General features: G+C 36.0%; 2 protein-coding genes and 1 long non-coding RNA gene across 8 annotated transcripts; all 3 read right to left on the minus strand.

Annotated features, from left to right (window-relative positions):
• Window positions 1-4,628: 4,628 nt before the first annotated feature.
• On the minus strand, window positions 4,629-19,108 carry LOC138704271 (uncharacterized). Its single transcript, XR_011333292.1, has 4 exons — window positions 18,985-19,108; window positions 15,563-15,658; window positions 7,907-8,002; window positions 4,629-4,725 (listed from the first exon to the last, which is right to left on the minus strand). It is a non-coding gene; the product is annotated as an uncharacterized lncRNA (long non-coding RNA).
• A 12,713-nt stretch (window positions 19,109-31,821) lies between these two features.
• On the minus strand, window positions 31,822-44,573 carry LOC138704393 (ankyrin repeat domain-containing protein 50-like). 3 transcript variants are annotated; one of them, XM_069832225.1, is made up of 5 exons: window positions 41,411-44,573; window positions 41,208-41,330; window positions 39,238-39,525; window positions 38,972-39,150; window positions 31,822-35,445 (listed from the first exon to the last, which is right to left on the minus strand). In XM_069832225.1, exon 5 carries the CDS (start codon window positions 35,094-35,096, stop codon window positions 33,213-33,215), a length of 1,884 nt encoding a protein of 627 aa, XP_069688326.1. In that variant the 5' UTR covers window positions 35,097-35,445; window positions 38,972-39,150; window positions 39,238-39,525; window positions 41,208-41,330; window positions 41,411-44,573; the 3' UTR covers window positions 31,822-33,212. The 3 variants fall into 3 exon arrangements, with proteins under 3 accessions (XP_069688326.1, XP_069688327.1, XP_069688325.1); XM_069832226.1 differs by having other exon boundaries at window positions 41,208-41,348; window positions 41,387-44,573; XM_069832224.1 differs by having other exon boundaries at window positions 41,208-44,573.
• A 2,138-nt stretch (window positions 44,574-46,711) lies between these two features.
• LOC138704391 (uncharacterized) lies at window positions 46,712-119,844 on the minus strand. 4 transcript variants are annotated; one of them, XM_069832219.1, is made up of 26 exons: window positions 119,698-119,844; window positions 111,785-111,925; window positions 109,070-109,150; window positions 106,278-106,406; window positions 104,689-104,808; window positions 102,077-102,378; window positions 100,076-100,274; window positions 99,770-99,951; window positions 97,727-97,868; window positions 94,203-94,301; window positions 93,219-93,317; window positions 87,853-87,993; window positions 87,201-87,335; window positions 85,293-85,423; window positions 83,435-83,657; window positions 82,569-82,639; window positions 81,667-81,871; window positions 77,146-77,264; window positions 75,214-75,394; window positions 71,344-71,652; window positions 67,762-68,009; window positions 64,826-64,898; window positions 60,444-60,655; window positions 56,754-56,959; window positions 55,695-55,842; window positions 46,712-52,594 (listed from the first exon to the last, which is right to left on the minus strand). In XM_069832219.1, exons 2-26 carry the CDS (start codon window positions 111,894-111,896, stop codon window positions 52,400-52,402), a joined length of 4,062 nt encoding a protein of 1,353 aa, XP_069688320.1. In that variant the 5' UTR covers window positions 111,897-111,925; window positions 119,698-119,844; the 3' UTR covers window positions 46,712-52,399. The 4 variants fall into 4 exon arrangements, with proteins under 4 accessions (XP_069688320.1, XP_069688324.1, XP_069688322.1 ...); XM_069832223.1 differs by having other exon boundaries at window positions 83,435-83,639; window positions 119,698-119,843; XM_069832221.1 differs by lacking the exon at window positions 119,698-119,844 and adding an exon at window positions 115,892-116,029.
• Window positions 119,845-144,179: the final 24,335 nt, after the last annotated feature.

Below are 144,179 nucleotides of genomic sequence, written 5' to 3' on the forward strand. Positions count from 1 at the left end.
TAATTCCGGAAATAATGGGCATACCGAGGAACGGGATGCGGCCCTGTATTCCCCTATGACTTACTTCTTACACGATAGCATCAAAATGGCATTCGCGAACACTTTCTGATTTTCGAGAAAAAAACCACCCTTCCGCCGACATTCTTGAAGCCATAACTCCGCAGTACGTCTAGTCACAACAAAGCCGATGAGTGCGTTGAATACAGCTCGTCGAACTCTATCTCCAGTATAAAGGACAACTCTCTATCCCCCTGCGTTTGGACGGGAGAGGACGGCAAAATTTAAAAAAATGGCCATTTTGACCTTCCATAACAGACTTATTTCTGCACAAGGAGAACGAAGCGGCTCAGAGGCCCGCCCTTTTAATTGTAGCATCCCCGCATCTTCCCTAGTAATCACCAATAAATTCCGCCAAATCCGCCACACTTTTTTCTAGCCATAATTTTTGGGTACCTGAAATATTTGAGTCTCTAATTCCGGAAATAATGGCCATACCGAGGAACGGGATGCGGCCCTGTATTCCCCCTTGACTTACTTCTTACACGATAGCATCAAAATGGCAATCGCGAACACTTTCTGATTTTCGAGAAAAAAAGGGGAAGGGTTTAAACCACCCTTCCGCCGACATTCTTGCCGCCATAACTGCGCAGTACGTGTAGTCACAACAAAGCCGATGAGTGCATTGAATACAGCTCGTCGAACTCTATCTCCAGTATAAAGGACAAGTCTCTATCCCCCTGCGTTTGGACGGGAGAGGCCGGGAAAATTTCAAAACATGGTCACTTTGACCTTCCAAAACAGACTTTTTTCTGCACAAGGAGAACGAAGCGGCTCAGAGGCCCGCCCTTTTAACTGTAGCATCCCCGCATCTTCCTTAGTAATCACCGATAAATTCCGCCGCACTTTTTTCTAGCCTTAATTTTTGGGTACCTGAAATATTTGAGTCTCTAATTCCGGAAATAATGGCCATACCGAGGAACGGGATGGGCCCTGTATTCCCCCTTGACTTACTTCTTACACGATAGCATCAAAATGGCAATCGCGAACAGTTTCTGATTTTTGAGAAAAAAAGGGGAAGGGTTTAAACCACCCTTCCGCCGACATTCTTGCCGCCATAACTCCGCAGTACGTGTAGTCACAACAAAGCCGATGAGTGCGTTGAATACAGCTCGTCGAACTCTATCTCCAGTATAAAGGACAACTCTCTATCCCCCTGCGTTTGGATGGGAAAGGCCGGCAAAATTTCAAAAAATGGTCATTTTGACCTTCCAAAACAGACTTTTTTCTACACAAGGAGAACGAAGCGGCTCAGAGGCCCGCATCCCCGCATCTTCCCTAGCAATCACCGATAAACTCTGCCAAATCCGCCGCACTTTTTTCTAGCCTTAATTTTTGGGTACCTGAAATATTTGAGTCTCTAATTCCGGAAATAATGGCCATACCGAGGAACGGGATGCGGCCCTGTATTCCCCCTTGACTTACTTCTTACACGATAGCATCAAAATGGCAATCGCGAACACTTTCTGATTTTCGAGAAAAAAAGGGGAAGGGTTTAAACCACCCTTCCGCCGACATTCTTGCCGCCATACCTCCGCAGTACGTGTAGTCACAACAAAGACTTTCTTCTACACAAGGAGAACGAAGCGGCTCAGAGGCCCGCCCTTTTAACTGTAGCATCCCCGCATCTTCCCTAGCAATCACCGATAAACTCTGCCAAATCCGCCGCACTTTTTTCTAGCCTTAATTTTTGGGTACCTGAAATATTTGAGTCTCTAATTCCGGAAATAATGGCCATACCGAGGAACGGGATGCGGCCCTGTATTCCCCCTTGACTTACTTCTTACACGATAGCATCAAAATGGCAATCGCGAACACTTTCTGATTTTCGAGAAAAAAAGGGGAAGGGTTTAAACCACCCTTCCGCCGACATTCTTGCCGCCATACCTCCGCAGTACGTGTAGTCACAACAAAGACTTTCTTCTACACAAGGAGAACGAAGCGGCTCAGAGGCCCGCCCTTTTAACTGTAGCATCCCCGCATCTTCCCTAGTAATCACCGATAAATTCCGCCAAATCCGCCGCACTTTTTTCTAGCCTTAATTTTTGGGTACCTGAAATATTTGAGTCTCTAATTCCGGAAATAATGGCCATACCGAGGAACGGGATGCGGCACAGTATTCCCCCTTGACTTACTTCTTACACGATAGCATCAAAATGGCAATCGCGAACACTTTCTGATTTTCGAGAAAAAAAGGGGAAGGGTTTAAAACCACCCTTCCGCCGACATTCTTGCCGCCATAACTCCGCAGTACGTGTAGTCAAAACAAAGCCGATGAGTGCGTTGAATACAGCTCGTCGAACTCTATCTCCAGTATAAAGGACAACTCTCTATCCCCCTGTGTTTGGACGGGACAGGCCGGCAAAATTTCAAAACATGGTCATTTTGACCTTCCAAAACAGACTTTTTTCTGCACAAGGAGAACGAAGCGGCTCAGAGGCCCGCCCTTTTTACTTCTGCATCCCCGCATCTTCCCTAGTAATCACCGATAAATTCCGCCAAATCCGCCGCACTTTTTTCTAGCCTTAATTTTTGGGTACCTGAAATATTTGAGTCTCTAATTCCGGAAATAATGGCCATACCGAGGAACGGGATGCGCTCCTGTATTCCACCTTGACTTACTTCTTACACGATAGCATCAAAATGGCAATCGCGAACACTTTCTGATTTTCGAGAAAAAAAGGGGAAGGGTTTAAACCACCCTTCCGCCGACATTCTTGCCGCCATAACTCCGCAGTACGTGTAGTCACAACAAAGCCGATGAGTGCGTTGAATACAGCTCGTCGAACTCTATCCCCAGTATAAAGGACAAATCCCTATCCCCCTGCGTTTGGACGAAAGAGGGCGGCAAAATTTCAAAAGATGCTCATTTTGACCTTCCAAAACAACTTTTTTCTACACAAGGAGAACGAAGCGGCTCAGAGGCCCGCCCTTTTAACTGTAGCATCCCCGCGTCTTCCCTAGTAATCACCGATAAATTCCGGCAAATCCGCCGCACTATTTTCTAGCCTTGATTTTTGGGTACCTGAAATATTTGAGTCTCTAATTCCGGAAATAATGGCCATACCGAGGAACGGGATGCGGCCCTGTATTCCCCCTTGACTTACTTCTTACATGATACCATCAAAATGGCAATCGCGAACACTTTCTGATTTTCGATTGCCGCCATTACTCCGCAGTTCGTGTAGTCACAACAAAGGCGATGAGTGCGTTGAATACAGCTCGTCGAACTCTCTCTCCAATATAAAGGACAACTCTATATCCCCCTGCGTTTGGAGGGGAGAGGTCGGCAAATTTAAAAAAAAATTGTCATTTTGACCTTCCAAAACAGACTTTTTTCTACACAAGGAGAACGAAGCGGCTCAGAGGCCCGCCCTTTTAACTGTAGCATCCCCGCATCTTCCCTAGTAATCACCGATAAATTCCGCCAAATCTGCCGCACTTTTTTCTAGCCTTGATTTTTGGTTACCTTGAATATTTGTGTCTCTAACTCCGGAAATAATGGCCATATCGAGGAACGGGATGCGGCCCTGTATTCCCCCTTGACTTACTTCTTACACGATAGCATCAAAATGGCAATCGCAAACACTTTCTTATTTTCGAGAAAAAAAGGGGAAGGGTCGAACTCTATCTCCAGTATAAAGTACAACTCTCTATCCCCCTGGGTTTGGACGGCAGAGTCCGGCAAAATTAAAAAAAAATGGTCATTTTGACCTTTTAACTGTAGCATCCCCGCATCTTCCCTAGTAATCACCGATAAATTCCGGCAAATCCGCCGCACTTTTTTCTTGCCTTAATTTTTGGGTACCTGAAATATTTGAGTCTCTAATTCCGGAAATAATGGCCATACTGAGGAACGGGATGCAGCCCTGTATTCCCCCTTGACTTACTTCTTACATGATAGCATCAAAATGGCAATCGCGAACACTTTCTGTTTTTCGACATTCTTGCCGCCATAACTCCGCAGTTCGTGTAGTCACAACAAAGCCGATGAGTGCGTTGAATACAGCTCGTCAAACTCTATCTTCCAAAACAGACTTTTTTCTACACAAGGAGAACGAAGCGGCTGACAGGCCCGCCCTTTTAACTGTAGCATCCCCGCATCTTCCTTAGTAATCACCGATAAATTCCGGCAAATCAGCCGCACTTTTTTCTAGCCTTAATTTTTGCGTATCTGAAATATTTGAGTCTCTAATTCCTGAAATAATGGCCATACCGAGGAACGGGATGCGGTCCTGTATTCCACCTTGTCTTACTTATTACACGATAGTATCGAAATTGCAATCGCGAACACTTTCTGGTTTTCGAGAAAAAAAAAATGGGAAGGGAACCACTATTCCACCGACATTCTCGCTACTATAACTCCGCAGTACTGTCCGTTCAGTGTTGCCAGGTTTTTACGAAAGAAAATCCCTCAGATGGGTTGAAGAATCCCTCAAATTTAGAAAAAAATCTCCCTTTTGTGGTGGTCTGGTCTAAACTCCAAAATACATATTTTAAAAACGAATTGAAATAATAAATTAGAACAGGACAATGTTCCTAAGAAATATCACAGTGCAACAGAGCACTCACCCTCAGATCGGCATATTATTGATGATCCTGTTCACATTCTTCTTCCGCCTCTTCTTCTGCAACCAGCAGCCCAGCTATTTTTTTCTCTCTTGTATCCTTAATGAAGAAATGATATAATTTTAGTTTTGTTTCCGTCTTTACTTATTTTTATGTTAACCCAGAAGTATATTTGTTAACACATTTTAATATTTTACTTGTGAACGTTTTCGTCCATTTTGGGCATCTTCAGATCTTAAAGATATCTGTACATAATTGCATAATACATACATATTGCAATTCTAAAAACAATTAATGGAAATTTATAAATAAACTAAAAACATTTTCTAAAAGGGTACACCTAATACACCAACAAATGGTAGCTGTATGAGAAATATGCATATTTAATGTCATATTATAATCATTCATGACAGCTAGAGATCGCGAACGAGTTATTATATTGGAACAATAAACTGTATGACGACTCAAAACTGAATAATTGTTTAACAGTAAGACTCTTAAGTTAAATGTGCATATCTTACCAGAAAGTCACATGAAAATATTACATATCAATAGAACTTAATATCATCAAAAAAGTTCAGAAAAGTGTAAGGAGTCTAGTTGACTGTTACTATTGAAGGTGGTGTAAATAGGATGTGGATTGAAGGCGAAAGGTTTGGAATGACAAAAATGAATGTTAAATGTAGTTTATACAAACTTAGGTGATGCTGTGATAATCTATTAGACAACATATGTTGTGAATATGCACTATTCTCAAAGTTGCAATATAAAATACAGTCAAATTGTTACAAGTATGTGTCGTTAAGATGGATCCTTGAATCCTTGTTGTAGGCTACATATTTTCACTGAACAGTTTCAACATTTCGTCGGTGATTGGATAGTTGTAACACTTTTTCTTCATGTTGCTCACGTCAAGTTTCACCCTCACTAGAGACGACACTGTTTTTGCTGATAGATTATTTCTTTCCTTCGTTTTTATATCACTAACCATTGAAATTATGCGCTCTACAGCTGAATTAGAATGGGGCAAAGAAAGGCAAATTTTGGTTAGTGTTCCTCAACTTTTTAACAAAAATTCAGAATTGAAATTGTGACATTCTTCTATTCGCTTCCAAAATTCTAGTACAGGAAAATTTAGGTAAGTAGTTTTCTCTTCAGAAAAAAAAGCAATTGGGTAAAAAACTCCATTCATATAATACTGATTCTTGATTTACTTTTGTCTTATATTTATCAACTCTTGAAGTAAGTGTGTTACTAGACCTTTCAACAATCTTACTGACACCTAATGCAATTTTTGTATCTAGAAAAGTCAAATTACTTATAACATCTTGTTGAAGGGGCAATCTTTTCAAGGACTCATTGAAAGCTACTTGATAGAACTCCAAACATCGTAATCTGAACTTTTACTTTGTCATCAGATGGCTTTCTTGTAAAAACACGGTAATTCTGCAGACATTTTTCAACTGTAATGCATTTTTTATGCGAAGGTGTGGAGTTACTGCTTTCTAATTCACTCTTACCGGCCGATAGTTCCTTTTTGCAACACAAAACATTTTACTTTACAGGGATTGTTAGATTTAGCCAACTAACCTTTAAAATGAGATTCCTCCAACCATGATTCAACAAAAGATTGTTTGCGCCAAGATTTCTCACTTCTAGATAACTCTTTCCTATTTTTACTTTTTTTTTCGGATTCTTGAGAATCACTCATTGCATCAATAAAATAGACACAAGCTTAAAAATATCAGTAATTTCAGACTAAGAAAATAAACAGACACTTAAAAAATATCGACTTAAAACTATGGTCATAATGTTCAATATATACAATTATCCCAGCTCTTAACACAACAACTGAAACTATAGTATATTCCTAACATATTCATGTTCATAACAATCTGTCTACCGATGTACTGAATCGATTTGAATATAAAGCGGGAAGACGTAAACGACAATGGTAAATAGCAGCCAATAAGCAATAAAATTCAATCTCATTGGTCGCTTCTATATCAATCACTCAACTTTTTGAATTAAAATTATGTTATAACAACCCATTATTAACAAACCAAATATTAAGCATATAATAGAGTTTTTTTGTGTTAAATCACTTTTATGTGCTTTTAATAAAAATTAAGAAACTTATTTCATATCTGAAAAATAAAAATATTTTGAAAAACATTTAAAAAAAAATAGAAAAATTGGAAAGGTGTGAAAATCCCTACACATTGTGTCATTCTGTCAAAAAATCCCTCAATCCCTTTTCGATCAAAAAATCCTTACGCCGAGGAATAAATCCCTCAACCTGGCAACACTGTGTCCGTTATTCAGGAGAAGACGAGAAGAAAGAATGTGACCTTCTTGACTATCGCTGTTGATCATTATAAACATCGCTCAGATAAGCATCCCAGTAGCCAGGTTATTACTCGTGCAGGAAACTTGAGTAACAATGCATATGGAAATTAAAACTAAGTTGAACAGAAGGAGACCTAATGTTTCCGCTTACTGCAATACAAATATTGCACATGTTGTCGTATGTTATCTGTTCACATCCCTTCCTCCTCAGTCTGCTCTCGTCTTCTCCTGAGTCACCGACAGTATGTGTAGTGACAACAAAGCCGATGAGTGCGTTGAATACAGCTCCTCGAGCTCTATCTCCAGTGTAAAGGACAACTCTCTATCCCCGTTCGTTTGGACGGGAGAGGATGGCAAATTTTCAAAAAATTGGTCATTTTCACCTTCCAAAACACAATTTTTCCTACGCACGGAGAACGAAGGGGCTCAGAGACCCGCCCTTTTAACTGTAGCATCCCCACATGTTCACTAATAATCACCACTAAAATCGAGCAAATCCGTCGCACTTTTTTCTAGCCTTATTTTCCAGGTGCCTAAAATCTTTCAGCCTCTAATTCCGTAAATAATGGCCATACCGAGGAACGGGATGCGGTCCTGTATTCCCCCTTGACTTACTTCTTACGCGATACCATCAAAATGGGAATCGAGAACACACGCTGATTATCGAAAAAAAAAAAAATGGGAAGGGAACCACTATTCCACCGACATTCTCGCTACCATAACTCCGCAGTACTGTCCGTTCAGTGTTGCCAGATTTTTACGAAAGAAAATCCCTCAGATGGGTTGAAAAATCCCTCAAATTTAGAAAATATCTCCCTTTTGTAGTGGTCTGGTCTAAACTCCAAAATACATATTTTAAAAACGAATTGAAATAATAAATTAGACCAGGACAATGTTCCTAAGAAATATCACAGTGCAACAGAGCACTCACCCTCAGATCGGCATATTATTGTTGATCCTTTTCTGATTCCCCTTCTCCCTCTTCTTCTGCAACCAGCAGCACAGCTATTTCGTTCTCTCTTGAATCCTTAATGAAGAAATAATATAATTTTAGTTTTGTTTCCGTCTTTACTTATTTTTATGTTAACCCAGAAGTATATTTGTTAACACATTTTAATATTTTACTTGTGAACGTTTTCGCCCATTTTGGGCATCTTCAGATCTTAAAGATATCTGTACATAATTGCAATTCTACAAACAATTAATGGAAATTTATAAATAAACTAAAAACATTTTCTAAAAGGGTGCACCTAATACATCAGCAAATGGTAGTTGTATGATAAATATGCAAATTTAATGTCATATTATAATCATTCATGACAGCTAGAGATCGCAAACGAGTTATTATATTGGAACAATAAACTGTATAATGACTCAAAAGTGAATACTTGTTTAACAGCAATGGCCAGTTTTTCCAAGTAATGTTTAATTTGGCTTAACAAATGTTAAGGTAACAGCTGGTTTATTTTTAACATTTTGTTAAGATGTTTTCCATTTTTCCAACACGATTTTGTTTAAAATAACCAACACTTAACTTTAACTGTCGTTAATACTATTCTAACTGCTCAACAGCAGTTGGTAATGATTTTGCATATGTAAGACAACTTCTTATTGGCTGATATTATTATTTAAATTCTGTACTGTAGAGTAAGTCATGAAACATGTATAAAATCGTAACCTGTTACAGTAGCCATGATTCATACAGTACAGAGAGTTGATAAATGAAAGTTTCATTGACTACTATTGAATAATAATTATTATTATAAGTATGGTTATATTTTATAATGCTAAATATGAATTTCTGTTTAGAAAAATCTCAGTATTATGACCACTAGGTGACAATAATTACACGAATGTGTGTGTAGTCAACTGTACACAAAACCCCGAGGAGAATTCCGTATGATATAAAATTCTCTAATTCAGGTCTATGTATAAATTATATGTAATTTCGTCATAAAGAAGCAATTGCTGCTGAAACATTTTATTATTTACTCACTGCGTATTTTGAAGCACTATTGACATCGGCTATAGCTGAAGAGCCAGTAACATAGAATCTAGAGTTAATAGTAGCTGGTGAATTGGAACAAGTGGCCTATTTCTGTTTGTAGGATATTCAAATCTGACTTCAATTTCTTGCCACGTTGAGATCGCACATTTCCTCAATATTAAATGGATAATAGCTCAGCATCGAAATAAGCGTCAGTATGATAATCAGTTGACTTATGAAGATTATCTTCCGTATATTAATATTCCAAAATATCTTTTAAATGATATATTACCAGTCTTATGGCCGGTTTCACAAAGCTTCATTAAGGTTTTAATGATTCATTAATGTATTTACTGGTTCATTAAATCATTTTTATATCTCACCAAGCATCTTCAGCCTAACGAACCAGTAAAACTATCATTAAATTTAGTGATAGAAATTTCCGTCTTTAAATTTTTAATTATTCATTAGTTGCAATATAAAATGGCGGAACGTTTCGACGCAGAATTGTTATATCTGGAACTGCTCGAAAATTAAGAGTCAAATGGAGATAATGTTAACCATTTAAAAACCGATCATTTTGAAAATTTGAATGACACAAAAATTCACAAAAGATACCACGTCACGAAGATCGTGGTACCAGTACTCAAAATTTTAGAAGAAACTGATCATAGGTTAGAATATCATAAAAACGGCTGAGACAAAGCTGAAACTAGTCAACTAGGTAACATACAACTGAGTTTTATTTTAAGACATGAAAGTGATTATTATAACTACATACCGGTACCTAAGAAATATTAGTAAATTAATACATAATGTGCATTCAAACATAACAAAACTTAATTGGTATATTAACTTTATTAGAATTATATTATAGCTAGCGATAAGATATGTTTGCACTGGCTTTAAAATAGGAGCGAAAGAGCTGGATTCTTGGTATTTATAATCGTTTTCTTTCCGATGGAAATTTAATTTTCCAGCAAGATAATCACCCCGTGCACACCGCCATAAACGTTCAAAGACGGTTCACGGAAAAGCATGAAAAAAGAGGAGGATTGAAAAATATCGAGACATCCCACCTCAAAATCCAGATCAGTTCTGGGATCAAGTTCTGGCTACGGAAAGATTTCGCTAAGGATCAGAACTATTTCCGCGATCTGGTGGACTCAATGCCCCGAAAATGCCAGGCAGTGATAGACGCCGGTGGCATGTGGACAATGTATTAGATCCACATGTGTATTTCTTTTATTTTTCTTTAATTTGTTTGTTTATCTTAGTTTTATTTCGGGAAGAAAATTGATCTCCCAAGAGTTTTTTAAATTCTCCTAGTGGAGCCAGAGTTGCGAAATAATTCGTTCCACTACAGAAAATTTAAAAAAAAATGAAGAAAGGTAACATGTATAAAAATTAGTTACGTTAATAAAAAAAAATTGTTCCTGCCGAGAATGGAACTTGGGCCCCTGGAATGGCAAACCAACTCGCTACTGACTGCTCCACCGGAGAGTCATGACGTGATTAGCGCGACGAAGCACATATAGCTGCTGGGCTTGAAGCCTACGGAGACAGCGCACGTATTATAAACGTATTAGTGTAAATATTTTAATGTTCAGTACTAGTTAATGTTTCATTTGGACTTATTTACTGAAGCTTAGTGAAACCGGCCCTTATAATAAACATTCCTCAAAGAGAAACATAACATGTTATTTTCACAACTTTTGTCTGAACAGCTGTGGTGTTATCCGTCATGTTTAACTGTTTGTTAAATGAGTTAACAGCCTGAAATCCTACATTTAAAGTTAACAAACGGTTAGGAACCTGTTAAGCCAAACTGGTGTTGAACAAATGGAAAAACTGTATTTAACAAACTGTTGAAGGTTTAACAGTCGTTAAGTGTTCTAACAATACTTGGACAAACCGGCCATAAGACTCTTGAGTTAAATGTGCATATTTTAACAGAAAGTCACATGAAAATATTACATATCAATAGAACTTAATATCATCAAAAAAGTTCAGAAAAGTGTAAGGAGTCTAGTTGACTGTTAATATTGAAGTTGGTGTAAATAGAAAGGATGTGGATTGAAGGCGAAAGGTTTGGAATGACAAAATGAATGTTAAATGTAGTTTATACAAACTTAGGTGATGCTGTGATAATCTATTAGATAACATATGTTGTGAATATGCACTATTCTCAAAGTTGCAATATAAAATACAGTCAATTTGTTACAAGTATGTGTCGTTAAGATGGATCCTTGAATCCTTTTTGTAGGCTACATATTTTCACTGAACAGTTTCAACATTTCGTCAGTGATTGGATAGTTGTAACACTTTTTCTTCATGTTGCTCACGTCAAGTTTCACCCTCACTAGAGGCGACACTGTTTTTGCTGATAGTTTACTTCTTTTATTCGTTTTTATATCACTAACCATTGAAAATATGCGTTCACAGCTGAACTAGAATGGGGCAAAGAAAGGCAAATTTTGGCTAGTTTTCTTCAACTTTTTCACAAAAATTCAGAATTAAAATTGTGACATTCTTCTATTCGCTTCCAAAATTCTAGTACAGGGAAATTTAGATAAGCAGTTTTCTCTTCAGAAAAAAAAAAGCAATTGGGTTAAAGACTAAATTCATTTAATACCGATTCTTGGTTCACTTTTGTCTTATACTTATCAACTATTGAAGTAAGTGTGTTACTAGAACTTTCAACAATCTTACTGACACCTAATGCAATTTTTGTATCTAGAAAAGTCAAATTACTTATAACATCTTCTTGAAGGGGCAATCTTATCAAGGACTAATTGAAAGCTACTTGATAGAACTCCAAACATCGTAATCTGAACTTTTACTTTGTCATCAGATGGCTTTCTTGTAAAAACACTGGTAATTCTGGAGACATTTTTCAACTGTAATGCATTTTTTATGCGAAGGCGTGGAGCTGTGTCTTTCTAATTCACTCTTACCGGCCGATAGTTCCTTTTCGCAACACAAAACATTTTACTTTACAGGGATTGTTAGATTTAGCCAACCAACCTTTAAAATGAGATTACTCTAACCATGATTCAACGAATGATTGTTTCCTCCAAGACTTCTCACTTCTAGATAACTCTATCCTATTTTTAATTTTTTTTCGGTGTGGATGGCCCTTCTTGAGGATCACTCATTGTACCAATAAAATAAACACACGCTTAAAAATATCAGTAATTTAAAACTAAGACAATAAACAGACTTTTTAAAAAATATCAAATTAAAACTATGGTCATAATGTACAATATGTACACTTTATCCCGGCTCTTAACACAAGAATTGAAACTATAGTATATTCCTAACGTATTCATGTTCATAACAATCTGTCTACCGAAGTACTGAATCGATTTGAATATAAAGCGGGAAGATGCAAACGACAATGGTAAATGGCAGCCAATAAACAGTAAAATTAAATCTCATTGCTCGCTTCTATATGAATCGCTCAACTCTTTGAATTAAAATCATGTTATCACAACCCATTATTAACAAACCAAATATTAAGCATATAATAGAGTCTTCAGTGTTAAATCACTTTTATGCGCTTTTAATAAAAATTAAGAAATATATTTCATATCTGAAAAATAAAAATATTTTGAAAGATAATTAAAAAAAAAATAGAAAAGTGGAAAGGTGTGAAAATCCCTACATATTGTGTCATTCTGTCAAAAAATCCCTCAATCCCTTTTGGATCAAAAAATCCCTACGCCGAGGAATAAATCCCTCAACCTGGCAACACTGTGTCCGTTACTCAGGATAAGACGAGCAGAAAGAATGTGACCTTCTTGAGTATCGCTGTTGATCATTATAAACATCGCTCAGATAAGCATCCCAGTAGCCGGGTTATTACTCATGCAGGAAACATGAGTAACAATGCGTATGGAAATTAAAGCTAAGTTGAACAGAAGGAGACCTAATGTTTCTGCAAATTGCAATACAAATATTGCACGTATTGTCGTACGTTATCTGTGCACATCCCTTCCTTCTCAGTCCGCTCTCGTCTTCTCCTGAGTCACTGACAGTACGTGTAGTGACAACAAATCCGATGAGTGAGTTGAATACAGCTCCTCGAGCTCTATCTTCAGTGTAAAGGACAACTCTCTAAACCCGATCTTTGGACAGGAGAGGCCGGCAAAATATAAAAAAATTGCCATTTTTACCATCCAAAACAGAATTTTCTCTACACAAGGAGAACGAAGGGGTTCAGAGGCCCGTCCTTTTAACTGTAGCATCCCCGCATGTTCACTGATAATCACCGCTAAAATCCAGCAAATCCGACGTTCTTTTTTCTAGCCTTATTTTTCAGGTACCTAAAATATTTCAGTCTCTAATTCCGGAAATAATGGCCATACCGAGGAACGGGGTGCGGCCCTGTATTCCCCCTTGACTTACTTCTTACGCGATACCATCAAAATGGGAATCGCAGACACAAACTGATTTTCGAAAAAAAAAAAGAAAAAAAAACTATTCCGCCGACATTCTCGGCGCCATAACTCCGCAGTACGTATAGTGACAAAAAAGCCGATTAGTCCGTTGAATAGAGCTCCTCGAGCTCTATCTTCAGTGTAAAGGACAACTCTATCCCCGTTCGTTTGAACGGGAGAGGCCGGCAAAATTTAAAAAAATGGTCATTTTGACCTTCCAAAACAGAATTTTCTATACACAAGAGAACGAAGGGACTCAGAGGCCCGCATGTTCACTAATAATCACCGCTAAAATCGAGCAAATCCGTCGCACTTTTTATAGCCTTATATTTTGGGTACCTAAAATATTTCAGTCTCTAATTCCGGATATAATGGCCATACCGAGGAACGGGGTGCGGTCCTGTATTCCCCCTTGATTTACTTCTTACGCGATACCATCAAAATGGGAATCGCGAACACATGCTGATTATCGAAAAAAAAAAAATGGGAAGGGAACCACTATTCCACCGATATTCACGCCGCCATAACTCCACAGTACTGTCCATTCAGTTTTGCCAGATTTTTACGAAAGAAAATCCCTCAGATGGGTTGAAAAATACCTCAAATTTAGAAATAATCCCCCTTTTGGAGTGGTCTGGTCTAAACTCCAAAATACATATTTTCGCCCGACGCTTATCGCAGGATAGCCCTCGAGTGCGCCCCTTTCAAAGTGCTCACGATGCTATTATTAAACCGCATTCTACCTCAAGCCATGTTACATATACCAGACGAACAATTTGGGTTCATCACCGGCAGGTCCACAATCCAGGCAATCGAGAGGGTACTCGACATCATATGGGATGCAACACACACAAACGGAGGCTTCATATACGCCATCTACGTGGACTATGCCAATGCATTCGATGGAGTCAACAGAACATTACTAATGAAGAAACTAACAGATACCCTAGGACAAAGAAACCCTTATCTACAACTAATAGAAAACATATTGAGCTTCAACCGGCTAACAGTTAGTGACAAAGTTGGCCGCTCTGGGCTTATAACCCAGACGAATGGCGTTCTTCAAGGAGACCCCCTCAGCCCAATGCTATTTAACCTGTTGACGCACGACGTGATCGAAGAGATGGCCTCAGAAGATATATCAATGCTGCTTTATGCTGATGACATAATAATGCTGTCAAGAAACAGGCCAGCCCTTCAGCAGGGACTCAACGCGCTCAGCGAATGGTCAAAAAGAAATGAACTAGAAATAAACACTAGCAAAACTAAGGTTATGAAATTCAGACGAGGAGGAAACATAGCCAGAACAGACGTCTTCACATGTGACAACGACAACCTTGAGATGGTACACTCTTACAGGTATTAGGACTAACCATGCAAGTAACGGGGAAAACATTTACCAAGAATATAGAGGAAAGATGCACGGCAGCAATCAACTCCATATATGAAATCAAGAACCTCGAGAAACTATCCCTAAAAACAGCCCTAAGACTCTTCAATATCAAGATAGCACCGATAGCATGCTATGCAGTGACCAAAATATGGGCTCACCTCACCAAGGATAACTGAAAAGGCTGGAAGCTGTAAAGACTATGTACATAAAAAGAGCACTACGAATACCAAAAACCGTGCGGACAAGACTTGTGCACGTACTAGCAGACACCGACTTCTTCATCAGGGAACTGAGAGCAAACAACAACCTAGGCAGCACAACAGCGTACGAAGCCCACATCGAAGACAGGGAGCAAAAGGCATCTGCAACTGACCCAGACTTCTTCCGGACGCCCGCAATGAATGCAGAGGATGGAAAGGGCCAAACTTCGAACTCAAGAATGTCTTCACGAGGACCGCGGCACATGGCTTTCATCATAAAGTTTATGACCAAAGAGGATATCACCAGGCATCGTCCCACTGTTCCTGCAGGCTGTGCGGTCAGGACTGCCCACAATATCACCTAATTGCATGCCCCGCAAGGACTCACTCAATGAACTTTCACGCAAATGAGGAGAACTACCAGTGAACATTCATATTTTAAATTGTACACAGTGTGTTTAATAAATATATATATAAAAAATACGTTTTTTAAAAACGAATTAAAATAATAAATTAGAAGAGGACAATGTTCCTAATAAATATCAAAGTGCAACAGAGCACTCACCCTCAGATCGGCATATTATTGATGATCCTGTTCACATTCTTCTTCTCCCTCTTCTTCTGCAACCAGCAGCGCAGCTATTTTGTTCTCTCTTGAATCCTTAATGAAGAAATAATATAATTTTAGTTTTGTTTTCATCTTGACTTATTTTAATGTTAACCCAGAAGTATATTTGTTAACACATTTTAATATTTTACTTGTGAACATTTTCGCCCACTTTGGGCATCTTCAGATCATAAAGATATCTGTACATAATTGCATAATACATATTGAAAATCTACAAACAATTAATGGAAATTTAAAAATACACTAAAAACATATTCTAAAAAGGTACACTAAATACACCAACAAATGGTAGTTGTATGAGAAATATGCATATTTAATGTCATATTATAATCATTCATGACAGCTAGAGATCGCGAACGAGTTATTATATTGGAACAATAAACTGTATGACGACTCAAAACTGAATACTTGTTTAACAATAAGACTCTTAGGTTAAATGTGCATATTTTAACAGCAGGGACAGCCCTTCTTGAGGATCACTCATTGTACCAATAAAATAAACACATGTTTAAAAATATCAGTAATTTAAAACTAGAAAATAAACAAACACTTAAAAAATATCAACTTAAAACTATGGTCATAATGTACAATATGTACATTTATCCCAGCTCTTAACACAACAACTGAAACTATAGTATATTCCTAACAATCTGTCTACCGAAGTACTGAATCGATTTGAGTATAAAGCTGGAAGACGCAAACGACAATGGCAAATGGCAGCCAATAAGCAGTAAAATTAAACTTCATTGGTCGCTTGTATATGAATCACTCAACTCATTGAATTAAAATTATGTTATAACAACCCATTATTAACAAACCAAATATTAAGCATATAATAGAGTTTTCAGCACTTTAATGTGCATTTAATAAAAATTAAGAAACTTCTTTCATATCTGAAAAATAAAAATATTTTGAAATTATTTTTAAAAAAATAGGAAAAATGGAAAGGTGTGAAAATCCCTACATATTGTGTCATTCTGTCAAAAAAATCCCTCAATACCTTTTTGACCAAAAAATCCCTACGCCGAGGGATAAATCCCTCAACCTGGCAACACTGTGTCCATTACTCAGGACAAGACGAGCGGAAAGAATGTGACCTTCTTGACTTTTGCTGTTGATTATTATAAACATCGCTCAGATAAGCATCCCAGTAGCCAGGTTATTACTCATGCAGGAAACATGAGTAACAATGCATATGGAAATTAAAGCTCAGTTGAACAGAAGGAGACCTAATGTTTCCGCTTCCTGCAATACAAATATTGACGTGTTGTCGCACGTTATCTGTTCACATCCCTTCCTCCTCAGTCTGCTCTCGTCTCCTCCTGAGTCACATACAGTACGTGCACTGAGGACAGAGCCGATGAGTGCGTTGAATAGAGCTCCTCGAGCTCTATCTTCAGTGTAAAGGACAACTCTGTAAACCCGATCGTTTGGACAGGAGAGGCCGACAAAATTTCAAAAAGTGATCATTTTGACTTTCCAAAGCAGAATTTTCTCTACACAAGGAGAACGAAGGGGCTCAGAAGCCTGCCATTTTAACTGTAGCATCCCCGCATGTTCACTAATAATCACCACTAAAATCCAGCAAATCCGTCGCACTTTTTTCTAGCCTTCGGGTACCTGAAATATTTGAGTCTCTAATTCCGGAAATAATGACCATACCGAGGAACGGGATGCGGCCCTGTATTCCCCCTTGACTTACTTCTTACACGATAGCATCAAAATGGCAATCGCGAACTCTCCCAGCGCCGGAAAACGCAGCAACCGGAAAAAGGAGAATCTTGAAACATGCTTCGGGGCTTTACGGTATCAGCCCCAGCGCCAGAAAGTGCAACAACCGGCAATAAGAGACTTGAAACGTGCCTCGGGGGTAAGCGAGGGCCGCCTCAGCGCTGGGAAACGCGGCTACCGGAAAAATGACAAACTTGAAATATGCGTTGGGGCTCCTCGAGGGCCTCCCCAGCGCCGGAAAACGAGGCAACGGGAGGAAAATGAAAATTCAAACATGATTCGGGGCTCTGCGGGGGTTGACCAGCGCCGGAAAACGCGGCAACGGGAAGAAAAAAGAAACTTCAAACATGATTCGGAGCTCTGCAGGGGTTGCCCCAGCGCCGGAAAACGCAACCAGAAAAACAAGAGTCTTGAAACATGCCTCGGTGGCCTGTAGGGCCGACCAGTGCTGAGAAACGCGGCAACGGGAAGAAAGAGAAATTTGAAACATGATTCGCGGCTCTGCGAGGTCTGGTCAACGCCGGAAAACGCGGCAACCGGAAAATCGAGAAACTTCAATGACTTAGTGCACTGACTATATTGTCCATTGAAAATAAACTTCTGAGACATAACAAACTTTAATGAGAAAGTAATGGGTAAGTTCGCAGTAAAGGAGTTGGATGAACTTTTCATGCAGGCATATAGCCTATACTAAAGATACGGTCTATTGTTTCCTTTGATAAATATTAAAAACCAATAATAGGCCTACAGTAATTTTCATGTAGCGTACTACCTAGTCTTATCTAAATATTTAGTAATGCTCATAAAAATGAAAACTGCACACGCTAGACGAGCGCTACTTCTGTAAAGTGTAAAAAAAAAAAAAGTGAAAAATTATTAATGGTAAATTATATGAGTGGAAAAGAAAAGTATGGAACGTAAAATGAAATGGATAGGAGATAACGGTAAGAGTAAGTAAATATAAAGGGAGTAAGTTATAGGCCTATCAGTAATACTGAGGTAGGCCTATAAGCAGCTTACAAAAGAAGTACGTTTCCGAAAACCTTCAACACCGGAACCACTGAGCATAAAATGCTTACAAAACCGTATTTTTATTTATTTTTTATGCTAGAAAAATTAAAATATTCCTTGGGAGGCTTCGTAACGCCCTTCAAAGTAGATTTACGAAAACCGTCAACATTGGAAACATGCTCACCATAAAAGAAATGGAATGCTCACAAAAACGTATTCCTCTTCATTTTTAAGTGCCACAATCTTCGTACGATAATTACCCCAAATACCGAAATAATTGTAACAGTGTGCCATTCTCCAGGGGGGGAAAGGTTGTGGAATTCTGTGCAGAATATATTATAGCGGAAGGTAAGACAATACCCTCCAGTTCACGGAAATTGTCGTTTCTAACCTCACTTTCGTCCAGCTTCAACACTTTAAAGGACTAAGTAAAGTTCAAAGAAAAATTACAGTAAAACATGATTATTAACACATTTCTCGCTTTCATAAGAAAAACACAATAAAAAGATAGCATTCTATCAGGAAAAAAAGCACTGTTTATAACTGACATAGAACATGCTACAGAAGACTTCAGCCTGTTAACAAGACAACAGTTTGTAGTAGAAATATCGGCTTACCTAATTTTGCAATTCTATGTTTACAGGATCTTAATGGCAGATATATCATCAATATTATCACACAAAAAAAAATGGTATTTAAATCTATTACATTCACTCACAACCACACGCCACAATTTTTAAAAGACCAGTGTCACCAACATATTACAATTATCCTCTTTCCAGAGCATAACATTTCCCTATTTACAAATAAATTTCTCTACTAGATAAATACTCAGTGTGACCAACATGCTAGTTCTATTATAACGAGTTTTCGAGTTACCTGGCGACAAATATAACGATATTTTAAGTTCAAAGCACACTCAAGCCCGGTTCAGACCATAGACCGCGGATGGTTCGCCTGCGTGGTCACTCGCCGGAAGTAATCCGCTCTGGTGACTCTGTGCATGGCTAGCTTGCTGGATTTCGAGGGTAGGTTCCTTGCTATATTTCGTGATGGTTTGCAGGCTGGAAACCAAAGATGATCATATAATATCATCTCTGAAACCAAGTCGCCATGTTCGTTGTTTTCCAGCTAAATCTGCTTTTTTTATATTCTTTAGTTTCTAAGAAACAACACCTATATCGGACTTTAGTTGTTTTGCACTTATGGCTTAATTACTTTAGTACGACATTTACTACTGTTAGTGTAGGACTTTAGTTGTTTTCCACTCACTGTTTAGTTTTTTTTTTGACCATGAGTGTTGGCAACAGATAAAACCAGATGATTTTCCAATTTGAACTGTGAAAAGAGCTAGCACAGTCACCGTAGCCAACACGGGAGCCAGCAAGTGACCACGCAGGGTTGCCATCAGCTACCAAGGAGGCTACCTCCTTGGAATCCATCACAGAAACTTGCACCGTCTGAACCAGGCTTCACTATCGAGCGTTCGCGGAGAATAGTCTCCTTTTTTTTTTTTTTTTTTTTTTTTTTTTTTTTTTTTTTTTTTTTTTTTTAAGTTATCGCTTTCTGAACTTTATAGAGTACAAATTGATCGTGCCTTTACTCTCATATTTTGTATATTGTGACCCGATTATCCGTCACCCTATTCACGGAATGTTGGATTATCCGACTTATTTTTCCAAGCTTTTTTTTGCTACAGAAAAAATATGAAGTACTGTACAATATGTTTCTATATGTTTCTAGGTAATTTTCCAAAAGTACCTTTACCCTTACACAATATATACGTAGGCCTACTTGGTAGGAATGCTTTGCTGTCGGGAATAGAAATAGTTACTTGTAAAATAGTCACTATCTGCTTTCAAAGAAATTACCCCAAGAACTTTCACAAACCCTGTACCATTCAGACACGGACCACAAGACAGTAGTCCTCGAAGTCTGCCTTCATGGTCTTCTCAGACTGAAAATGTATTTGGTAAAACCGAACATTTGTTCGGGAAAGACGGAGAAAAATCACTCTGTTTTTGAGAACCAACCACAAAGTAACGTGTAGGCCTAAATATATTTTGTTGGGCACATTTCGGAAATGCAATTTTATTATCTCTGTTCTCGACTCAACGACAAAAAAAAAGGTGGATTGCCGTTGGAAATATTTAATTTATATTAAATGGGGACATGTCTTGTACAACTTACACCATCCATTATGTTAATAAAATAATAATACCCAACATGATAAATAAATGTTTTCATTTTCATATTATACAATATAATTATAACATACTATCCAACCTGTTAAATAAAACAAATTATTTCATTTTTATACTATGCATTACTGTTGTGCATGACAGACATTATGTTCGGTTCATTTTGTCGAGTTTGGGGAAGTTCGATATTTTCCTATGTTCGCTTTGCAGAAGGAGGCATATTATGTTTGTTCACCAATATTATGAAAATATTTGATGTTCTCCTCTCCCATCCCTTCATGCTTTAAACTAGCATCTTGCATTACAGGCATTATGTTTTGTTCAAGTTTGTCGAGTATGGCAAAGTTCGATATTCGCCGATGTTCGCTCTGCAGGAAAAGCCCTGTCGTGTTTGTTCCACCTTGTTATACAAAATTCGCTGTCCTCCACTCTCACCACTTCATGTTTTAACTGCTTAAGGATGTTAGCACACATCTTGCGATTAGTTTGTAATATGAAATAAGACGAAGTTTGTACAGTCTTGGTTACCGCTCTCATGTTCTAACATCCCAGGACACTATTTTAAACCGCTTAAGGATTTGATCACATATCTTGCGATTAGTTTTCATATGAAATAAGACGAAGTTTGTAGTGTTTTGGTTTCTTTCGTCCTGTTTGAACATTAGATAAGATAAGATAAATTTTATTGTCAGAGACATATATGCATAGACATTGTCAATAAAATACATTAATGATTAGGCCTAGGATTTTGATGAATTTGCATCTTTTTTCTAGTAAGCCAGAAACATAGCTGCTTTAGTATTTATATGTTATGTGACAAACTGAGTGTTTTAAGACATATATATTAGGGCATTTTTTTTGCATTTTTTGCCTGTTTCAATTCATAAGAGTATCTTTTGTTTTATTCTGACATTTTTTAGGAATTTTCATTTAATTTTGGCCACAAATCCCCATTATTAATATAAAATAATATTTATTTTCTTTGATGTCTACATATTTTGTCCATTAATACCCATTATTTTTTTACTTGGTTATTTAACGACGCTGTATCAACTACGAGGTTATTTAGTGTCGATGGAATTAGTGATAGCGATATGATATTTGGCGAGAGGAGGCCGAGGATTCGCCATAAATTACCTGACATTTGTCTTATAGTTGCTAAAAACCTCGGAAAAAACCCAACCAGATAATCAGCCCAATCGGGAGTCGAACCCGCGACCGAGTGAAACTCCGAATCGGTAGGCAAGCGCCTTAACCGACCAATCTACGCCTATGGCTAATACCTATTATTTTATATAATATTTTAATCGTTTTTCTACACAAATATTGCCATTTTAACGTAGTACACTCCAATCACCCCTTCAATATAGACTCCTCTATACCTGCTAATTCCGGTTAACAGTGGCCTTGTGGTGAGCTACATGGAAATTACATCAGGTAAAATAATTAATTAAAGTGTGCCACTTAGAAAAAATTACGTAAAATTAAGTAAACTTAAATGTTGGTACTATTCGTAGAATTTAATTTAATTACTATACTTGTTTTTTTTAAGATGAGACATGACAGTTAAGCGGCCGAGCTTCGAACTGCAGTGCCGTATTGCCAATATGGACTACCATGCTGCCAGCTGATGGAAGCTAGCAATTGACGTTAAGATGGCTGACGTTAAAACATTCATTGACATTACAGTGGCGGCTCGTGCCGGATAAATTAGGTGAAGGTCAATAGAATTCTAGGTAATTTCCTGGAATCGTTATATAGCCGTGACGTCGCGAATGCTTTTGTAACCTATACGATGGCCATATTGAATTAATGTAATATATTCACCATTTTCTTAAGTTTTATGAAAAGCACAGCATATAAAATAAACAAATTTTCATCATTTTCGGAAGCTACGTCCCCTTAATCCCGAAGAATTCACTGTCCCAACAAAACTTCCACACAACACATACCACAACATAATAAAACAACCACAAGTCCACATGACATAAAAAGACAAAATCTAACACATTTTATACAACACATCAAATTAAAAGAGTACACAAGAAATAGGACCCATAACAAAATTCAAAATCACAATCATAATCGTAAACTGTATTCATGTTTTAAATCAACTTCGGAACATGCAACTTCCAATATAAGCTTACCTATCCAGTAAAATCAAGTAGCTACGATTAAATCAAAGCAGTATTCTGTTGAACAGAAAACTTACATTTGAACGGAAAAGAAAGGGGCATTAGAAATTTCATCTCTTACAAGTTCATTGATGCATTCAGAAATACAATCAATTATTTAATTTTGAATCGTTTTAGATTTCCCAGAAAGAACAGGCCTAATTTTTTCATAGTGATTTCTAATTTTCATAGGGCCAATGAAATGAGAGCCAATAATTCTTTGAAATTCTCCCTGTTCTGTGACGAAATACTCTCATCATGACCGCGAAAAGCCAACTCCTGCTTGCTTAGAAACAATACCGTATCGATTGCGGTGTGCATTACCATTACCGTATAACCTATAACTTTCCTTTAGTGCATCCGCAATGGTGTTCATGTTCTTCTGAAGTGCCTTTAATTGCAAAATACATTTAATGTGTTCAGCTGAATCTGCATGGCTGTGAAGACCGCGATTGACATTTTTGAAATCGCAAAATCCAGTTGAATTCCAAGCGAGTTTCTTGTTCCCCAGAAGAAGACAAGGCCAACAATATAGCTTCTCGTTATAGTGACTCCCACATAACCAGTTGCAATCGGCATACCAAGAATCTTGAAACTGAATATTGTATCACAGACCACCACTTTTCACTTTTTTCATAGTTATATTAATGTGACGTGTTGTTCTGCGGTATTTAAAAATATCTTGCTTATCTTCTGCACACCAACGAGAGAACGGTGTCTCCAAAAGATTACACACTAAATCGTTTAACGGATTCATGTTTTCATCGCATTAATACACGTAGTAACACCTTCACACTTCGCTGCACGTGTCACAACAAAGAATACGTAAAGCGAAATCGTTGGTCAGCGCGGGTCAAATGTACAACGTAGTTTCAAATGTTATGCCAACTTTCTTCATTACAGGGTACTCAAATTATTTCAAAATCCATACAAAAAATAATATTCAAGAGGTGCTAACGTTAAAAAAATACCAAAATATATACGTTATATACTAAATTTAAACAATATTTGACTTCTTTACAGAATATTTTATGCTTTCTTATTTAGTTGCAAAATATTAGTTTGCCACCCTTGTCCAATGTTTGGACGAGAGAGAGATTCTGTCTTTCAAGAATAGAGAAAGGAGATGAATACCTGCTCCACAGACCTTCATAATAGCCTCGCAAAAGGGACCGGTAATTCATAGTAAGCAACTCGTTGTCGTGGCAACCGGGTGTGTTTACTGAAGGCGAAAAGGAAAGTCTCATTCGGACCTTCAGCTGGTCTGCTAGCCACGTGGCCTGACTGGTGAGGGGTTCGTGTGAAGTGCTGCAGTGAACGTTAACTGAGCGGATTAAGCCAAACAAGATATTAAAAAATAGAGCAAAATATGGTTTAGTGAAGAATTCATTTTATTTTAATTCATTGATAAAATATATTTTATTAAAGCACGAAAAAAGGGGTGAAGGTGGCCTTCATGAACTTCACTTGAATAACCGCCACTGATTGACAATTGACGCGAAGGTAAGAAAACAATACAAAAATCGACAGAGAATCAAAGACGAAACGTACCAATGCTAACATTGCGTGCACAATAAATGTCGCCAAGAGAGCTATTAAGCACTCGCCAGGTGGGAACGGTAAGTTTGGCAACTCAACCGTTGTTACCATAGCAACAGGCCTACCACGCTATGTGACATTCAGTTGTTTTTCCGATCGCAACGCTCCTGTCATGTCCCATCTTTAAAAAAAAACAAGTATAGTCTAAATATTAAGTAGTACAAAATCTCTTTTTCTACTACGTCAATTATGCAAGAACAATATTAGGGCATTTTTTAAAGATTTTTAGGTCATAAATGCATTGTTTTAGGACATTTTTCATGATTTATAAGTCATCAAAATCCTAGCCCTATTTAATACATTAAAATTAAAATGAGTCAAATATAAAACACATTATTCAGTTCAAAGGCCCACACGTACATCTTCTATAGACTGTAAGGACACAAATGTATTAATTTCTTTTTTATATATTTCCTGAATTTAAGAGTATTATTTGTATATTTAATATCCTCAGGCAAGCTATTGAAAATTTTAATACCATTGCACAATACTAGTCGGTAGAATGAACATATGCGTTTTTTCTTTAATATATTTTTTTTATTTATTTATATGTACATTTTTGTGAATGTTTAGTCATATTAAAACAAAAATAACCTACACTCATTACTACGAGTAACTTCGCAAGATGTCTCTGGCGTCCTTATGCAGCTAAAGCATAAAAGCGCAGGGAGAGGAGGAACTAAGGATCATCCTGCCTAAGGTTTTTCCGTGGTTTTCCTAAGGCGCTAAGACAAATGTCGGGATGAGCCCTAAAAGAAATGGGCCACGGACGTGCACTCATATCCCCATGAATCCCCCTAATTACTCTAAATTAATTAATAATTATATCTCTCCCCTCTCTTCGTAATTGAGTCACCATAAAGCCAAATGGCTGGTCTCTAAATTGAGACGATTAAATGTACGAGGTTACTCAATTAGTCGCAATTTGAAAGAACAGGGAACCTCTCAAATTGCACATTTAGATTTCACGGCGCTTCTTCTGACGGCCTTCACTTGCGTTGTCATCGAACAGCAGATGACAGAGTCTTCACTTGCACTGCGAAATGGCTAAGCCCCTTTCAATGTGCAAGATAACACCTGCCATCCTAACGGCAAACACCAGCCATCTCCTCCTCGCCCCGTTCCGTGAACACTTGATCACATTTCCGTCCCCGTCATGTATGTGGTACCTAAGAGGTTAGTCCATTTTCGGTTTTCCCCTTCAAAATTTTCTAGAGCTCCTTCAGTGGAGCAGCGTAACCCGGAGTGAGACTAGTGGCCAACAGGCTTGAAGCTCACATATTTAGTTTCCTACAGCCCCCAACCCCTTGCAAGGACGCGTTTTGCGTACCTTTTAAATTTGTCCTCCCAATTCTCCTCTCTTTTTCGGTTTTTCGATTTTTTTTTTCGATCGGAACTAAGGAGAAAGGAAGGGGAAAGATTGAACAAACGCAAAGGGAGCTTCGGGTCTACAGAGACTCGGCAAACTTGAACCGAACTTAAGGCCTCAACAGACTCGGTTATCTTAGTCATTTCCACGTACTGCTGGATGCCTAAGGAGTAGGCCGAAGTTCGTAGTACAGTATCATGTTCGAACATCGCACAACAGTAGTAGTTCAGTCACTAGTGTATCTTGATACTCTTATTCAAAAGGTCCCATGTTTAAATTCCGGGCCGGCCAACTGCCTGGCTTTTCCACGGTTTGCCCCAGTTATTTAAGCAAATTTCGCGTAGAGGCAGTGTCTCAATATACCAGTCTCTTCTACTTTAAAGAAATACACTACTTCAAATGAACAGGAGACTCAATAAATATTTCACACATATCCAGAATAATATTAATAAACTGTAATTGAAAATGTGATGAATCTTCGATCCCGCTTCGCACAACAAACAGGAGAAAAAACCTACTTAAAGTAAAAAGAATAACCTTGCACTTCGCTCTAAATCTATCCAAACATCTTTGTTTCTTATATACCCAATCAATGATTTTTAATTGCATTTTCACACGAAATCATCACGTAATCCAATGGTGCCACCATTATATTTTACTACGGTGTAAAGCACCAGTGTTGCCATATTGTGACAAATTTCCCACACACGAGGGAAAAATAAGCAAAAATATTTAGGCCTACTTGTGAGGAAAAATAGGGGGGGGGGAGAGAAAACACGTAAAAAATCGTAAACATCGAGCAAATCCATTGCACTTTTTCCTACCCTTATTTTTTGCCTACCTGAAAAGTTGCAGTCTCTGATCTCCGGAAATAATGGCGATATCGAGGGAAGGCATGCGGTGTTGTATTCCCCCTTGACTCACTTCGTATATGTTAGCATCAAAATGGGAATTCCGAACACAAGCTGATTTTCGACAAAAAATACCAAGGCTTTAAACTTCTATACCGCCACTTTCTTGCCGCCATAACTCTGCCGTATGTGTAGCTAGAACAAAGCTGATTATTGCAGCGAATTGAACTGTATCTGTTGTGTAAAGAGCAGCCCTCTACCCCAAAATTGTGAGTTTTCAAAATTACTTCAATATTTTTAAAATTTTAATTTTAGGAAATTGCATGAACGTTTGAAATATTTGTGAATTTTTTAATTTCCGAAAATTTTTTAAATATTGAACATTTTTTAATTTCGAAAATATTTGAAAAATTTTTTGAATTTTTGAAAACTTTGAAAATGCTCTGAATTTTTTCATTCTTTGACATTTCTTTGGACTTCTAAAATCATTGTATTTTTTAAGATTTTGAAAATATTTTCAATATTTTGAAATTTCGAATTTTTTTCATTTTGAAAATTGTTTGAAAATTTTTTTGTTTTTCAATTTTTTTTTAATTTATGGATTTTGAACATTTTTTTTATTGAAAATTTTGAAAATTTTTAAATATTTTGATAATTTTTTCAATTTTTTTTTAATTTTTTCAAATTTCGTATTTTTTAAGTTTTGAATTTTTTTGAGGTCTTGATATATATGAAATAAGATTTTGGAATATTTTTATAATTTTTTACATTTCTTGAATTTTTTTAAATTTTGTGCGATTTTTTTAAATACTTCGGATTTTTTAAAATTTTGAATTTTTTTTTAAATTTTTCAATATTTTTTAATTTCTAAAATTCTGAAAATTTTTTAACTTTTTTTTTAATTTTTGGAAAATTTAGACATTTTTTTAAATCTTAAAATTTTTTGAAATTTTTTCTATTTTTTACTTTGCTTAAATTTTCTTAAATTTTTAAATATTGTCAATTTCTGAAAATATTGAATTTTTTTTTTATTTTTATATTTCATATATATTTTTTAATGTTCTCATGTTTGAAAATATTTTGAATTTTTGAAAACTTTTCAAAACTTTTTAATTTTTTTAAATTTGTTAAAATTTGAAAATTTAGAAAATTTTTTCAATGTTTGAACAATTTTTGAATTTTTGAAAATATTGAATTTTTTTTAATTCTCGACGTTTTTTAAATTAAAACGTTCAATCATTTTAAATTTTGAAAATTTTTAGGATTTCTGAAATATTTTTTGGTTATGAAATTTTTGGAAATTTTATGAATTTTTTAAAATTTTGAAATATTTTGTATTATTGAAAAATTTTTTAATTTTCTCACAATTTTGCGAAGTCCATTGTCAAGTAGGATAGAATGAACTATCACAACAACAGATTGTATAAGACTGCACACGACTGTAGAAAATGATAATGCTGTTACATGCTTCAATTTCCTAAATGAAGTAGAAATCTGGCAGGATTCTGCACGGCTAACCTGTGAGAACTGAAGATTTGTTAATCCCACGAGCTCCTGAACTGCAAAAATAGATTTAGTCTCTAATCTGTGAGAAATCAAGATGTTATAAATATCACGAGTTCCTGAATGTAAAAATAGAGTTACTAATATTAAGGAACTTTACAAAGTCTGAAAAACTAAAATATAAATTCCACGATTTCCTGAACTCTTAAATCAAACTTTATACGATTCAACTCGATTCTGTGTAATAAGATCAGAAACTATTTTAGAAATTATTAAGACCTGAATTGAAAAAATTGACTGAACAGGATTCAAAGCTTCTCTAAAATGATAAGACCAGAAAACAACACTATGATTGCGAGGCCGACATTATGTACCACAGGACATTTCCTGTTACACCTCATCCAGACGTCAATTGATGTACTGAATAGATAAGGAAGATCTCAAAACGCACATGAGTTAATGATGTAACAGGAAGCGGAAATATTTTCAACACATATTTTGTAGGAAGCTTATGTTGATGTCGAAAGTCAGAGAAAACAGATATCTTTAAAAACATGAGAACAATACTTGTAATATCCACAGCTTTGAAGTTTTTATTACGCATTTCAGAATTTTCCATTCATTATTTACCACGATGAAAGCATAGCACTCTAATTATGTGATTTCTTAATTCGTTACAGGCATAAGATTCATTCACTTACCATTCCTCCATACACATGTTGAAAAATTGAGAAAACGTAACTGACATAGCAAAAAATTCTTAAGGAATCCAAATGTGTGTTGTTTCGTGTAGCAGCAGAGCCATCTGATGGCACCTACAGTAAATAACATCTCATTATTTTGCCATGTGTGCAATATTCTTCATATATCCTTTAAGTACCATGTACTCTCTAGAAGCCAAGTTCCCTTCTGGTATCTTCGCTATAATTCGGGAACAGGCGATGTTACATGTTGTTGGATCATGTTGCCTGATACCTACAGTTATAATTAAAGTATTCTGTGTGTTACTTCATAGCATAATGGTAGCATTCCGGCCTAATATCGAGAGGTCCTGCGTTCGAACACAACCTACTGTTCTTATGTTCTTTTTGTTTTGTTTTTAAGAGAGAGAGAGAGAAAATATACATAATTGCTTCTGCCTCTTTTATGATTATTTTAGTAGTTAACATCAGGTTCTTGAATATATTATGCCATGACTTCATCATTATTTATTATGACATTATGGCTGCAAATGGAAAGAAAATAAAATTTTATTCTCAACAAAAATACAAAACAAACTTACTTTCGTCTGCCTTATAACATTCAAACAACTTTACACTTTAAAAGAATTTCATAAATGTTTTCTTCATCCTCGAACTCTATACAAATGATACAGTATCGTAAATATAGTTGATTGTACAGATAAATGAAATATTCATAAATAAAAATGTTAATATTACGAATGTTGTGGGCTATAGTTCGAACCTTAGCAATCATCCAGTTCCTTAATAAAAATACAACAGAGTATGCACCGAAGAAGTATAATAATACTAAAAAGATAAGTTGTTTACAAAGTTTTAAGGTGCAAAGCATGGATTAATGAAGCTGAACTTTTGTTTGTTTTCTTTCAGCAATTACATTTTGATTGTAACCCCCTTTACCATGAAAAGAAAATATTTATGTTGCAATAAACCTGCAATAAGTGTATTTTATAGATTTATTATTTATGCTGGGTTGGGTTGTATCAAGATGGCAATGTGCGCATTAGTGCTGCCTTCAGCTGTCTAATGTTGTTCAGTACGGATGGGCCACTCTATTCTATTCGATACTCTTTGGTTTAAACAATGTACAATTTCATTTCGGTAATAAAATACACAATATTTTTGTTTTAAATCATTCTTTATTCTTTCATTTGGAAATAACATGTTCTACATAGACGACGGATTTAAACCTAACAGATGTTTCTCTCTGGGGACATTTCATATCCATAGTTTATGCAATTCTTTTGCCTAATTTTCAAGTTCTGGGACAGCAAATCCTAAATGGATTGAACAAATACAGAACAATCCAGGCGTTTTCAACAGAGTGTGCCAGAGCATAGAACCCAGGCCACAGGACAGGAGGAGGCCACTTTGAGAGATGTTTGTGAAAAGTTGTTTAACTGGAGCTTATATATTAGCAATAAAGTAGAATAACTCTGAAAATAAGGATTATCAGGACTATGTTGATGTGAAAGTATTTTAACGTTTTGTTGCCAGGAATACATCTCCAATACATTTGACACCGATTTGCATACATCCTGCATAATGTTAGACTAAATTAAAGTTGTCCAAACTACACAATTCATTTTAAAAGTAATCATGTATACTCAGTGACTCGCAAGTAGCACTGAATGCAAAAAATTACAAATATAACAATTATTCAAACCCAATTGCTCTTTCAAAAAGATTGGAAGTTCAAAATTCACAGGAAACAAAGAAAGGGAATCAACTTGCGAAAGCAGCTGCTGCATCTCATACGGAAATTTTATGCAACAAATCTCCAATGTCTTATGAAAAACGTAAAATAAAAACTATACAAATTATAAGAAGAACGATCTCTGGACCTCAGCATCAAAAGGATCAGTCAGCAAGAAACTTTTCTTTCCTGAAGTGGACTTCATCTTCAGTGCTAACTGCTGATGCCTGACTTTCTATTGATCAATTTCTTTCTAGGCATGGAAAGTTTGAAAATAAAACTTCGACAGATTTAAAATATAGATTGCAAGTGCCTACTCTTGCTAAATTGTTGTTTTCCACATCTAGTAATCGTTTTGTATTTTTGAATGCTATTTAAATTGTTGTGGTCTGAAACTTCCGAAGTCGTTGCAGAAACAATGCTATTACATCAGTTCGTACAAGATATTTGTAATAATTTGCAAACTCAAAAATCGAAGATTATTAATGAAAAGTGTATGGGCAATTCATGGGCTGGAGATTTTGTAATTTTGTACCACTCAACAAAAGTGATATTCGTCGAATGTTACTGCAGTTAGTCTTGTCCCCTTCTTAAGATAGGTACAATTATGTGTTCCTTCCATTGTTCTGGTACAATTTTCTTTTTCCAAATAGCAAGTACAGGCTTATAAATTTCGCTCGATAACGCACCTCCACTCTCCTGTATTAAATCTGCTGGAATTTCATTGATATCTGGAGATTTCTACTTTTTCAGCTATATATATCTATATATATATAATTTGAACTGGTAATGGAAATTACGGGAGACGGCTGAACGGATTTTAATGAATGAACCGTCATTTTGAAGCTTGGCATCTAAGGATTTTCAGAAAAATAGTAACTTTCAGTGAAGAGTTAGTTTTTGTACATAATTTTCTTATTTTCCAAAATCCATCTTTCGTCAGTTTTGAGAACTAATTGCATTTCAATATAAAACAAAACACACACTACAATAAACAATAGGATATTACACGAAGGCCATGACCTACAGGATTGCTGACATATTTAGAGTTCAAATTCAATTGGCTATTAAAACATTTCAAGACATATATTATTGTGTATATTATTGTAATGTACCGAAGTACATATGATATTTCCATGCAGATATTCTGCATCATCATACGATGAAATCCCGGTGCCGGAGAGAATTTTTTCTCCGTTCCATTACTCTTTAATCGTATTTCAAGACTTACTAAAAATAATTTACAGGTCTGATTCTGCGGTGTGTAATTTTCTGAATGCAGCTGTGTATTGGATACTGAAATCTACAAAACTTCTATTACCATTAGAAATGAAATATTATTATAGTTAATGCCATGATGTGACTATTTTTCGTTAATTATACATATTAATACTGTATTGATGTGAACGTGGAACGTTTTGGGGTTATGTAAGTAGATGTGGAGAATATCTTAAATTAGATCTTCATTTCTATAATTTACTGAGTGGCAGCTATATAGTATATAACTACAAAACTTACGTAAGATAATAATATTGTTATTAAAAATCAAATATTTTTATAGTTATAAATCAAGTGGGGTTGGGTCTCTTCATATACTTAATGGCGGCGTAGTGTAGATATTTATATGCGTCATTCTCTTCAGTAATGGCTCGAGAGAGCGCAAAAAATACAGTTCCTACAGAAAGACCAAAAGGTATTACTTACTGATAAAATAAGAAGCCTACAAAATTATGTAGTCTCCCGATCATTTCAGCAATATCTCTTAGCAGGATAAAATGACTTTACCCTCTACATGCAGAAGCTATACCAAGATACTATTGTTCGAAAGCATAGTAAACCTGACATTTTTTTAACTTTCACCTACAATCCACAATGACCTGAAATAGCTATTTCTTTTCTCCCACATGAAAAACCCACTGATCGTCCTGACATTGTTACTTGCGTTTTCACGTTGAAACTCTAAAACTGAAGGTGGTTAGGTTCAAGAAAAAGTATTTGGCATAAAAAAAAACATTCAGAGGGAATATGTTTCATTATTACGGAAGAAAATAACTTTCAAAAGGTATTCTTCACTGAAAATAAATCTGAAAAAATTTTATTTGAACGTGTAATGAACTTAATTTGCGGCATATACTGCACAAGCCACTAGTAATAGTATAAATGTAATATTAAATATGATGTGTTATGTTCTTATATATAATAAACGTAAGTAAACAAAAAAATATTTACGAATAATTTATGTAATAGAATTAAAATTGCCTTCTATTGTGTTCATATCTTACTGTGCAAATTATAACGTACAGTGGAATAAATTGTTCCAAATAAAAAAAATATATAAACCAGGGATGCAAAACTGTCCTACAATTGAGGCATAGGTCACAAGCCGGAACATGTAACTCACCCCTTCCCTTCAACCCTCGCGTCATTGTAAGGTAGGGGAAAAAGAAAGTGTATTCAGTGTCCTTGCCAAACGTCACTGAGGGCTACGAATTTGTGGACAGGGAACAAACTTTTTTCCCATGCTTCCTTCTCTCTAATCCCCAGTTCTGCAACCCTGGTATATACACTTGTAATAAAAATATTTAGCCTAGTAATTATAATACAGTAAAACAGGAAACTAGGTGACGAAGTGTCTTAAACTTCAGAATGTCGTGACGCTACCAGCATGCAATAATCACACCATTACAGCATGGCACAAGACAATTCGTGTAACTACAGCCTAATGTCATTTTTCAGTCCTGACAGATATTCAACTACTGTGGATCTGTTCGCCTCCCTGGCCAAGTCTAAGGGTGTCTTGCCAGTTCTATCACTAGCTGTAGGGCTCACACCAGAACTAATAAGGAACTCAACTATTTGTAAATTACCCTTAAATGCCGCCCAGTGAAGGGATGTTTTTCCTTCATTGTCCACAACATCAGGGACAGTGCCTGCCTTGATAAGAATATCAACGTCTTGCAAGTTACCATTTTCTGCCGCAAGATGCAGCGGTGTCTTCCCTTCATTGTCCACTACGTTTGAGTTAGCGCCTGCTTCGACAAGAATCTGAGTAATTTCAAAGAAAACTTTAAGTGCCGCCAAATGGAGTAGTGTTAAATTTCCTTTGTCAACAACGTCTAGGTTAGCACCTGCTTGGATAAGATAATGAGTAACTTGCAAGTGACCCTCTATTGCTGACCAGTGGAGTGGTGTATGACCCCCATTGTCCAAATGATTTATGATAGCACCTGCTTTGATGAGGTATTGAGTAACTTCCAAATGATCCTTTATTGCTGCCAAGTGCAGTGCTGTATAATCCCTAATGTCTACAAGATTTATTCTAGCGCCTGCCTCGATAAGACACTGAGTAACTTGCAAGTGACCCTCCATAGCTGCCCAGTGGAGCGGTGCATTACCCACTCCATCCAAAATATTTATGCCAGCGCCTGCTTGGATAAGATACTGAGTAACTTGCAAGTGACCCCCTTTTGCTGCCCAGTGTAGTGGTGTATGACCCCCATTGTCCACAAGATTTATGCTAGCGCCTGCTTGGATAAGATACTGAGTAACTTGCAAGTGATCCTCTATTGCTGACCAGTGGAGCGGAGTCTGACCCCTATTGTCCATAAGATTTATGCTAGCACCTGCTTCAATGAGATACTGAGTAATTTGCAAGTGACCCCTTTCTGCTGCCCTGTGCAGTGGTGTATGACCCCCATTGTCTACAATATTTATGCGAGCGCCTGCTTTGATAAGACACTGAGTAACTTGCAAGTGACCCTCTATTGCTGCCCAGTGGAGCGGTGCATAACCATCTTTGTCCATAATATTTATGCTAGCACCTGCTTCAACAAGGTACTGAGTAACTTGCAAGTGACCCTCGTATGCTGCCCAGTTGAGCGGTGTATTAGCCTCTTCGTCCATAATATTCATGCTAGCGCCTGCTTCGACAAGGTACTGAGTAACTTGCAAGTGACCCTCTTTTGCTGACAAGTGGAGCGCTGTTCTCAACTCTCTGTCCACAGCGTCTGTCCGAGCTCCTGCTTTGATAAGTGACTGAGTAATTTGCAAATGACCCATAACTGCCGCCAAAAGAAGTGGTGTCATACCTTCGTCGTCCACAACATTTACTTCAGCGCCAGCACTGATAAGAAACTGAGTAAGTGAAAAGTCACTTTTAAGGATCGCTATGTGTATTAGTGAACTTCTCTGCCAATCCTGTGAGGAAGGACTCACTCCCAAATTTAGAAATATTTCCATCATGAAAATGGATCCTGAATGTGTTGCAGGAACAATAGCTGTTTCGTTGAAAGAGTTCTTATGCAAAGGGTCTGCACCAAGGGACAAGAGAAATTTCACTACAGACATGGAGCCTGATCTAGCAGCGAAGAACAAGAGACTGTTACCATTAACATCAACAGACTGTGGCTTCGCACCTAAGTCTATCAATTTCCGAACAAGCAAATCTGATCCTGATCGTGCTGCATAAAATATCGCAGTACGATCTTCGCTGTCCGTGCAATTCTGATCAGTGCCCCACGACAGGAATGCTTGGACGAGTGGTACAGATCCTGACAGCCGCAAACAGAAAGGGTGGAACAGCATGAATACTTTCATTGTTAGAGGTTGGGTTTATGCCGCGAGCAAGAAATATTTCCACTACAGAAAGTGATCCCGACCACACTGCACAATGAAAGGGAGTTAATATCTTTGTGTACTCAAATCCATCTCCGAATATATTACAAAGAAATCCTGCAGAAAAGTTTGCACCTTTGTCCAAAAGTAGCTGTGTTAATTCGATGTGCCCCTGTCGGGAAGCCTCACAAAGTGGAGTTTTGTCAGAACCTTCCCCTGTATCTACTGGTGTTCCCAACGTCAGCAGAACAGATGCCAGTATGACGTCTCCAATCTTGGCTGCTTCTAACAGACGTTTTTGTCTCTCAGCAGAATCAAGTGTAGACAGTTCCTGTGAAGAAACACATTGCATCAGGTTAAGTGTGGTCAGAGTTCGAGTTGAAGTGGGGAAAGCCGGAGAATTTCCCCTTCCTGGACTTTCCCCCCCCATCTTCTGTATTCTTGCATTCATTCCGTTCCTGGGAAAGAAAATTCCTCTCTTTCGTTCTTACATGTTCTAATATTATTAGCGATTCTTTTCTGACATTGCATTTCCGAAGACTTCCTCTGAGTTTCTGTGCTGCGGTCAAAACATTTTCGCCCTCTAGAGTGAATTTGGTATAGTGAGCTTATTCTAAATGCAGTTTGTAAACGAGGGTTTCAAAGCGAAAGTGATGAAAGTCAGGTTTTTTGACATTTCCACTTATGAATTCCATAAAAATCTGTGAACTTTTCTTTTGTTTTTAAAATATCAAACAACATTATACTTGCACAAATAGCCATTTGAATTGTATTTCAACACATATTTCAATAATTGCGAAATGTTAAATATATCTTATTTTTTGCAATTGCTGACTTACATCGCTGTTGCTTTTAATCCTTCAAATATAACCTGGATTTCAACATCAAAATATTATCCTTTGATATAAAAATAGTGTATTAAAAATTTTAGGCAGTGTTCCTTTTAACTATGCCAGAAAAAAGGCTTCGACGTTCCTTATTTTCATGAACGTTTGTCACTATTTTTGTTTTCATAATACAATTTTGTAATTAATTGATTTGTGAATTATTAACCGCATATGGTGTAGGAAAGCAAGGGTTATCATGGCACCAGATATTCAAAATAACATGTCAGGTGCCACAGTAATTAAAATTGATGTTAACGACAATAATAATGTTTATAATATATAATTTTATAATAATAAACTTTAAAACAGAATATATCGAGGAAATCATTCCAAGAAGGACGTACCAACAAAACTGCACGTTTTCATTAGAGCCATTTTAATATAAACCAATTTTTTCTATGCTTGTCTACTTAACAGGGTACTTTCTCTGATTCTTCCTCATGCCAGTTGTAGTTCTCAAATGATTGTCTTCGAACATTAATAGACTGCATTAAATTATTCAATAACGCTGCATTTGTTGCTACGTCCTTGTTGTATAAGGCTCTTGATATTATAATGGATGTAAATATTAAAATAAAAAAAAAACGAACTATTTGAATAGTGATGAGAAAATGACATGACAGAATCTAATCGTTAACAAATAAGACATGTTGAAAAGGGGGATTGAATCTAGCTTGGCTTCGATTTCAGATCTTGCTGCTAACATTATTATTATTATTATTATTATTATTATTATTATTATTATTATTATTATTATTATTATCATCAACACCGTCATTATTAATAATATTATTGTGGGATTATCTCAAATATATTTTCCTTTGTTAACTCATAGTATATATTTAACACCAGTATGAAAAATGGTACAATCTTTACATTACGAGAAAAACAGCAATTTGTCCTCTATCTAGAAACGAGAAATGAAATTATGTTAAAAATTACAGACCAAAATTTATTCCAAATGATTACAAAAACAAATTAAACTATTTATTTTATGTGACAAATAAACTAAAGCCCAACACAACACGGATTTACTAATACTTAGTCCTCAGTAACTAATCTCATCTCAAACGCGGTGACAAACTGGTTCTATGTATTCGGTGGCAGCTCGTGAACTTGTGGATTGGGGGAGCTGCAGTAGATTTTGGTACATACAAATTTCACTTCTTGATATCATTACTAATAAGTATAGGACAAAAATAAATGCACTACATATCGAAAAATGAAAACTTTCTGTATTAGTTGGGAGATGTCTGTGGCATCATTTGCCGTAATTGCTGAAAAAAAAAAAAACTAATACCATCGATTTCAGTCTGAATTTCAAATCAGCAGACACTCAACATGCAATCTACCAGTTCATCCTGAATTGTTTTAGAATTACCTTTAAACATTGACATGTTCCAAATGATTTGTGAGAGACTCGTTTAGATTACTCACGAAATACACCAGAGTTCTTCGAATCGTTTTTTCATCATGTCCCTAAGGGGAAGTTTTTATTGGCCACAAAATTTGCTACAATCAATATTTTTTAAAATAATTTCACGATTTTTTTTCACTTCTTCGTTATGTTTGAGAATGTTTGTTCTGTTCGCTTCACTTAGTTGCGCAGCAATATTAGTTTTGCCTAACATAGCCAATGAAACAACATTTTTTAGGGGAGACTGCAAAGATTCGTGCTTTCTAATTTTTAGGGGCAAATGTCCTAAATCTGTCACACCACCCCTAGTCACTGCAGGATCACCAGCGAAGAGGAGGCAAGGAAAACAAAATGCAGCAAATTTTTTTTTCTTTTTTTTCACATCCGCGTAACCACAAATGCTTGGCGTAAATTTCATTGTTATACTTTCTTACATATATGCACTATTTCGGCCAGATGAAGTTTGAGTAAGATTTAAGTCAAATAACGGACGACCCTGTAATTTCACTTCATTACATCAATCTTCTCCGCGAAGGAAAGTTGAGAAAAATAAAATTAATATTTCGTAATTCACACACACACTGATGCTTGCACATTTGCACTGGTTAAGTTACGGTACTAAGACGTCACACCAAAGCAACACTCTGATGATGATATTCTGATGGTCAACAATTTTATAAAAGTAGGAAAGAAGTCTCCTTCGTATTTTACGTGCTATATCAAAAGGATTCTACTCGTGTAATCATTCTGAGTTAAGGCAAATCCTAAGGTTCTACTGGAGGCTGGATATATACGTAATAATAAGGCAAAAAATATTAATTTCGTTATATTAACTCGATAAGATTCTACAACAATAAGTATGTGAATAGAAAATAAAAATGTTGCCATTAAGTTTGAAGGGAATGGAGAATCCATTTGATGGAGCAAATATCTCTCCTTGTGGCCTGGCTCCGCAAGCCATTGCAGCGAAATATGGGTTTTTAAACAGCGGCAGTTTCCCTCTGCTTCCCTTCACCTCTCTACCCCCTGACCATGCAAGACACACTCTCTATGAGCTGCCCACCCTGCAGATCCCAGGACGACTTTGAATGCAGTGTCAATTCCAATACAGTCGACCCGCAAAAAGATAATGTACAAGATAATAGTACATATTGCCGGCCAGATGAAATATAAAGCAATTTACCAATTAAAGCTGTAACAATTTTTCTACAAATTAAAACAAATATTATTATTATCTTCCTGTCAAAGCAGGGAGTGCTGCAGCTCCGCAGCTCTTATCGATGGGCCGTCCCTGTATGTATTTCAATTACAACCAAGCATTCAACGTAGTTCCAGATAATATTTTGGTTCATAAGACAGTCCTTCCATAAGTTATGTAAACTGATTTGAAAACTGTCTTACATACAAGTACATCTATTTAAATAACTCTGAGTCCGTATAACTTGAGCTGTATTCCTACTGACTTCTTCCTAATTCATCAGCAGAATAAGTGAAAAGTGTGAAATTCATTGTATCTACTCATTTTACATATCTGATATCTGAGGAACACTCACCCCACATTGGTCGTATTCTTTCATTATATTGTGGTTCCAGTCCCTAATGGTGACGTCACACCCCTCATACTCCCATGTAATGCCACCGTCATGTGGAGTTCCACAGCTCAGTTCTGGTTCATCAACATTGATGCCGCACGTGGAGGCGGTTTCCATGGAAACGTGAAAATCAGGAACAACTGCAACCACACAGACACGAACTCAACAGGCATGCGTTCATTGTGCCCTGGTTGTGAAATACCACCACAAAAGTATGGAGAACCAACCTTGTACGATCACAGTCCAGTTGAGGCGTTCGTTACTCCAGACGTCGAACCCTTTCAAAAAGTAGACGCCGGACTGAAACCGGTCCACCCTCCAGATATGAAGCTTCATTTTAAACTCCTTCCTGGTGATGGTCACTCTGTGATCGAAATCTCCCAGTTTCATATTCCCTGGACCGAAGAACCACAGGTTATCTTCGTCTGACTCCACGTAAGCTTCCAGTGTCACGCTGACCCCTTCTCTCACGCGTACTACGTGTGGTGTTAAGGGCTATAGAACCAAGCTGTAACCTGGATCAGAACAGGCAGTTCAAAGTATGTCATCGTCCTTCATTAAGGACATAATATTCTCTGTGCTTCAAAGAGGAAGTTCTTAACATTATCATGAACATCCAAGCAGCCATACAATCTATAATTTCACAACAGTCTACAAAACGTGCTAAAATTCAACATTGTAAGAAAATTACCTATTATATAATGAAAGAATCAATTTCACAATGGTATTTTTCCCATTGTGGTGTAAATGGAAAACGGATAAAAGGGTACTGAAATTTTACAATCGTCTAATAATGGACTTCTATTCTATTCTGTAAAACAACTAATTATAAGTAAATTCAGATCTCCCCAATAACAACGAATTTCGGATGCAAGAAAAGACAAAACCTGGGAAATGTTATTGACTAACTTCGAGATTATTCCAGAAGGTCCAAATATATCTGCCGTTGTAATGTTCAGGTTGGTAACAGGTCATGGTTGTTTGGCAAGCCACCTGCACAGGATCAGAATTTCCTATACATGTGCCTGTGCACTGTGATGGAAATGAAGAGATGAATATGGGACACATCAAATGCTACAAGGACATTAAAGTCATACAAAAGTACCTGCGTGCAAGACGGCCAATGACTTTATTGTCAAGTGCTAGGCATTCGTCCAACAGCACTGCTCAAAACAATTTGGGAACACCTATAATAAATTGTATTGGTTTTTCGTTTTCGAAGCAGTGATGGTGAAAATTGGTAAATATATAAACTGAAACATATATTTCATCTATGGTGAAGAATTTTAAATATTAACAGCCTCAATTCAGAGTAATTACCTGAAATAAGAAAACTTTGATTATGGAAGGCCCTGACAACTTCTAATTGGTCAGCTTTCTCACATTGTTATGACAACAAATACTCATTATTACCTTGTTTATTAAAGCTTCTGACAAAATGAGACATTTCGATAAGTTTAAAGTGTATCATGATGCTCAACTTCTCTTACGAAAAGGTCAAACCTCTGCAAAAAATGCTACAGAGTTTGATGTTTCTCCTTCTGTGGTCTCCACATTACGCAACAGGCACACAGAGAGACGGATCAATATTGCAGAAAATTAATAATTTTGCGAATTATTGAAATCTGATTGCACATTGTTACTTCATTATAAATCTACACCAGATGGTTCCCTTCTCAGTTATGTAGTCAGAGTCATGAGTGTGAGAACCACCGATTGGGCCAAGAAGAACCCAATATGGAGGAGGAATGGGCATTGTTATTTTCAAATTTTAGTTCTTTATTTTCGATAAACATAAAAACTAACATTGTATAAATACAATGAATATTGATTAATACGCAAATCTGTCTGTAGATTACAATTTTTTATTTTTTCTGTCTCAGAAATAAGAAAGAAAAGCCAGATTTCTAACTAGTTGCTGACACCAAAATGTATAGCAAATTCTTTGAAGAAAATGTGGCAAATACATTTATGAAAATAATAACAGGAAAGGTTGGAGAATGTTGGGTTTGTAGTGAAAAATTTGCCCTTGAGCAGAACTCTATTAATGAATAAATATATCAGTTACATAGCCTAATTCTAATTTCGTATGAATGTCAACAAAAGAGTCCACATGTAATTAAATTATAATACAGTCCAGGTTGCCAACTAGGGAACAAAGCCAACAACTGATAAAATTTTAAAAAGCGTTACTTACACGCAATGATGCAGCCCAGGAGTATAGTGATGTGTCCTGCGAAATCCATTGTCAACTGGGTCTAGGATGAGCTGGTTTAACTATCACAACAATATATCGTGTAGAACTGCACGTGACTTGAATCTGTAGAAAAAGGTAATGCTGTTACATGGTTCAGTTTTCTGAAATAAGGCAGAAACCTGGCAGGATTCTACACGGCTCACCTGTGAGAACTAAGCATTTGTTAATCCCACGAGCTCCTGAACTGTGAAATTAGATTTAGTCTCTAATCTGTGAGAAATCAAGATGCTATAAACTTTACGAGTTCCTCAACTGTGAAAATAGATTTAGTAATATTAAAGAACTTTACAAAGTCTGAGAAATTAAAATATAAATCCCACGAGATTCTGAACTCTGAAATCAAACTTTATATGATTCAACTCGATTCTATATAATAAGATCAGAAACTATTAGGACTTGAATTGAAAAAATAGACTGAACAGCATTCAATCCTTCCCTAAAATGTTAAGACCAGAAAGCAATGCTACGATTGCTAGGCAGGCATTATATACCGTACCACTTCCTGTTATACCTTCATCCAGACGTCAGTGGATGTACTGTATAAATAAGGAAGATCTCAAAATCCACGAAAGATGTTGTAACAGGAAGTGGAAATGTTTTAACCACATATTTGGAAGGAAGCTTGTGTTTATGTCCAAAGTCAGAAGAAACGGAAATCTTTACAAACACGAGCCCAATACTTGTAATTTATTATGCATTTCAGAATTTTCCATCGATTATAATAATCTACCACGATGAAAGCATAGCATTCTAAATGTGATTTGTTAATTCGTTACAGACATAAGATCCATTCACTTGCCATTCCCCCATACACATGTTGAGAAACTGGGAAAACATAATTGATGAAGCAAGAAATTCTTAAGGAATCCAAATGTAAATTATTTCGTGTAGCAGCAAGGCCATCTGATGGCATCTACAGTACATAACATGTCATTACATTCCCTTTCTCTCTTACACCGAATTTTGCACACCTCTACTCCCTCTTACTTATCTGTCCGATTCCACAGTCTTTCTCGGTATCATAACCTAAATACTCGGTCACAATATAACACGCTAGAAATACCACTGCACACATCATCTCTTTATTCTTTGTCTTTCACTGTTGCTACTTCTCGTCACTGGAATTCTCTGCCGCCTGAAGTCAAGGGCTGCCGAACTTTAATTTCCTTTAAATGTAAATTAGAAAAGTATCTTATGATGAGTTGCCAGACCTAACGTGTTGCAAATGTGTTCCACTGTATTTATTTATTTATTTTTTTGTTATCTAAATCGTGTTTATTTATCACTTAAGCTTAATGCCAATATGTATCCCACTCTGTTGTTGTTTTTTATTATTAATCTATTTTTTGTGTACATTTTATTCAATTGTCGGTTTCTGGTTTAATTATGTAAATCCTACTTAATTGTGATCTAATACTAATATGTATACTAGTGTGTTTATTTTTATTTTTACCGTGTACATTTTTCTTTTTTTTTTATTGAATTATTGGCTTCTGTTTTTATGTGATTCGCATTTGATTCTAACAAATTAACATGTATTTCACTATGTTTATTTTTATTTTATGAGGTAAATTTTATGTAACTACCTCTTTTGATCTCATTATGTATCAGTATGTAATTACTTAATTCTGATCAAGTTTTATGTTCAACTGTGTAAGCAAGTTTTAATCCTTGTTGAGTGTAAGAGAAGGCCTTACGGCCTTAACTCTGCCAGGTTAAATAAAGCCATTATTATTATTATTATTATTATTATTATTTGTACACATGTTCTTCGTACTGAAGTACTATATACCGTACATCAAGAAACATCCACATACATGAGAAGAGAAAAACTTATATTCTCAATACCCACACAAAAGACACGCAGACAATCTATCATAAAATGAGAGCATACTACACACACACACAAACTTACTCACTTAGAATTTAGGAATATATTAAACACAGAGTTCTCAGGGTCTAACTCATCTGAAGCTACATATATTTTTACTTTACAAAAGAATGCTGTAAGAATAATGACTGGTGAGTATAAGAGGACACCATGTAAAATGATTTTCCAAATTTGAGAAATACTAACCTTATTCTAAGAATATATTATTTCCCTGATGATGTTTTATATTATAAACCAAGATACATTTATTGCTAATAAAACAAGCTGTTATAAAAAAGTTCACTATCCATGTATTACGATCTTCAATGCACTGTATATTTATCTTGAACCTCTGAAGGGTCAACAGAAAAGTTTCAGAACAGATTTTACAAAATTCTTCCATATTCAATATGCAGATCTATGCAGATGATGTTATAATATGGGTTACGAACAACGATCCAAATGAAACATTAAGAGTTATACAAACAGCTGTAAATAATATCAGTAATTGGGCATGCAAATGGACTCTATCTATCTCACAATCAAAAATTGAATATACTGTCTTCACAAGAAGATACATATAGCTCAAAAAAATATAAACCTCACATTTATTTGAATAATCAAGAAATTCAGTACAATCCAACTCCTAAGATCCTAGTATTAGATACGTAGATGACACACTAATACTATACAAAGGAAACAAAAGACAGATCCAAAACCTGCATCAACACATAAACAAAATACACCCAAAGCTACACTACACGTTAGAAATTGAAAACAACAAATCCATAAATTTTCTAGACATCACAATAACAAAAGTAGACAACAAACACGCATTCAAAGTATACAAATAACCAACAACAACAACAACACACATACACAACACATGCAACCACCCAACACAACACAAACAAGCTGCATTCTGAACAATGGTACACAGACTACTCAACATACAATGAACCAACAAGATTACAACGAAGAGCTAAACACAATCAAATACATAGCACAAGAAAACGGATACAACCGTAACATAATAGACAACATAATACGTAAGACAAAACATAATCACAAAAAACAGAAGAATACAACACAAACACAAGAACATAGAAAATACATCACACTAACATACGAAAACAAAAACACACACAAAATTGCAACCTCATTCAAAAAATTTAATTACAATATCGCATACAGAACAAATAATACTCTACAAAAACATCTCAACACACAAACAAACAAATACAACCACACAGACGTATACAAACTGAAATGTAACACCTGGAACAACTTCTACATAGGACAGACAGGCAGATCATTTGAAACACGTTACAAAGAACACATCACAGCCATAACAAAATTACAAAACACCTCCACATATGCAGAACACATCACAAATGTTAACCACACCTACAGAGACATGGAAATACTACACATCCAACCAAAAAGCCAGAAACTCAACACACTAGAACAATATGAAATATACAGACACACAAAAACACACCCCAACGATATTCTCAACACACAACTCAATTTCAAAACACACACACTCTTTGACTCTACACTACGAACGCACCCACAAAGGAAACAAGAGGCGCCAAGAACAACAACGACCAGTTCCGAAGATGACCGAAAATAGGTCGAAACATGTTAACAAGGTAGGCTATGTTAAAATTTAACACAAGAAAGTTCTTATCATACATATTCCGAAGTGATACAGTGTTAAAAGTTGTGTAATCAAGATGTATTAATTTTTTGTTGCTTCGCAGTCTCTACTATGATTAAATCTCTTGAAGATCATAGCTAATAAGGAATAGGGATCAGATATCACGACAATGCGTCTCTTTTATAATGCTTATATACGATCAAAATTGACCTATGGATGTGAAATAGGAGGAGCATCAGCAACTCATCTACAAAAAATTTCTGTTCTTCAGAATTCAGCCCTAAGATTATGCCTAGAGTACCAAAAACCACATCAACTGTTGCTCTAGAAATTGAATGTAATATTCAACCAATCAGACACTATGTATTACAAAAAAATCTAAAAATACATTTAAAACTGCAAGCCTCATCCAGATATCAGATGTTCTTCAAACTGTCAGATGATATCCTGTGTAATTTCTACAAAATAAACAAATAAGAAATACCAGTCTATATCACAGACACACTCAATGCTAAAACTCCAGTTGTGAACGAAATTCCTCCATGGAAATGGGTAATTCCAGAAGATAGCATACAAATTACAGGAAATCATTCCAAAAATGATCCTTCATACATTCTTAAGTTAGATGCCATGGAACTACTCTGCAGCACATATAAAGATTACCTTCAAATTTATACAGATGGATCTCTAAATCCTAATAATGGGACATCAGCAGCAGGGTATTATATTCCAAAATATCAAGAAAGTTACTTCATACCATGTTCATCCTCCTCCAGTCTTGACACTGAATTGCTAGCTATTGATGCTGCTCTTCAGTGTGTTACTCAAATTTCTGAAAAATCTATTTGCATACTTACCGACTCCAAGGGGGGTATATTTAATATAATTAAATATGTACCAAACCTATATGCACATAGAATTATTCCAATCCAGAAACAACTAAGTAAACTAAAAAAACTCCAAAAGGAAATAACATTTCAATGGATACCTAGTCATTGTGGTATACCTGGAAACAAGAAAGTGGATAATATTGCAAAACAGGCAACATATTTGCAACCAACACCTCTTCAAGTGATATCTCTATCCAGTGCTTTTGCTTCAGTAAATTCTCATTTTACAAACCTATGGATCAACAATTGGCTCTCTTCTGACAAAGGAAAAATTTTACAGTCCATTCAAAAGAAACCAAATAACCTGGAAATGTACAAAAACTTGCTCAGACATGTTCAAACATTTTTAACAAGAGCCAGAACAGATCACATTCTCCTACACCGATTTCACCTTTCTGATATTCCTACTTGTCCATGATGTAATAATCATGATGAAGATCTGGAACACATTCTTCTATACTGTCCATCCATAAACCACAAAAAAGTAAATTAAAATCATCAGTACCAGTTGCAGAAGACACAGCCCTGCAGTATATATTGACTACACCCCAACTTTGGCTACTAGCAACAGGCATCTATAATGAACACTGATCAAAATACCCCTCATTTCTCATGAAAAACAACAACTGAAAAGACTACAGTGGACTATAGTAGACTTTGTGTTGTCAGCAAACAGCTGGATACATTAAGAAGATTGATTGATTACATATTCATCACGTAATGAATTGTTTATGTTTCTAAATTGGATTAACATTCTTTTGAATAAGGTAATATTTAAATGTTTATTATTGTCAAATTAATTTATATGTCTTGTATTTATTAACAGTCCAGGCTTCAAATTTGTAAAATTCTAGTTCTTTTTTTCTGGTTCCCTGTGGTCACCTTCAGCAGAAGGCAGATGATTTTCTAATAAATCTTTCATCATTGTATATTTTCGTAAAACATTTGACTTGTTTCACGTCTGAAACCAGAGTTCGAATAAAACGTTTTGATGTGGTGGTAAAGTTAAATGTTAGTGCTATTAGCAATTTATTAACATATTATATTTTTCGTCATAGTATTTTTTACATGGAATGGTGGACCTCACATTTTCACATATACGGTGCCACCATTAACAACTGTTATAAATAACACTTCTCTCCAGCACACTTTATTAAAACTAGCCTAATCCTACTAGCTATCTTCTCTTGCTGCTCAGTCCATCGTCTATTTAATACTTATCCTACCTTGTTTCGCTAGTCATTATTTATTCACATATACCTTACTGTTTTCACTTCTACAGCCAATTCGTTATTCAGTCCACTGTGTGCACCATCTACTATTCACATCTTCGTTACTCTGATGTCTTTATATTAATCTTTCCATATAATCTTTTCTTGATCTTTCACTAGTTCATTAATATTGGCCACTTATTAACTCGAAAAATACAGTCTTTATCATCACTGATCTTTACCTCTTTCACTGACTACTCCTCCCCTTTCTTCGTAGCTAGCACTTTCTTCACTCGCTTGTCTTCCTTAGGGTACGGACACATTGGAGCGACGATAAACGATAAAAGAAGCAGCGATGCTATATCAGAGAGAATTGAAGCATGCATTGTCATTGAGGTGTGCATATTGGAGTAACGATAAAAGCGACGAAAAAGAAAAGTTCCATTGTCTTCGCTCTTGTCGTTTATATGATCTCTGATTAAGATAATATTAATCTGTATAATTACCGGTGGTTATCAATATATCCGAATATTAATCGATTTATTATTATTTCGGCATATTAAATTAATTATTGTAGATATTAGCAAATTGATCAGTTGTGTATTTATTTGTCATATGTTATGTGATCACAAGAACCAATCACAACACAACGAATTTATACTATCTTTGGGATGAGAAACGGGTTTAATTTTGTACGTATTTAAGTTATATTAACCTTGAACTTAGCAGCTGATATTTCCTATAATCTTCTCTCATTAAGTGGATGCATAGAATATCTTCTACTGATAAATCAAAATGTTCGCTTCCCGCGTCCTAGTTGCTCTGATATGAACACTTGATTCTTTGATAATACCAAAGTGTCGCTAGATCGTTTCTTTTATCGTTTATCGTTGCTCCAACGTGTACTTACCCTTATACTCCCACTCTCCTCTCCCTCACCATATTTTTCGCTAATTTTCGTTATGCACCATGGCTCACTTAATATTTAATTTAATTCCCCCAATTTTTTTACCATCATGCTCCTAAAATCTTCAAAATCCCCAAAAAATATCACCAGCAAACACTGCATTAGAGTCTTTTAAATCACTTCTTTCCTTCCCACCCTTATTACTATCACTTCCTCTCCAGACTCCATATCTCGACTCATGAATTACTTTCTTCCCACAACTAGTCTTCTTTCCTTTTCTCACGCTCCTTGAATTGACTTAAACTAGATTGCTAGGACTGTTGCTGCATTGTTGTGGTTTGTGCAGAGGAAATGACAAACAGTCTCGGGAAGGATACATAAGTTACGTTAAACCAAACAAGAGAAATTGCACCCTTTTATAATTATAATCTCAAAAATATTACATTGCTTTATTCCCGTCTTCTTCAACTGTTAATGACTTGATCACTCTAAAATAGTTTCTATATGAATTCACCTGATTTGTACGTCTTCCTGTTGCCTTTTTATTTTTGTTTCCCAATGCCCATCTTATCTACAAAGAATTCTACGAATCATTTTATCTACATAAATTTTCACAAAGTTTTCGTAAACTTCTAAGATGTATTCCGTTTCAAATTCTGAATCAATCATGTCGAAACAAACAGCGTGTCAAGAATCACTGTTTGCTTTATTTGAAGTGTGGTGTAGTTTATGCTGCGGGGGATTTTTATGTGATAGTGTTGGCAACATTGTTCCTTTTTTTTGTTGTGAACACACCCCCATTTTCGCCTCCTCTGATTGGAGGAACAAGGGAGTGGGGCAGCTGTCTGCTGGAGGAGCTAGCAGCGGCCTCGAGAGACGGGACTCTGGTTCGAAGTGAGTCAGAGAGAGGACGTCGAGTCTCCAACCTACACGGGAGGATTCGTCGGTTGTTTGTACTTCGCCAACGACGGTTTTTGAGTCGACCCGCCTGGTTGAAAAGGAACGAATCTGGTTATGCGTGAGACGCATCACTGATAGAACATCGTTTCCATATTGCAGTTACATAGACCCGGTGGTGGTCTGCTTCATCTCTAACAGAGCATTGGCCAGCTCTATTAATTATCATATTCTACACAGCGTGGGATCGTCGACACCTTTTAGATGACAGTGAAGCAGTGGCGGCTGATTGACTGAGGCAAGTGAGGCCGGGCCTCAGTCACTTGGCTTAACTGAAATCAAATTTTGTGTTTTTATATAATGTATTAGTTATTTGAATGAAGCATATATCGCTGTAGAAGCATTTGAAAACTTTGATGTATATAGACCTGTTTTGCAGTAAAATTTGTTCCTGAGGCCAGAATCGTTCGTGCTGGGTTTGGCTTAATGCATTTCATGTCCTTTCGCGGGCTTTGAGTTTACACTTAAAACGTTGTAGCTGAGGAACAATTCGGCTGGCCTGGTCAGGTTTCACTCCTCCCATCCATGGGCCGGCCTCAAGGGTAGAGTGGGGTGGGAATAGCAGTGGTGACTTGTCTTCCTAACTAGGCCATAAATAACAAAATTCCAGCTCTTTGGCAGGCAGAAACCCACTCGAGATTCTCTCCCCTTATGTCTCAGTTTATGACCTAAGCAAGGGTGTTCTACTATTGTACTTCATAGTACAGTAGTGAATCTGGGCCAATGTTGTTATGTATTTCGGGAAAATATAAACAGAAACAAATGAGAGAAATAATGCTGGTGCAATTAATTCATTGTTAGAGTGTCCTTTTTCGAGAAGAAATAATACTAAAAGAAAGGAAGTTTTAAATAAAGAGAGAGACTACCGAGATACCTACGACATCGCTGACAATTTTTCTGACAGATAATCTTAAAACGCGAGTTTCTATTGCATCCTGGTATGGGCAACATAAATGGTTATGTGGTAATGTGGTGCAAAATAAACTTCTCTGTTGGCCTTATTTGTTGCTGTCAAAGGAAAAAAATAAAAAGAAAAGAAAGAAAGGAGAATTTCAAGACATAATATGGGATGCTTCATCACACTGAAACAATCACTGAAACTCAGAGCATAACAGCTTATTTGGTGAGTGAAATTATTATTTTTCATTGATAGTAATAAGAATAGACTAATAATAGTAATAATAATAATAATAATAATAATAATAATAATAATAATAATACAGTAATAATGATATTAATAATATAATAACACTAATAATTAATATCATAAACAAACATTTCCTATCGGAGGCACTTAAACTAGTTGCATCTGGCCTCACCGAGGATTTTGATCACCGGCCGCTACTGCAGTGAAGTTTCTTTGAGTCTATCGTGATATTAATGGTGATAGTTCTGAGTCGGAGACGAGGTATTCTACACGGACCTGCACCGGCAATCAGCTAAAGGTTGGAGTGTTGAACTTTATGGGCTTTCTCGGAGCCCGTGTGCCATGGAGAACTGTACTTTATGTGGGGGGGGTTTGATCACTCGCAGTGTATAGTACCATATTTTCACTTCTCATTCCATGTTAGTTATTAGTCCTCTCTCTCTCTCTCGGCAATTTACGCCGTTATCAGAGTTCAGTATTTAAAATTTCTTTTATTATCCCCACTTCCTGCTTGGGGGTATTCTTATGTTTTCACAGTTCTTAATTTGTATAATATTTGTAGCCTCTTTCTCTCTACTTGTTTGTGGTTCATTAAATTGTTATGTTTATGATGGCTTGTGTTATAAGTACTATTGTTAGAGGCAACCAAAAACCTTGAACCATACGATCCTCTTTATTTTTCCTTCCTGGGTTTCCCCAGGCACGCCAACACGACAGAAGGTGTAACAGAGATTCAATTGTGAATCTGAAGTAATACGTCATGATGACCGAAATTGACATCACCACTTGGTGTATTCTTTCGTATCTTTGTATTTTGAAAGAAGTAAGCTGTAGGACTGTTTCTTTAGGTATTTTCGAGTCAAGTCTTTGAACAGAACACATCCTAGAATTTTTACTGTTAAAATTTCTAACAATGAATATACGTAATGGTTCTCAATTATGTATTGTTAGAGGTGAAAATAAATTTACAAAAATATTGATTATTGAAGGCATCACTGAAAGCAATAACCATTTAAAAATTTTGGTAGTCATATAATTCAGGAATTAATCAATATTCAGTGCTACTAATATCGCTGCAGCCTCATGCTTAACATGTTGGCATCATACAATAACGTGCGGTGTGCTTTTAAAACATAATTTTGCCGACCGATTGTTGCTCTGTAGGTTTCACTCTAAGAGTCACGATGTCATGTCTACTTCCTTGATAAGAATAAGCACTATAGTCCCGTCGCTCTAATTTCCGGCAGCCAATCGCGTTGCAAGTCGGCTACATCAAAACGTGTGTGTCTTGTGATTCGCTTATGAAGACTTATTCATTTCCTAAGGCTCGATAAATATTAATATAATCGCCCGCCATTTTGGCTCTTTCGTTGGCGTTCACAGAAAGCACACGAAGACGTTATTTCCCGCTTAATTATTTGCTGAATTACAGTGCGTTTGATTTATTATCATAGGAGCTACGACATGATAATGTTTAACGGTGTGGCAAATAGATTCCTCGTGTGGTAGCTTGGGAACCAAAGAACAAAAATGGCGAACGATACTACCTACCTAGACTTTATAGGGACTTCACTTCCTAAGACGTAAGCAAAGAGGAGGGGTCATGCCGGAAATAACGATGTCGCGACTATAGTTTGTTATATTGTTAAATGGCTATTATTATTATTATTATTATTATTACTATTATTATTATTATTATTATTATTATTATTATTATTATTATTATTATTTCATATATGAGTACGTTGAAATTCTTAACTCTTAATAATAACTCTTTAATAACAATTTTTAATCACATACCTTAATGTTCGTCCTCAGCACAAGACATTGCAACCTCGGTTTTAGTCCACGTGGATTAGACGAGTAGGTGTCATTTAATAATGGAAGCAGCTTATTGGTTGCAATACTGAAATTGAGGCGAGTGATTGGAGCGGCGACATAAGAAATTGAAAACAATAATGCAATTAAATTTCAAAGACCTGCCGAATGTTAACCATGAGAGCGCGGCGATAATACAGTTACTGTCACAATTTGGGGCAGAGAGCGTCAATAGAAGAGATTAAAAAATATGGATTGCTATTTAAAAAATATTTCTATAATTCCTATGGAAAGCAGAAAGCTGTGACTGTTCTGGGGAACAAATAAATTTAATGCTTTCAGAATGTTCTGAATGACCCCATGTTACTTATATGTAAGAGCAACGTAAGTATCAGGGATGTATGGAGAAATCTAGCGGCAGATTTGGAAGTACTGTGGCTACGCCATGTTTCTAGTCTATTTGCACAGACGATGCATCATATCTCTGCCAGTGAGCGACTGTTACATTTCAGGTGGCTTGTTTTTGTCGTGGGTAACAGAGTATTAAAAGTGTTACAATCTTTTGCTATCTCTCGTTCCCCTCACCGCAAACTATGACGTTGCACAGAGGCAGAGATATAATAAAAGATCTGTATACTGTCACATTACAGCTCATGGCTGTTGCACAGGTCACGAAACTACGAAGTCGTCACTCTCGATGTATCCAAGTCTTCGGCTGTCCTGGTATTCCAGCATAAGTACCAATCCAAGTCTGTAGGTGTCTCCACTTACGAGCGGGGGATCCCACAGTTCACCCCAAGAGCCAGACGTGCTTCCTTCCTTTCCACTGCCAATCATCACTCTGCCATCGTTCTCCAGTTCATACTGTGCAATAGACGGGATGAAAGTGAAAAATAGAGAAAACTTATTTTCAACAATAGTTAACATAAATGAAAATACATAAACAGATAACATTTGAAATAATATAAATACACTCACTCCATTATAAACAATAAAACGCACATTACTATATAAACAAAAATTACTATATAATATAATATTACATATATATATATATATATATTAGAAATAAGTGTAATATAGAATAAAGTGAACAACAAATTTGAGAAAATCAAATATAAAATGACATGAATAAGAAACATAAATTAGGGATAATATAAAATAAGTACAAGCAATAAAACATAAATAAATATTACAGAATAATGTAAGTAAAAATTTAAAACATTACAAGGAATAAAACTTTATATAAATAATATAAATATAACTAATGTAATAATAAAATCTATACTAATAATAAATCTGTAGCCGAAATTTTTCTGGTAATTTTCGATTTTCCAAAAATAATTGGTCCTAACATATATAATTAACCACCCTGAAACCGAAAATCGCTTTTTTGAAATTTTTGTTAGTATGTCTGTCTGTTACCTTTTCACGCGATAATGGCTGAACCGATTTCGATGAAAATTGGAATATAAATTAAGTTTGTTGTAACTTAGATTATAGGCTATATGGCATTCAAAATACATTATGTAAAAGGGGGGTTATAAGGGGGCCTCAATTAAATAAATCAAAATATCTCGCTTATTATTGATTTTTGTGAAATATGTTACATAACAAAAGTTTCTTTAAAAATGATTTCTGATAAGTTTTATTCTCTGAAAAATTTTGATAGGACTGATATTTAATGAGATAAATGAGTTTTAAAATTAAAATAACTGCCATCTAAGGCGGTGTATTGAAATAAAAAACAAATGACTTCGTCTATAAGGGGCCTTGGCCACAACAATCGAAAGCTATGAAACATAGCCTACAATGTTTTTGTGTTTGTATGAAGTAATATCGGAAGCTAAATTAACCGATTTGTATAATTAATTATTATTTCACCATTGGAAAGTGTAGTTTCTCTGGATAGACATAATGCTATAATGTTATTACAGTAACTTGTGAGTGAATTGAGGACAGGTAAGATTAAAATAGCTTCTTATGCACAGAAAACTTGGTAGGTTATTCTGTATATTCATTTCCTGTATTTCTTATAATAATGTTTATGAACATATTCATTTTTATCTCAGAGAATTAACGAACAACGAGAGTGTATTGATTTAGTATGCAGTAATAGTACGTTAGCTTAGCAATCCATTATTTTATAATTCAAATTTTAACTCTGCTCAATTAAATCGTGTTAAAATACATAAAATACATATGCAATAAATGCAATGCAAAAAAATTGGGTAATGAGCCAAGCAGATTATGTTGCGCTGTTGTAAAAGTTGTTCCTCCTGAGATTCAAGAGCTCCCACAACAAATTAAAAATTTTCTAATTCGAGTACATCCGTTATCAACACACTTTTTCATAATATAATATAATATAAACATAATAATAAATCTGTAGCCAAAATTTTTCTGTTAATTTTCGCTTTTCCAAAAATAATTGGTAATAACAATTAAGAAACATGTTAAAGGAATTTTCATTGCACCAAATGAGTGCTCTCTGGATCAAAATGATCGCATTTTAATATTTTAAATACAATTTAAATTAAGTAACATATTAAACGATTTATCCTTCTATCAAACACGAATGTTCCCTGGATCAAACGTCCTATTTTAATTATGTAATTACTTTATATTTATTTCTAACGGGTGCAGCGGAGCGCACGGGTACAGCTAGTAAATAAATAATATGAAAAAGTATACATGAAACTGTACAATATCGCAAATAAAAGGTAAGATATTATAAATAATGTATAATAAAATTTATTATTATTATTATTATTATTATTATTATTATTATTATTATTATTATTGTTGTAACTACTGTCATAGCACTTGAAATAATAAAACTTAGTAACATAAGTGAAACATAAAATTTAAAACACTAAAATATCAGCTAATATAAAAATAACATGCAATAATAAAAATAACACAACTCAAAATATTGATCATTACACGTCATGTAATAAAATAATCTAACATTAATGCTATAAATAAATATATTATAAAACAAAATAAAAGAAATAAAGCAGAACACGAGATGATACTTTTCACAGCTGTGAGCAGTATGGGATGAAGATAAATGCAGACAAGATGAAGACTATGGTTATCGGAAGAAAAATAAAGAAGGTAAATTTGCGAATTCGAAATGAGGCAGTAGAGCAAGTGGACAGCTTCAAATACTTGGGGTGTACTATAAGCAGTAACATGAGCTGCTGCCAGAAGTCAAAAGGAGGATAGCAATGGCAAAGGAAGCTTTTAATAGAAAAAGGAGCATCTTCTGCGGACATATGGAAAAAGAACTGAGGAAGAGACTAGTGGAGTGCTTTGTGTGGAGTGTGGCACTGTATGGTGCAGAAACATGGACATTACGACGAAATGAAGAGAAGCGAATAGAAGCATTTGAAATGTGGATATGGAGAAGGATGGAGCATGTGAAATGGACAGACAGAATTAGAAATGAAGCTGAGCTAGAAGGAGTGGATGAAAAAAGAGTAACGCTGAAACTGATCAGGAAGAGAAAAATAAATTGGCTGAGAAGAAACTGCCTACTGAAGGTTGCACTGGAAGGAATAGTGAACGGGAAAAAATTAAACTGAAAAATTTTGTCTTATTCCATAGTTTTTAAGTATTGCTATATGTGCTGATTTGTGTTTTTTTACTCTACATTAAAATTGTTAGTTTCTCGTTTATGTTTGTTAATTAACAAGGATATAATTAATTTTATTATGGTACTTAATCACTCAAAGTATCTGTGTTTGTAATCTGTGTATATTTTTGTGTGCTTTACTTTGTTTACAGTGTGATTTTTTTTTATTTCTATTACTGTATTTGTATTTCTGGTGGTGTGGAAAAGAAGGCCTGATGGCCTTAACTACACCAGAATAAATAAATAAATTACAAATTACAAAAAGGAATTCTGCCCAAGTTCCGTAAGATTTCGCATCCTTGGCATGGATTAGAGTGTGGGTACCTGTTCGAATTCTGCCACTACATAGAACTTCCCATCCACCAGCTGGTTCAACTCTTGCTCCAGCAGGCTGTCCCATATTGTGGAGTTGGGGGCGTCCATGTAACCATCGCTGAACTGCGACCGTGGCAGAATTAGTAGCAGGTAGCCGCTGCAACCAACACAACAATTCACATGTAGAAAGCACATCTATTATACACGAAGCAAAATAACCCAATGCAAACAAATGTAATTCTGAACAACTGAACATTCGAGGTTATAATAATTTAAGATCCCGAAAAACAGTCGAATCAAAGCAGAGATGATAGGAATAAAAGGCTCCATGAAATAAAAACAACTGAACGTTTGAGGCTATAAGATCCAGAAAACAATGGAATCAAACTAGAAATGATAAGAATAAAAGGTTTCTTGAAATAAAAACAACTGAATATCTGAGGTTATAAGATCCAGAAAAACAATAGAATCGAAGCAGAGATGATAGGAATAAAAGGTTCTTTGGAATAAAAACAACTGAACATTTGATATTATTACAACACTTTCTTTTGAACTCTTTTTTTTTTTTTTCATTTTTTATCTATAATTTCATTGTAAACATTTATACATATAATAATTAATTACTGTTGCATGTTGAGACTGTAAGTCTCATGTAATTGTTTGATTGCTGATACATAGAAGCAGGGGTGATATAAATAAAACATTTATTAATTTTGAGCCAAATACTTTTAACTACCAGTGTAATTTGATTCTATTAGTTCAATTTATCGTTAATGAGTTCGTTCTTTGGCTGAGAAACATTTGCGTGGGATTATCACTAATAGTACAACACAAATTATAATTTATTTCACTCTCAATTATGTTCACAATCCTCATAAATAAGAACCAGTTCTTATAATCTAAATATCATAGTAACAGCCAACACAGAGCATAAACATTTGACACAATTTCGGAAATGCTGTGAATCTCCTGTCAGTTTCCCCCCCTGCCTATTCTTTTCCTTCCCCTCCCAATTGTAGCTTAAATCCTGATCCTGAATCCTACGCTGTGCCAGGTGCCCAGACTTACCTGACCAGTCCCTGATACGACATGGCTGGGTGCACAAGGACAGGAAAGGTCTCGTTGGCTTTGACGGGCACCACGATGACCGGTGCCTGGTGCAGCGCCGGGGTGGGCGGCAGCGTGTGGACCGTGACATTCATGCTCGGGCCCATGGTCACCGTCTTGGCAGACACGCTGACCACATATGAGGAGGCGGGCCTCAGGTCAGAGAACTGCAAGCAGTCACATGCAGCTCGACTAGAAATACGTGAAACCTCTCTACAAGACAACTCCCATTAGGAGAATAGCCCTCTTAGAGGCACAGTTTTCTTAGAACTAATGTGTTGTTGTTGTTGTTGTTGTTGTTTTCTAATGCCAGGCGATTGACAACAAAGTCATTTGACCTCTTGCACTCCAATATTTTTCAAAGATATTGTCATGGCCAGCCACTGAAGCACAGATTTTGAGGTGTTCCGAATCCATTTCTTGGTTTGAGTTGCACAATGGGCAGTTAGGGGACTGATATATTCCAATTCTATGCAGGTGTTTGGCCAAACAATCATGGCCTGTTGCCAATCTAAATGCAGCTACAGACGATTTTCGTGGTAAATCGGGAATTAACTGTGGATTTTGATGCAGAGAGTTCCATTTTTTCCCTTGAGATTGTGTTATCAAATTGTGTTTGTTGAAGTCTAAGTATGTAGATTTAATAAATCTCTTCACAGAGTAATACGTAGATTTAGTAACAGGTCTGTAAGTAGCAGTGCTGCCCTTCTTTGCTAAAGCATCCGCATTCTCGTTTCCCAGGATTCCACAATGGGATGGTATCCATTGGAATACAATTCTTTTATTGAGTGATATTAATTGAGAGAGCATTTTAGTTATTTCTGCTGTTTGAGATGAAGGTGTGTGTTTAGAGACTAATGTAAGAACTCATAAAAACAAAAGTACTTTTACTTCCATTTAAGGACCATTCCTTTCCCTGACCACTGAATACCCGTTTTGTTAATTTTAGCTCTTTTAAGACACCAGATTTCAAAATTATAGTACAGAATTACAATTTTACAATACAGTAATTCATTGCAGTGATACTCAACCGGGAAGTCACGGCCCCCTGGGGGTCCACAGAGCAGTTAATATAGGGTGGTGAACAAAATTAATAATAATAATAATAATAATAATAATAATAATAATAATAATAATAATAAGTTAATAAAAATAACTTATAACTTATTTATGATTGATGGATTGATTGATTGATTGGCTGGCTGATTGATTTATTGATTGACTGATTGGTTAATTGACAGATTGAATGACTGATTTATTGACTGCCTGGTTGACTGATTGATTGATTGATTGATCGATCGATCAATACTAAAATGCATTTTGTCTGATAAATGAAACACATTGTTTTGACAAAACGGTTTACAATCCATGAAATCTAACCCAAAAGTCTATTTTATTTGAACACATGACATGATTTGTAGAAATGCCGAAAACCGAATACCTGCTTATTAATGTTTACCTCATTATTTATTAGTATTGTTGTTGTTTAGTCAACTGCCCAAACACAGGTTTGAAACTCATAAGTGACAGCAATAAGGCATTACTCGTGAGGCAACTAAACCAGATAATAATGGGGTAGGGTGGCCAGTTTCTTTCCCTCAACATTGTATACATCGCTGACTAGTAACATTCATTTGTATTAATAATTATTAAGTACGTTTAGATTTCAAATGACGCTCGCTAGTAACTTTGGTTTCATTAATGTTGGCAACTTCTTCAAAGAGAAACGATGCTGTCAACATAACAGTTGGAAAGTAATTGCCAATTTCATTACTTGTGAGCACCGAAATTCGAAACAAAGCTGGCAAAAGAAAATTCAACCTGACAACTATACTTGGGAAGATCTATGTTGGCAGAGCTACCTGATGTCTTGAGAAGGGTCAGGGAGGGTGAGCTGAATTAATCCTAGGACACAGATACTTGTATAACAGCATTTCCTCTTTCTTTCCTCCCTCTCCCTCACCAGTACATCTGGAAAGGTTGTCAGTGGTGGATGTTATTACAACTGTGTGTTAACGACATTTTTCAGTGTAGTTTGAGAAGGTACCTATAATCATTTTATAATTAAAATGTTAGAGGTGTTGTGCTTCATATTAGGCGTTCTTGTCCTAGTGTTCGTGATTCTTGGTGTAGGACAAGAGGAAAGCCACTGCAGTCTGACGCCAGGGAAATAGTGTGCAATGTACGTAAGTTTTTCATAGAGGAGTTTTCGGAAATCCTACAATAAGCGTAGTTGAAGTAGCAAAGCGAATTGCTGCTGCGTGTGGAGTATCTCAACGCACTGTTACCATATTCTAAATGAAAAGAGAGAAGCAGATGAATCAGGAAGAAAAGTGCCAATTCCGGGCAAAAAGCGGCCGCAAAGAACTCCCACGAAAACCAATACAGACTCGTTCAGTGCGGCTGCCATCAAGAGGCAGATAATCACACGAAGAGCAAAATTTGGGTTTGTGACGATGGTGAACGATTTATTATTGTGCATGCTGGATCTTCGTGTGGATTTATACCAGGAGCCTATCATAGTTTTAAGTCAAAATCTACTAACAATTCCCATGAGGAAATGAATGCCGTTAATTCCAAATATTGGTTCAAAAACAAACTGCTTCCGAACATTCCACAAAACAGCATCATAGTAATGGACAACGCCTCTTACCATTCTGTACAGTTAAATAAAGCTCCCACTTCTGCATCTTCTAAATCAGACATGCAGTCTTCGTTACGTCAGAACAACATAGAGTACGACCCAAAGGCGACAATAATCCTACTGTGCGACATAATAAAATTAAAAAGGAGAAAATGGTAAGGTACGAACTGGATACCTTAGCTCAAAGTGAACCACACCGGCATACCGTAGTAGGACTGCCACCATATCACTGCAATTTTAGTGTCACTGAGTTCATCTGGCCTCAAGTGAAAAATGATGTCATTAAACGCGATGTATCTTTCAAATCCAGTGAAGTTATAAAATTATTTGAAGAAGTGTTGTCCAAGGTCACACCAGAGAATTGGAAAAATGTGTGTGAACATGTTAAAAAGGAAGAGTATTTTTATTGGGAAAGGGATGGAATGATTGACAAGGCAGTGGATCGTTTCATAATAAGTTTGGACTCTGATAGTGACGACGATGACGACAACATGGAAGTAGAAGTAGAAGAATCCACCACTGTACATACAAATAGCTTCATGGGGTTGTCTGTCTCTTGCCGCTTTCCCCCCCCCCCCACAGAAGTCTGGTCAGCCACTGAGTGAGTGAGAGGTAAGAAATATATCTTTCTCTGTCTAAATTTCTCTGCCAACTAAAGAATTCTATACTATAACATATTACGTAGTAACAGGATGGAGAATGGTTAGATCTTATTCTTACAGTATACAGGTAAGAAGACATGGAATATACCCTACTCCCCGTACTTCATGTCACAACGGAACCCAACTCCCCTTACTGCAGACCCCACTGTTTTTATTAAGAAGCAAATAAGTTACAAGCCTGGCTCACAATATGAATTTTTACAAATAATAAATAAAACAAATGATAATGTACCTATATTCATAATGACATTTTCGCTAAAAGTCCTATAGAATGATTGCTAAGGCAGTATACTTTTCCTACGTATGCCAGTAGAATTTATTACTCGAACCTGTAGTGAAGCTTACCTGCAGAGTGTAAGTACTTTCTTCAGCCTGCGTCACGATTTCTTGTACAGGGAAGTACTGGCAGCATTCTGTGTCATTGAAAGAGTCGGTTTCCTCGATATTGATGACAAACGACCTGAGTACTCCGTTGAGATGCAGCGGAAGACCCCACTCAAAGGTCATGCTTGTGTCGTCACGTTTAACTAGTCGCAGGAAAGTTGGCGGTCCGGGGGCTACAAGCACAACAACAGATGTAATCAATTTCCGAAACATTGTGCTGTTAATGTAAATAAATATCTACAAATAATAATATAAAATGTGTGTGTCAATGCCTAGACGTTTGGCAACAAAGCCAATACTTTTACACCAAGGTAACTTCTTTCTCCACAGCTGCACATCTTTTAAGATGTTCCATATTCGTTTATTCATTGCTGTTACATAGCATACAGGAAGGTCCGTGGTAAGAATAAACATGAGTATATAGTATATACTGGGCATTTTTTAGTATATACTCTTGTTAGTAAGAATAAAAACATTTGAGTACCTACTCATTTTTGATTACATACTCATAACATAGAAGCATAGTAGAATATACTCAAGTGTCCATCTTGTACAGAATATATACTCATGCTTGATAAGAATAAAAGCTAGTATATTCTCATATTTATAAGTTCGTTCTCATGTTATTCTGAGTATGGTTTGTAGCAGGCTCAATTCTGAATATTTGTTGATTTGTGTTCAGCTGAAAGTTAAATAAAAAAAAAAATGGCAGAATTTATGAACGATGTAGTACCTCATGGAAAAATATAGAAAAAGACATGAACTTCAGAAGCCTTTAACGCTTCACAAAAGTGAATGTGAAAAAGGTTAAACACGTATTTGTTATACATAAAAAATATAACCTACAAAAATATGAATGGCTATCAAATTATAAGGTTAGATTGTATTGTTAAATATAATTAACAATTACAGTCTATTTTGTAAAATTTGAATTGCAAAATGCAATTACTTGTAACTTAAAATTATATATATATATATATATATATATAACTCTCTATAATAAAAAATAGAATTAGCATAACTGGAATTATAGAAATGGATTGTAATCTTTATCCAACATCCCGTAATGACGATTTCCCGGTACTATTTTCTTGTTTCCTGTTTATTAACGTCACTTATCTGATTCACTCTCTCTTTCACCTTTATTTATTTATTCATTTATTTATTTGTTTATTTAATTAATTTATTTTATTATTTAATTAATTAATATTTATTTGTTTATTTATTTATCTATTTATTTACTTATTTATTTACTTATTTATTTATTCATTTATTTATTTGTTTATTTAATTTATTTATTTTATTATTTAATTAATTAATATTTATTTGTTTATTTATTTATCTATTTATTTATTTACTTATTTATTTACTTACTTATTTATTTATTTACTTATTTATTTATTTATTTACTTATTTATTTATTTACTTACTTATTTACTTTTTTTATTTATAAAAAGCAAAATACAAACCACTACAGCATACGGATAGCATGTGAAAGTCTATAAAAAAAAACTGAGCATCACGGTGCAATGTGGTCAAAGAGAATAGGTAACACGAGTACATACTAACTTTTAAACGATCAAGAAGGCTGTAGAGATGAGTATATATTCGTGTTAGGTAGAATGTCTTTATTCTTACGAAAATGAGTATGTTCTAGTGGTTACGAGTATATAATCGCAGGAAGTGCTCATACTTACTTACTTACAAATGGCTTTTAAGGAACCCAAAGGTTCATTGCCGCCCTCACATAAGCTCGCCATCGGTCCCTATCCTGTGCAAGATTAATCCAGTCTCTATCATCATATCCCACCTCCCTCAAATCCATTTTAATATTATCCTCCCATCTACGTCTCGGGCTCCCTAAAGGTCTTTTTCCCTTTGGTCTCCCAACTAACACTCTATATGCATTTCTGGATTCGCCCATACGTGCTACATGCCCTGCCCATCTCAAAAGTCTGGATTTAATGTTCCTAATTATGTCAGGTGAAGAATACAATGCGTGCAGTTCTGTGTTGTGTAACTTTCTCCATTCTCCTGTAACTTCATCCCGCTTAGCCCCAAATATTTTCCTAAGCACCTTATTCTCAAACACCCTTAACCTATGTTCCTCTCTCAGAGTGAGAGTCCAAGTTTCACAACCATACAGAACAACCGGTAATATAACTGTTTTATAAATTCTAACTTTCAGATTTTTTGACAGCAGGCTGGATGATAAGAGCTTCTCAACCGAATAATAACACACATTTCCCATATTTATTCTGCGTTTAATTTCCTCCTGAGTGTCATTTATATTTGTTACTGTTGCTCCAAGATATTTGAATTTTTCCATCTCTTCGAAGGATAAATCTCCAATTTTTATATTTCCATTTCGTACAATATTCTGGTCATGAGACATAATCATATACTTTGTCTTTTCGGGATTTACTTCCAAACCGATCGCTTTACTTGCTTCAAGTAAAATTTCTGTGTTTTCCCTAATCGTCTGTGGATTTTCTCCTAATATATATTTACATCATCTGCATAGACAAGCAGCTGATGTAACCCGTTCAATTCCAAACCCTCTCTGTTATCCTGAACTTTCCTAATGGCATATTCTAGAGCAAAGTTAAAAAGTAAAGGTGATAGTGCATCTCCCTGCTTTAGCCCACAGTGAATTGGAAAAGCATCAGATAGAAACTGACCTATACGGACTCTGCTGTATGTTTCACTGAGACACATTTTAATTAATATGCTCATACTATCAAATTATCAAAAGTGCTCAAACTAAAAAGTATAAACCTTTAGAAAGTACTTAAGCTTTAGTCTTACTACCCATTGAATACTCCTATTCTCTGAAAATGGCTTGATAAATAGTCATGACCTGTCACCAATCTAAACAAAGTGAAGCAGATATTCATGGTGGCACTTGTGGAATTTCTTCAGGATTTCTTAATATTATTTCCCATGATTTGTCTTTTATTTTGTCCTCTATTTCTTTTATCTGGTTTAAATTAAATTTGTTGTGGATGATTTGTTTTATAGAATGGAAAGAAAATGCCTGGCTTTGCTTTTGTATTATTGTTATCTCTTTTTGCCACGGCACATGCTATTTCATTTGCATGTTACTATGTGAGGCGATCCATTGTATACTAATGATCTTTTTTAAATTGATCAAATGATTTATGTTTCTAGATTCCTGGATTTTAACACTTTTTTAGTGTTGCATGTATAGCGGCTTGCGAATCTGACAGAATTACAACTTTCTGGAATGTATTTATTCTGTATAACAGATCCTGTAAAGCTATGCAGATATCTGTTATTTCTCCATCAAAATTTGTTGAATGTGGACCAAACTGAAAAATTAGGGCATGTAACTTCAGCTGCAACACCTTCTTCAGTGATCTGTGTTACCCCTCTGTAAAGATCTGAGCCATTCTGTATGTGGGTATTTTGAATATTGATGCTTTCTATTGCTAAAGCTCTCATTATTGTTGTGAAATTATATTCAGTCTATTTACAGTAAGTACTTGCATCGTAAATACCGAAAAGATAACGTATATGATTATGTCTCGTGACCAGAATATTGTACGAAATGGGAACATAGAAATTGGAGATTCATCTTTCGAAGAGGTTGAAAAATTCAAGTATCTTGGAGCAACAGTAACAAAGGGTGTTTGAGAATAAGGTTCTTAGGAAAATATATGGGTCTAAGAGGGATGAAGTTACAGGAGAATAGAGAAAGTTACACAACACAGAACTGCACGCATTGTTTTCTTCACCTGACATAATTATGAACATTAAATCCAGACGTTTGAGATGAGCAGGGTATGTAGCATGTATGGGCGAATTGAGAAATGCATGTAGAGTGTTAGTTGGGAGACCGGAGGGAAAAAGACCTTTAGGGAGGCCGAGGCATAGATGGGAAGATAATATTAAAATGGATTTGAGGGAGGCGGGATATGATGGTAGAGAATGGATTAATCTTGCTCAGGATAGGAACCAATGGAGGGCTTATGTGAGGGCGGCAATGAACCTGCGGGTTCCTTAAAAGCCATTAAGTAAGTAAGTAAGTGCTAACATTAATTTTTATTCCGGTATGTTTACAAATTAGCAGGCTTCATCAATTTGTAAAACAAGAGAACATCAGGATTTGACTTAGCAACCATAAATGATGTTTTCTTGTTTTACAAATTGTCAAAGCCTGCCGATTTCTAAATATAGCCGCCTGATTAGGTTATTTTGTACATACGGCAATGTTAAATCTCTATGTCAAAACACACGTGTAATAAAGAAATGGGAACAGTTCGCCCAGTCATTTTATTTGTGCAAATTCAACTAGGATCTGAATCACATTCTATACATACCGCTTTCTCTAGTAAAAGCTGTTACTGTGGCAATCTCTCCATCAGCATCCACTTCTGTGTTTCGAGCTCGAACCTGAAATTTAAAGCCAAACAAACAATTTCAGTAATGTAGTCGAGAAAGGATGAGGCAGGAAACTGTAACAACTGAAATAACGCGATGTCCAAGCACCAATATCACAAAGCGAATTGTGCTAATGGAGTGAGACAAATGGCCTTCAGGCTAGGAGCTCACATAAATGTTAAGATTAGTCCCGAAAAGCCTTAAAGGAATGTAACGTCGTGTAATAACTTAGTTAAATAATATTTTTTCCTTGTCCCTCACTGAGGCTCCGATTGCGATTAATGTGAACGCCTGATGGATATGCTTTCTGCAGAATACGAGACTAGAAGAAGTTTCTGTCTATGTAAGGCAATTCGCTGTTAGTACAGAGATCAATCAGACGAATTGTAAAATCCCACCACAATCTAACATATTTATCTATTATCATGATGCACAGAAGTGAAGAAAAATAACTTAGCTGTTTCTTCTGAACATTTCCGCAAATAAAGGTGATCAAAACGTGCAGTTGCTTTGTATGAAGAAGCTCTGAGACTGTTCCCTTTCAATATTTTTCCAGGTTGCTGAGATTAATACAAACGCCTGATGGTTATGCTATCTGCACAATAGTCTAGTAGAAGTTTCTGCCATAGCAAGAACAGTCATACACATTTATTTTGTAAACCCAACACACTGGAAGAAAAGTGGAGAAAAATAACTTAATCCTTTAGCCTGAATACTTCCGCAAAAGGATTTCTTCCACGATACCTAGCAGATAAACCTGGGATTTCAGTGCAAATGCTTATTTTCTTTTTCAAACATTAACTAATGAAAATGTAAAAATATGACCACGATTCATGAAAAATCAAGGAACCTGGCAGTTTTATAACATACATATTATTTTAATGTACCGAAGTACATATGATATTTCCATGCAGATATTCTGCGTCATCATACGATGAAAGAGTAATGGAATGGAGAAAAATTCTCTCCGGCGCCGGGATTTGAACCTGGGTTTTCAGCTCTACGTGCCAATGCTTTATGTATGTATGTATGTATTTATTTACACTGCAAGTGGGCAAGCACCCGGTGGCAGTGGTATATACAATATTAACAATACACAGTTAAAATGATAAGCAATACACAATAAAATTTACAATACATAATAAAATTTACAACACATATACAATTTTATACACAATACAATAAGAATACACAATACAATTTAACACAATAATAATAAAACATAAAATAAAACACCTAATTTTACAACACAACCTACATGATCCACTAAGCCACACCGGATACCACCTGGCGTCGGACAGAATTGTCTCAGATTAAGCTCCAACTCTTGGGTTCCCTAGCTTATTCCGTCGGATCCCAGCCAACTAGTCACTCATAACGAGTGCACCTCAGCACATGTGTGGACTTCAGTCCTACGTTCATAGACATCTATGACGTAGTGCAGACGGCGGCCACTAGAGGGAACCCAAGAGTTGGAGCTTAATCTGAGACAATTCTGTCCGACGCCAGGTGGTATCCGGTGTGGCTTAGTGGATAAAGCATCAGCACGTACAGCTGAAAACCCGGGTTCAAATCCCGGTGCCGGAGAGAATTTTTCTCCGTTCCATTACTCTTTCATCGTAGTTTTATAACAGCCTAAAATAGCCTATTTGAGTTGTAAACATCTATTTTACAGTTTTATGCCAAAAATACTTACTTCTGTAGATTTTAAAAACTGGCAAATTTTATATTTTTTACTACAAAAACAGCTGATGGTACATTCTCTGAAGATCTAAGTGGTGAGTGAGTAACAGAAAGAAAGAAACAAAGAAACAAACAAACAAACAAATATTAGAAAGACAGAAACAAAGATTAGAAAGACAGAAGGAAAGGAAGGAAGAAAGACAGACAGAAAGAAAAAAGAAGAAAGGAAGGACGGACAGACCAGCAGAAAGAAAGAAAGAAAGAGACAAAGAAAGAAAGACAGAAAGAAAAAAAGAAAGATAAGAAAAAAGAAAAAAGAAAGGACAGACACACAGAAAGAAAGAAAGAAAGAAAGACAAAAAAAAGAAAGAGAGAGACAGAAAACAGACAGAAAGACAGAAAGAAAAAAAAGAAAGATAAAGAAAAAAAGAAAGACATAAAAAAGAAGAAAGAAAGGACACACACAGAAAGGAAGGAAGAAAGAAAGAAAGAAATAAAGACAGAAAAAAGAAAGAGACAGACAGAAAAGACAGACATAAATAAAAAAAAAAGAAAAAGGAAAAAAGAAAGACAGAAAAAAAGGACGAAAGGGCAGACACACAGAAAGAAAGAAAGAAAGACAGACAGAAAAAAAGAGACAGACTGAAAGAGAGACAGACAGAAAGAAAGAAAGATAGAAAGAAAGAAGACAGAAAGAAAGAAGAAAGATAGAAAGAAAGAAAGAAAGAAAGAAAGAAGAAAGAAAGAAGAAAGAAAGAAAGAAGAAAGACAGAGAGAGACAGAAAGAAAGAAGACAGAAAGAAAGAAGAAAGATAGAAAGAAAGAAAGAAAGAAAGAAGAAAGAAAGAAGAAAGATAGAAAGAAAGAAAGAAAGAAAGAAAGAAAGAAAGAAGAAAGAAAGAAGAAAGACAGAAAGAAAGAAGACAGAAAGAAAGAAGAAAGATAGAAAGAAAGAAAGAAAGAAAGAAAGAAAGAAAGAAGAAAGATAGAAAGGAGAAAGACAGAGAGACAGAAAGAAGGAAAGAAAGAAGAAAGAAAGAAAGAAGGAAAGAATGAATATTTCAGTTCCTGTATAGACGTTACAAGCAATCATAGGGATTTTCCTCAACTCCCCTCTCACTACTTAGTATATATTTTATACTATTAAGATTTGAACTGTGATCATGTTGATATCAAGAAGCACGACACTCACAGACACGACGTAGGCCTTCTCCGGCCGCAGGTTAGGCAGTGTGTGGCAGTACATGTCCGGCCATGCCACGCATGGGGCGGGAGGCGTCAGCACTCTGTGGGTCTCGTCCTGCTCTGCAGCCCCTTCCAGCTTATACGACACGGTGAACGACTTCAGTGTTCCGTGTGTGTCGTTCGGGGCAGCCCACCGGAGCCCCAGCAACCTGCGGCCCTGTTTGTACACTGTCAGCCGCTCCACTTTATTCGGTGCTGTGGGTCACACAACATACGTTTAAAAGAGACAGAAATTTGTTTTTTTTTTTTTTTTTTTTTTTCCACAAGATGGGGCTTAATTTCTAATGTGTACACATTTATCAGAGGGCTAGTAACCAGTGGCGTAGCGTCAATGTAAGCTAAAAAGCTCAGCTTGCCCAGTTAATAATAATTTCATAATAAACCTGCAGTTCATGGAGAAAATTATTTATTAATTTTAATAGAATTTACATTTACGTGTAAAATATTGTGATGCGGCAGCTCAGGATGATTCGTGATGCAGCAGTAAACAAGAAGCCTGCACACACCAGCTTCCAAGCAGACTGGTTTCTTCTGTGTAACCCACCCCGCAGATTTTCCATCCCTTTCTAACTAAACTATCCTGGTCGCAAGGCTCGCAAGAAGCTAGCTTTGACATTGAAAATAAGTAGTTTCCGAGTTATCCCTTTTCGTCAGTTGTGTTCAGTTGAAGTGTTAGTGTGCATTGTGGCTGATATAATAAATAATGAGTGAAATAACAGTTCCTGACACTAATTTACTTGAATTTTTTAGGACAATTCTATTATCAAGACTGACTTACGAACAAAAGTGTGATCTAAAAAACCAGTGACCGACTCCCTTGCTGTCAATGAAGGACACATTCAAAATACAGACGCATACTTACATAATGATACCAATACTGTATCTATTGACCATTAATATTGTGATTTATCTAAGTATGACAGGGAGTGAGCGAATGTTATACGTATACGTGTCTATTTGTTAGAGATATGTGTAAACCGTGAAATCATATTTTACTATGTACCATTTATTTGAGGTCATGCCTTATTGGTGTTACTTACGAGGTTCCAACCAATCTTCGACTGCTGACTTGACATTGACTACTATTTATTTTAAGACTATATTTTTGTAATATGTTTTCTCATGTTGCATGAAAGACAACTTGAGTTAGCTTCCCCTGCTCAAGATTTCATGCTACGCCACTGCTAGTCACAATGTACCTTCTTCAGGTTCTGTGTATCTGGACAATGTCCTTCGTTTCCGAATAAATTAATCTGTCCTGTTTGTTGGAATCAAATGCCTAATTCCTGTTCTTTTATCGTCTAAGTTCGTGTACATTGCGGGTGGTTATTCCTTGTAAACTCTGATTCTAGGATCCTCCACAAATAATAGTTGCACACCATTTCAAGTCATACGTTTTCCATTCTGCAATAATTCATTTCTGTGATGTTCATTTACAAATTAATGAAGGAAAAAAGTATATGCCAGTCACGAGAGCTAATATAAATGGACCCCCTTACCTGGAAATAGGCTCTTTTAAATTTGAAACTGTCCATAGTTTTAACTATCTTGGCTCTGAAATTAACAACAAAAATAATGTTAGTTCTGAAATAAAAAACGAATATTATCTGCCAATAGATGCTTGTATTGTCTTAGAAGACATATGAAATCCCAAATTATATTTAGGAGTACAAAAATTTATGATACATAAAACTCTTATAAGGTCTGTACTATCTTACGCATCTGAGACTTGGCCATTGTCGAAGTCAGATGCGACATTATTATGTACATTTGAAAGAGAGATTCTTAGGCAAATCTTTGGACCAGTTAGAACATGGAGAAGAAGATATAATTTCGAACTGTACAGATTATATAATGAGCCGGACATTGTTAAATTGATAAAAATAAGAAGATTGGATTGGGCCGGGCATGTTGTGAGAATGCAAGGTGATAGAGTTGCGAAGAGAGTTTTTAAATTTATTCCGATGGAAAGAAGGAAGGTTGGGAGACCGAGACTGAGATGGGAAGACTGTGTGATGGATGACATCAAGACTTGGGGTGTTAGAAATTGGAGAAGTTTGGCATTGGATAGGGAGGAATGGCAAAAACTTCTGAAGAAGGCCAGGGCCCATGAAGGGCTGTCGTGCCATTGATGATGATGATTTCTGTGATATTACTGTTTATAGTTTATTTTTTAAATAAAAATGAATTTCCAGTAAGGTATGGGAAACCTATGGGTCATAAACCTCCAGAAATTATCCCATCATCAAAAATCTCCCTACAGTATCCAAAGAATCACTAGGAAAGCATTTCCTAATGTTTGTGGTTTCAGGAGATTTACGGATGAAGCTTTTTTCCCTATTTGTCATAATACATATACATACAAAATTCCAATATTTGGGCTACAGATAACCCAACATTCCTCTCATGTGAAGATCATTGGTGTGATTTTCTTTATAGAAAGACTGACCACCGTTGCATATTTACGAGATTTTACACAGCCTATTGAACGTGCTGGAGTGTAATTCACAGTTCCTACTTCTACATATCTTTATTCATTCATTCATTTATTGATTTGTTATATGTTAATTTATATATTTATTTATTCATTAATTTATGTATCTATTTATTTATTTAAGCATTTATTCACATATTTATGTATTTATTCATGTATCCATTTATATATTTATTTATTAATTTAATTATGTATTTACCCATTTTGTTCATATATTTTTCTATTCATTCATTTAATTAATTATATTCTCATTTAATTCATATATTTTTTCTATTAATTTATTTATATTCACTCATCATTTATTTCTTCATGTATATATTTACTTACTTATTAATTTATTTAGGTATTTATTCATTCATTTTAATATACGACTATCCATTTATTTAAATATTTATTTATGCATGTATTTATTTATTCATTTATTTATTCATTTTTTTTTTATTTATTCATTTATTCCTCTAGTCATTCACTTACTGACTTATTTACTGACTTACTTAGTTACTTACCGAGTTACTTAGATACTTACTTTGTTACTTATTTACTTGGCTACTTACTTAGTTTCGTAACTTATTTAGTTACTTAATTCACTTAGTTACTTATTTAACTTAGTTATTTAATTCACTTACTTATTTACTTATTTCCTTACTTAGTTACTTATTTATTTAACTTACTTAGTTATTTAATTCACTTAGTTACTTATTTAACTTAGTTACTTATTTACTTACTTAGTTATTTAATTCACTTAGTTACTTATTTACTTACTTAGTTACTTATTTACTTAGTTATTTAATTCACTTAGTTACTTATTTAACTTAGTTATTTAATTCACTTATTTACTTACTTATTTCCTTACTTAGTTATTTAATTCACTTAGTTACTTATTTAACTTACTTAGTTATTTAATTCACTTAGTTACTTATTTACTTACTTAGTTACTTATTTCCTTACTTGGTTACTTAGTTATTTAGCTTACTTAGTTACGTTATTTATTTATTTATCTATCTATCCATTCATTCATTCCCATTGGTAGCTCACCATTGGCCAGGGTCTTGACAACTATGTGCAGGGCCACCTGCTTGTTCCAGCCCTCGGAGGTAAGCACGAACACCTTCAGCCTGTACTCCGTGTTGGCCTGCAGTCCCGTGAAGCTGACCGCCGTGTCTGTGGTGGAGCCCGCACCCAGCTGCTCCTCCGGCTCGCTGTGGCTCTGCAACTCGTAGCGGTAGCCCAGCAAGAAGCCGTTGAGGCCGCTGCAGTCCACCGGAGGGCCCCAGTGCACCGTCACACTGCTGTTCGTCCTGTTGCTCATTGCCAGTGCCTTCGGGGTTGGTGCCACGGTTGGCTCTGCAATGGACATAAAGCCCCTTCAAGTTGGTCGGACTTATCTAGCCGAATACCATCTCGCTATCACCAATTCCATAACAATGCTAAATAACGTAGTTGATATCATCATCATCCTTCACGAATTAGGCCTCTGTAGACCTGTTTCGGCCCCATCTAGCAGTCTTCTTAAAGGTCTTCCTGGTCAATGATGTCCTCTAGGTTTATACTGCATCATAATTTTTGGGATTCTTGAATTTTCCATTCTTCTTACATGATCTAGCCAATTGAATTTGTATCTGCTGATTTTTTCTTCTACTGACTCTACTTCTAATTGTTCTAAAATTTCTTCATTCCTTTTTCGGTCTAAAAGAGTATATCCTGCTGTCCTCCTCAAAAATTTCATTTCCGTTGCTTTGATTCTGTTCACGTCTTTTTTTTTTTAATGACCAAATCTCGCTTCCGTATAAAAGGGTGGGTAATGCTAGTGTATTATATATTTTTATTCTTGTAGATTTTTGTACTAATTTAGCTTTTAATGCATTGTTTATTATTCCTAGAATTTGTGTAAATTTGGTAATTTTCTTGTTCACATCTTTTTCATTTTGATAAGATATTTCACAACCCAGATAATTGAAATTTTGCACTTGTTCGAGGCAATGGTTATTGTGTATTATCTTACTTCTGACTGGGTTTTGTCCTAAAAATGCCATTACTTTTGATTTTTGTGCTGAAATTTCCATCCCAAAATCTTTTAATATTTTATTTAATGTATACAATCCTCTTTGTAAATTATCCTCTGAATTGGAAATTATGACTTGATCATCGGCATAGAGTAAGGTATTTAATGTTAGAGCACTGGTTATTTTGATTCCTGATGTGTAGATTTGGTTCCATTTTAAAATAATTTCATTTATATAAATATTAAATAAAGTTGGTGATAGTGGACAACCTTGTCGAACTCCATTATTAACTGATTTTCTTTCGGATATACAGTTATTTATTTTGACACTTATTTTGCTGTCTGTGTAGATTTCTATTATATTTTGCAATAGCAAATTTGGAATATTTTTTTCTTGTAATATGTCGAATAAAAGGTCTCTTCGGACTTTATCAAAAGCTTTCACAAAATCAATAAAAGCTATATGGGTTTCTAAATTAAATTTTCTTCTTTTTTCTAACAATAGTTTCATACTAAATAATGGATCTACACATGATCTTCCTTTTCTAAAGCCATTTTGACACTCCAGAAGGAAAGTTTCAGCATGTTTTTTTAATTTTTCATTTAAAATCCTACTAAAATCTTATAACATGTGTTGAGGATACTAATCCCTCTATAGTTTTCAACATTTTGTTTATCTCCTGTTTTATATATGGGAATAATTACACTATTTTTCCATTCTTCCGGTAAAGTGGCAGTCAGATATATTCTGTTTAGAAATCTTAGTAATCTTTCTTGAAATAGATCTCCTGCATATTTATACAATTCTGAATTTAGGTTATCTTCTCCAGGTGATTTACTATTTTTCGTCTTCTTTAATGCTTCTTGTAGTTCTTCTTTGGTAATGCATTGTTCATCTGGGTTTTTTGTGTCCCAGAACTTTGAATCAAAAGTAGGATTGTTCCATAAGTTTTTGTAAAAGTCTAGGAATGTTTCTATTTTGGGGCAAGGGTTTATCTTGGCGGATTCCTTTATGTCTCTGTTCATGTATTTTAAAACTTTATATGTATTGGGTTTCATTTTATAAATGTCAGTTTCTAAAAAAGATATAAACTCTTTCCATGATTGCCTGTCGTTTTCTAATTTCTCTGTTAGCTATCGCCCTTTTATGTTTATAATCTATTTCATCATTAACGGATTTTGTTTGAAGGTATTTTCTATAAGCTATATTTTTATTTTTTTATGATCTCCTTAATTTCATCATCCCATGATCTTAATTTTTTCTTTTGTGTGAAAGCCTTATATTTTCCGATGCTCTCCGTGGCTGCCTGTGATATTTGAGTTTTAATATTTTCCCATTCTTTGTGAATGTCTTCATCTTCAGGTATTTCTAACATTTTTTGTTCAAGTCTTTTTTGATAAAGCCAGCGTTCACTGTCGTCATGGATTAATCTAATTTTGTAACGTATTAATTCTTTTTTTGGGGAATTTATCTTTGTTAAATGTAGCCATCTTGGTGTATATCTCACTTTTGCTAATACAAGGTAATGATCTGATCCAATGTCACTTCCTCTGAAGACCTTGACATCTAAAAACAATTCGGATAATTTTCTATTTGCTATAAAATAATCTATGATAGATTTTGAGCCACGTGCTGACCATGTATACATATGAATATCTTTATGGTTGTAAAATGAATTCATGATTTTCATTTCATTGCATAATACAAAATCTCTTACTTTTTCTCCATTATTGTTTATGGTAGGTTCTCCAAATTTTCCTATGGTATTTTTTATTTCGATGTTGCCTATTCTACCGTTTAAATCTCCAGCTAATAATATGTAATTATTTTTATTTACTTTATTCAAAATTTCTTGCAACTGGGCATAAAACAATTCAGTTTCTTCAACTCTTCCTTCCTCTGGAGCATAAAGACTAAAGAAAGTTAGTTTGCCTCTTCCTATTTGGAGTTGTACTTCTAATATTCTTTCATTCCAATATGTATAATTGTTTATTTTGTTTTTTATTGATTTATGAATCCAAATCATCAGTTGATATAGCATTGCTAAATAAGTGAATAAAAAATATTCAGATACCGGGTGATTCAGTAAAAGCGTGCGGAAACTGGACAGGCTCTACTGAACATTTTGCAGTAGAGAGCTTCATTTGTTCTTTCATGGTCCTGGTTATGTTTCCGCTACAACATTCATCAAATGGAATGCACAGCCCATATTATCTTGGTGGATCTATTTTCGTTTGTTTTTTATATTTTAAGAGGTTATGTGCATTGCTGCATTTCCTAAAAGAAACCATCAGTCATCCAGGATTTCGGTTCTCTATATAGGCAATTCCAATAATAGCGATGACATATTAACTAATAAATGAATAACTTATTTTGATGCTTCTTTATTTCAGTGATTTATATCTTTATACAAAGGGGCCATGTTAAAAACAGTTGCTGTTGAGCTCAGTATCAGACGAAATTGGAAAAACAGTCCGGTGAAATGTTTTTAACGTATAAATGTTTAACAAAAAGTTAACTTAATTTTAATTTAATAAAAATTATACTCATTTATAATTTTCTGCCCAAATACTGGCCTTTCACTGCAAACCCGGCATTCTTCAATTTTCCCTATTTTCTGCCTTTCTCTATATCTCTTCATATGATCCATATACCTTAATGTCGTCTATCATCTGATATCTTCTTCTGCTCCAAACTCTTCTCCCATTCACCACTTCCAGTGAATCCTTCAGTAAACACTTTTTCTCAGCCAGTGACCCAACCTTAGCAAACAGGGACTTCGAGTAACCTTACTCTATCACTGGAACTGTAGCAACAGGAGATTATAGCCTAGATAAGAATTCTCTGTTCTCTACTTTGCTTAAAGAGAAATTGGATCAGTGAACACATGGGGGTGTCTTACCTTTCCGCCTGGTGACGTTGACTGCCTCAGCGAGCTCCCCCCTGGCTGCGGACATGCCGACAACTCTGACCCGGTACTTGGCATTTGCCAGCAGGCCTGCCAACACAACAGACGTGTTGCGTACTTCCACTTCTCCAGCAGAGTCGCTGCACTTTTCTTGGCACGCAAGGAGTTGAACACACTGCAGTCAAATATTATCTAACTAAAGCCCGGAAGTTCAGATATTTTGGCTAAAATAGGCAGGCAAATAGACACTTACAATTCAGGAAATAGGCATTTAAAATAATAAAAATTGGCATTTAAAATTACGAAAATATAGAGTAAAATCATCAAAGCAGTGCTGTAATATAGACTAATTAATACACCTCTGTATCACATATCAGTACTTTACTTCTCTTGGTTACATGCCACAATGAGATGTTGTTCCAAGTTCTCAATTGTTATAGTCAGCTGCCTGTTCATCAAGGAAAAAATTGTTATACTTCCACTGAAGTGATTGGCGCATATTTGAAACATGGTATTGTGGATGGACTCATATCGGTAACAATAGTGCAAACTAATGGCAATCCTACTAATTTGCTTCCAATACAAATCAATCTGTCAGATATTTTTTTCTCTGCACTGTTTTCTTGGAATCTATAGAAACTAAACCTCTCAGACGAGATAAACCAACTGACTTGGGGTGTGAGATACAATAGCAGTAACTACTGCTGCTGCTGCCACTGCTATTATCATCATCATCATCATCATCATCATCATCATCATGATTATTATTATTATTATTATTATTATTATTATTATTATTATTATTATTATTATTATTATTCTCAGTGAAACGTACAGCAGAGTTCATATAGGTCAGTTTCTGTCAGACACGTTTCCAATTCACTGTGGGCTAAAGCAAGGAGATGCACTATCACCTTTACTTTTTAACTTTGCTCTAGAGTATGCCATTAGGAAAGTCCAGGATAACAGAGAGGGTTTGGAATTGAATGGGTTACATCAGCTGCTTGTCTATGCGGATGACGTGAATATGTTAGGAGAAAATCCACAAACGATTAAGGAAAACACGGGAATTTTACTTGAAGCAAGTAAAGGGATAGGTTTGGAAGTAAATCCCGAAAAGACAAAGTATATATGATTATGTCTCGTGACGAGAATATTGTACGAAATGGAAATATAAAAATTGGAAATTTATCTTTTGAAGAGGAGGAGAAGTTCAAATATCTTGAAGCAACAGTAACAAATATAAATGATACTCGGGAGGAAATTAAACACACAATAAATATGGGAAATGCCTGTTATTATTCGGTTGAGAAGCTTTTATCATCCAGTCTGCTGTCAAAAAATCTGAATGTTAGAATTTATAAAACAGTTATATTACCGGTTGTTCTTTATGGTTGTGAAACTTGGACTCTCACTTTGAGAGAGGAACATAGGTTAAGGGTGTTTGAGAATAAGGTGCTCAGGAAAATATTTGGGGCTAAGAGGGATGAAGTTACAGGAGAATGGAGAAAGTTACACAACACAGAACTGCACGCATTGTATTCTTCACCTGACATAATTAGGAACATTAAATCCAGACGTATGAGATGGGCAGGGCATGTAGCACATATGGGCGAATCTAGAAATGCATATAGAGTGTTAGTTGGAAGGTCGGAGGGAAAAAGACCTTTGGGGAGGCCGAGACGTAGATGGGAAGATAATATTAAAATGGATTTGAGGGAGGTGGGATATGATGATAGAGAATGGATTAATCTTGCTCAGGATAGGGACCAATGGCGGGCTTATGTGAGTGCGGCAATGAACCTCCAGGTTCCTTAAAAGCCAGTAAGTAAGTAAGAATTATTATCAAATCAAGTGAACTAGTGCTTTATGGAACTTGAATATAAATTCTGTCTGTGTATGTGGTTAGACATCGTCTTTAGTTACCTCATAAGTGACGTAATAACTTATGACTGAGTTTGAAGTGGACGGAGGCTCCCTCCACGCCACCTCCAACTCACTGCTGCTGCTGGAGGTCACACGCAGGTCTTGTACTTTGAGTGGAGCTGCGAAGTACAGAAAGAATGTTATGCTTATTACAGACTGTGAGAAATCATCTACTACAAAACTTATAATAAGAATATAATAGTGGTAATATCACAGTCTAGTACATACAGTCACGAAGCTCAATACATAGTAAATATGCATGCACAGATAGTTGCTAACCACTAGGATTGCTAATATCGCCTCATTACAGACAATGCAAAATAGTACCGGCACAGTCAATTGTTCCTAGCACCGTCAAAACTCAAGCTTCGTGACTGTATATGCTAGACTATGGTAATAATATGAGAAGAAAGTTATATTAAATGTGTTTTATAAGTTCTCTGAGAAATACTCTCAAGTCATGACTAATGATACTACAGGAGTTAAAATGAAGGTTAATTCTATTACTAAGCTTCACGTACCGTGAAACTGTTTCATTAATTGTGCAATACTGATTTAGTGCAAAAATTATAAGCATGCCAGGTATATTCTGGTGTCATTTGAGATTTGTTGATGACCTGTTAAAACTAAGTATGCAAATTTTCAGTGTATTTTAGTGAAATGTACAATGGTCAATTAAGAAGTTTGCTTTCAAAGTCTGAACGTGGATTTCACAGTTGAAAAAGACGAAGGGAGAATTCAGGCCTGCTTGAAAATGCTCAATAACAGCTACCAGCGGCGAATGCTAGTCACAAAGTTAGGCTTGCTCTTTTATTCATAGGGGAAGGTGGGAGGATATAATAATTCGTAATTAAATAATCAGACCCACATAGCCTAAATAATTTACAGTATTTTATAATTATGAAATCATTATGAGTCATGGATCATATTCGCTTATCAGATGTAGAAGTTCGATATAATATAACAAACATGGCCAACAAAACAGTTCATTTAGTTTTTTTCGACCCTGCCAACCAATGCATATTGCTGTATTGAGCTGCACTGAACGAGCGCACATATTCTCTATAATGTCTGTCTTCTCTTGAATAGTCCTTCGGGAAAATGGATTTAATAATAAGGTTTCAATGACACACAATTCCGAACTCATTGCAATACTTCAAATTAATGTTTAAGAATTAATAACACATGCAGCAGCTAACACATGCATTCCGCTCATACAATTACATTGCACAGCACATTCCCGCTGTCTGTGTAACGTTAAATAGTCGTTGGTGTAGCTCTCGGACCAGAGCTTCAAACAACACATAACAGAAGCATGTGCACCTAGGACGGACCAAGGAGGAAGGCACTTGCGTGCGCATCATATTCTCGCTATTTCTACGTCTTTCCTGTAGCTCCGGGAAACGAGCAAGCGTTGCGATACTTGCGGTGTGCAACCTGCGGATGGTATTACGCCTATACAATGTTCCAAAAATCAAAATAAATTTTAATGTACGTAATCCCATTTTGAGAAATACACATTCTACGAAAATGTTGAGCTTGCGCAGCAACCATAGCATGCCCTGAGAAATCGCCCCTGACAGCTACATTCAGGGAAGTGGAACGTAATACTTTAACTATAGCAATTTTATTTTCCACCTTTGCTTATCTTAATGTTATTAGCAGGGAAGGATTTATATGTAAATACATATTTACTTATAAAGCTAATATAATTTATATTTTGCATTATCTTTATGTTTCACAATGTGTAGGGTTGAAAAATCCTACTTTTATTTTCCATATTTTTCCATATTTTAGAGTTTAGTACATATTTTCGTTAATTTCCATATATTTTCCATATTTCATATAAAACAGTCCATATTATATTAGGTTTAACAATAAAACAAAACAAAATTCCATTAACTTTTAAAAATACATTTCAACAATAGAGATTTAAACACATGTTCAGTAATCCCTTTAACATCAGAGTTATTTGAAAATTAGCAGTCCTATCAACAATGGGAAAGTAAGTTACAAAACTGTATTAATTTAATTTAAAATTTTTAACAGACTTCAGTTGTGCAGCTCAACAGTTAAATGCCAGTCAGAGTACACATAGGTTCAGTTTTGTAAATCATACTATAAAGACGGTAAATATGCCAAAAGTACGTCATTCAGTCAATTTAAAATCAAAACTAACAAGTTACATTTCAGAATTTAAAGAAGATGGTTTATCAACTGACAATAAAATATTATTTTGTAATTTGTGTCAGTGTGCAGTATCATCTACACAAAAGTTCCTGGTGCAACAACACATTACAACTAGTAAACATCAGGCCAACAAACAACTAAATTCCAAGCAGAGACAATTGTTTTTAACACAACCAACAACATCGAATGTAAGATCTGAGTTTAACATCGACCTGTGCCGTTCTCTCATCTCTGCTGATATTCCTCTCTACAAACTAAAGAATAAGGTCTTCAGGGAATTCCTTGAAAAATATACTCAACATACAATCCCGGATGAGTCAACACTTAGGAAGACGTATGCTCCATCCATCTACGATGAGACAATACAGAAGATAAGAGATGAAATTAAAGATAGTTCAATTTGGGTTTCCATTGATGAGACTCCCGACAAAGAAGGTAGACTTGTTGGTAATGTAGTTATCGGTTTGTTAAGTGAACAATATTCTGAACGAATTCTTTTACATTGTGATGTTCTAGAAAAGTGCAATAACAAAACTATAGTTAAACTGTTCAACGAAGCTATGGGTATCCTGTGGCCAAAGGGTATTATGTACGATAATGTGTTATTCTTTATTAGCGATGCTGCCCCTTATATGGTCAAAGCTGGACAAGCATTATCTGTTGTATATCCTAAATTGACTCATTTTACTTGTGTGGCGCATGCATTTCATCGTGTGGCAGAAGTGGTCAGAGACAATTTCCCTAAAGTAGATTTGTTGATTTCATCAGTGAAAAAAGTATTTCTCAAAGCTCCCAGTAGAGTTAACGTGTTGAAAGAAATGTACCCTGAAATTTCATTGCCACCAAAGCCAATTTTAACTAGATGGGGTACATGGCTAGAAGCAGTTGAATATTATGCCGAACATATAGACTCTATTAACAATGTTCTCCTTGCATTGGACTCTGAAGATGCAGTCTCAATTGATACTGCGAAAACAGTTACCTGTGACATAAGTGTGAAGAATGACTTAGCTCACATTCAGCATACATTTTCATGCATCATAAAAACGCTCAAAAGTCTCCAAAATAGGCACCTTTCACTATCTGAAAGTTTTGAAATTATAAATAGTACTGTGGAACAACTGAATCGTGGTAGAGGTAAAGTTGCAGATGCAGTAAGAGCTAAGGTGGACACTGTACTTTCAAAAAACCCTGGATATGAAGAACTACAAAAGGTTGTTGCTATGATGAGTGGTGAATCAACAGTGAAGATTAACTTGGACTTATCCCCAGCAGACATTGTGAAATTGAATTATGTACCAGTTACTTCTTGTGACGTCGAACGCTCTTTTAGTCAGTATAAATCTATCCTCAGAGACAATAGAAGAAGATTCACTTTTCAGCACTTGAAAGAAATGTTTGTAACCTATTGTTATGGTAACAGACAATAAAAATTGTGTTTTGTTGAAACTACATTGGAAGATAAGGTACGTCCATTATATTTTTTGTTTAGTTTGATTAAAATGTACCAATATTTAACGTACATAGTCATTTTTTTATAATTTTAAGTCCATATTTAATTCCATATTTTGGTAAAAATCCATATTTAATTCCATATTTTGGTAAAAATAACTACATATATATTTACATATTTCATATATTTTTAGTCCATATAAATCCGTTCCCTGGTTATTAGTTTACATTAACGTTTTCGATACTCTTATTGTATCATCTTCAGATGTTAGGATGTTATGTCAACATATGTGGTGAAAACCTAGCATCATATTGTGTTCTATGCATTTCAATAACCCACAACACAATATGAGGCTAGGTTTTCACCACATATGTTGACATAACATCCTAACATCTGAAGATGATACAATAAGAGTATCGAAAACGTTAATGTAAACTAATAACATTAAGATAAGCAAAGGTGGAAAATAAAATTGCTATAGTTAAATATAAAAGCTTATCGGTATCACCAAAAAATGAAACTAATAATACTTTAATTTACTGCAATAGCTTACACTACGTCGACAGCATGTGAATGCAAAGCCCAATAGAAAACGGAATCTTAGGAAGGAATGCATTAGCTATAACTTAACAGCTTTTGTTTATCTCCGCTTTTTAGTAAGAATGGCAAGAGAACAGATATGTAGTATTAAGCAAGAAATACCGGTACCGCACATTTCTCATTAAAGGAACACACTTCCGACTTAAAATGAAAACCCATGCATGTTGCTCATTTTTTGGGGACAAGGACCATGAATTCTCTGTAATATAAACAATGTGAACTCCTGGATTTGGTGCTGATGCCAGATCCTCAGTTTTGAAACAAAATCCAAGCTGTACCTCCTGCTGCGGTGGTGACACTCAGAGGCTCCGAGAACTCAGTGGTGTTAGCACGGACCCTGACTTGGTAGCTGAGTCCCGGCAGCAGGTCCGTGACATCAGCACTGAGTGCTTTTCCCACGGAGTATGATCGCCACCGCCAGTCCTCCTTGATCTGCAACTCAAATTCTCCTGCGGGACACCAGGTTTCATTCTGACCAATGAACTGCAAGAGGAACAAAATCACAATATACAAGCAGCTCAAGTATAACTTACACTCGCTTGTAATCAATTAATGAAAACATTTTCCATTATCGGACAATCGGGCCAATCCAAAAGGTCTAATGGTACGACATTATACAATAATCAATTAATTCTACAATGGCACTACAAAAATCAATTATTTCTAAAATGATACTATAACCTACAACAATCAATTAGTTATAAAATGGTACTACAACTCCCACCTCAAAAACCAGAAGGAAGTAAGACCAAAATCTCCATTTTGAGATATGGTGAGATGAATGTTCCAGTTTGCATACAGCTTTATGATTTATTTCTTTTGAATATCGAAATGTAGGTCTATATGCAACTATTCATCTCTACAATTCAGGAGCATAAAATACGATATATGAATCAACCATAAAATGAAATTCGTTTTGTCTTCTGATACAAGAACTGTCAATCATTTCTAAAACTATATAACAATTAATTGTTTCTACAATGGCACTATATGACAAACTAAATTTTGTGAGTTCGTGCTTCTGTTACTTCCAGAGCCACAGCTATATAACCTGAAATATAAAAATACGAAACTTCCAAAATGCTGAAGTCCCATGGAAGACACCGTGTTAATACAATATTCACTTCCTTAAGCAGTCTTTACTTAATATCAGAAATTATGTTGTTTCATTAAATTTTACCTCCCAATGAACTTGGAATCCAGTGGATGTGATGTTTGTAGTACGCAGATTATTTGGAACAGCATCTGGAACTGTAAAAATTGCTTCCATAAATTTAATATAATGCAAAATATTTTAGCCTTATGTCTCTATGGGAAGGATCGCATGTTTTTTACGTGCTGTGTTATTATCATGAAACACAAATCAAGTTTAGTAAAAGCTACCTTGAAGAACTGGCTGAAGACACGAACTAAATGAGGGACCTATCATTAGGTTAGGAGAAATGCATTGGCAATAATAATTCATTATAATATTAATTGGCTTTCACTAATACTTAATATAATAGCAGCTATTACATTACGTACTAGTGACAGCTAATGTTCTAAATTGTTTTGTCCTTTATTGTTTCATTCAGAACACGAAACCCTCAAGAGATGACGAAAAATTCCTTACTCTTACAGACCACATCTGGTCTGATTCGCAAAAATGAAACAATGAAACTGATCTTATTGGAGGTCCTTTTGACTGTGGCAATCACTTTCACTGCCATAAAGGACTGACAAAAGAAACAGAATATGCCAGGCTAGCATATTTCTTTACACTGTGGCTGCTACCACAATTAATTTGTCGGACCATATTTTAGACATCCTGTATATAGTAATATCAAAATACAGTGTTGAAGAAAGTACAATATTGTATCTTCACACTTTATTTCGAGTACAGACATTTCACGCAATCAATGGAATTCTTTTAATCCCCATGTCGCTTTTTCTTTCAAGCTAGAATCTTTAACAATTGAAGAGAAATGAGGTAGTATCGGTATACGAAACTCTTTGCTCCTGTGAAGCATTGTAAATTTGCTCATAATGAAACACTGCATTACAAACCTTCGCACATTGTCTGGGAGGTGACAGAGGGCACTTGGAAGCCCTGGAAGCTGCTTCCGTCTTGGTCAATGATGACAATTCTTATCCGGTAGTTTGTGCCGGGCTTCAGACCTGTCAGCTTGGCCCTCACGGGAATGGACGAACTCAAGGGTGGCAACATTATGTGCTTCTCTGTGTCTGTCCACGAGTCGCAGTCGTCCACCTCCTGTCCAAATGCCACAAACTGTAAACTGTACTGCAAACCACTTACAACCCACCCGGCGGTTTATTTACAAGAAGTACACAAGTCACTGTGACATTGCCAGCACGTAGAGAATTACAACTTGCAATATTTGAGACTAAGGGCCGAATTCATAGTCAACACTTATCATAAGGAAACACTTAAGCAGTTGCTTATAATAATTTCCAATTCATAAATCCCACTGAAGTGAACACTTATTCAAATAAGGCAGCTTGTCAGCTTACTCAAGTGTTTCCTCATATGCATTGTAATCAGCTGATTCGATATACAATAGATGATGATTATGATTTAATTTAATTTATTGAGTTCTGTAATTAAAATGAAAATGAGTTTCGGCAAGCAGAAGATATATCAGAGATATGGAAAACCCTTTAGAGATGTATAATGATCAACAATTTAAGAGGAGATACCGTTTCGACAAGAACACTGTTGTGAATATTCTGGTGTCTCTCATTTCAATTCACAATACAACCATGAGGCTTACCGATTTCGCCACTGCTGAAAGTACTGGTTGCTTTGAGATTTTATGCTACAGCAGCATTTCAGGTAGATTTAAGAGGCATTTTTTTTTCGAAAAGTATTCACGTCCCAACAAAATGTCATTTGCATTTTTGTTTGTATTCTACCCAAGGAATAAGCTGTTAAAATTTGCGTAATTATATCATTTCCACTTTGTTTAGCATAAAAATAACTGAAAAATAAATTAAAATGATTTACTTACAGGAATATTTCCGGAGTTTGCATTAAACTCAACTGCAATTTTGTTCATTGTCATTTCTTCTTTGTAGAGAACAATTATCAATTTTTTTTCTTACTTTCGATGATATCTCCATATTTCATAACTAGTTATCTTAGCTCACTTCTTTCTTTTCTGTAAAATGCTTTCTGGACATCTTGTATAATTTTTAGCTCTATAATATTTACTTCTGTATTTGTGTACGACAATAATGCCGATTTAACAATTTGAAGGTGCTGGAAAACAATTGAATGTTGGAAAGCACTCACGTCTAGCCATGTTGCCATATTTCTTTCAATGTCAAGGGAATGCTCAGGGCATATGAATGAGTAGCGTCTCTGCAATACGATCTGAAATAAGTGCTAAGGAAATGCTCATTACTTAAGTGTTTCCTCATTTTATAAGTGACGACTATGAATTCGACCCTAAGGAAAAGAAAAGAATCTATATTTTTCATTTTATTTGGTTATTTTACGACGTTGTATCAGCATCTAGGTTATTTAGCGTCTGAATGATATGAAGGTGATAATGCCGGTGAAATGAGTCCGGGGTCCAGCACCGATAGTTACCCAGCATTTGCTCGTATTGGATTGAGGGAAAACCCCAGAAAAAACCTCAACCAGGTAACTTGCCCCGGCCGGGATTCGAACCCGGGCCACCTGGTTTCGCGGCCAGACACGCTGACTGTTACTCCACAGGTGTGGACAAGAATCTATAACTATATGACTGGGGATAATATGACAAATCTTCCCTTAATATAGTGATTGCTTGTGTCACTTCGTAGGATATGAAATGTGTTCCTGAAAGGTTTCCATTGCAAGCTTATTGCAGAAGTATTACACACTCTGTACGTGATGAGCCAAGTGGTGAAATGCGAGTACCTTGTACTGCACTTTGTAGAAGAGCGGGACTCCGAGGCCCTTGAGGTTGGTGGTGCCCACGTCCGCCACCACCGTTAACTCCGAGTAGCCCACCACAGCAACAGAGGGCGCGGTGGACACGTGCTTGTATGCTGCGAGAGAGGAGGGATAGATAACACTACACTGGCAAGGTGCTACAAACACTGGCAAAATATTCTAACATAAATTTCGCTAGCATATTTACATTCTACGTTCACATTCATTCACTAATTTACTCTTCCATCCTAACTTTCCACACCCCCTCTCTTATTCACACACACATTCATCCTTTCATCCACAGTACATTCACTTATTCATCGTCTCAATTTTACTAATGTATTTACTCTTTCATCCGTCCATTCATCTATTAGCTTCACTCATTTATTCAGTAATTAAAGAATGCATTTACTTCACATCTGCTAAGAGAGAAGTTTTATATGATATTCTTATTGAATTTGGTATTCCCAAGAAACTAGTTCGATTAATTAAAATGTGTCTCAGTGAAACGTACAGCAGAGTTCGTATAGCAGAGTCAATTCACTGTGGGCTAAAGCAAGGAGATGCACTATCACCTTTACTTTTTAACTTCGCTCTAGAGTATGCCATTAGGAAAGTCCAGGATAACAGAGAGGGTTTGGAATTGAACGGGTTACATCAGCTGCTTGTCTATGCGGATGACGTGAATATGTTAGGAGAAAATCCACAAACGATTAGGGAAAACACGGGAATTTTACTTGAAGCAAGTAAAGAGATAGGTTTGGAAGTAAATCCCGAAAAGACAAAGTATATGATTATGTCTCGTGACGAGAATATTGTACGAAATGGAATTACAAAAATTGGAAATTTATCTTTTGAAGCGATGGAGAAGTTCAAATATCTTGGAGCAACAGTAACAAATATAAATGATACTCGGGAGGAAATTAAACACAAAATAAATATGGCAAATACCTCTTATTATTCGGTTGAGAAGCTTTTATTATCCAGTCTGCTGTCAAAAAATCTGAAAGTTAGAATTTATAAAACAGTTATATTACCGGTTGTTCTGTATGGTTGTGAAACTTGGACTGTCACTTTGAGAGAGGAACATAGGTTAAGGGTGTTTGAGAATAAGGTGCTTAGGAAAATATTTGGGGCTAAGAGGGATGAAGTTACAGGAGAATGGAGAAAGTTACACAACACAGAACTGCACGCATTGTATTCTTCACCTGACATAATTAGGAACATTAAATCCAGACGTTTGAGATGGGCAGGGCATGTAGCACGTATGGGCGAATCCAGGAATGCATATAGAGTGTTAGTTGGGAGGCCGGAGGGAAAAAGACCTTTAGTGAGGCCGAGATGTAGATGGGAGGATAATATTAAAATGGATTTGAGGGAGGTGGGATATGATGATAGAGACTGGATTAATCTTGCTCAGGATAGGGACCGATGGCGGGCTTATGTGAGGGCGGCAATGAACCTCCGGGTTCCTTAAAAGCCAGAAAGTATTTACTTCACATTTGTATTGAACTATTCATTCATTTGTTTCACTCACTCATTCATTAAATAATTAACTAATTTCATAGTCAGTTCACTCATATACTGACATATTAAGTTATCTGTTCATTTATTCATCCATTCACTTCACTCATTCATTAAATAATTAACTAATTTCATAGTCAGTTCACTCATATAACCACAAAGTTACCCAGCATTTGCTCTTAACAAGTAGAGGAAAACCCCAGAAAAACCTCAACCGGATAACTTGTCCCAACCAGGATTTGAACCCGGGCCAACTCATTTCACGATCAGACATGCTAACCGTTACTCCACAGTGGTGGACTAATCATTCAACTCCATTCTCCACCCATTCGATGTGTTTCTCCAGATCTTCAGATTCTGACAACTCACTTTGCTGGCACAGCGGGGGGTAGAAGCCAGCGTCGCAGCCGTGCAGGCAGGTCCCGGTGTAGAGGTCGCACACTGTGCGGTGGCAAGCACCGCAGTTGTAGCCACAGTCCGGCCCGTAGTTGCCGCTGCTGCATGCTGTGCAAAGAAACAGTTGACTGCACAGCATACAAAACAAGAAAAGTGATGGAAAAAGAAAAATTATAATTAGAAGTAAAAGGGGGAGAACTGAAGGACAGAGAATAAAAATATAATAAATGTACGCAAACAGGGAAGCCAGCAATACAAGAATGTAAAGCAAGAGAAGACAAACGAGGAAATAAGAAGAGAAGGAAGAGGAAGCAAAAAGAATAAGAGTAAAATGAGAAGAAATTAAGGAAGACGAATAGAAGACAAAAGGTGGAAAGGAAAAACAAGGAGAAGAAAAGAAGAAGAGAAATGGAAGAGAAAAATGATGGCAATTACGTGTAAAAGAGAAAGAATAAAGCTGAGAAGTTAGAAGATAGCGAAGGGGACTAGGAGATGTACAAGAAAAAAATGGAAAACAAAGGAACTGAAATGAATGAAGAACAATGTTGAAGAAAAGAGGTAAATTCATGCCAGTCATTGTTTCCACTATTATGTAATAATCATCATCAGTGTGACGAACACTCACGGACATTGCAGAGGAAGCCTGTGAAGCCTGCAGCACAAGAGCAGCCCAGGAGGGGGCGGCACATGACCAGATCCCTGCAGCCCCTCTGCGACCAGGAGCACATCCCCCCGCAGTCGTCCCCGTAGCTGTTGGGTCCGCAGCCTGTGCACACGTAACACTGGCCACCATCATTCGGTGGGACAACACTAAGCATTTTGCAACGCTACATCATCGAAACATTTTGTTTGAAACAATGACCCATTTTACACATTTTATTTAAGCATGAAGAAATACAACTACACATTATTAGTATGCACTGTTCCAAAGAACACTTCATACAATTGATCGCACACGTCACTTTTTGTAAATTATGTCCTTCTGGTGTCCACCATTGTTGGCGATGCAATCTTCTGCACGAACACACAGACTCGTCATAACCTTACGAAGAGTGACCCTGTTATGGCCTCGATTTCGGCGTGAATGTTGTTTTTCAAGTCCTGAATAGTTGTTGGCCTGTTAGCGTACACTTTGAATTTCAGGAATCACCGAAGAAAATAATGGTGAATCTTGAATTTGGTATTGCCAGTATAGGGAATTAAAAACAAACACTGAAAATATCTTAGTTTTGTAGTGTGGAGCAGTAGAAACTCGATGTGATCACTGGGAGAGCTGTGGTCCCAGCCAACCCGCCTTAAATAGTTTCCTTACTTATATAGGAAAATCGTCGTACTTGAAGGAAGAAGGCGGCCATATTTCGTCCTTGTGACGTAATTTGAGGTGGAGTGGGAGAATGATTGCAGTGTCGCCAACTGTGGTAACCATTCATATAATCTTACACCCCTAACCAAACCAAACCAAACCTAACCTAACGTACTACACACCTGTTGTAACATTCCTCACAGTTTCATTTCGTTTGCCGATATTGGCATCCCTGCTACACCTATCTGCTGGAAGTCAGAGTCATCTAGTGGAAGTGAAGTGAAACTGCGACTCTGTTAATTACGTTTCCTAAGTTGATTCTGTGTTATTGTGTCATTGTAGTGATAATTGCATATATATTGTACGATAAAAATAGAAATGTGTCGCGGCTGTGATAAAAGTGTTCTAAATTGATTTCCAGCGCCACAATCCCAGTGATAAACGTTAGGAGTTCGTTGGAAGTGGCAATAGGAAAATGCAGATTGACCAATAATCACAAGCCGATAAATCAGGCGAACGGGCTGGCCAGTTGGCAACACCAAAGCGGGAAACAAGATGCTGTCATGGAGGTTCTGACTGTGCGAGCCGTTGCACTGTCCTGTTGGAACCACGACTGCATATGGATATTTTTACGGCGCATTTCCTGCATTACAAACTGTTGAAACATAACATATAGATCTGATATTACAGTGACACCGTCACCTGCGTCATTCTATGGACCAAGAATATCCTGCACAGACACGCCACACCACACAGTACCTTTGCGTTATGAAGAGATCTTTCGTGAATGTGATTAGGATTGGTAGGCGCCCAGTACCTACAGTTTTGCTTGTTCACATACCCCGATAAGTGAAAATGGGTCTCGTCAAACATCATGAACTTGTTGAGAAAATCGGATTGAGTGTTGATCATCTCCAGACAGAAGTTTGACGTGGCTGCAGGTCCCTGTGCAATAACTGTTGCACCACTTGGAGTTTGTAGGGATGGAACTTCATATCCAGATGAAACATCCGTCGCACACTTGTGTTCGAGATGTTGAGGACTTGCGAATGCCGACGAACTGATCGCGTTGGACTTCGCTCTAAAGCAGCTGTTACTCTCGCAGTGTTGTCCGGGATGCGAACCGTAAGTGGCCTACCAGGGACTTCTTGTTTGCTACAGATGCTGGGTTGCTCTGAACTGCTGGACCCATCTCGTAATCGACTTCTGGCACGGAACTTTATCATTCCAGCCAATGTCAAAATGTTGCCGAAAAACGCTGCGTTCGTATCACACGATCGCCACGTTTTAAAAACGTTTCAATTACAAATTCGTTTTATCCTCTCAGTTACAAACGCACGATATTCGTTTGACCTACGCTCCGCACGTTTGTGATCTGTTCTCCACACTGCCTGGCAGTGTCGCCAACACATAAATTGTATCTCCCTCAGTCTGACACCTGAAAATCCGTCAGAATCCGTCAAAATAAAGAAAACATACCCACTCATATCTATATACAAATAAAAAGCAAATTTTAATACACCTTACTTACCAATCTTGATTGAAATAATAATTCGTCCACATCACCTGCCTCTATTTCTGAAGTTGATATGCTGCGTTGATCTACGGAATTTCCGTCCAGTTGGCAACACTGCTGCCTGGCTTTGAACCAGTGTCGCCAACTCCAGTTTGCAGAAATACACTATTCACTTTAAAAAACCACTAAATATAGCACAAACCCACAATATTTTTAGATCTAGGATTACATACTTAAAAAATAGTAATAATAGGCTATAAATAATTGATAAGAAATAATCAAAACTACATAAGAAGAGATTCTACATAATAATCATCATCTTTTTCTTCAATTTCAGCCGTAGTTGTGGAAGTTGCATCTGCACTTTCGGGTTTGTACGGTATGTTTTCATTGTTTCGATTTTTTTTAACAATGTGTTCAGCAAGTCAAAATCATGGCAACATTTACCACACTGTCTCACTGCAGTCTTAACCAAAGACGTTGTAGTTATATTAGTTGTTTAAAGAAAAAACAGATTCCCACTGACCTGAGAGCGGAAAAAACTAGATTTGCCACTCCACACAGTTCAATAAATTTTTCCCCACAGAGAGAAAAAAAACTAGATTTAGTGGGAAAACCACTGTGTTGGCAACACTACTTTGAACTGCACTACACACTGGTACCAACTCTCTAGGAAACCGTGTCCAATAATGGCGCGCAATTTAAAATGTGTCATTGTTCCTGCCACATTCTGTACATTAACTGTATTTCGTAGGTATATTCCACTATCTTATCTTTCTCTTCTGAAGAATGTCTACTACACATTTTCGAGTTGTAATCCAGGAAAGATCAATTTAGTCATTCAGAAAGCGTCAATTGTATTTCAGATTAATTAGTGAATTTCAGAGTAGTTCACATGTAATTCAGATTGCAACTAAAATCCAGAAAACTATTAATTCCATTTCAGAAAACGTCAATTGTAATTCAAAAAGCGTCAGATGTGATTAAGAAAACATCAATCAATTGTAATTCAGATTATATTATTCAGACTGTGCAATTGAAATTTTGAAAAGGTCATTTGTTTGGTAGTCATGACAACTAAGTAGGTAGGTATTTTCGTTTAGGTGAGTGCATATTATAATACGTCAGCAGTGAAAAAGTTCAACGCTTTCTGGATTTCACTTATTGATATTTTCTGAATTACAATTAAAAAATCTTACTTACATATGACCTATTCTGAAATTTACTTTATTAATCTAAAATTGAATTTCACCTGGAACAGATGTTTATTTATTTCATTCCAATTTTTATATTTTATACATATTTTCAAACCGTTAAAAAAAAAAAAACAACGAAATAGGCCTATCTACACAGAGACATTCCACGATTGCTATAAAAGGGAAATTTGTCACACAATTGTACCTACACCGATTTCACCTTTCTGATATTCCTACTTGTCCATGATATAATAATCATGATGAAAATCTGGAACACATTCTTCTATACTGTCCATCCATAAACCACAAAAGAAGAAAATTAAAACCATCAGTACCAGTTGCAGAAGACACAGCTCTGCAGTATATATTCATTACACTTCAATTCTGGCTACTAGCAACAGGCATCTATAATGAACACCAATCAAAATACCCCTCATTTCTCATGAAAAACAAGAACTGAAAAGACTACAATGGACTACAGTGGACTTTATGTTGTCAGCAAACAGCTGGATACATTAAGAAGATTGATTGATTGATTGATTGATTGATTGATTGATTGATTGATTGATTGATAAAAGGGAAATAAAGCTATTAAAATTGAAATATATGGAAAAATAAAAGAACTAGTATCTGAATTTACGTATACAGGTATAAGATTAGACTCATACATTATGGTTTTGACAAAATACAGTTTCCTCATTTTCGGGAATTTCTAAATGTGGAATCAGGGAGGCTGTCGTGGATCTTATTTTTCACACTTTAGTTACTCTTTTCTGCTGACTGACTCACCGTTGAATGTTGCATTTTTTCGTAATAAAGTTCGTAATTTGTGGGAGTTTACTTGGGCAGTCTGTCGTGTGATTCGAATATGACTTATACACTTACTCATCACGGACAGAATGACAGAGACACTTGTTGACAGACACCAGACAGACGACTCTTGGTGGCGAAAGAAAGATTTCGTTCGGAAACAAATTTTCACCATTCCTACAGCATCTCTAATTAATATTCCTCTATCAATGACAGCGAAAAATTCCTATTTAATAACTAACCACATTTCAGAAAAGGAATTCACTATGTATGTCAAGTGAACACCATAAAAATATGTCTTATTGCAACTCCGATATCCTCCCACACCACAAACGGATCTATGTCTGATTTGCGTGGAGTTAGTGAATGAAAGTGAGAGATGGAATAACTTTAAAAATATACACGAGGCACATATTAAGTATTAATTATTCCGTAAGGTACACAATTTTTTATTAATGTTTATGTGCCAGATTAATTTTCATTTGCTTTATTTACGTAAATAATGAAGAATAATGAGGCCAACAAAAATAATTATCTTCGTACACAATCCACGTTATTTTTACATTGCTTTGGAGTGATATGTTAAAGAATGCATTCAAGACTAATTTAGAAACATGTTGAAGGAATTATCGTTGCACCAAGAACTGATGCTCCCTGGACCAAATAATCGCATTTTAATTATTTGGATACAATAGCAATTAAGAAACATGTTAAAGGAATTGTCCTTGCACCACATGTATGCTCCCTGGATCAAAATTGTAGTATTTAAATACACTTCCAATTAAGAAGCAAGTTTCAACGAATCATCCTTCCAGGAAAAATGGATGCTCCTGGACACAACTTATTTAATTATGTAATTACTTCATAGTTTCATCTGGTATTTTATGAAGTTGTTATGATTGACATACTTATTGTTAATTATCCAATAAGCAGTGTTGTGTATTTAACGCAGCTGTTACATATTAAGTATTTAACTTTCGCAGTGACCAATCGTGTCTCTAGAGTGGAGCGTTACAATTTTCAGCTTATTTTCAATTATTTGAATACGTTTTTCCTTCTGTGTGTGGTGTGTGAGGATATCGAAATTTCGTTGAAATCTTTTAAGCCATGAATACGCGTCGAATTCTTTAAGACTGAAGCAATCTGATTAAAAAACAAATGCTTACCTTTCTCACACAACTCTCCTACAAATCCAGCGGGGCAGATGCACTGTCCATGCTCTTTGTCGAACTTTCCACCGTGCATGCATTTCTTCTCGATGGCCGCTGAAAAATAAAATCCATAATTTTATTATTAGTAAGCCTATAAGATAGAGGTCGGCAACTCTACGTTTCGAGTGTCCATGCACATTCCGAGAATATGGCCAGTCGTAATTACAATACTTTGGGTGTTCAGAGAACTAGCAGCGGAGCCCCCAAGATTGTATGTTATCACATGCAATTTTACACAAATATGGAACACAGTGTCATGAAAGAAGTGTCAGGTGATTCATGGATTCCCTATAATTGCGTTTATACTGTTCATTGATTGTTATTATGACAATTGTTGGGATTCTAAGGATGTTTTGGATTTGAAATAAAAGTTTGATATTTCTTTTCACTTCTGTCTTCATGCTCTCCGCATTTAAATTTAACAAGGCGGAGCCTTCTCGTTAACTACTTCATAATCGCTTCCTCATTCCATGCGGCCTAGTCTGCAGACAACAATGCAATTGATAGTCGAAATGATTCACACATCAGTATGACGCCAATGAGTCGTTTGAAATTGTAATGAATAATAAATATGTTGTTACAGAGAATTGGATTCATTTGGAAATTAATACCACAGATAAGTGCTTTGGAATTACACTGTTACATGTACTATTTCTGTCTTGATACTCTCCGTATTCATTAATCAATAAATTCCATTTGTGTAGAAATATTAATGAATCCATTATGTCACATTCATTTGTTTCCCCTTTTATGTTTCATCACAGCTTGCTGGATTCGAAGCTACTTTCTTTTAAATACCGGTACATAATAATTTCAGTTACCGGTAACCAGTGTCTACTGTAATAAATGACGTCACAAAGTGTTACCAGATTCCTGGAATGCCAAGCACAGAAACGTTTCACATTGAAATGTTACGGAAGCTTTGATTAAACTGCATACCTGAAGTTTGAGCTTTCAGCTGTCGAACTGCCACATCATAGCCAGATTTTCTTTCTTTCACAGGATAGTCATCTGGAAGCACTAAAACGTCTTCAGGATCTGCAAGTAATGTGCATGGATTACCATCGCTTACAGAAACTCACCTAATATTATTTTCATACATCCACAGCAACACTAACTACAGGGTGATTCAGTAAAGCGTGCAACAAATTAACAGGAAGTAGTGGTCTACTGAATATTTTGAGATAGGAAATTTGGGGTCTGCGAAGTCAGATTAAGGAGATAAGAGATTCAACATTCTATAGCTATCACTTACTGTTTCCATATTATCTGTGTTTACTATTTACACTCCATACATAAGAAAGGGGATACTATGGTATGTTCAAATTATAGAGGAATTAGCCTGTTGCGTACTGCATATAAAATCTTTTCCAATATGTTATTTGATAGACTTGTCCCATTTGTAGAGGACGCTATTGATGATTATCAGTGTGGATTCCGTCGGGGTAGATCCACTTACGATCAAATTTTTACAATATGGCAGTTACTTGAAAAGTGCAACGAGTTTGGAATCGAGATCCATCATCTTTTTGTTGATTTTCGAGCAGCCTATGACACCATAAATAGAGAAAGACTCTATGCTGCAATGGAGGAATTGAGGATCCCTAAAAAACTGATCTCTCTAGTGAAAGCTACGATAACAAATACCAAGTGCATGGTTAAAATTCAAAACATGATGTCTAACCCTGTTTCTACTAGGTGTGGCGTCCGACAAGGAGATTCACTAGCTTGTCTCCTTTTTAATATAGCACCGCAGAAAGTCATGAGGGATTCACATATTAATACTGGGGGAACTATTTAGTATAAGTCGATTCAGGCGCTGGCTTACGCTGACGACTTAGATATCATAAGGAGAAGAGGCAGCAATGAAAGAGCCTTTATTAAGCTGGAAGAGGCAGCAAGAAGGATGCATTTACAAATTAATGAAGAAAAAACAAAGTATATGCCAGTCACGAGAGCTAATATAAATGCACCCCCTTACCTGGAAATAGGCTCTTTTAAATTTGAAACTGTCCAAAGTTTTATCTATCTTGGCTCTGAAATTAACAACAAACATAATGTTAGTTCTGAAATAAAAAAAAAGGAATATTATCTGCCAATAGATGCTTATATAGTCTTAGAAGACATATGAAATCCCAAATTATATTTAGGAATACAAAAATTATGATATATAAAATTCTTATAAGGTCTGTACTATCTTACGCATCTGAGACTTGGCCATTGTCGAAGTCAGATGCGACATTATTATGTACATTTGAAAGAGAGATTCTTAGGCAAATCTTTGGACCAGTTAGAACATGGAGAAGAAGATATAATTTCGAACTGTACAGATTATATAATGAGCCGGACATTGTTAAATTCATAAAAATAAGAAGATTGGATTGGGCCGGGCATGTTGTGAGAATGCAAGGTGATAGAGTTGCGAAGAGAGTTTTTAAATTTATTCCGATGGAAAGAAGGAAGGTTGGGAGACCGAGACTGAGATGGGAAGACTGTGTGATGGATGACATCAAGACTTGGGGTGTTAGAAATTGGAGAAGTTTGGCATTGGATAGGGAGGAATGGCAAAAACTTCTGAAGAAGGCCAGGGCCCATGAAGGGCTGTCGTGCCATTGATGTTGATGATGATGATGATTATTATTATTATTTACACTTGTTGTTTACATTTATTTAGAATTATTTACATGCATTTATTTTCATATAATTTACAAATCTGAGTTAACAATGTACGTTACCATTTTGTACCTCACAACGGATGCTCGAAATAAAGGCCACAAACATTTATTATTTACATTTAATTATATTTATTATTTGAAGGGGAGAGAATGATACAGTCCTAAGCCACAAAGACAACATTTTACACGAGAGCATGTTAAAGTTTTTGAGTCCAATACTATTAGGTGCGGTATCATAATTCCTTCAGCATATACTTACGTCATTTGTTGAGTAAATTTCGTAACATTTTACTAGCAGCTTCCCCATATGTATAAACAATGAATTCGCAAAAAAAAAACTATTTTTGTTAAAAGTGTGGTTTTGGACTAACTCATTCTCATCCCTTCAATTATATTTACTATTTATATTCAATGTTTACATTTATCATTTACAACCGCCAAGGCAGTCCAGTGGCCAGAGTGCTGGACTTATAATCCTGTGGGCCCGAGTTCGAACACCGGCATACCCCCAATTTATAACTTGTGTTGGACAAGTCCGTGGCCCAGGTAACACAGGGGTTTTCTCTAAGAGCTCTGGTTGCCCTTTCGCTTTCCAAAAATATCACTTCATCTCATTGAGGGTGTAGTGTAGACTAGCCTGCTCTGGCGCACCCTGGACAACGTCTCTGTCGGTAAACTGGTCTACACAACTGGCGTCATATGGGTGAATGACGAACATTCAAGTATCCGCCATTAGTAAAAACAACTTATTTACATGTAGGCAGTCCATCATGTTTTGTCTGCCTACCGTCCACCAGGTGGTTCTGTCTATTGTATTTACATTGTCACATTACAAAACATGATATGAGTCAATGACGGATCCTTTCATATCATTCAAAAAGCTAATCACAGTATATGCAGTACATTGTTAACTCTGATTTGTAAATGACATGAAAATAATTTTTAAATGTCAATAATAAGTGTAAATAAATATAAATAGATGTAGATAATATGGAATTGTCACCTAGTCTGCTGTCAAAAAATTGTAAAGTTAGAATTTATAAAACAGTTATATTACCGGCTGTTCTGTATGGCTGTGAAACTTGGACTCCCACTTTGAGAGAGGAACAGAGATTAAGGGTGTTTAAGCATAAGGTTCTTAGGATAATATTTGGGGCTAAAAGGGATGAAGTTACAGGAGAATGGAGAAAGTTACACAATGCAGAACTGCACGCATTGTATTCATCATGTTTGAGATGGGCAGGGCACATATCACATATGGGCGAATCCAGAAATGCATATAGAGTGTTAGTTTGGAGGACGGAGGGAAAAAGACCTTTGAGGAGGCCGAGACGTAGATGGGAGGATAATATTAAAATGGATTTGAGGGAGCTGGGATGTGATGATAGAGACTGGATTAATCTTGCACAGGATAGAGACCAATGGCGGGCTTATGTGAGGGCGGCAATGAACCTGCGGGTTCCTTAAAAGCCATTTGTAAGTAAGTAGATAATAGGGAAAACAGTAAGCAATACCGATAGATATGTTTAAGCTCATATCCTCTTAATCTGATTTCGCAAACTCCAACTTCACTATCTCAAAATATTCTGTAGAGCATCGCCTATTTATTGTTTACGCTTTTACTGAATCACCCTGTATGAAGAATGAAAACTGAAGAACAGTAATTTTAGTAGTGTGTTTTTCTCTCAAACTAGCCTAATAATAATAATAATAATAATAATAATAATAATAATAATAATAATAATAATAATAATAATAATAATAATAATAACAAAGCAAAGTACGTACTATCAGCATTGCACCCAGCAATCCTCTGGATTAAAATATGAGAATCTTTGGTCTTCTTTCCTCGCAGTACGATCTTCATCTGGTGAAGAGTTTCATTTCTTGGAACCTCTGTTCTCAATGTAAGAATCTTCCACTCATCTGCCTGAAACGAACGATGAAAAAAAATCTATTACTCGAAAGAGGTATGAGCAGAGAGAAAGATCTGAAACAGTTTTAAAGGAAAACCACAAAACATTAAAAACTTTTCGCAATTGCGCATATATTTTCTAAGTTCAGTTCCTTCAGCCACAGTCATACCATTTCAATGTAGCCTACTTGAAACTATATACGATCGTCCTCATCCACTTTTTTTAATTACAAGATCTCTGGTTTTTAAATTGAGTGGCTCAGTGCCTAAAGCACAATTACACTGAAGAGAGTTATTGAAGTCTAAACTTAGACGTCACTTTCTTAAATTACATGCTCTCAATTGGAAATTATTTCTCCTTTACCATTGTTTAATATTTATGTACTACATATCAGCGGCACACACAACACAAACAAGCTGCATTCCGAACAATGGTACACAGACTACTCAACATACCAATGAACCAACAGGATTACAACGAAGAGCTAAACACAATCAAATACATAGCACAAGAAAACGGATACAACCCTAACATAATAGACAACATAATACGTAAGACAAAACATAATCACAAAAAACAGAAGAATACAACACAAACACAAGAACACAAAAAATACTGTTCTCAAACCAAGAGATCAACCGTGAAAGGAATGTGCTTACTATTGCCTCATCTATTGGAACGAAGTAGATAGATAATATTACCGTTATAACGTCAGTTTAAAAACCATGCGCTCTCCTGCATTTGTTATTTCCTGTATGAAGGGATTAAAAGACCAGGAGATTAACTGTGATCTAATGTTGTAACTAGGGTAGTATCAATATGTCTGTATCAATGTTATGGTTTATAATGTGAGAGCTAGCCAATAGAGATAAGAGTACCCACGTGTGTGACCTTATGACATCAACATTCATTCACAGCATTATCCCCCTTCGTCTCATCCGGCAGAGACTTTCTCGTGGTTGGAGCACAGTACATCACACTAACATACGAAAACAGAAACACACACAAAATTGCAACCTCATTCAAGAAATTAAATTACAACATCGCATACAGAACAAATAACACTCTACAAAAACATCTCAACACACAAACAACACAAACAAACAAATACAACCACACAGGTGTATACAAACTCAAATGTAACACCTACATAGGACAGACAGGCAGATCATTTCAAATACGTCACAAAGAGCACACAGCCATAATAAAATTACAAAACACCTCCACATATGCACAACACATCACAAATGCTAACCATACCCACAGAGACACCAACACAGACATGGAAATACTACACATCCAACCAAAAAGCCAGAAACTAAACACACTGGAACAATATGAAATATACAGACACACGAAAACACACCCCAATGAAATTCTCAACACACAACTCAATTTCAAAACACACATACTCTTTGACTCTACACTATACCACACGAACGCACCCTCACACGAAACAGAAGAAGAGGCGCCAAGACCAACAACGACCAGTTCTGAGGATGACCCATAAATAGGTCGAAACATGTAAACAAGGTACGTTAGAATTTAACACAAGAAAGTCTTATCATATATATTCCGAAATTACAAATTAATGCTTACCTCAATTATTACGAACTATTCTAAACATTTAACCTACTGTTAATAGACCTATGGATCTGAAGTCGTACTCTGTCTTTCCAACAATTCCAAATCAATGTTCGCCTCTATTATTATGGACTATTTGAAACCTTCACTGTTACTATGGATCCGAAATCGTACTCTGTGTCTCCAACAATTCCAAATCAATGTTCGCCTCTATTATTATGGACTATTTCAAACCTTCACTGTTACTATGGATCCGAAATCGTACTCTGTGTCTCCAACAATTCCAAATCAATGTTCATCTCAATTGTTACACACTATTCCAAACATTCACCGTTTCTATGGTTCCGAAGTCGTACTCCCTGCCCTCTGGGAGCCTGGCGCTCAGCTGCAAGCTGTTGCCATCCTCGGGGCTGGCGTAGTAAATGAGTGACACGCACAGCCTGTGACTGGCCGGTGTGAACTCAGGTGTGATGAGCGAGCCGTCCTCTTCAGTGAGTGCCAGTAGGTTGCTTTCTGCAAATATAATGCACCAAGCTGACACTCAGTTTTAATGAACAGAAAGTACATTATTCAGCCGGAGAAAATGTAACTAAAAGATCTGTAACGATGCAACATTGAGTAATGGCGAGTTGCTTACCACCGGGCAGATCGAAAACGCCGACCATGTTGAGGGTCGTGATGGTGTAGTACGCCACGGGGATCGGGCTGCTGTCCTTCCAGTGGAACAAGAGGCGCGTCTTGCCGCTGTACTTGATAGTAACTTTCAACGTGCCCTCCTCGAATGATATCTTCAGCGTGTATTTGTTCCCTTTCTCCCAGTGTGTGAAGTCATTCAACTGTATGATAAACGTATTTCGTTTTGAAAAATCAAGACAGAAACGACATTAATTAGTTCTCGTTTTACTCCAAAGAATTAAATATGGAAATATCCTGGGTAGCTCAGTTGGTAGAGCAACTGGCTACGGACTGGAAGGTCCGGGGTTCGATCCCAGGTGGTGACAGGATTTTTTCTCGTTGCCAAACTTTCAGAACGGCCCCGAGGTTCACTCAGCCTCCTATAAAATTGAGTACCGGGTCTTTCCCGGGGGTAAAAAGGCGGTCAGAGCGTGGTGCCGACCACACCACCTCATTCTAGTGCCGAGGTCATGGAAAGCATGGGGCTCTACGTCCATGCCCCCCAAGTGCCTTCATGGCATGTTACGGGGATACCTTTACCTTTACCTTTTAATATCCTATGATTATGGTGGCGGTGGCAGTGGCGGTGGTGAGAACAATAACAATGCGATGATGAATGAAAAATACAGGAATACGCCTAAAAATATTAGTGAACAAACAATATCACATAGTCTATCCATTCCTTCTATGACCTCAAACTTTAACGACAAAGATGATGATGATGATGATGATGATTATTATTATTATTATTATTATTATTATTATTATTATTATTATTATTATTTAACGCCTCTAAGGTTGATGTATATGACCAGAAGAAAATCTTTTCTAAGCTTCTGTAAGGGAACCCTCTTAGTTCCTGCGGAAGTGCTCAAGTCTTCAGAAGGCACGCAGTTTGTTATAATAAGCTCCAATTGGCTTCTGCTCACATGCTCAGACCTCTACAAGGGGAAAAGAAGGCTGAGAAATATTTCCAGACATGTCTTCAAAATTTATATAAGGGAACCGCTATTAGTTCCAGCCGCATGACCCGTATTTTTAAGGGACGGAGAAAGGTTTGCGAAATATTTCCAAAAATTTAAAAGGGGCCCCGGTTTTGTTCCTGTGGAAGAGCCCGGATCTTCAGAGGGACAAAGAAAAATGTTCTAAAAGGTTCCCAAAATTTCTATAAGGGAACCTATCCCAATTTATTAATGTGGAAGGGCACGAATCTTTAGTGGGACAAAGAAAAATGTTCTAAAAGTTTCTAAAATTTCTATAAGGGTATTTCAATTGGTTATTGTGGAAGGGGCCGGAATTTCAGGGAGCCGAGAAATGTTTTCTAAAATGTTTCCAAACGAAGCCCCTATTAGTCTCCGCTAAAGGACTAGTACTGTTAAGGGACCGAGAAAGGGTTCCAAATATTTTCAAAATTTCTAAAGGGGACCCTAATTTATTCTTGTAGATGGACCCAAGGGATAAAGAAAAATTTTCTAAAAGATTTTCCAAATTCCTATAAGAAATACCCCAGTTGGTTCGGAATTTCAGAAGGCTAAGAAAGGTTTGCTAAAATGATTTACAAATTTCTGTAAGAGGATACATTTTTGGTTTCTGTGGGAAGGCTCGGATCGTCAGGAGGCTTGCGAAAAGTTTTGAAATGTTTCTCAACTTCCTGTAAAGATGTGCGATTGATTTTTATAGGAGGGTCAGCATTTTGAGAGGTTCTGCAAAATGTTTATCAAGTTTGGTTCCGATAGAATGGGCCAGATTCTGTAAGAGATCGCGAGAGAATTCTGAAAAAGATTTTCAAATTCTATAACAGGAATCTCAATTAGTTCCTGAAGGAGAGTTCACGCCTTCATGGAGCCTACAAACGGTTCCCTGAGCATTTCTGAAGTTTCTATAAGAAGTCCTTGGTCGGTTTCTGAGAGTCCACACACAAATTCCCACCGAATATTATTTATCCACCACAGGCAATACTCACGGCTGTCTGCATGGTCTTGCACTTGCGGTAACTGTCGATGCCTGGGATGTACCACTCCTTCTCCATAATTCCGAACGTGCACTTGAGAATGTGGGCGGACGGCGCGAAGTAGCTGCGGTTGGGGATCTGGATGTAGTACAAGCTGCTGCGCTGGTAGCTCTGATCTTTGTCCAGCAGGAACACCTTCACTGTTCCGTCGTTCTCCTTCGGATTGAAGGACACGCTCACGCCACCACTGTTGAACTTCTTGGCGCTGCTGATATTTTTGCCACTGGTCCAGATCCTCTCTTCGATGTAGGACCCTGTGGAACGAACAAGCCCTCAAACATGGCCTGCAGAAGCGACGAGATGGACGAAAATCTATCTGCACTATGACAAGTTCACTAATTGTTATGGGTACAACTAAGCCTATTAGGGACGCGGAGAGAGAATGACAATACATGTGTATTATTGAGCAGAACAACAATGTACTCCTAATTCAACTAATGTTCATAAAGCACTGTGTGCAGAACAAAACTGTCAGAAATCTTCGGGTATAGCTCAAACAAGTTCAGACAGTTCTCTAAAGTTTACCAGATGGATAGAATTACTCCCTGTGCTAGCTGATCTCGGCAATTTGGTATTTCCGGCTAGTAATGAGATAAATCATTATCTGTCATGTGATTAGCAGCTGTAGTCCACGAGGTTTCCGTTGCCCTGAAGTTTGTAAAAATAAATACTGTAACTTTTATACAACAATGTGACTTTTATTTCTAACAATCACCCTACACCCGTCAACAATGTGTATTCCACTCAACACAGCAACATAGTAGTCGTTGTTGCACTCCACAACATGTATTATTTAGAACAACTACAATGTTCTCCTAATTCAACTAATGTTCACAAAGCACTGTGTGCAGAACAAAACTGTCAGTTCTCAGTTCACAGTTCGTTCGCCTTGGTTAGTTCTTCTAGCTCGCTCACTCCAGTTCACTGTACGTCGAACCCAAGCCTTCCAGATACAGTTCACTACACATCGAACCCAAGCCTCCGGATACGTCGCACTCACCTGGATACTGCCACAGTTACAGACTCACTCAAGTTCACTGCACATCAAACCGCAGTCTTCCGGCTACGGCCTACGGCACGTCGAACTCCGTTCTCAGTCGCGTCTTCCTCACGTCGAACCCCGGTCTCGAAGGCTGGCTTCCTTGCTCGCTCGAACACTCACTCGAACTCAGGTCCACCTCGCTGCTGTCCAAGACTTGAAGGCTGACTGGAGACTATCTCGCTACTGACTGACTTTTCGGCAACTCACGGTGTTATTTATCACGAACGTCTAGAATGTTCTGCGTCGCGAATCTTCTGGACCTCCACAACAATCTGTTTCCAGATGTTTCCCTGCTCTCTCCGCTCCGCGTCGTCCGTAGATTTCCTTCCCCTCGCTCCGCGCCGCGCCACAGCGCCCACCGAAGCCCGAGTTCCGCTTCCCCGCGCCTTCCTTCCCGCTGGACGCGCGCGCGGCCAGAATATTCCGGCCTGCCGCCACAATACAAATGCTGTCCAGTTCGCAGCACTCATTATGCTAACGGGGTTAAAATCGACACACTTTAAAATGACATACGGCATCGCTGGTACACTGCCTCACATCACTGGATTCTTTAGCCGGCTAGACTCTAGGGCCGTATTCATAGACACTTTTAGCGTGGGCTTCCGGTGGATGATCAGCGAACTAACGTTTTTCGTATTCTTAAACCAGTGTTAGCGATATGATACGATATGAATCCTGTACAAGTAACCAGTCGATAGCCGGGGCTAGTTTAGCACGCTCGTAGCGCGGGCTAGCGAAATGTCTATGAATAGCACCCTATAATACGGATAAGCGAACTGTTTTGGCATTAGTGAAAGATCTGTGTCAAGCCCGAGGAAAACAAGCGCCGTTCAGTAGAGGAAGAAAAAAGGAGAGACGTGTGATTTGATCGTTAATTTGTTTCAGTAATAAGAAAATGGTTTAATGATAGCTAGGTTGGTAGACGCTGTTGCAAAATATCAAGTTGAAGTAAGTAATGTGTCTGATTAGCGAATAAAGACGAGTATTTTCCCTGGACCAAATAAATATACTTTCTCTTGCACAAAAAAAATATAACAGTGAATGAAAGGCGAATATTTTTCCCTGGACCAAATAATTGTAATTTCCCTTCCGCAAAAAAAAAGTCTGCGAATGAAACACGAGTATTTTTAGTGGACAAAAAAAAAAACTCCATCAAAAACCCATCATTGGCCTTCAACGTCTTTCTCATCGTGGTACTTTCTTTTCTCGAACTTCGATTCATTAATTTCCACAAGGTGACCTTCATCAGCTACCTTAATATTCTAATCTAGCATAATTATTTCACTAACTTCTCTGTACAGTTGGCCATGATTTCTCGCAATATTGCGGCACGGGTTTTACTTAATTACCTGCATTCTAGAGTCGTTCCTCCTGGCCTTAGTTTCCCCTTTACGATATGGTACCATAGTCGCCGTTTCTCGTTGGAATATTTCAAATCAGTTACAAATTTATCTTCAATTTCCTCAATTAACTTCTTTACTCTCCACGTTCCCGCGTTTTATCAACACTTGCTGGCACTTACCCAGCAACGGTGGAGGTTTGGAAATTGGAATCTTCATGCTGTTCCAATTTATCTTCATCCACTTCTCGCAGTCATTGTTGTATGACGTGCATTCTGGGAACGGCACTCCAACAGCAGGGCCTGCAACATCAGTTATATATTAACATCTCACTGATCAATATTCATGTTTTGCACAATGTAGAAACGATGAAATGCTGTGCTGGACAATTAAGGTTTTCTTTATATTACACTGACTTTCAATGAAAATCTGAGTACGTACCTAAATTTTTTATATTCCACTAAATTTGTATTGTTTCACGGGAACTTCGATAAATAAACAAAAGGAATACCAACATTGAACATTTGATACTGTTCAACATATTTAGTCGGGATCTGCTGATGTTTATTATCATAAGCAATACCACAAGGATCTCATCTTGTCGATAATTCGCGACCGCCAGTGTAGCGTGAGTGAATTGTCCAAAATGACTAGAACTCGCGTAATATTTGAATAAAACTATTTCGCGAATTATAGAACATAAATAATAAAAGGAAGGTAATAATCATATTACTCTTAAATAAGATATTTCAGTTGCTAACTTAATATATCTCATTGAACGGCATGGCTTTGGTCTCCTGCAATATAAAATTCATTTTTTTTTTCGTTGTTGGTAACTCTGTAGCATCTATCAGATGCTTTATGGTTGTGCTAACAGATGGAGTTACTTGTCAACAATGTGACGCTGAAACGTGTGTTCAGGTTACTGCCCAGCGACAGTCCTGATGTATTTTATATTTGTGATGATTGGTTAATTAATATTAACCCGGCACACTCACAATCACACTCACATTCATACAAATTTCCAGACTCTAAGACACCCAGGGAATTTTTCTTCTTCAAGAAAAATTCACCGAGCGCCGAGCCCGGGAATCGAACCCTCCTGATCTGGAAGCCAGCATGCTGACCAACAGACCACGGAGGCAGTCATAAAATTCATTTGTAAACATTTGGCAATAGTAGGCCTAATAGAATACTATGATTAGTGAAACAGCAAAATTAAACAAATATTTGAGGTTATAACATTTTATTTTGAACTAGGAACTTTCATTTAGTGAATTGTCGACAAGATGAGAACTCGTGATATTTGAATAAGACTATTTTGCGAATATATTAATAAATAATTTACAACAAACAGAAACATTATATTACAAATTTGGATATAAACATTTGCTAGCACGGCCAACGCGCAAAATCATATCCCACTATAATGTTAATGAAACAATGAAAATATTTAACATTTGAACATCAGGTGCGACAAGATTACAGTTGATACTTGGCTTTGATTGGTTAAAAGTCAACCGATTCTTACACTTCATTGGAGCATTGGAATATCACCGAAATGGTCGTTATCACAAATAAAATTATGGCTTTATCAACTATTTCTTTTTTGGAACTAATTCACGGCAATAAAGAAGCTACGCAGTGAAAATTAACTGCATATTGCAAATGAAGTGCAGTCTGAAAGCTATTTGAATAATGAAGCTACTTGCCCCAAATGGCCCCAAACAGCTGCAGACAAACATTCAGTTCACGAGAGCAGCTTGCTTACTTGCTATGGTGATGTTCTGGGTGTGCAGCAGAAACGGCAGCCCGACAGCATTGGTGCGGGCATGAACCTCCACGGACCCTCTCTTGGAGTGGGCGTTGTCTATCTCGTAGTCCTTGTACATCGCGGTGCCTATAACATTGCCTCTTGTTTATGCAACTAGCAAAGCCTTGATGTATCTAAGGTTGCATTGTTTCTACGAATATCGCTAGGAAAACTCGTATTCTACACTGCCATTTTGTATTCTGTGGTAGAGTATGGCGTCTTTACAACACTAGTGGCCGATTGCACCATTCTTGATCAAAATTTTACCGCGGTTAAGTTCGCATTTCACCCTGTTCAACCTCGGTATCCAGTGCATCAATCACAATAAAAGTTAAACGTGGTAACACTTAACTCGTCATGGAGTGATTATGTGGAATTTATCAGGCTCAGGTTCCAACAAAATGGTAGCGCGATTCGAGGTTCTTGATATAATAAAAGACGAAATAATGTATCTGGATTATTTGAACAGAGCCAACGTCAAATTGGCGTTATTGTGGAGAGAGGGGATCCTTTTGGAGAACACGGGGATAAGAAATTCGATGAAAGCTTGCATCTTGAATAAAATGAATGAAATATTGAATTTTTCCACTAAGTCTTAATCAAAATAATTCATTCTCACCTATGAACAGTAAAACTATATTAGCAGTAGAAGTAGTAGTAATATATTTGATGTGATAAAATGATGCAGAATAATTATGTGAATTTTTAAATAATAAAATATAACTGACCTGATATGCTATTAAATTCTGTGACTAACTTCAACTACGTATTTTATATTTCTTTAAGAGAATACCCATCGCGTTCGTCCCGTTGTTTTCAAGAATATTAATTTGTGTAATAGCCAACCATCTCTAAAATCCTTATTTCATGATCTGAAAAATTCCAGTTTAGTCTATCTTATTGTTCTTCATATTCATTTCATCTTTCTGCAGCGTTATAAATAAACGAGACGTATAACAAAATCGAAGCGCGTAACAATTGGACACGTTCTGTTTTTATCTTTGCTCTTCTATGGATGCTTTCCTTTGTAGAAATGACATGCCAGCTCAGAGTTCACCTGGGTGGAGAGGGCAGTGAGAAGAACGAGTTTCTGTAACCAAAGATCATTACTGGTGCACCGCGATCGTCTTCTTTTTACCGTGTTCCCGTGACCCCTGGTCGTTACGTTTTTGACAAAGATTGATGCATTCGGCCATAGGTCTAATAATAATGGATGCAAGAAGAACAGGATTATTATTATTATTATTATTATTATTATTATTATTATTAACAGTGACATATTATAGGCCTACAAGACGCATGAAAACCTGACCTCAACTATGATAAACATATCTATATTCAGCTGTTCACATGCAAGGAAAAGCTGGACATAGATAACATTGTTTATTGGAACTTGGGTTCAAAGGGACGTCTTATGTCAGATAGGTCAGTCTTGTAATTTTAAACCTCAGATCATAATGAACACCACTGTATTCCACGCTACATGTGGTGTACAGTGCACTCATAACTAATTTTAATCAAATGAAAGGACGAACAGTCGTTCTTCATGCTATTCGACGTACATCTAACTCACTGTCAACCGGTTTTCTGAAGGAAGCACACAATAACGCCATTTATTTACTGAAGTGAACTCATAATGTAATGCGGAAATAATAGAATAATGATTCCCGATACAGAACTGCACCCAGTAACATTGATTCAAACTTTGTCATGAAAATAAATGACGGTCAAATCTTTTAAGGCACCTACTACAAAATTTGTTTCTTCAAATTCAATGTAAGAAAATACAAACACAGGGGTTTGTTTAGTGTGTAGTCATACGAAACAAAATTTGTACAGTAATAAAACCAATAATGTGCAATAATAAAAAAACAGAACAGAATACGTGAAGGCAATAGTTTAATATTCATGAAAACTTACATTGTACAAGACAGATACGCCTATTTGACCTAATTACAAAGTGAAAGTAGGCCTAATAAAAACACCGATAGCAAAATTAAGTAGAAGATGTAATGTGTAAAAAAATTATGTTGTAAGAGTCATTAGTATCTTAGAACTTCTCGTTCTTGGTTGTTGTAGCGTTATCGACCAGAATCACCAGATTTTCAAAATTTAACTCTGTCTCTATAGATACTAGGCCTAACTTGCCAAGTTGGCAACTCTGACCAGTGTTGTTAAAATGTACACTATTTATTGTTGTAGTATTTATTATTTCCGGAGTCTGGCTTTTCAATTAATGAGTCTCATCTAATAATAATAATAATAATAATAATAATAATAATAATAATAATAATAATAATAATAATAATAATAATAACGTCATTCCGGTAATTTCGGTGTCGATTTCTGCAGTAATAAATAACTTCTTTAAAAAAATTAAACCTCTATAACAAACATAGAGTATTGTAATGCTTCAAAAAGTTATCAATATGTTGATGAAACATGTGCGACTCTGAAATTTTTCGATTATCCATCAGTCTATCTGTGCATATACAGCGATTTCTACTAAACTATTGGTCGGATTTCGTCCGTGTTCATTATCTACGAGCCAATTCAATGTACAATAATGCACATGAATAGGTTATAATTTATTGAAAGTTTACAGTTACCCTTTATTTGAAAAGTAACATAAATTGGCGGTTCGCTCCAAATCGTTTCCATTCATTTTTCATAATCTTTCTTTACGTAACAGGATGAAACGAGAAACTACATTCTAACACTCACTGGACATGGTTGTCTCATTTACTTACTTGAACGATGCACTGCTCCAAAGTAGCTCTCTTCTCTGGGACCTCCTTCTTGGCGATATATTGTAGTGACGTCATATATTTCTGAAATTTAAACAAAATTACTTTCACGCAAGCTCAACGATCTAGCATTCTGATTAACTATATTACTAAAAAAAATATATAGGGATTCATAGGATCCTTGTAATTGTGTGAAAGGATTATGCTCTCTGTTGGCTGTTATTGTGCTGTCTAGATTTTAAGAAATTTGTAGGATTGTAAATATGACGGAGTGAAATAAATTTAATGTAATTTATGTATTCTATTAATGATGGTTAACTTTCCTTTATTTCTTTATTGAATATACCTATAGGCCTATATAATATATCTGTATAAGTATTTACAGTGGAATTACTGTGTTTCATCTGAAATGGTTTGCTGGACACTGCAACGTATCGCACAGATCGGAGAAATACAATCTTTGGTATAACTGTTAACGTAATGTCAATCAGGTAGTTTTAATTCAAAATATCGATTTTTAATTATTGACGCAGACGCATATGGAAAAGACAATGATGCATAAATATTTCATAACTCAGCTATTTATCACAACATCAAAAATGGCGCTTTACCTTCACTATGAGATGTGCAGGTATGCCTACAAACCTAACTTCGAAAAAAGACTCCATTTTTATTCATAGGAAACTAAGCATATCCTTTAAGAACGTATCTAATGAGACCCTACAGTAGAAAACGAGTTCATAACGGCCTCATATTTCACTTGGAAGAATGACTATAAAATGGAATCTATTGAAACTAGTGCAGGAAATGCATTCCATATTGTAAAATCATTTTCCACAACGCTATAACTCAAATGTCAAGGAAGAGGATACTTCTACCAATGTCTCGGAAGATAATGTGACGCAAAGAAATCATAACTTCCAGCCCTCGAAGACAAACAATCGTACGTCGAGAGCAGCAGAAAATGTGCGAGATACCTTTTATCAATAATTTTAATTGAATGCAATTTAAAGTTCAAGCATTCTCATTATCACGGGTTTTGATAGCATTGCTTAAAACCTAATCGTATAAATACATATTTACTTATTTTAAACTTAATTGAAAGTATCCAAATGCATATTTCTACTCCTCAATTAAAAGTCATGCAAAAAAAAAATTATACAGGTTTTGTATATCTGTGATAACGAATATGTATAGTTAATCGTGCATATTTTTGCATATTTTAGGCGTTCCTGCATTTAAAGAGTCGTTCAAAAAGCGCGCCGGTTTTGATGATCAAATTATGAACTTCACTTTTTTACAAAATACTTTAAACTAGGACATAAACATGTTCAACTCACCTTCCCATATCAGGTATGGAACATGATGTCGGGCATATGACCCCCTCTACTGCGCTGCCATGCAACAACTCTGTCCGTGAAATTCGCTATGATGCCTGACAAATCTCCACTTGTATTACATACACCAATGATTTAAGATTACCCCATAGAAAAAAATCACACGGCGTTAAATCACATGACCTTGGTGACAATTGGTGGTCACCATTACGCGAGATGAGATGATCCGGGAAGCGCTCATGGAGCAACTCAATTGAAGAAATTATTACAAAAACAACCATTATCAAAATTGTTGTTTTTCAGGAAAACAATAAAAATAAATAGAACAACACATGTCAGCTGTTTATCCTTGTGGCTATTGCACCTGATATGTGTCATTTTTGGAGTCTATAAACATTTGAAATAGTAGCCAATGTGTCCATAATTCAATTTCATTAAAATGACTAGGGCTGTTTTTGTAATAATGTCTTTAATTGTTTCGCGGGCAGAGTGACTGGTGGCACCATGGTGGTAATGGAGATCATATCGGAGAATTCGCCGTACTGAAGAACATCCTATGCCTAATTCTTGGGAACGGCGAAGAACCGATTTCCTTGGACTAACAGTCACTGTCACGAACCACACGTTGTTCCATGGCTGGACACACAATGACGAAATGCGAGAAATCCAGACTGAAGCAACAATCGGAATGTTTATGGATATCGAAATGAAATAAAACAATGTCGACAACCGACAAACAAAAAAATACCAAGTGATTCAAAACCGGCGCGCTTTTCGAACGACCCTTTAATAGACCAGCATATTGTAGCATATTTTCAGAAGAAAGTTTACTGAAAAAGTTGCTGAGGTTAGAGATTTGTGGAAGAGCAAAATGTCTTTAGTTGAAGGATAATTACTGTACTGTAATTTGCATGGATAACTTTTTAATTGCTTATTTTACGACGCTTTTTCAACTGCGATAGTTATCTAGCTTCTAAATGAGATGAAGATGATAATGCCGATGAAATGAGTCCAGGGTCCAACGTCGAAAGTTACACAGGATTTGCTCTCATTGGGTTGAGGGAAAACCTCACAAAAGCCTCAATCAGGTAACTAGTCCCAACCAGGATTTGAAACCGGGCCCGCTCGTTTCACGGTCAGGCGTGCTAATTGTTACTCCACAGCGGCGGACTGGATGATGTTAGAAGGTGGATGAGAGAAAAAGGCTTAGAAGAAATTGATTGGGAAGACGGAACAGAATGGAGGAAGAAAATTTAATAGAAGTGGAATAAACTTTGGACACAGAAAGATGTAGGCCTACTTACATTGTATACAAACCTGTTAATTATTATTATTATTATTATTATTATTATTATTATTATTATTATTATGTTCCACTTACCTGAAGATGTCATTTGCAAAAACAATTGCAAAAGCAGCAGCGACAAGAGCGACATTTTAAAGATTTTACCGAAATCAAATGCCATTCTGCAATTCAGCAGGCACCGGTGCATCTGAGACTGGTTGGCTGTGCAAACTGAAACTGGAAAAACAAAGTCAGTGCAGCGTTTATGCGCTTGGCATTCCATAAATCTGGTCAAACTTTCTGCTAATACGGTGACGTCACGTAAGCGATAAGAATCGTGCTGTTCCGCGAACAGATGTAGTAAATGTAAACCCTTAACGAAATATTCAACGTAATGTTACTTCAACCCTTAGGTAGGCGCACAAAGTTCTGTGACACTAGTAGTAGCGTGGGTGTCCCACAGCAATATTGCATTCTACTGAGTTATGTTAATGATATTGCAGTTTTATACAATTATAACTTTGCTCATATATTCAACAGTCAGTTCCTTTCAGTTTTGATGAAAAGAAAGAACTACAATGTATTGAATAGTCACTTTGTATTTTACAATTCATTTTGTTTTCAGATAAATCTAGTTCAATATAATAAAAGTTTCAAGTTCAATCTATAAGATTTATCTATTTTGCAAATGTTTATTTGCTATAACATTGTATATGGAATATTAACGTTTTCGCCTTTTCGGCATCATCAGATATTGTTAAGAAACACGAAATCTAAACCTTGAACAAATTAAAATCTACATAGTATTATGCATGACAAAATGGACTTTCGTGAGTTTTATGTAGTTATTGTCTTATTAATGAAAAAGGTTTATTTTGAAAAAGATTTCCAGGAAATGTGAATTTGGAAAATGCCGATATGATTTCTGGTACATATAACTCATGTTGCAAAACACATATAAACTAATTAAAATTGACAGAAGTGTTACATACTGTATTATATCCTGCATTAAGTCATTAACAGAATTACGAATATCAGCAAATTAATAAAATATTGGTGAAAAAGACTCAATTGTTGAATTTAATTAATTAATTGACACAGTCACTGTACGTAAGTACTTACGCGGTATTCTGAAGTACAGCGTTATTTCTAATTGACACAGTCTATTAGTCAGAAACAGTAGAGTTTGAAATCTGCGCCGTGCAAACAGTAAAATGCATGTGCGCATGTTCGGAACTATTCAAACCAGTTTGGAACTGCTGTGCGAACAAGCCTAGGTATTTTGAGGCAAAGTACAAACAAAATAGCAAACAAGAGATTTTTTCATTTGTTATCTTTCCCGTTTCCGTAGTTACCATTTTGTTGCTTAAATCTTTAATAGTTTTATTAATAATTTAATAATAATAATTTATTTATTTAATCTGGCAGTATTAGTACTACGACAAGAATTTGTGGTTTCAAATCATGGATCTGACATTTAGTTTTACAGTACAGCTGTTTTATTGCTATTATAAAATGATAAGAGCCTTTCTCAGGGTCTGAGAAAATTTAGAACACTTAACAATTTAAGAAAAGGCCCACATTCGCAATTACGGGGATTTAATCAGGATCTTTGAAGAAGCTAGTAGAGCAAAGACAACCAGGAACTTCAGTGAGCCTAATGAAATAATTAGAAATAATGATTATGGAATTAGTAGTTAGTCAGGTATCCAAGCATCTTCGAATAAGTTACTGTACAGTTTGGAGAATTCTAAGAAAACGCTTTAGTCTGTACCCATATAAACTAAAACCAGTGTTAGCAGGATAAATATTATTTTCCTTTACAAAGTAGGCTACACTTTATTCTTGATTATGAAGTTAACACATGTAATTGCAGCATTTCGTATCGTAATGACCCCAAGTTGTTCACGATTTGAAAGCCACTACATGGTATGGCTTCACTTCACCATCACCATTGGTTCACATTTCTTCAAAGCTAAAGTGACAACAAAGGAATAATAAAGACTGTCACAGTAAACGGGAAGTGCTATTGTAGTAACGTACAGAACTTCGTCACCCCTAGACTGAGGAATCACGACCAGGAAAACATAATCTTCATTCAAAATGGCGCATCGTCCCACATCTTAGTCCCGAAAAACAATTACACGAATCTTAGGCGGCTGTGTCATCGGTAGGTAATTTTCAATATGGCCACCACGATCCCCAGATCTCAATCCGGGCGACTTTTGGTTGTGGGATTACCGTATCTTCTTAGACACTATGATTGAGTTGATTTATTTATTGGGTTATTTTACGACGCTGTATCAACATCTAGGTTATTTAGCGTCTGAATGAAATGAAGGTGATAATGCCGGTGAAACGAGTCCGGGGTCCAGCACCGAGTTACCCAGCATTTGCTCGTATTGGGTTGAGGGAAAACCCCGGAAAAAACCTCAACCAGGTAACTTGCCCCGACCGGGATTCGAACCCGGGTCAGCGCGTCTGGCGATTGAGTTTAAATTTTTACAATTTTAATCGATTTTTCAATTTTTGAACTGTTTGTTAGATGCTTTAAGAAGAAAGCGCGTAGAAAATTTTTAGCTCAATCGGATTACTAGTTTCGAAATTATTTTATTTTAATTATCCACTGATTTATTGAAGCTTTGAGGAATGTAAATGGATGTCATCCTCTCCACAAATTTTACATTATTGTAATGTTAAATATTATGCTAAATTGGAGTATCAATGTACAAAATTGTCAAATAAAAAAATAATAACGCAAATTAATGATTTAATCCAAATGTTTCAGGTGCATTACATTTAAATACAATGAATTCACATCTTTTCTTCTTTCTCTGATTCACAGGTAATATTTTAACGTTGACAAATTCTTGATAACTTGGCTATTTTAGGCACAATAAATTTCTGAAAACAAGGTATTTATTTATTCACATTTTTTTATTAACATAATAATTGTTTAGCTCCTAATTTTTTAAAGATACTTAACATTTCTCAGCGTTAGATCTTAGGTAATATATGCATGGACACGTACGAATATTTTAATTGAATTTAAAAAAAAATTGCATGTGCATGGAGCATTTTGAACATCACAAATGTAATTTCGAGAAAAAGACAAAATTTGTAAAAAGAGATACAATACTGACAGATGAAGCACGCCGATATAAAAATCGCAAATGGACCTCAAAGGAAACGTAAAGGTAAAAAACTGCTTACTATCAAATTTCTAAGTGCCCGCGGAATATTTTCGTACAAAAAAAAAAACAGAAAATTGAATTTTTGAACATTTTTTGCAAAAACTCAAGTCCTAGTGTTCCTTAAAAAACGAGTTTTTGTGGCATATCCAATGAGCTTACAGCAACTTAAAGATTCTATCTCACAATAAATTTAGAATAATAATAATAATAATAATAATAATAATAATAATAATAATAATAATAATAATAATAATGGTTTTATTTAACCTGGCATTAAAGGCATTGTCTCTAAAATGCTGTGCATGGTTTCGCAGAAAGAATGGCGTTTGTTGAACAAGAGAACGACGGACCTGTTTCCAATCCAAATCCCACTGCTTGCTCAATGTCGCAAAGCATTGTTAAGTTGGTAATGCAAGAAGATAAAACAGACGAAGAAAGAAAAAACATGACTGTAGATTTTAACATCTAAAAATCCACTGCCTACTTAAGGTGCATCTACACGGTTCAAATTCTCTTTCAATTTTATGCATTCAACATTTATATTTAATATTAATTAATACATATACGTAGTGAAGATGACCAAAACAGCGCACCATGTAGACAAAATCTTCATGCATCTCAATTGAACACTCGTTTTAAACTTGATTCTTTCAATATTCTTCCCAGAATGCATAAAAAAATTAACCGTGTAGATGCAGCTTTATTGTTTGCACTTTCGTCATAACATCTGCAAATTCCACCTAGTAGCCACTTAAAGGCCGCGGTAGTTCGATAAATCACTGAATAAAAGACGAGTGTTTTCGTAAACGACGAGTATTTTCCCTGGACCAAAAGTGCTACAGGAAAGGAGTATTTCACTGCGAACCAGATTTCTGGTGAAACAGTTTACGTACACATTACCATGTATCACTATAGCTGTTGCACATAAAACTATACCTAACGCTTATTACAGAAATGTCACAACTTTTTATCACTAATGAAAATCAAAAATGCAGGCTATATCACACACATACATAAAATTCATCCAGGCCAAGCCGTCAGGGGGAGCACTTGTGTGTTGTTATGGCGACGGAGATCCAAAATAAATTTTCCTTGAAGGAAGACAAGATGACTGATCTTCTGCCCACTGCCCTTGGCTTTCTTCAAGATAATCTCTGACCCACGTAATGACCCATCAGCACTTTCCTCCTACCCTTAACCCTTGATGTTTGTCTGGGAACATTTCATACTCACATTCCAGGGTTACCATCCGTCCGCCAAAAGGAGGACATGTCCTCTTTTTTAATCATTTTATCCTGTCCGGCAGGCATTTAAAAAAATTTTGAAATGTCCGGCATTTCGCAATTTCAACTAGAGTTAATATGAATATTGAATAATGTGCGATATTATGCATAGAATATCTAAACAAATGGTGAAAATCTATGAAAGAATTTAACTGCTTTCAATATTGAAGCTGGAGCACATAAAAACATAAAATATGATGACCTATTGACATGCATTGAATTCTTACACTCTATAAATATCACTATTCATGATTCTAAGCTATTTTATCAATTTTATTCTGCAATGTACAAAGATATTTGGGGCTAAGAGGGATGAAGTTACAGGACAATGGAGAAAGTTACACGACACAGAATTGCACGTATGTATTCTTCACCTGACATAATGAGGAACATTAAATCCAGACGTTTGAGATGGATAGGTCATGTATGGACAAATCCAGAAATTCAAATAGAGTGTTAATTGGAAGACCGGTGGTGGGATATAATGGTAGAGACTGGATTAATCTTGTTCAGGACAGGGACCGATGGTGGAGTTATGTGAGGGCGGCAATGAACCTTCGGATTCTGTAAAAATCATAAGTAAATAATAATAAATAATTTATAATTACTAGTACGTAGGTTTTTTCAACCGCTCTAAATATTACGTAGGTACATTACATGTAATTTATTTATCTATTTATTTATTTAATTTTAAATTTTTTTATTTTAACTTTATTTTAATTTTTTTAATTTTTTAATATTTTAATTTTTTTAATTTTTTTTTAATTTATAAATTTTAAAATTTTAATTTTTTTTATTTTTTAATGTTCTAATTTTTTGTTTTTTAATATTTTTAATTTTAAAATTTAAAATTTTTAAATTTTTAAATTTTAAATTTTTAAATTTTAATTTTAAATTTAAATTTTATTTATTTATATATTTATTTATTTATTTATTTATTTATTTATTTTAGTATAATTAAGTCCGTGAGGCCTTCTCCTAAACACTACCAGAAGTGAAATATACATTGAAACAATAGGAATAGCAAAAGTAGGCCTACCGGTAGTAAAATTAATGGTCGTACTTCAATATAAAATCGTTATCATGCACATTAATTAAGGAGCTTACCTATGTATAATGAAATATTGACTAAACATGATACATAATTAAGTAATTGCAATTTATACCCTATTCTACTTTATGATAGGCCTAAATGACAATTTATACAAATACACAGAATACACAGAATAACCTATAAAAATCGGCTAACATTCACAAATCTATTCCACGTAAAAGTAAGTAATTCTTAATTCTCAATTTAAATTGATTAACCGTTCGGCAATCCCTGGTATGACGAGGTAAGGAGTTCCATAGGCGACAAACTGACCGGTGAAAGAGGATGAATAGAAAGAGATGAGGTGACGAGGAATGGATAATAAGGCCTGATGTTGATTCCGCAATTTGTAAGGTATTCAAAGCGAGTTCTCAGATATTTTGGAGTAGAAGTGAGCAATGTCCTAAACAGAACAGATAAAGAATGTGCTGTTCTCCGCTCCTTTAGGCGGACCATGAAAGAGCTTGAAAAGGTGGCGTTATATGGTCAAATCTCCTAATATTGCGTATGAAGCGGAAATACATTATGAACGCGTTGCCATAGGCCTATTTCATTTAAATTGGCTGTTATATTTGTCAAGAGAGAATCGCAGTAACCAAATGGGACATCACTAGCGATTGAATAGATAAAACAAAAAAAGAGAAAGCTCTGTTAAACAAAATGTAGCCTAATTACAATGCAAGTTAACAATAGGCACAAATTCTCATTCCGCAAATAGCTGCTGCACTATTTTTAAAATATTCTTCATGAAACAATGAATTTCGGAATGTGTTCAAGTTTCTATTTGGTAGCCTACTAATTACCCAATGTTCGCATCATGAACTGTCTACCGATAACAAAGACTCAAGTCTTCATCATGCTATTACATATGGTTATGGCATCATTGAACAAAGGTCTGTGTAGCAGTTTGCGCTTTGCTGGTCGACCAACAAATAAATAAATAAATAAATAAATAACATCACCTGGTTGCAAGACATGCAGCAATGTCATGAAACAAGTAATAAGAATGACACAGTTTTACTTTTTGGTGGAAAAACCTGGTATGACACAAATAATAATTCAAATAATGGACTTAAATTAATAAAAAAAATGGTTTGACATAAATTATCTTTCTATCAACGAAAATAAAACCATAATTATTCCATTCTCATTATCTGAAAAATGTAACAAACCTCCTACATCTATATTAAGTATTAAATTACATAATTCTGATTGTTGTCTTATACAGTGCAAATGTCCGATTATTAAAGAGTCCTCTGAAATTAAGTAGTTAGGCATAATTTTCGATAATCATTTAAAATGGAACCAACACATTAATTACCTTTGTAATAAATTACGTAAAATAGTGTATTATTTTGTTTCATTGAGGAATTACTTGTCCATAAGTTTATTACGTAAAATATATTTAACTTTATTTCAATCTGTAATTATGTATGGAATTATAGGATGGGGTAGCTCATTTAAATCCAATTTTAATCCACTTTATTTATTACAAAAGAAAATAATTAAAATATGTCTTCATAAACCTATTGATTTTCCATCTCAAAATTTGTTTCTAGACTTTAATGTACTTAACGTAAGACAAATTTATTATATTGTATTAATTAAATTCATACATAAAAATTGAAATCATTTTGAATTGTATTCTCATAGTTATGAAACAAAAGGTATGAAGTCTTTAAGATTGTTTGAACCAAAATGCAACACTGTTACAGTATTTAATCATAATAGTAATTTAGGCCCAAGAATATATAACAAATTTATATTTAAATATCCTAATCTTGTCAATTCGAATAGTTCTAGTATTAAATTTAAAAAGTTATATATGGATTTTATAAAAATTGAAAAATTGTAAATTTAAATTTATATACTATAATTGCAAATTGTATTGTATAATTATTAATTATATTTGTATTGCATAATTATTAATTATATTTGTATTGTATAATTATTAATTTCAATTCAGGAATCCGCCCCTGAGCACGAGTTCTACTCTTTCAGGGGCGAGCTAAAGTTTCTCTGTATATTTTATATTTTATGTTACAATTATTAGCAAAATAATAAATAAATAAATAAATTATTCATAAAATGGAAGAATGTAAGTAAACTTCTGAAATAGACAGCGAAGTAAATACAAAAATTAATAACGTACGATCGTGAAGGCCTATACTAAATTAAAGGCGGCCATGACGTGTTATTTAATGCAGTTGGGCAGGCGTTTGACTCCTCTAAACATGTGCCTTGTTTACCTACATACAGTACGTAAGTTAAGTAAATACACATATAAATCTATGCATATACGAATATAAGCAATATTATTCTTTTCGTTAAATCGAAGAAACTGATTTGATGAAATAAAAGGTTAACATTTAGATATTACATTGATCGTAAACTGTGTATAGGTTAGTAAACTGCTAAACATGGCTTTGAAACACTCACCTTCAGATAAAAATCCGACTCGTTACCACAACTCCACACACAGATCCAGCGTTGATCATTTTACGTCGTTCACTGGGCCGACAGCTTTGATATGGACTAATGCATGACCGCACAATGTTCAGTGTCTGACAACACGGAGCTGGCCGCGTGGGACCTCATTGAGTCATTAAGACATCAGTCCAGATTGACGGGCGAACCAGTGACGCGTTTGGGCATAAAATGCATCTGGGGTCTTAACAAGGCAATGCAACAATAATTTTATTGTAGGCCTATCTACTAGCACGCCATATAATATTTCACGCAAATTTGTGCACCAACACAACACGAAGCGTAGTTTAAACGGAAGGCACGAGTCGTCTGTGAAACAAGTGACGTACTGTACAATCGCTAAAAGAAAAGCAGTGTATTCAAGAATAATTTAGTAGGCCTGAAGGAAGAATAGTGTTTTAAAGTACTGTACACGATTTACTGATACATAAATAGATCGTATCTCTAAAACAATTGATAAAGATGAACTATGTAAATTATGTTTTAAAAAAGACGACTAATATAGGGTTTTCTGTAAAGAATTTCGGTTGATATTTAGAAAACACAGACATAAATTTGCTGTTAGCTGTAAAAAAAAACTGACCCACTATAAATCTATCTGACTTACATCCTGCATTTAACCTTACAACGCACCTTCACCAAAATAAAGACATCGCTTCCCCATGTTAGGCCTCAACATCATTCTGCCCAGCCCGATCTCCACTGTACACTGCCGTTCAAAGATACCTCATCCAAGACCGTCTCCAATACTCAGAACTTAATACAGAAACAAAGACGGCCGCCGCTGCGATCCAAATATTTCCATATATACAGAGTGTTTCCGAGGTGGTGTTACAAACTTTCAGGGATGATGGCGAAGGGCACATGTATCAATTTCAGATAAGGAACCGTGGTCCGGAAATGACTGAGTCTAAAGTTATAAGCTAAAATAGTTGTGTGGAAATGAAATTATAATTTGGCACTACGTGCCCTCCTTCAGTAGACTCAACTATTACGCGAGACAAAGCCTGTCTCAAAATGTTCTTAATTTAAGTCTAGTTGCCAAAGTCAGAATAATGTTTTTCTTTATTTATTTTTTAAACTGAACTTATGTGAAATTTTATCGATTCTTTAGTCTCCCGTATTTTCTTAAAAAAAAAGTTGGCAACCCTAGTGTCTCTCTACATCTTTCTAGTCCTCTTATCACCTCTGCCCTCGGTCACAATCTGACGACAACAATGACCAGTTTCATCGTTTAATTTCACACAAAACTTGCTACATAACCAAACAATACGAGTAAATTAAGAGTGCACACGATGGAGCTCAGAGGTTGGAGAAGCGCATTTCAGGGAGCATTTTCTTGGGGGACCTGCCCACTGGCTCCGGCTTGTAGGAAGGGTACAGGTCGTTGTACCAGCGACAGGCGTCCGTCCTGAACGGCAAGCCCACCCTGTAACAACACGACTGGGTGAGGAAGTACAACAAATGATTTCACTCCGACTTAATCAGCTCGTTCAAGATGATTGAATTAATTAATTAATTAATTAATTAATTAATTAATGAAAAAGGGAAATGAGTGGAGAAACAACGCGTCCTTGCAAGGGAGTTCGGTTGAGAAAAACTGAATATGTCAGCTCCAAGCCTGTTGACCACTTGTCTCACTCCGGTTTCGCTGCTCCAATGAAGGAACTCTATAGAATTTTGAAGATCATGACAGCAGAGCTCGAAATAGACCGGAATGGCGTTCTGGTTCGCGAATTTCATGAACCTTTCCTTCCGTCTCGTAAGAAATGGCTATGGTCGGTTTCGGTTCGTTTTAATTTGGTATCATGATATTTCAATACTAGCACTGCCACTACCACTACTACTACTACTGCCACTGCTACTACTGTCACTACTGCTACTGCTGCTACTACTAATGATACTGCTGCTACTACTACTATTACTGTTATTACTACTACTAATAATAATATTATATAGTTTGAAAGTAATTCGTAAAAATCCAAACGTCATCCTGTGAATGAGGCTTTGGAGTTGCTTGCGTTGTATACAAACACTAGAACGTAAACTAAACGAGGGTTGCGCTATGACGTGAAGTACGGGTTGAAGGGTCTTGATACTAACGTTTTCGCCCCTAGTGGGCATCTTCAGGCACAAGATAGAAGTATCATCTAAAATCAATTACAAACAAGTTTTACGTTTGGAAATGCCATGACTGGAGTAAAATATGACATGGTGACAATATTATCCATACCAACATTAAGTTAAATGTCCTGTCAAAATGTTAAAAATAAATTTAATTTAAAACAATGTGAATTTACAAGTTATATAAAGTAGATCCCCCTTGTATGGATATCTCAAATATATTGTTGCCAATAAGGTGATGATCACAATAAAATCAATAAAAATACTAAAAATATACAGAATTAAAACCTCATATTATTAAATGAGGAGTCGTAAAAGCGTGTACAACTACTTTCATGGAGCGAGCGGAATTCTCGTTAAATGTTCAATGCTGTCCTATCTGAAAACAAACATTTTGACAGGACATTTAATGTCGGTGTGGATAATATTGTCACCATGTCATATTTTATTCTAGTCATGGCATTTCCAAATGTAAAACTTGTTTGTAATTGATTTTAGATGATAGTTCTATCTTGTGCCTGAAGATGCCCGCTAGGGGCGAAAACGTTAGTATCAAGATAAAATAGGATGTAACACATCAATAGTTTTCTTTCATATGTAATTCATTGCTTAAGCCATATTGACGGAATAAATAATCAATCATATTTTGATATATGTTATTAACACGAGGCTTAGCTGAACATTTCCCAACATGAATTGTAAATTTAAAAAAAAAGTGCTATAGAAGACTATAAAAAGAGCAAGAAGACTCACTTGTGCAACTGCAGCTTCCTTTGTGTCTCCGGGGCCTCGTAACACGCACTGTCACTCAAGATGCCCCCGGCAGATGTCACAGGGCGTCCCTGTTCCACTGGACATGTGGCTCTCTTCTTTTGTTGCGTAGTTCCCAGATGGCAAGGACAGACTCCTGGCACGGGATGTCCGGTAGAGACGCACCTCTCTGCTTGTTCTGCCCCCCTGTTTCCTCCCTTAGCCACCACACAGTCGCTCGCATTCCTCCCCTCCTGAGTCACATAGCTGGGCGATCCGCAATACGGGCAAGACACATCTTCACTCGTCCTGCCGTCCTCCATCGTCCTCCCATACAGAGGGCATGTTCTCTCCTCCTCCTCAGTACGCCCTCTGTTTGCGTAACTCCTCCGCTCCTCCATGGCTGAGGACGGCCAATGCCCGGGTCCTCTGAATGTAGGATAGGCACTCTTCTCTGCATAGGTTGTCATGGGAACGGCAGGGCACTGGCATGGCCTCCTGGTGTCCAGCGGCCCTCCGGAGTGTACCTGGCCGGGGATGTACCTCTCCGGTCTCTCCACCTGGATCTCTTCCCGCAGGTTGGGCGGGAACTTTTGCTCCAACCGCTCCACAGCCAGGCCCACGTGGCCATAGTCGTCGGGATTTCCCACGGGGCCAGGAGGACCGAAAGGAGAACCGAGCCACCAGAACGGAGGAACATTCCACCAGGCAGGCAGCGGACTCGCCGACTTGTGCCTGGAAACAACCAAAACCAGTGGCGCACATTGCGGGCTATCGACGGCCAAATGAAGAGTTAAGGCCCACTCACAATGAAAATTAAACATAACCGTAACATAAACACAGAAGTTTGCGCCCAGGCTACCAAATGGGATCATTCACAATGATTCACATAAGCATTGACATAAACATTACAGTAAGACGTTAACATGAAAGTTTGCAAACTCCAAACTTTCATGCTTATGCTTACGTGATTTGTAAACAGAACACAATCGTGGAGCGCTGAAGTATACGACAGAATATGAGGAAATGGCGTCCTTGTTATGTTTCCATGGTTACCAAGTATGTTTGCTGTTATGTTTATGTTCCCATCGTGAATGATGGTATGACTTCTTGATTTTACCGTAATGTTTACATTCTTAAGTTAACGCTTACGTTATGTTTAATTTTAATTGTGAATGAGCCTTAAGGGAAAACCAAAATTATTTATAATTTTATATACGCTTTTCGTCTGCAACTACTTTATAAATTTCGCACGCAATACAAATTGCAGCCTGATGTTCAGTTCCAAGGAGAAGGCCTCAGATGGTTGTACCGCGGCTCTCTCTACAAGAAGGATTCGTGCGGTAGGTGTGAAGCAGTAGCGGACGGTGGGTTTGAAAGTTGGGGAGGCCAAGATGTGAATGACGAGAATATAAAAATATAAGGCCTGTGACGAACCCTCATTACCAAGCGCAGAATTTATAGATTTTAAGAAATTAAAATTAGGTTTTCCAATTTATGTTTTAGGATTTTAAATCTTATGTTTAGGAATTTACATGATTTCACGGGAAAAAAATTAAAATAAACAACATACTGTTAATATATTACAACGACTTGGTAAAGATTGCCTCTCTTTAGGACATTCCAAGTCCTAACCTATGAATTAGGTCTTTTGGGTCATATTGAATTTAAGAATGTTACTCTTTGCTACATAAAACGAACAAGAAAAGCAATATTTCGAGAGTAACGAGATAGCAACAAAATTGATTCGAACTTAAAAATCTGGGGCTTGCTCATTACTATTACATAGTCTAATTTTACAGCAAATTAACTCGACGTTCCTCTTTCTTCGCAAACCGATCAAATAGGTCACAACATACTGAATAACTGCTACTAGAAGAGGCTAGAGACAAATCTGCATTTGTTTCTAAACTCTCGATATATTTAAAATACTGTATAAGTAAATACATCTCGTAACACAAAAGAATAAAATAACAAGAACACCCGCAAACAAGAGAAAATCTAACAACGTAAATGAATACTTTTACGCAGGGAGAGAACACTAACAACACGTGACTCGATTTTCTAAAACCAAGAAGAGAGAAAAAGAGAGCTTCCCAATACAGCCGTGACTATAAGCAGTACAGTTGTCAGCGGTGGGTAGGACGTCTCCAAATCGGCTCCCCTCGCGCGTTCTATCAAGTTTAAACACTCTTCTAACCAGCTATCTTATTGGTTGAACTGCTGTTGTCATGGTTACCGGGGAGTAGCGTCATGTAGCCGACTCCTCTCTCCCGCTCTCCCATAGACACTGCAGCCTGCTAGATGTCGACTATACAGGTTACAGCGCTATCTGTTATTTTTCAGTACGAATTATTTGTACTATTCACAGTGTAGCATCACCAACTGGATGTGGTCGACTTTACGTAACTTACATCTTAGTCGTAGTGAATAGTAAAATTAATATAAAAGGAAAAAGTTCGTTATTTGCTGTAACTTGTCTGAGATCTTAATTCAGCTGGAATTATTACTGCCATATTGTGTTCTGCCTCCCCTGAAAATCCGCCGCTGGGGTGAAGGGGTAGCGAGAGCAGGGAATAGTAATAAACTAATAAATCAACGAATCGCGACCTCAACCCGACTGCCCCCGAAATCCTCCGAGCCGCTCCGGACGGTTGTGGACGGTGACACTACAGACAAGTCTGAAATAATTATATTTGAAATATGTTTCTAAAATCTTCAGCAAAAGTGCGCAATGAAGAATGAACAATAATGTATTTTATCCATGACCATAACGAAAAACATGCCTTTACTAAATACTTTCGCGTTTGTAAAGTAGGCTTTTATTCAACATTACTTTATTTCACTAGTGAGATAAAGACTTTACCTCACAGTTTGAACTTTATCTCACAGTTCATTAGTATTTTCCTAGTACCCGGTAAGCACGTATACTTTTCCATTGAACTATTACTCAAGAAGTTAATATATTAGTTACTAGATGTCACTACCTCTACTTCTTTATTACCATTTCTTAAATATACATACACTCAATCTCCTTCTCTTTTCTCTATCTGCTACGTCGTAATTTGTACATTACATCCATATCTAATATGCATCTTTTTTAAATTTTTGTAATAATTTTCCTTTTGGGATGCGAGGAGACTTGAACCTGCGAAGTTGGGTTTATAGGATTTTAAAACAACACGCGTTAGCCAACTGAGCTAAACAGACACGATGATTAATTAAGTTTTAATATTCCTCTTAAGTTCACAGAAGTAAAATGTGAAATTATTTTAATCACATTAGTCCCGTGAACACTTCTAAATAGGCTAGTCCCTGAAACTTCAAAAAGACGAAAATACACGTTTAAAGTGAAAAAAATATATATTAAAATTGTATAATTAATTATAATTTGTTATTTATCCAACGCCTTAGATACCATTCTTTACTAATCATGGCCTCCTACATCATGACCTACCTAGTAACGTATCGATTCTAAAATCCATGCCATGGTATGTGATTACATGAGGACACATTTTTCAACATATTTTCTTTTATAAAACATAATTTTTCGTTATGGTCATGGATAAAATTACGTATGGTACTTGTGAGCGTGATCTTTATTGCACTCGGCTGACGCCTCGTGCTTAAATCTTTCCACTCGTGCAATAAAGATGCACTTACCTCACAAGTACCATAAATAACTATTAATTGTCCCGTGACAAAGATAATTGCTATAGTGTTTATCAACATAACATTCACGTAATCCATTACTCCATACAGGTTGTAACCGTCCTCAAGCCAATCAGAAGCCACGGACCACGTGTTTAGGTTGGTTCACAATAAACCGGGAACGGAAACGGCAACGAGAACGAAAATATTGTTAAAATAAATGTATTTAAATGTAAGGATTCACAGTTAATTATTGTGAATTCTCACATTTAAATACATTTATTTTAACATCACTTCCGTTCTTGTCGTTTCCGTTACCGGTTTATTGTGAACCAGCCTTTATTGTTGTGCTGTGAGGAAGTGAAGTCTGCTTTGCAAGCGTTGAAGCATGTGCAGTTTTCTTTCACGTGTATGTTCATATTTTTTTATTTTAGTAGGTTATTTTACGACGCTTTATCAACATCTTAGGTTATCTAGCGTCTGAATGAGATGAAATGAGTCCGGGGTCCAGCACCGAAAGTTACCCAGCATTTGCTCATATTGGGTTGAGGGAAAACCCCGGAAAAAAACTCAACCAGGTAACTTGCACCGACCGGGAATCGAACCCAGTGCAAAATGAACAGAAGGAGAAAAATAAGAATCCCCACAAAAGGCATTTTAATGTAATCACTGATGATCTGAAAGAGAGAGGAGACCCAAAGTCTATGAAGAGAAATTGTAATGCTGAAGAAGTTCGTGTCACGCATTCAAGAATATTTTGTGAAGTTCGGGCACCGTTAAGGCTCACAAACTAGGTTAATATTTGAATGTCAGAAACACTTGAAGTTTGTGGCGTTTTAAGGATTTTGCTTGTTATGGTGCAAAAAGTGTAGAAATGAATAGAAAGCAATACATTCTGTTGACAGATTTGAACTCGTGTAAAGTATCAGCGTGATTCACGGGGTATTATGTGATGTACGTACAGTAGTGGCAAAAAAAACCGGACCGACCCTTGCAGCTGATTTCAGAGCCTTGTTCACTCCAGAGCACGATAGACTTTTGACTAAGACTTCCGTGGTTCGAATCCTGCCTGGGAAGGAAACTTTTTTTTTTGTTCCTTATTCATATTTATTCCCAATACTTTTCGATTGCTGGTAAAATTCTGCAGTGCTCGGGAAAAGTGACACAAGTCAGTTTCCACAAACCTGTTTTGATAATTTATTGACAACTTACACTGGTTTATGTCGATTTGATTGTTTTCTGTATGAATTATTGTAATGGGAGGAATACCTATGTATTTTTTTTCAAGCGAACAGATGTTCCGTAAGTTGTCAATAAATTATCAAAAAAGTTTTGTGGAAACTGACTTATGTCACTTTTCCCGAGCACTGCAGAATTTTACCAGCAATCGAAAAGTATTGGGAATAAATTTGAATAAGAAACAAAAAAAAGTTTTCTTCTCAGGCAGGATTCGAACCACGAAAGTCTTAGTTACCAGTCTATCGTGCTCTGGAGTGAACAAGGCTCTGAAATCAGCTAAAAGGGTCGGTCCGGTTTTTTTTTTCCCCACTACTGTACATGGACGTGAGCATAGTAACATAGGCTGCTTCAAAATGCATCACATGCAAAAATGTAACAAGGCCGATATGATTAGCATAAGGCAGAGGTCATCAGCACAGTGCACCCTCGGGCTAGCGTCTCTTACCCGCGAATAAACGACTGCACTATGGTGCATCCGTGGCTGCTAGCGGGTATGCTCTCTCCCTCTTTCTGCTGCACGAGGGGGCATATTACGATACACTGCTTACCCGTTACCCATTTCAGCGAGTGCTGACGACCAGTGACGTAAGGCCTTCAACAGTGACCAATAACAAATGGTTGGAAGTGAATTTTGAAGTACTTCTAACCTGATTCCAAGACGTTCCTGCGGTCTACCACAAGTCAAACGATCACACGTTTCAAAATAATTCAGTCTTGTTTCAGGACGGGGTCCGTTGGCTCTCTCTACGTAGCTCAGCTCCATCTGCTCTGGTCGTGGGAACAAGCTTAGTCTGCCTGCAGTGTAACAAATAATGAACTATTGCATTATGGTGCGGCTCCCAAAGTGGGGGCGTGTCAAGAGCTGGGGGGGGGGCGAGGTGAATCACAAAATAAGACAAATATGCCTTAATAACATACGTTTATTTTGTATTTAGGAACATAAACAACGTTTAACATAAAAATATAAAAATGCTTCAGTATTATAAAATAAAAAATAATTAATATGATAAATGTGTCCTTTTTCACCAAGCAGCTTCTCAAATCTGAACTAAGTGTTCGACATGCACATGGTGAAAGCATTTTCAAGTCAGGAGATTTCTGCATTTGTTTTGATGGCAGTCACAGACTTATTTTGCGCGATGAATTTGTTTTGAAAGTCACTAGTCGCGACGCTGTTATTTCCGGCGTGACTCCGCCTCTTTGCTTACGTCTTAGGAAGTGAAGGCTCTATAAAGTCTAGGTAGGTAGTATCGTTCGTCATTTTTGTTCTTTCATTGCCGAGCTACCAGACGAGGAATCTATTTGCCACACCGTTAAACATTATGATGTCGTAGCTCCTATGATAATAAATCAAACGCAATGTAATTGAGCAAATAATTGAGCGGCAAATAACGTCTTCGTGTGCTTTCTGCGAACGCCAACGAAAGAGCCAAAATGGCGGGCGATTATATTAAGTATTTATCGAGCCTTAAGAAATGAATAACGTCTTCATGAGCGAATCACAAGACGCGCACGTTTAAATGTAGCCGACCTGCAAAGCGATTGGCTGCCGGAAATTAGAGCGACGGGACTATCATTTGAAAATTAAAAAAAAATATATATATATATTTAAAAAATTAATTACGTACATTACAAATTCTTCTCAAAATCACGTACATTATTAATAAACTGAAAAAATACCATTTTTTAAACCTCTCAATATAGTTTTTTGTTGTTTTCCTAAAATTTGGGTGAATTGACTGAAGCCCTTTAAAAAAAAAGTGATTAAATTACGAGGTTACAAAAATGTTATCAAAAATTTAAGAGCTTCTTCTGCAAGCTTTTCTTTTTGATACAAAAGTGGTCTATGCTCTGCGAAAAAAAAAAAAAATCTAATTTCAACATTCCACCAGTAGGTAGGCCTGTACATATTTCAATGAGTTTTTCACTCATATTTTTTCTAATTTCAGCCAGTTGAATGCAAATGTCTAAAAACGGATTCAGTACCCATTTTTGACTGTCGTAATTATTTTTAATTTCTTCCGGAAAATACTCGAAAAGCTGTTATATAGACTCGTACCTGTTTTGAGTAACATTATTGTTGTTTGTAATTTTACAGGGATTTGTATTTTTCGAATAGGGTCAAGAACCGGTACGGTAGTGTGGGATCGCAAACAGAAATCTCACCCAAAAGGGGTCATGCCTTCAGAAAGTTTATAAAATACTGCATTATGCGATACATTGTTTACAGAATGACTACAAATAGTATAGTCTGTCCAACGAAAGAATAAAGTCATGTAAACGCACGCACGTGGTCTGAGATCTCTGAATTGACGGTTACCGTACCATAGTCTAGTACAGGGCTGGGCATCGGGAGTGCATCCAGACTCTTAAACGGGGACGCTTAATATTCATCAGTTACGGAATGAACGCTGCGCGGTGTTCGGCGGGGAAGAAAGGGGATGAAGAGAAATCATATGGCTCCCCGTGAGAGAGTAGAATCCGCTCTTGCTGCCCAGCCCTGGTCTAATATATACAGTCACGAAGCTTGAGTTGTGAGGGTACTAGGAACAATAGACTGTGCAGGTACTATTTCGCATTGTCTGTAATGAGGCGATAGAAGCGATCCTAGTGGTTAGCAACTATATATGGATGCATATTCCCTACGTATTGAGCTTCGTGACTATATATACTAGATTGTGACCTACTCTCTTGTTCATTACCATGCGAACAGATCTGTGTTCTATGATTTTCGTCACTTTATTCTTTCGCTGAACTAAGTGTAAAATTATGAAAATTATATTATTATTATTATTATTATTATTATTATTATTATTATTATTATTATTATTATTGGGTCTATCATAAAGACGTAATCAGATTATGTCGGCAAAGGTAGAAAAACAGTAGCAACACCAGTAATAATAGTATCAGTGATAGTGATAGTAATAATAATAATAATAATAATAATAATAATAATAATAATAATAATAATAGTAATAATAATAATAGGCCTAACATTTACAAAAATGAAAAGTGTCGTAAGTGATTATGATAGTGGTAATAGTAACAAAATAGTAGCAGTAGTAAAAAATGTGATGTTGAAAATCGGTAACAATAGTAGTAGGTAATGATAACAAAAATAATAGCAAAAGTAAAAAAAAAAAAGGAGTGACGGTGGATTCCTCGAATCCCTATAATTGTGTAAAACATTTATGCTATTCGTAATTGTTTTTGTGAGCATGTTTGGGATTTGAAATAAAAATGTGATATTTCTTTTCATTTCTGTCTTCATACCACACTTCCCACATTTAAATTTAACAAGGCGGATCCTTCTCATTAACCACATTCCATGAGGCCTAGTCTAGAGACAACAATGCAATCGATAGTTGAAACGATTCATACATCAATATGACGCCAATGAGTTGTTTGAAATTGTAATGAATAATAACTGTAATATATGTCATTAAAGAGAATTGGATTCATTTGGAAGTTAATACTACAATTACCGGTACCACAGTTAAATACGGTACCGGTACTTTAGAATTAGATTATGTAAAATTAACTATTTTTGTCTTTATGCTGTAGGCTACGTATTCTTTAATCATATACATTTGTTTACGAATAATAATTTTTATTATATTACAATTAAGTTGCACATTTCTTTGAGCTTTTACACGTTAAAAACTGATTCACGTAAATCTTTTCCAAGTCCATTAATACTGAAACCACATATCTACAGCAGCTGTTTTAAACGGTCTCTTGTATGAAGATATAAATCACTGAATAAAAGGCATTACAATTTAAAATACATTATTCATTTCTTAGTTAATACGACATCGTTATTGTTGGAATTGCCTATATAGAGAGACTCCAGCGAATAGGGATTATAAAGAATGGACACTGAGCGAATTTTCCTGTGTTTTATCTCTCTGCGCCAGCGTATAGTTCCACTTTCAAGCGCTAGAGCTTAGTGTAATCGAGCATACGCTAAGATAATAATTGAGAATTGAGTTGAGACACAGGATCCAAACATCGCCTACCTTATTGCATAATCCAGTAACGCTTTGCTTCAAATAAATTCAAGTTAACAGCTTTTCCTTATTTCTCAGTGACAAACTAGTTGTAATAATAATATTTTATATTTCAGATATAAATTATATTATAAAATAATATAATACATTATAATATTAAGTATCGAATTGTTTAATATTTGTATATAATATAATATAGGTATATGGTTTTACTTCTCGTAAGAGTTTTTTTTCCATTTTCAGCGCTATCAAATCATTACATATTTTAATTGTTGTTGGGGTCAACGTCTCAACTCTCATTACGAAGGAACTCTAGAGTCTAGGCATTACAGTTAATGACGGATTTATTATTTTATGGATCCAATTTATTTTATTTGAGTACATAATGTACCTAGATGTATTAATTATATGTGTCACATTTCCGCTGTGTCGACTGCTAGCTGGTGTGATGTCAGCGCCAACTCTAGGGAGAAAGCAGAATCTCACGCTCTAGCTGGCTTGAAGGTCATTGAAATCAGTCCGGTTACATCAAAGGTACCGACGCGAAGTGTCCATTCTTTATAATCCCTATTCGCTGGAGACTCCACCTCGGATGACTGGTAGTTTCTTTCAGGATATGCTGCGATACACATAACCTCTTAAAATATAAAAATAAATGAGGATGGATACACGGACATAACAAATATAGGGCGCGTATTCGAGTTGATCAGTGTTGTATTAGAAGCGTAACCTGGATCATGAATGAACAAATGAACGCATGCATTGCGGATGGCATCGACGCAACTCTGATAAGGGACAATATGCAATTCTTGCTACAATTTTTTTCTAGTGGTAACTTATGCAAAAAAAAAAAAAACGCTCCACGCCAAAAAATAATGTTTATGTTATCCATCGTAACAGAGGACATCAACAAAACTCGTGTTTCACCCTTCCTACATGAACTGTTTACGCAAATGACATCGTTAATTCACTGAGGTCTATTCCACACTGAGAATTAAACACGACCCACGAAACGCAATAATAATCTCGCTTCCAGACTTTATTATTTGCTATTCACAGCGAATAAACATGACACGACAAATAAACATGAGTCATATTAGTTGGATGAATCTTACATTTTTTCCACTTTCTTTTATTTTTTATTTATTTTAGTAGGTTATTTTACGGCGCTTTATCAACATCTTAGGTTATTTAGCGTCTGAATGAGATGGTGATAATGCCGGTGAAATGAGTCCGGGGTCCAGCACCTAAAGTTACTCAGCATTTGCTCATACTGGGTTGAGGGAAAACCCCGGAAAAAACCTCAACCAGGTAACTTGCCCAGACCGGGAATCGAACCCGGGCCACCTAGTTTCGCGGCCAGACGCGCTAGCCGTTACTCCACAGGTGTGAACTCCCACTTTCTTCTGGAGCGAGTGTACGTACTTACTTCTATGCAGATTATTAACTTCGTGTGTGAACTTGTACTTCTTCTGGATTTCAGAGAGTAAAGGCGCATTACCAAATGGCGGATCCACAAAACAAGCCTTATTCCTTTCTAGCCGATTGTTTACAATCTTTGGGTGTACGTATCCTGTGGTCGTTTGCCTGCGGGAAGTAACATTGGAAACAACAATAATTAGGCTATCTCCACCCTTTAGGAATCGCAGACACCGAACTCAATTTCTCTTTTGTTTTTTACATAGAATACGTCTTTCCCCGTACCAAGTATGGGCACCCATTCTGGGAACCCGTGGCAAAACAAACAATGACAATTTCACATTTTTATCACAGTCTAGTATATACAGTCACGAAGCTTGAGTTTATGAGGGTGCTAGGAACAACGGACTGTGCAAGTACTATTTCGCATTGTCTGTAATGAGGCGATAGCAGCGATCCTAGTGGTTAGCAACTATCTATGGATGCATATTTACTACATATTGAGCACAAAAATCAAAAGTAATGGCATTTTTAGGGCAAGAAGTAAGATAATACACAATAACCAATGTCTCGAACAAGTACAAAATTTCAATTATCTGGGTTGTGAAATATCTTATCAAAATGAAAAAGATGTGAACAGAAAATTACCAAATTTACACAAATTCTAGGAATAATAAATAATACATTAAAAGCTAAATTAGTACAAAAATCTACAAGAATAAAAATACACTAGCATTACCCTCCCTTTTATACGGAAGCGAGATTTGGACATTAAAGAAAAAAGACATGAACAGAATCAAAGCAACGGAAATTAAATTTTTCAGGAGGGCAGCAGGATATACTCTTTTAGACTGAAAAAGGAATGAAGAAATTTTAGAACAATTAGAAGTAGAGTCAGTAGAAGAAAAAATTAGCAGATACAAATTCAATTGGCTAGATCATGTAAGAAGAATGGAAAATTCAAGAATCCCAAAAATTATGATGCAATATAAACCTAGAGGACATCGTCGACCACGAAGACCTTTTAGAAGACTGCTAGATGGGGCCGAAACAGGTCTACAGAGGCCTAATTCGTGAAGGATGATGATGATGATGATGATGATGATGATGAGCTTCGTGACTGTATATACTAGACTGTGTTTTTATTGTGACAAGACTATGAGCCACAGCCGAGTGCTATGTCATTAGTAATTATGCCATGAACCGATGTAACTTGCATGACTAAGTATACGACACACACAGTAATATCTCGGCATCGAGAGCAGCCACCGACCTGTGCGACCTCTGGATTGATTTGTAATCGCGAGTTCTGCAATATTAAAGTGGTAATAGACTCGTACAATACAGTTGGGAATTTCTGCATTAGACAATAAGATGACGCGAAATTTCTAGCAGGAGAAACTGAAATCTCCCCCCCCCCCCCCATTTCGAGAAAAGTCCCTGTCGTCAAAAATTCGACAAGGTCTCGCTAGGATTTGAACCAGTCTTCAGTTCGACAATCCAATGCTCCAGCTGTTTAGTTAACAGTGATCAATTCTAACGTCTTTAATTTATTAACAAAATCGATACTTTACTCACTAATGAACTATGGAAATGGTAACAATCTTTAAATATTTAAAACAAGCAGAAATCTACTCTCTTACCTCTGTTTGAATCCACTTCCAAAATGTCTGTGAGACCTTGGAACTGGTGGCTCACCGTGCAACTTTTTACCTAGGATGTCTCGCTCACCAATCCCTCCATACTCAGTGTAGTGTGTCCCATAAGAAGTCTCTGAAATTCACTTCATTATGTGAATGCGATTTTTAAACTACAGTATTAATAAATTAAATTAATTTGAACTAGGTGTTACAATACAGGAATATCTCTTTTTTCTTTTTAATTTACACTTTACACACAACTTTTTATTATTTTTTTAATCTCCTTACGGAAGGACAGCCCTCAAAGACCGCTGCAGGTAGGTATGTATTTGGTATTATACAAAATCTTCATCCTTTCCTCTCTTAGGAAGTTGATTTATTATTGGTGGGCTTTAAGCACTGTACCATGCATTTTTTTCTGTATAGATCAGGCTGTAACATAGGCCTGTTATTTTACCAGACTGCATAATAATTCAAAGGAAATTTCATAATTTAGCAGAAATGTAACAAAAATAAGAGTTTAGGCTCTATATAATTAGTTGAAATACATAAAACGAATAAAATCAGTTGTTTTGCAAATTGAATTAATTCAATGTATAGTCACGTGAAGCCTATACAGCACGTTTCCCAAACTATGGTCTGCAGACCACCTGTGGTCCTCGAGGTCTGCCCTTATGGTCCTTCAAAAAAGAAGAAATAATAAAATTCAAACGAATTGCGTATCAATCTATAGCTGAAAATCTCAAAGTTTGGAAATGACACATGGCAATCGTCTTTCACTTTTTCTCCCAGTACCGGCATTTCATGAAATTTATTACCCTACCCGTCTACAGACTTCCCACTCTCCTCTGAACAACAAAAGAGGGATTTAAAGCACTACGAAAGTGGTGTTTCTCGCCATATTTTCCCTGCACATCTGGCACTGCTCCTGTAACCCAACCAGGGACCACCCAAATTCGTAACAGAGGACCAAAGTACCGAACTTTTTCATGTATTGATGACTTTCTTAATAGTTTTGCCGACACCCAGTCTGCACATTGAAATGGGCACGTACTGTACGTCGTACACCAATAATACACCTCTCAGGTCACAATTTGAAAACTTATTTTCCAAGTAAACATAACGAATTTTCATCGGTTCGTGATCACTTTCATTGCGATATTGAAACTAACAAACTTTCATTGAGTGAAAGAGAATAGTTAATTGAACTATCGAATGAGACTGGACTTAAAATGAAATTCGAAGAGGAAGGTATGGTTAATTTCTGGACTGCATCACAAATGAAAAGAGAATACAGTGAACTGTACAATGGTGCTTTAGAGATTATAATTCAGTTTGCTTCTACATATCTGTGTGAGAAAGGGTTTTCATCACTAACTCTAATAAAAACAAAGTAGGCTACCGAAATCGACTCGATGTATGTGACGATCTCCGACTTAAGCTTACCAGCATATGTCCAAATATAGAACAACTGTGCAAAAATCAGCAGGGTCATTCATCTCATTAATGTGAGTACCAACATTTATTTATGTTTTTAGTTAGTAAGTTAAAGATTATCCAAACTCTAATAGCCTTGAATTATTAAAGAAAAAAAAAGATTTTTCTTCTATTAACATTAGCTTAATTAGTTAATACTAATATAAAATTAATTAAATTAATTTTAATTAATTATTTCTATTTTAAAATATAAGTATACTAGCATTGAAATATGCTACGAAAATGATAAATTTGCTTTCGAAGGGAACAAGAGTAAGGTGGTCCGCGGAACTGTTCTGACTTGAAGAAGTGGTCCCCACTTCAACAGAGTTTGAGAAACGCTGCTATACAGTATCATCACCTGTCCTGAAATCCTGATGAGAGGATCTGGCAACCCTAATTACAGAATTCCAAACCATGTAAATAAATTACAGTAAATGATAAATTTTCAGTCCATTTATTACCCTCCTGAGTCCTAAGACATATGTTCAAAATACCATACCCTGCGTTAATTCATAACTCATCCTCGAATGCTGTATTTATCTGAATATATATACACTGTGTACATTTTACAATAATTGTATTTTAATAATCTGTAACCAAAGATTGCATTACAACATGATTTCAAGAAATTCCTTATGTTTATAACATATTGCAGATGTCAACAAAATTTGTGAAAAACTTTTGCTATTGGCATACCGATATCCCATTTCATGAACTAAAAATACCGAAATGCCAGTATTACAAATTTGATCAGCATTTAAGCCTTAATTTCAGACAATGGAAAAATCATATTAAAGAAAAATTACCCACAAGCTAGATTCAGCATGTTTTGCTCACTGCCTGCTGGATCGCATCCTATACGTGCGTAAACTGCCTGCTCAATCAAAGTTATTTTGCCACTAGGTGGCAGGCAGTGCCCACCACTATTAACATTATCAGTATATGCAATGTCATTACCTGCCACCTAGTGATTGTTCGCGCATAACCATTGATTGGGCAGGCAGTATAAGCAGCCATAGGATGTGATCCAGCAGGCAGTGGCTTTGCTATTAGATCTATGCAAGAGATAGTAAATATCAATACCTTAAAAACAATATACTTTGCATACTTCCACTCGGTAATGAGTTTTGGAATAATATTCTGGGGAAATTCTACAGATAATAATAATATATTCCTACTGCAAAAAAGAGTATTTAGAATAATAGTAGGTGCCAAATCTAGGGAATCGTGTAGGACCATTTTAAATAAACTACAAATAATGCCCATGGCTTGTCAGTATATTTTTTCATTAATAATCTTCCTCGTATGTAACCGTGAAAACTTTGTAAGTAATTCAACAGTTCATAGCATAAATACTCGTCAAAAAATTACTTTCATACTCCATTGGCAAGTCTATCGTGCTATCAAAAAGGAGTGCGTTATATGGCAGTAAACATTTTTAATAGCCTCCCTATGGATATAAAAAAGTCAAACTCAAAACATAAGATTATTTAGGGCCAAATTAAAGAAGTCCCTAATTTCTCACGCCTTCTATTCTGTAGTTGAATTCATGACATTCAACAACGCTGCATGAATATTTCTGTCTTGTATTAAGTATCCATACTAACCCCTTGTGTTGTACTAGTAGATTATATTGTAAAACTCTTCTGTATATATTTCAACTAGACTGTGACTATAATTAAGACTTTGTAGTAGTATTAAGATTTTTTTTTTACTTGTTCCATATTCTAGCTGTGAAGCGTTGTAAGAATACCATGAAATGTAAATAAATACAATACAATCACAACTGATGATTTTATCTCTATTCATAAAAATTAAACAATTACCTTTAGGTGGTAAGTCCTCTACAAGATATTGTCCAATGTTTGTCTGAGTGACTCGCGGTGAATGGTCTGGCATAAAAACGTCAGAGGACTGCAAAGTTGGTGATACTGTTTCCAGATGACAAGGATGTTCTGTTTTTGTGGCATCCTTGTTTATCATGACAAACTATTGATGTCTGATGTCGTTTTTAAGTCAACTAAATATTATAAAATAAACTCTTTTATGGTTTCCATGGTATTGAATCGATTGTATAATTCATATATAATTATTGCAAGAACAATTGCCTGCTTGAACGCATCTGATGGCTACTTAAATACTGCATGCTCATAAGACCATTCTAACAATGTTTTCGCTGAAATGGTAACTGGCAGCACTAAATATATTATGTTCATCCGTATGTCTGCTCCAAGCTATGGAAAAAAACTATGTTCTATATATAATACTTTGTGTCAGTGTGACACATCAAAAAGGCATATAACTCGGTTAAGAGAGAAGTTTTATATGATATTTTTATTGAATTTGGTATTACCGAAAAACTAGTTCGATTAATTAAAATGTCTCTCAGTGAAATGTACAGCAGAGTCCGTATAGGCCAGTTCTGTCAAAGCAAGGAGATGCATTATCACCTTTACTTTTTAACTTCGCTCTAGAGTATGCCATTAGGAAAGTCGAGGATAACAGGCAGGGTTTGGAATTGAATGGGTTACATCAGGTGCTTGTCTATGCGGATGACGTGAATATGTTTGGAGAAAATTCGCAAACTATTAGGGAAAACACTGGAATTTTACTTGAAGCAAGTACAGATAGGTTTGGAAGTAAATCCCGAAAAAACAAAGTACATGACCAGACCTTTGTACGAAATGGAAAATTGGAAATTTATCCTTTAAAGAGGTGGAAAAATTCAAATATCTTTGAGCAACAGTAAATAATACAAACGACACTCTGAAGGAAATTAAACTCAGAATAAATATGGAAAATGCCAGTTATAATTTGGTTGAGAAGCTTTTGTCATCCAATCTGCTCTCAAATAATCTGAAAGTTAGAATTTATAAAACAGTTATATTACCGGTTGTTCTATATGGTTGTGAAACTTGGACTCTCACTTTGAGAGAGGAACAGAGGTTAAGGGTGTTTGAGAATAAGATGATTAGGAAAATATTTGGGCTAAGAGGGATGAAGTTACAGGAGAATGGAGAAAGTTACACATTGCAGAACTATACGCATTGTATTCTTCACCTCACATAATTAGGAACATTAAATCCAGACGTTTGAGATGGGCAGGGCATGTAGTACGTATGGGCGAATCCAGAAATGCATATAGAGTGTTAGTTGGGAGGCCGGAGGGAAAAAGACCTTTGGGGAGGCCGAGACGCAAGTGGAAGGATAATATTAAAATGGATTTGAGTGTGATGGGATATGGTAATACAGACTGGATTTTTCTTGCACAGGGTAGGGGCCAATGGCGGGCTTATGTGAGGGTGGCAATGAACCTTCGGGTTCCTTAAAAGCCATTTGTAAGTAAGTAAATCTCTTATATTGAAAATGTAATTAAATTTCACAGTATATTTTAATAACCAAACACAAATAAGAATGGAAACACAAAATATTATTGCAAAAAGTACGTGTGTGCTAACCCAGTGGATAAAAGAAAGCACAACTACCTTAATATGCTGAGTCAATTGGTTTGCACTTCGCCCGAAATTTTTCTGACCATCAGAAAATGGTTTGATATGCTGCAAGAACGCCAGACTCTAATCAGCAAGTAGTCAGAGTTTGAAGTTATCATTGCACGAATAGCGAAGTCGATGTGCACATGCTCATAATGGCTGGAAACTGCTGTAGGAACAAACCTATTAACAAAAGACAGATGAGTGGCATTATTATTATTATTATTATTATTATTATTATTATTTCTACTACTACTACTACTACTGTTATTATTATTATTATTATTATTATTATTATTATTATTATTATTATTAGTAGTAGTAGTAGTACAAATAATTTTAATTTATTAAAAGTTTTTACTGTAGCAATACAAATTTTAATCAAGAACTTCAATGATTTTATATTCTCATTGTTTTCCTAACTCCATAAATCCAAAATGGTAACCATACGATCAAATACCTTACTATAATAATACCGGACAGTTGTATATTAGCAGCATTGACTGAGTGCGAAATTTCTCGGAGCTGACATCTAGCAGAGAGGTGTGGTATTACAAATACAAATATTAACATAGCGGGAATCGGATTATTGTTTAAAACGTAAGGGACTAATGTGAAATAATATACAAGGCACTTAATAAATGTTGAATAGTATTTAATGTAACATTATTATTTTGTATCGAAGCTGGATATTATGAGAAATATTGCATACTTCGTATTACTTCCCGTAATTAATTGTTACATATTTTTTCTTTGCGTTAGTGAGACAAAATTAATTTTGACATTAAGAATGAATTCACAATAACGCTTCATATACGCATTGCTGACAACTGCACAGATAAAATTGATAGTAATCTGATGCTTGTAATAGTTAGTAAAGGCATGTGGACAACAATAACACTTAATTTGATAAAACCTTAAAATTTCCAATACATTTTAACTTCTATTCATTTATTAGGCCTAAATAAAAATGCTAATTTTTATTGTTCTATCAACACAGAGACGAAGGCATTAGGCCTACTAAAGAATGTTGTTGACTCACGTTTTATGATCCCTCAGAAATCGAAAGTACGATTTGGAGCAATTTGTAATGCTGCAATTGTCACAATTATAAACAGCACACATACACCCTGACATTTTAACACAGCACTAACTAATATTAATTATTTAATTGTATATTAATAATAATTTCAATATTGGTTTAAGATTTTGAAATGTATTACAAAAGATATTTAAGAAGCATAATTTCAATGAAATTTAAGAATATAAGTACAAATAATTGTGGCCGGGAGGAAAAAAGTCTTAAGTAAAAATTTTATACTTTTCAGGAGAGCAGTAGAAAGATTGAAATTGGTGTCAATTATAGAGTTTTTTAATTAAGAGGTTTTTCCTGAATATTATTTGTTTATATTTCTTCTAAAATAGATAATGTTGCTCATTTAACAATTTTCTTAATTATTTTCAAAAGTAGCTGCACTTTAAGACTAGAACCCAAACTGAGTAGAAGGGACTATTAAACATAAGACCTTTTTCATGTCAAAATAAGTGAGAAATGTAAATTATTAGGAAAGCAAAATAGGTCTTAAACAATTATAGGACTGTTTACCCTGGTGCTTAAAGTTTTAAAAGGAAAGAGCATCAGTATCTGATAAAATAGCTAAAATATAAATTAGACCTTTTTAATAGGGAAGCATGGAAAATAAACATGTGATGGTTTGTAAGGAATAAAGTATTAAATATTCTTAAGTCCTTTATTCTGTGTGTGCTCGATTCAAAAAGTACTTAGGACATTTGGTAAAGCTCTATAAATCCAGTCAGGAGTCTTATTTGACTTCAGCCGTTTTACCAGAATGTAGAGAATTGTTTCTGCTTTCAGAATATATAAAAATCTCATTTTCAGAAAAAATTGACTTAAGACCTTTTTCCTCCCGGCCATAGAATTTTATTTGAACTACAAATAGAGTAACTTAAAGCAAGAATTTTAATTGTTTGAGGGTTAAAAATATGAAAAAGTTATATTTAAATTTCGACAATCTTTGATATTTTAAATGAAAGTTACATGTCTGTACGATAACAGATGTTTGTATCATGCCACAGTACTTTCTCTGTATTTCGTATGAAATGGTACAAAAAGAATTCATTTTACGTTTTGTGAATTACTTACCATAAACACTGGGAAAGCAATCTTCAACTTCAGGTGATAAAATATTCTAACAAAGCAAACTGCAAAAACTTCTAAATTTCTACATTATTTTATTGACCTATCCAACATGTGAACCTGGCAATGACAATAATTATAATAAAAATATGCATACATTTTCTGCCATTCAAGATCAGTGAGCACCTCTGTCAAACATTCAAAATGAACATAAATGTTTTTACTGACGCTATGTCTCTGACCTTCAGCCGTGTTCCTCATTGCCTACTTGCACTACAATGATATAAACAGTTTGCTTTCAATGACATTAAAAACAAATAACTTACATTCTCAGCATAATATGAAATCAGTTAAAAATTCTGCTATTTAAAACAAACTTTTTGGTGAATGAAATTTGTTATTTGCTCATTTTCTAACTCAAGATTAAATTTCAAAAGTGCATATGGTCTTTGACATTAAAATTTCCAATGGCAGACCATATCTACAGTCAAACGTACTAATACAATATCTACTGTGGGTTTGGCAGTGATTGAAAATAGTAAATTTATTCTTCTTACTAAACTAGCTGTGATTGTTATTCATTCAATAAACTGCTTATTTCATACATGACTTTATATTGTCTTACTTTACTCAAATAAAAAGTCTTATTTCAACTGTTTCCATTTAGATGTTCCTCTGTTCATAACAATATCTTATTGCTAATGTTGTAAACAAATTAATATAAAAACACATATTTAACTAAACAAATATTTTGATACTTTCTTTGCAATTTTTAATGGAGTATATTTTAGACTTTCCTTTGAGTCTGTCATATTCACAAACTCCTAGCAATGAAAGATATTATATAATGTACTCTACAGCATAAGGGTACTGACACATTATCAATTATTAAACTGTAACTGCTAATAATTTGATGTAGTATGTAAAGAACTAAAACAGAGAAGTTATATGTAACCTGTCACAAAATAGCTTTTATCTCGACCATGCCGAAATGTAGTAATTATACACCTGGTAGCAGACATTTAATGAATGTCATTAAAGTACACCTATTCATTAAATGTCAGGTCTTTCAGCCAATGACGACTCAGGTTACAACTGTTCAGCCAATGACAGGTCAGCTTTCTACCGTTATAAAACCGCAAGTATCGATTATTCTCGGATATGCAATCGAAAGAGAATTAGCGAAAAGTCACGGAGGCTGGAAATCCAATACTGTCGCAGAAGGTTATGTTCTGTTACTATAATAATTAGCGTTAATTGTAAATAATATTCAAATAAATTCAATTTGTCATGTCGTTTTTCAATGTCTAATTTAATTTCAATGTTATCTCTCTAGGTTCTTATGGCCTAGCAAGGTCAATGTGGGCATCTGTTCCTCGGAAAAATCAATACTTTCGCGTCTGCGCACATCTCACAACATACGGGACATTGCTCCAGGTCAGATACAATAAAATATCAAGTTATAAATATGGTCGAGCATAAAAAGTCGTATGAAACTCGCCTATAATGGTAATTAAGAAGCTCGTATGAAAATTATGAAACTCGCTTGCGCTCGTTTCATAAACATCCATACTCACTTCTTAATTACCTTCATTATAGGCTCGTTGCATAATGTACTATTAAGGGATTTAACAAGTTGATGTACATAAAAACGTAGCCTCATCCTAAATGTACTCTAACCAAGCAATAACAGAAGCCTATTCTTACTGGGCTAATGTAACCTCTCTTTTAGTATGTTACGAAAGAACATAACAGTACATTATGCAAAGAGCCTATAATGATAGTAGTTAAGACGCGAGTATGTTTGTTTATGAAACGAGCGCGAGTTTCATAATTTTCATACGAGCGTCTTAATTACCATTATAGGCAAGTTTCATACGACTTTTTATGCTCGACCATATTTCTAACTTGAAATTATTCAGAAGTATTCATTTTATTCGTATCTGATCCAAGAGCGGAAGTGACCTTGTGCACAGCTCGTAAATTGTGAGATGTGCGCAGACGCGAAAGTATTGACTTTTTCCGAGGATATAACCTAGAGAATAACATGAACTAATTTTGATATAACCTGGAAATTGATTTAGAATTGAAAAACGAGATGACAAATTGAATTTATTTGAATATTATTTACAATTAACGCTAATTATTATAGTAACAGAACATAACCTTCTGCGACAGTATTGGATTTCCAGCCTCCGTGACGTTTCCCTCGTTGTCTTTGGATTGCATATCCGAGAATAATCGAAAACCTGAACTTTAATGAATAGGTGTACTTTAATGACATGCATTAAAGGACTGCTACCAGGTGTATAATTACTCATTTCGGCATGGTCGAGCATAAAGCTATTTGAAATTGTACCTGTATTTGAAGATGTATATGTAATCATAAAATATATATAATATTATTGTTATTAAATGTAAACTTTCTCCAAGTCTTTACCACTGATCAATAATTTTTTAGGAAATCTGA

This window comes from Periplaneta americana, chromosome 8 (assembly GCF_040183065.1).
Source record: "Periplaneta americana isolate PAMFEO1 chromosome 8, P.americana_PAMFEO1_priV1, whole genome shotgun sequence".
Classification (NCBI taxonomy): domain Eukaryota; kingdom Metazoa; phylum Arthropoda; class Insecta; order Blattodea; family Blattidae; genus Periplaneta; species Periplaneta americana.

What these genes read in the sequence shown, in the direction of transcription:
- LOC138704393 (XM_069832225.1), bottom strand. Translation starts at nt 35,096, where the DNA reads ATGAAAGTATTCATGCTGTTCCACCCTTTCTGTTTGCGGCTGTCAGGA.
- LOC138704391 (XM_069832219.1), bottom strand. Translation starts at nt 111,896, where the DNA reads ATGCACCGGTGCCTGCTGAATTGCAGAATGGCATTTGATTTCGGTAAA. An exon ending in ACTTCGGAACCATAGAAACG is followed by an intron (nt 97,869 to 99,769) that starts GTGAATGTTTGG and finishes CGTTCGTTTCAG; the next exon opens with GCAGATGAGTGGAAGATTCT. An exon ending in TGTCACCACCGCAGCAGGAG is followed by an intron (nt 77,265 to 81,666) that starts GTACAGCTTGGA and finishes TGTACTTCGCAG; the next exon opens with CTCCACTCAAAGTACAAGAC.